The sequence below is a fragment of the Aquarana catesbeiana genome, linkage group LG09 (genome assembly GCF_042186555.1).
Source record: "Aquarana catesbeiana isolate 2022-GZ linkage group LG09, ASM4218655v1, whole genome shotgun sequence".
Classification (NCBI taxonomy): Eukaryota; Metazoa; Chordata; class Amphibia; order Anura; family Ranidae; genus Aquarana; species Aquarana catesbeiana.
Genome location: NC_133332.1, coordinates 108,932,198 through 109,076,376, shown reverse-complemented (window position 1 = coordinate 109,076,376; position 144,179 = coordinate 108,932,198). Strand labels below are relative to the sequence as shown.

Below are 144,179 nucleotides of genomic sequence, written 5' to 3'. Positions count from 1 at the left end.
GTAGCCTTTTTATACTGATGATAGACTTTGTTATCTTTTGTAGTAAAGTGGCACTTCGTCGATCAAGTGGACTTGATGAAACAGGAAATGTTGTCTGGTATTTGGCTCTTTGCCTCCTCTTGGCATGGGTAATAATTGGTGCTGCTTTGTTCAAGGGTATAAAGTCTTCTGGAAAGGTAATACCCTTCTTACTAAGGTTATTCTGTGCATTATATGTAGTACTTTATATTGTTAATGAAAGCATGATACATAAATTACTCACAATGAGAGAAAAGATAGAGATCAGCTGAAGAACTGATTCAGTGATCAAATAATGTCCTCTCTTTGATTGTTACATACACATACTTTTATCCTATGAGAAGTTATTTGTATGCAACCAGCTAAAACCTCTGGTAAAGGTGCTTATCACTGCTTTGTCAGTGCAGGTTAAACCAAAAGTTTACAAATTTGTATAAAAAAAAGAAACTAATGGACTTTACTGGCAATGAAGGGGCTCACATAAATATTCATTTAAAAGTAAATGCTTTATGGACCTTACTTGCATCTGGTGCACAGTCATGTTGGAACAGAAACGGACCATCCCCAAACTGTTCCCACAAAGTTTGGAGCATGATATTGTCCAAAATATCTTGGTATGCTGAAGCCTTAACAGTTCCTTTCCCTGGAACTAAGGGGCCATGCCAAACCCCTAAATAACATCCCCACACCATAACCCCCCTCCACCAAATGATTTGGACCAATACACAAAGCAAGGTCCATAAAGACATGGGAGAGCGTGTTTGAGGTGGAGGAACTTGACTGGCATGCACAGAGTCCTGACCTCAACCAGATAGAACACCTTTGGGAAGAATTAGAGCGCAGACTGCAAGTCCGGTCCGGACATGATGCCTGACCTCACAAATGCGCTTCTGGAATAATGATCAAACATTCCCATAGACATACTCCTAAACCTTGTGGACAGCCTTCCCAGAAGAGTTAAAGCTGGTATGGGCCAACTCAATATTGAACCCTATGGACTAAGACTGGGATGGCAGTAAAGTTTATGTAAAGGCAGGCGTCCCAATACTTTTGACAATATAGTGTATATTGATTTGTTTATTAGTTAAATTGGTATATAATGTGGCCATGAGTACTCAAGCAATGGTCACCAGGACAAGCCATGAGGTGGCATTTCCCTGAAGGGAAACAACCAACAATGTAAACCTGACAGAGGTTTTAACACTTCTGCCCTATAACCAAAATTAAAATGTTTTGGGTTAACACATTTTAAAAGACATGAGGATATCAATGATAATGATAAGCCTCTTCAAAGCTGAACTGTGATCATGCCGAGCTTCCACTTCATGAAAGTCATATTCAAAGTCAATTAGCTCCTGTACATAATTAGTTATATCTGACATAAAACTATATGGTATACCACTCTCTTATATAGTATACCATTAACAAGCTGAACATTAAATTGGCTACACCAGTACTGCTACAGAACAATCAACCTGTAGCAGTACTAAAATGCATGCCTTTAGCAACATAAAGCAATAGCAAATATTATCCCATAAAGTCAAGAATATGAACTCAAGTCTCAAGATGTAACCTAATGAAAAGTACTTCTGTATCTTCTGTATCTGCCAATAAAGCTCTAAACCAATAAAATCATTGGCCTGTAAATGATATACGCAGCCATGCATTAAAACGCATTGCACCGTAAACCATTAAGAGAGACTGCGTCATAAACTGTACAGATGAACCCAGCATGAAATTATATTACCTCATAAAGAATCCATTTCTACCAAATATTAACATATACTACTGAGGTAGCTTAATACTTTGCACTCAAAAATCAGATTATATTTGGGTTGGTTTAAGTTGGCTACTAGATGGCTGTCTGCAGTGTGAAATATTTTGAACCTTACTTTTACTATTAAATATATATATATATATATATATATATATATATATATCAATATAGGGATTATTAGTTCAGTGGTGTTGAGTCATGACAGTCTAAACTGTGGTTAAAGTGGAGTTCCACCCATTTAAAAGTCAGCAGCTCCAAAAAGTGTAGCTGCTTACTTTTACAGACTCTCCCACGGTCCAGCGATGCGGCCGCCCCTGGCGTGCGTGGCGTGCCCACTAGCCCGTGATTTAAAGGGGACGTACAGGTACGCCCATTTGTGCAGCCGTGTCATTGTGCCGTCGTCGTGCGCTGGTCAGCAAGCGGTTAATTGTATGGATGTTTTATTTGTAGTGTCGTTTTAATTTTGTTATTTGGTGTTAATGGCTGTTACTGGTAATTTTGTTGTGTTTTTGCATCTTGTTCAGTTTATTGTTGTGATCTTGTGTTCTCTTTGTTAAGTGTGTCTGTGTCGTAACAATTTCCCTTTGGAATTACTAAAGCATTTAGTATTCTGTATTGAACTCCAGTCTGCTTTGAAATCTTTGCCTGGGAAATACCTTGCTGGTGCAGTATTACTACCTTGTGTATTGTTGCTGTGCTCAGTCTTGCAATGGTGTATGACCTGTGACATGAAACTGTCTTCCAGAACCTCACCTTAGCAGCAGATTTTGGCTGTTCCTGTTAGGCTTCCTACACAGCTGTTTCTGTTTCAGTTATTGACTGTGTTTTAACCTATATTTGAAATCGATGATCATTAGCACCTACTTGGTATACTTGATTAATACACCTGACTGTGATCCTACAAAATCTCTGACTTTGTGCAAGTGTAAGAATTGATGCTGGTTTAAAGGCAAAGGTTAGTTACACCAAATATTGATTTGATTTAGATTTTTCTTCTGTTAGCTCGCTTTGCATTTTGTAAATGGATAAACATAAACAATTAAAATGTATATTTTTGAGTGCATTCTTACTTTACAGCATTTCTTCACACCTGCCTAAAACGTATGCATAGTAGTGTTTGTGTTTTTAAATTCAAGTGGAAGTCAAAACCCAACTATGCCTAAATCTACTCCAACCTTTCCTGAGCCTATTCTATCTACCCTGTAAAAGGAAAGATGCCTATACTTACCTATCCTTAAGTCACTTGATCGGGACCCAGCACCACACCACTGCTAAAGATCCAGATATAACTTTATTCCAATAAAAGTCAGGGGACAACCCAAAAAGTAACCAAAGCCAAAAAGCCCCTTTCATCTAGGGATAAAAAAACAGGGGGCTAGAAAACACTTTAGGACATCTCCATGTGAATTCAATATCAATAAGGAAGGGAAATTTTATTGATATACAAATGATATGGAGATCTTTCTATCCCTAATGAAGGGGTCATTTTGGCACCTGAGCACAGACTATAGACCAATTTCTATGACCTTAACAAGTAGTAATAACGTTTTAAAATAAGCATTCTAGCTGCTTGTACTGTGAAGCAATTCATCCTCAAGGCAAACGACAAAATACTCTACAGTTGGGTTTCAGTTGGTTACTAACAACTTGGAAACACCTGCCGTGTGTTTATTACATTAGATGACTGTCAGGCTGCAAAGATTCTGCCATCTATAAAAGGTAAAAAGGAAAGAACGTATGACTTCTTTGCCTCTGTTGTGAATTTTGAATATAAATCTCTCCACAAAGCCCTCAGCTACAGAGGCAAATACAGGCTTATTTTAAAGTGCTTTTATCCTTTACTGCCGATACTTTAATATGTATAGCCTGAGGATATGCTCACTTAAAGTAAGTTAACTTTTGGTTATAAAGATGTGGTGTGAACCTGCATTGTTTTAATACATATGCTAACCTACCAGTTGAATCTGTAATACCTGTTTTAGAAGTTATCTGATAAAATGAAGAATAGTATGCTGATCTTGTGATGTTTGTTTTGATAGGTGGTGTATTTTACGGCCATATTTCCCTATATTGTACTATTCATTCTTCTGATACGAGGAGTTACGCTGGAAGGAGCCTCTGACGGAATTAGTTTTTATATTGGAACGCAGTCAGACATTTCAAAACTGGCTAATGCGGACGTAAGTTTCCAAACTGTAAACAAAGATAATGGGGTTGATTTTCTAAAACTTGAGGGTGCAAAATCTGGTGCAGCTGTGCAAGGTAGCCGATCAGCTTGTAACTTCAGTTTGCTCAATTAAGCACTGAGAAAGAAACTTGGAAGCTGATTGCTTTCTATGCAGAGCTGCACCAGATTTTGCACTCTCCAGTAAATCAACCCAAAAATATTAATCATAGAAGTGTTATATGAATATGTTATTGCATTATTGTAAATTACTAAAACAGTGGTCTCAAACTGAAAAAAAAAAAGTAGAAGAATGTTTTATAATGTCATTAGATGACAACCGTTTTTTTTGTTTTCAATTTTTTCTCCTAAGAGAATAAATTTAATTTCCCCTTCAAGCCAAAAGGAGCCTTCATTATGATGGGTGAAAGTCAGAAAATATAGACTTGGGATCTGATTACATCAAATCCAGTCTTATTATTTGCAGTCAATTTATTTAAATAATAATCGAATTATTGTTCTTTCTAATGAAAGTCTTAAAGAGAAATCATTAAGAAACAAATCCATGAATTTACGTAGAAAAGAACATGGCTCTAATGCCCTCTACACACGATCGGACATTTCGACAACAAAATCCATGGATTTTTTCTGACGGATGTTGGCTCAAACTTGTCTTGCATACACACGGTCGCACAAAGTTGTCGGAAAATCTGATCGTTCTGAATGCGGTGACGTAAAACACGTACGTCGGGACTGTAAACAGGGCAGTAGCCAATAGCTTTCTTCTCTTAATTTATTCTGAGCATGCGTGGCACTTTGTGCGTCGGATTTGTGTACACACGATCAGAATTTCCGACAACAGATTTTGTTGTCGGAAAATTTTGTAGCAAGCTCTCAAACTTTGTGTGTCGGAAATTTGATGGAAAATGTGTGATGGAGCCTACACACGGTCAGAATTTCCGACAACAAGGTCCTATCACACATTTTCCATCGGAAAATCCGACTGTGTGTACAGGGCATTACTGTTATCCATAGAAGGCAGAGAAGTATTTTATTCTTGACTGGGTCTTAGAGGAATGGAATCCAAAGAAGGGCTGCTGTAGGCATCATTTCCAAGGTGAAAGGCTTTCAACTTGAACAGTAAAAGAAGGAAGCCCCTTTAGGTCAATGATTTTGTTGGGTTACTTAGTAAGGTTACACTGCAGGTATGTAAATAATCACAATGATTTTAATATTTTGTTTCTTGTTGAAGGTTTGGAAAGACGCTGCTACGCAGATTTTCTTCTCACTGTCAGTGGCATGGGGTGGACTGACAGCTCTTTCGTCCTACAACAAATTTCACAACAATAGTTATGGCGATGCCATAATGGTGTGTGTAACCAACTGCCTCACCAGTGTGTTTGCTGGATTTGCCATCTTCTCTATACTTGGTCATATGGCTTTTAAAGCACAGAAACCAGTAAAAGACGTAGTGGACTCAGGTAACTAATCCAAATGTAGCTTACTAACTGCATGTTTTAGCATGGCTGTGTATAATGGCATAAGCTTGAGATAATTCTAGCAATGCACTTTTGCAGTGAGGCTTTTTGGCACTAAGAGCCATCTGGTATTTATAAGCACTCATTAAATTAAACACATAACATTTATGTGTCTTTTTATTTTTCTTACTATGTATTATATGCAGATTGCCTATCATAGGGAACCCCTTCCATGGACGGAATGACAATCAGCTCTTGTTGCAATTGTGATCCCTAAGGCCCCTTTCACACTTTTGAAACTTTTCCTGCAACTTTGGACATCAGAGTTGCATGACAAGTTGTACCCCATGAATCCCAATGATAACCATTCATATCTGTGCGACTTAAAGTCGCACCGACTTCAAAGTAGTCCCTGTACTACTTTGGTCCGACATTGATGCAAAATGAGGTCCATAGACCTCAAGTTTACACAGGCATTCCCTGAAATCACGGCCACACCAGAACATCCCTGCACAGGCGGAAGCCGGAACATCCCACATCCATGCACAGGCACAAGCCGGAACATCCCACATCCATGCACAGACAGAAGCCAGAACATCCCACATCCATGCACAGGCGGAAGCCGGAACATCCCACATCCATGCATAGGCAGAAGCCGGAACATCCCACATCCATGCACAGATGGAAGCCAGAACATCCCACATCCATGCACAGGCGGAAGCCAGAACATCCCACATCCATGCACAGGTGGAAGCCGGAACATCCCACATCCTTGCACAGGCGGAACCCAGAACATCCCACATCCATGCACAGGCGGAAGCCGGAACATCCCACATCCATGCACAGGCAGAAGCCAGAACATCCCACATCCATGCACAGGCGGAAGCTGGAACAACACACATCCATGCACAGGCGGAAGCCGGAACATCCCACATCCCTGCACAGGCGGAAGCCAGAACATCCCACATCCATGCACAGGCGGAAGCCGGAACATCCCACATCCATGCATAGGCAGAAGCCGGAACATTGCACATCCATGCACAGATGGAAGCCAGAACATCCCACATCCATGCACAGGCGGAAGCCAGAACATCCCACATCCATGCACAGGTGGAAGCCGGAACATCCCACATCCTTGCACAGGCGGAAGCCAGAACATCCTTCATCCATGCACAGGCGGAAGCCGGAACATCCCACATCCATGCACAGGCAGAAGCCAGAACATCCCACATCCATGCACAGGCGGAAGCTGGAACAACCCACATCCATGCACAGGCGGAAGCCGGAACATCCCACATCCCTGCACAGGCGGAAGCCAGAACATCCCACATCCATGCACAGGCGGAAGCCGGAACATGCCACATCCATGCACAGGCGGAAGCCAGAACATCCCACATCCATGCACAGGTGGAAGCCAGAACATCCCACATCCCTGCACAGGCGGAAATTACACTTGCAAGCAGGGTTTTGACTTACACACAAATTCCACCTACGAACAAACCTACAGTCATCCTACAGGTATCATCCTGGTACCGTTGTTTAGAGCCAGCGATCGGCTATCCAGATATAACAACCGATGCGGCTAAAAGCCGCTCGGCTGTTATACCGGAGCAGCGGGGGGGGGACACCGCTCTTACCGGGCCTCCATCGGGAGGCCTGGTGACCAATCCGGTGCCTCTGGCGGCTGGGGGCGGGCTGGAACGAAGCTGTGGGCGGCTTCGTTCCAGCCTTATCATTGTAAACGCGGAAGCGATGTCATGACGTCACTTCCCGTTTACTCGGCTGCCAATGGCGCCCGTTTTAAAAAGATACACAGTATTCAGAATCACCGTTTTCGGCGATCTGAATACTGTGAAGTGCAAAGGAAGGAACGGGGGTCTTTTAGACCCCCGATCCCTCCATAAAGAGTACCTGTCATCACTTATTACTGTCACAAGGGATGTTTACATTGTGACAGCAATAAAGGTGATCAAAAAATGTTTTTTTAAAAAAGACATTTTATAAAAATAAAAATAAATAAAATAAATAAGAAAAATTTTTTTTTTTTTAAAGCGCCCCCATCCCCGCGAGCTCGCGCAGCAAAGAAAATGCATACGGAAGTCGCGCCCGCATATGTAAACGGTGTTCAAATCACACATGTGAGGTATCACCACGATTGTCATAGCGAGCGCAATAATTCTAGACCTCCTCTGTAACTCTAACCTGCTAACCGTAAAAAAAATTTAAAGCGTCGCCTTAGGTACCGTAGTTTGTCGCCATTCCACGAGTGCGTGCAATTATAAAGCGTGACATGTTTGGTATCTATTTACTCAGTGTAACATCATCTTTCACATTATACAAAAAAATTGGGGTAACTTTACTGTTTGGCTTTTTAAAAAATAAATGAAATTGTCCCTTTTCCCAAAAATTTGCGTTTAAAACACTGCTGCACAAATACCGTGTGATATAAAATATTGCAACAATTGCCATTGTATTCTCTAGATTCTTTGCTAAAAAAATATATATAATGTTTGGGGGTTCTAAGTAATTTTCTAGCAAAAAATACGGATTTTAACTTGTAAACACCCAATTTCAAAAATAGGCTTAGTCATGAAAGGGTTAAAGTCTATGGTCCTCAAGTTGAAATATGAACTTTAGTAGTGCATGAACTACTTTGAAGTCACTGCAACTTTAAGTCACACATATCTGAATGGTTATCGTTGGAAAACATGGGGAACGACTTGTCATGCGACTTTGATGTCCAAGGTTGCGTGACAAAGCCTCTTTCCCCTCTGTCTTCACCTGGTGATCTGGCCAGTAACACACCTCCTGTATTAGAGTGCCACCACTCTGGCTGAAGGAGCAAAGAGGAACACCTTTGGACAGCAGCGTTGTCAGTCTGGGGGAAGGGGAGTGTTAGATAGACTAGCAGATTTAGACACACTAACAAATTGAAGCCAAAATCTAGCTCACAAAGCAGTTACGCAAACAGTTACAGCAAGATTTTTTTTTTTCTTTTGGGATAAAGGTTTTACATGACAAAAACAACGCTGATCATTGTAAGCACCCCTGTCAGTGGTAAATGGTTGGTCTCAACAGTCTAAATGGCTACATCTGAAATAGAGCTTGTTCTGTTGAAAACATCAGACTTACTGTCTGGATCACCAGGAAACAATAAAAGAAAGAAAGTCCAAAAAAGAAAAAACTAATGCAGCCACTGCATCTAAGCAATAGTAACCTGCAATATATTGTTTGCTTTTGGGTTTAATATGGCTTTAACAATAAAGTAATGTGTCTAAAATAGTTCAGAAATAATAATTGCATGAATTGGTAGCCTTAGGGTTCTATTTATAAATGTTTTCGCACATTTTTCTAATTGGATTTAATTGGGAAAACATACAAATCTTAGGTGAAAGTAGTGTGAATCTTGCGCAAAAATATAAAAAAACCGACCCCTAAAATACAACGCACACAACACAATGCAGAAACATGCTGGTTATGGGTTCACTTTCTCCTGGCCAACTGTCCATACTGTAAGTAACAGATAAAACTTATACTAAGTATTTATACTTGTATACTGAGTCAGGGACATTATGCTGAAAGAACCTCAGGGGCAGGGAGTGATGTGAATGGTTGTTTGTATGAATCAATGCTATATGCTATATTCTATAAAGCACCTTTTATTATGAGGTCTGTATATTCCTATATTTTGGTGAATACAGCAATAAATGCAATGCAGTGAAGTATTTTGATTACCGTACAATATTTACATTGATTGCATTATAAATAATTCAATAATTCCCAATAATTATTGACATAGACAAGGTAAAATCAATGAGAATTATTAAACGTGTGCTTCATACTGGCTGTAGCTAATATTATAAGTACTTAAAGGGGTTGTAAACCTTTGTGTTTTTATACCTTAATGCATCCTATGCAGTGACCGGCCCCCCAGCCCCCACATTTTAGCCCTGGAACTTGACCCACGGGGACGTGCTGTCTCTCTGCCCGGGGTTCTCAGCTTTTGATTGGATAGATTGATAACAGCGCAGCCATTGGCTCCAGCTGCTGTCAATCAAATCAAGTGACACAGACACCGGGGGGCGGGGCCGAGTCATATATTCGGCGGCTATAGCCACGGAATGCTGGACTCGGGAGCGTGCCCTCAAGGTAACCCCCTCGGGGAAGCGCTTCTCCTAAGGGGTTATCTGATGCAGGGAGGAGCTGAGAGAGCGGCCAAGGGACCCCAGAAGACGAGGTTCGGGGCCACTCTGTGCAAAACGAGCTGCACAGTGGAGGTAAGTATGATATGTTTGTTATTAAAAAAAAAAAAAAAAACCCTTACAATCACTTTAACTTGAATAATTTGCATGTGCTAATCAGGGATGGGCTGCATACTCTGCACATACTCAAATACCTTTCATATTTAAGTTAACATAATCCTTTGTGTTCTTCTACTCCAGGATTCGCATTGGCATTCATTGCATACCCCGAAGCTCTGTCACAACTGCCCGTGGCTCCACTCTGGTCAGTTCTGTTCTTCTTCATGCTGCTCACCTTAGGACTTGATTCTCAGTTTGCATCTGTGGGTAGGTACAGCTGATATGCCTTTGACTCAGCAAAGAAATGCCAGTCATAACAAATACACATCTTTGTGCTAAAATAGTGGAACTACTTAAATTGAAATATTCCTTTAATGTAAATTGTAGCAAGGAAGAAACAATTATAACTTACTGGACATGAATACATGGACTCAGGGCTGTCATTTATAGCCTAGTTTACAGTAATGAAAAGGAGGGGGCACTAATATAATAATAGGGTTGGATAGCAAGATGCCCTGTTGGCACCACCCGGCTTAACAAAAGCCAATTGTTCAACTGACTTTTGCAACAATACGTTTTTATTGAGTATTTAGAAAAGATAACAAGGTAAAACAAAACAGGCATCTTACCAACTATGTTTAGGTAATAAAGCATAGTAGCAATCATACAAGAGATTAAGTTGGATACAAAGGAAGAAATTAAAAGGACTCCATACTTAGTAGGAGGAAAAAAAACAAGGAATCAAAGCATAAGTAGTTTTGAATATATAGCATAAGAACACCACATTGCCAAACTGCTTTAGCAATAAGTTTGTATTAGGCATATACATACAATTATACAACAGGTACAGATAACCAAGTATGTCATCTAACATGAAGCATAATACAACAAAGATATTCGCTCCAAGGTTGAATCATAGCAAAAACACCTGCATGCATATGGGTGCAATGAGCTACACTAAAAATGTAGAAGACCTGATGTTCAGAAATACATACAGGGATTCAAACCCTTGATAGTGTAATGAAAAGGTAAGCTGAGCCAGATCCTGGTGAAAAGAGAGAGGAGGAGGAAAAACCAACATTTCCGGGATATAAAACCCCCTTTCTCAAGAAACTTCCGATCTGTACGCTTTGTGTAATTGTATGTTATTGCCTAATACAAACTTATTGCTAAAGCAGTTTGGATATGGGGTGTGTTTACTCTATATATCCAATACTATTATACTAACAGATTGATACACTGTGGAGAAGTTTAAGCATCCTAAATAATAATATATTGTTGTTTGCTAAATAGTGTAGTTAATAGCTGTGTGCAGACCTTTATTGCTAATTACATCAAAGCATTTGTAGACAGTAATAACATTTAGCAACACAAAGTAGCAGAAATAATTTTGTGTCATGAGGGTAACCATTGGATCCAAGGGTTCCATGCTTGTTATCCTTTTGAAAGGGACCCAGTTTGGATGGCAAGAGCCTTTTTGTATTCATAGATACATTTTAGAATACAGTGGAACCTCGGATTGCGAGTAACGCGGTTAACGCGCGTTTCGCAATACGAGCAATTATTTTCTAAAAATCCTGACTCGGTTTGCGAGTGTTGTCTCGCATAACGAGCATGATTCAAGCCTCTGCGGTGTTCAGTATCACATTTTGCCAGAGGTGCGGGGGCGCCAGTGACACTCAGAGCCATATGGAGCCGTTCGGAAATACTCGGAAACACTCAGAAATGCTCCGTTCCCGAGTGTTTCTGAGCCTTTCTGAGGGTTTCCGAGTGCAGCTGAGCAGTCTCCGAGTATTTCCCTGTCTCTCCAGCGCCCCCCCACCTCTGGCCACATGCGGTATTGCATGCCATAGAGGTCCATGTGGAACAAATTATCTTCATTTCCATTGACTTCTATGGGGAAACTCACTTTGATATGCGAGTGCTTTGGATTACAAGCATTCTCCTGGAACAGATTATGCTCGTAATCCAAGGTTCCACTGTAGCTGTAATTTCAGAAATGATTTAGCAGCCAAGAGTATAAGGACTACGATGGTACAAAATTCCTTGGGGAAGCGCACTATATCTAAATACAGTAAAGCTAAAGCCAGGTCAGGCTTAGTGAGCACACTAGTAACTTGGGGTATAAGCTGAAAGGTTTTATGCAAGAAACTGGTCAGGCCTTTGCAGGCACAGATGTGGATGACGATGACAGTATGTCCGCAACCTCTCCAGCAAAGAGGTGAGTTATATGGGGAGAATCGAGCAAGGTGGTGGGGGATGAAGTACCAACAGGACATGATCTTTTGGGATAGTTCCCAATGAGTTACACAATGGGTGACACTGTGTGAGTACTGTATTGCTAATATCCACTGAAGGTCAGACTCCCATTGGATCATGAGAGGAGTTTTGTGAAAGGTCTCTTTGGATTGAAGGAGTGAGTAAAATAGTGATATGCCTTTGGTAGTAGGAGTGTGGCACATAAAGAACTTACAAGCTTGGGGGTGGACATATGTAGAAGGTTTAGGGTGAGCTTTTAAGAATGTCAAGGCATGCATATGTCTGAAGTATTCAGAAAGTGGTATATGATAGAAGCTTGCGAGCTCTGATAGTGATTTGGGCTTAAGGTCGTTGAATAAGTCTTCTATCCAATGTATGCCTGCCTCCTGCCACCTTCTTATTGAGAGGTAGGGAATGAGAACTTCCAACGTTGAAATAGGGGTGAGAACTTCTATGTTATGTCTATTTTTTACTGAGGGTCTAGTAAATGCTAGGAATGCTACTTTGAAGTGGTTGTATACACTCTTTAAAAATGTTTTACTTACAAGTAAGCTTATAATAAGGCTTACCTGTAGGTAAAATGAATATCTCCTAAACCTGAACGGTTTAGAAGATATTCACTTTGCATGCAGCCACTGGCGTCAGTGGCGCATGTGCTGTGAAGGCCCGGCTGAAGGTCCAGCAGGCTCTGCCAGACCTTGCCGGAATGAATACTCCCGCACGCATGCGCGGGAGTGAAGTAATTGCAGCTCCGGCCACTCACAGCACCGGAGCCGCGAACCCGGAAGAAATGCTGAGGGAAAATTGTCAGCTCCCTCGGCGTGGTCCGGGATGCGATACAGGGACCTCGTTCTAAGATGAATATTTCATAATGAGCTAGTATGCGGTGCATACTAGCTTATTATGCCTTTGCCTTACAGGGTTTTTTTTTTGGGGTGTTATTTTTTCCATGTGCGGGTATACAACCTCTTTAACCGTGTTGGGGAAGGAGGTTATGTTAACCAGTTTCCATAAACTGGCTAGTAGTAGCAAATTAAAGGTTCAAGGTATGGCTAAAGCTGGCTACACATTATACAATTTTTTTGTACAATTTTCCTTTAGATTTACTAAAAGTGTATAATATGAGGTCAAACCTAAATACTTTCAAATTGGATGTAACTAGGCAGGCCCTTGCACTGCATATCCAAGCATAGGTTGTCTGCGACCAAGTAGTCTGAAATATTCACAAAGCCTATTCCACCAGCCTTTTTGTGTTTAATGAGATGGGTGTATGAACAGCAAGCTCTTTTCTGCAAAATATTTTTTTCGAGGATGGAGGTAAGGGAACACAGGTGAGAGGAGTGCACTGGGATGGATAGGGTTCTAAAGACATATTACATTTGCAATAGTAGCATTATTTTGAATGTAGCAAGTCTGACCAGCCAAGAGAGTTAGCATTGGGAGTATTGCTGTGTTTCTTTAGCCAATTTACGGCTTATAACTGACCTCGACTAAATAGGCTGACTGTGACATTAAAGTTATCCTCAAGTAAGGGATTCCTTTATCTGCCCAGGAGTAGGAAAAAATTTGTCGCTTACGAGTGGGGTCAAGAAGACCTAGGCCTAAAATTAACGATTTGGAGAAGTTCATTTTGTAGCATGAAATAGAGCTGAAGGACGTTAGAACTTGATGGACATTAGGTAATGATAAAGTTGAGCTACATAACATCAAAATGACCACATCTGCAAATAAATTAATAACATGAGGTTGAATATGAAAGCAGAAGCCTGTTATACCAGGGTGAGAGTGAATGGCTTTGGTCTTGCCTTGTACCATTGGAAATTGTAAACAGTTTAGAGACAAAGCTGGAGGAGTAGACCCTCACAGAGGGGGAAGAATACAAAGCCGTATTAGTAGACAGTATAGTGCCCGAAAAAGCTAATTTCATCAATGCACAGTTCAAATACAGCAAGTGAACTTGATTAAATGCCTTCTCTGCATCTATAGATATAAACAGAGAAGGCATCTGAGCTTCCTCAGCATGGTGAGTAATGGGTTGCCATGGGTTGCAGTAAAGAAATTCACTTGATTCCATCATCAACTCAGAGAATGTTGACAGGGGAATCCCTCCTGCTGAGACATTGTATTCTCCCGATAGAGAGGCGGGGGAAGCTATCCCCGCCAGAAAAATACAGTGATTATTGCTAGCTGCTATACCAGCAGCTAGCGATAATCGCATGTAAGATCTGGCAGGCTGGTTGTACCCAAGTTGAACGATTGATGAACTTGTTAAACTCAGCCTGCCCATACATAGTTCGAATCTCGGCCGGATCAGCAGGAACCGTCTATGGCCAGCTTAAGTCTAAAAATCCCAGTGCCTCTTTGAGTAGGATGTTCTGGAGGATACAATAGCCTGTAAGGGGGATTCATTTATCTACATTGTTTAACTGATCATGTCAAATCGCATGCCTAATCGGCGGCCATTGCCAGCAATGGCACTGTCTGAATCGGTGCGACGCTGCATTTGCGGCTCTGCACCGCTTCCCAAAATTAGTTTCTGTACTACTTTTGGTGACTTCGGGTGCGATTTCAATAGACATCTGTGCAGGAACCCACACAAATGTCTCTGAAATCGCCCCCGAAGTCGGGACTGACATGCAGTAATTAAAATCTGCAAGTTCAAGTGAACGAGCAGGATTTCATTCCCACTGTCAGTGTGAACCTAGGCTGAATGAAAGAAATCGATGCATTTATGGCAAAAATGAAACATAAAAACAAAATCAATTTTCGTTAACCACTTGCCGCCCGCCCTATTACAAAATGACAGCGGCAAAGTGGTTTGACATTCCTGACCGGTCGTCATATGACGTGATCAGGATATCGAGCCGCTGCGCGCCCCCGAGGGCGCGCATCGCGGTGATCGTTGTTGTGGGGTGTCAGTCTGACACCCTGCAACAACGATCTAGGTAAAGAGTCTCTGACGGAGACTCTTTACCACGTGATCAGCCGTGTCCAATCACGGCTGATCACGATGTAAGTAGGAAGAGCCGGTGATCGGCTTTTCCTCACTCGCATCTGACAGACACGAGTAGAGGAGAGCCGATTGGCTGCTCTCCTGACAGGGGGGGGTCTGTGCTGATTGGTTATCAGCACAGCCCCCCCCCCCCCCGATCCTACCCAGGACCACCAGGGAAGCCGCCCAGGACCAACAGGATGGCCACCACATGGACCACCAGGTATGCCCCCTAGACCACCAGGGAAATACCAATCTGTGCCCAGGCAGCTGCCAATCAGTGCCCACTATAATGCCTACCACTGCCGGTGCCACCAGGGATGCCTATCAGTGCCGCATATCAGTGCTGCGTATCAGTGCCCATCAGTGCCACGTATCAGTGCCCATCAGTTCTGCCTATCAGTGCCCAGCAGTGCCGCCTATCAGTGCCGCCTATCAGTACCACCCTATCAGTGCCCATCAGTGCCCAGCAGTGCCGCCTTTCAGTGCCCAGTGTCGCCTATCAGTGCCCATCAGTGCCAACCAGTGCCACCCAGTGCTACCCATGAGTGCCCATCAGTGCTGCATATCAGTGCCCATCGTCAGTGCCTGCTCATTGGTGCCACCTCATCGTTGCCGCTGCGTCAGTGCCTGTCAGTGCCGCCTTATCAGTGCCCATCAGTGAAAGAGAAAACGTACTCATTTAAAAAAATTTTTAACAGAAACAAAAGCAAAACTTTTATTTCTTTCAACATTTTCGGTCCTTTTTTATTTGTTTAGCAAAAAATAAAAACCGCAGAGGTGATCAAATACCACCAAAAGAAACCTCTATTTGTAGGGAACAAAATGATAACAAATCAGTTTGGGTACAGTGTAGCATGACCGCGCAATTGTCATTCAAACTGCGACAGCGCTGAAAGCTGAAAATTGGTCTTGGCAGGAGGGTGTCTAAGTGCCTGGTATTGAAGTGGTTAAAAGACACAAGTGTCTCAGAAGAAATGTTGTTGCAACAGCAAGCATTTAGTAAAGGAACCAAGGTAAAGTTTAGCCCCTTGGTGCTGGAACATTTCACATTTCTCTATCCCTCAGGTGTTAATAGTCCTAGCTGAATAATCGGATTTGTATAGTGTTCCTCCTTAGTGAGTCAAACAGTATGTTTTATGCTGTGAGAAATAATCAGGTTTGATAGGTAACAATATTACCCAACATGTACGTCATGTTAAAACATGCAGTCATTTAGCTTTAACAGATGAGAAAGGTAAGCATCAAGCAATGTAATTGAAGGACTGTCTAATGTTTGCACTATATTGTTTTAACCCAGGAGATATAATGCTGAAATCACAATAGGTCAAGCCAGAACCTGACCAGTCAGAATCACAATGTTCTTCCCCTACACGTTACAATCTGACTGTAAGACAAATTTAAATTTAATTAAATAATTGACCAAAACCAAATTCTATGAGGCCCTACCTAAACTATCCAATCGATCTTTATACAATCAGGCAGGCCCTTTTACCACATAGTTGTTGGGCGATCTAAGGGAAATTGTGTAGATTGTAATTTGTGTGGTTTGCTATAGCATAGGCTTAGAAAATTTGAGCATAAATATTACTGGATGTTTTGGCAAAAGATTTTTTTTTTGCCTTTAGGGTTCCAATAGGGCAATTAAAAGCAAACAACTAACTGATTGCTGTGGACAACATCTCCACTGTAGGAAATGGGAAGAGATGTGCCTTAGCCACTTATACTATATGGCTAGAAGTATGTGAACATCCCTTCAAATGGTTGAATTCAGGTGCATACAACCATATCCATAAAGACATGATTTTACAAGTTTGGTGTAAAGAAACTTGAGTGGTGTGCACACAGCCCTTGCCTCAACCCTACTAAACACCTATTGGATGAATTGGAACCATGATTGCAAGCCAGGTTTTCTTGCCCAACATCAGTACCTGACACTACAAATGATCCTTTGGTTGAATGGGCACAAAATGCCATAGACACCCTCCAAAAACCTGTGGAAAGTCTTCCCAGAAGTGTGGTGACCCCACAAAGATGAAGGGTGACTCAATAATAATGCCCACAGTTTTGGGATAAGATGTCCAACGTGCTCACAGAGGTGTTCACAGACCTTTGGCCCTATAGTGTATACTTTCTGAGAGAGGTTAGAATGAAACCAAGCTAGCTGCAGTTCCTCCAGTTTTTCTTTTCTCTAGTCTATTGCTTTGCTGTTACAATAATAAATGTAGTTCTTCAAAGGAAGTTCCCCACTGCAAACAATGCTTTTCAATATGCATTAATATCATTATGTAACTTTTTTGAGTCTGGTTGTAAAAACCAGTATTACCCTGGCCATAAATACAAAGTCATACCAAATGACTAAACCAGTGTCCCAAATGCAATTAGGGCCTGTTCCCACTTGTGACAGCCCTTACTGCCATTCTGAAATGAGGTCTGAGGTGGATTGCTTTTCAGATGATGGTTGATAGGTGGCTGGGAGCAAATATGTCACTTCCTCTCTGCCTATTTTAACCCTGAAAAGCTTGCATCACTATGCCACAATCATGTTCATTACACTCAGTTGTAAGGTGGTTGAGGCATGACCCAGTTCACTTGAATGGGAATGGGATTTCCTCAATTTGAAGGGATTTCCTCTCACATCCTGTTTTGGCTGTGGGAAATGGTTGGCAAAAAAATTACAGGGATTATAACCCTTCCTTACTCTATCCAAAGTAAAAAAAAAGTTCTGCCGTTAGTTCCACTGTTCATTTTACATAAATATCTTTAGTTGCCAACTGCAGATGAACCAACAATTAGAGCTGCCACATCCATCCAACTTTTTACCATAGTGCTTGAAATGTAAATGAAACAAACCCAATTTTCAATTGCTTGCTTTGTATCAGTGTAGACTGGAAAAGAAAAGTGATCTTACATTGCTTCAATAGCATGGATTCACTAAAGGTGTTAAGCATATTCACTTTGAAAAATAAATATTAGCTTAGTAAATGGGGTCTCCATAAACAATTTCTTAATTGTTCCTTTGCACATAATTGGTTATTCAAAGAGAACGCAGAGGGGCGATTTTCTAAAACTGGAGAGTGCAAAATCTGGTGCTGCTGTGCATGGTAGCCAATCAGCTTCTAACTTCAGCTTGTTTAATTAAGCTTTGACAAAATAACCTGGAAGCTGATTGATTTCTATCCAGAGCTGTACGAGATTTTTCACTCTCCAGTTTTAGTAAATCAACCCCATCATCGCCTTATTCACTAAGGTCCGTTCCCACCTGATCGATTTTGTGCGTAAAGCTTTTAGCTCTAAAATGCTCAAAAAGCCAAATCCCATTAATTTTATTGGCCCCTGTTCACATATGAGCGTTCTGTCGCCTACAGCAAAATGTCTGTCGCTCAAAAAAGTACATGAGCTTCTTTTTGGCAGATTACAAGCATTTTTAGCCCAATAGACTTCAATAAAAATGCTTGACTTGAGCATTTTATGAGTGTTTTATTGCTCGTTTTCTACTCAAATAGCAGCTTTCCATCCCTAATTTCCTCTCCCTTTCCTCCCCTAGCTTTCTATCAGCTAAACAAAAACACCTGAAGCTGTAAAACTCTTGTAATACGCTTCTAAAATGCTATAAAAAGGTTTGTAAAAACCTGCAAAAATATAAAAAAAATGCCAGGAAAAAGCCAGTAAATCGCTATGCTCAGGTGTGAATGGAACCCAAGTGAACCTTCACTTTGCAGACTGAACATACTCTTAGTCCCTATGTGTGCTAGTGTTCTGAACTCTAGCTTTACTTGTGAATAACATATATTATGTTCATATGTAACATACAGCACTGCACAAAAAATAAGAAAAATCAATTCATGAGAAAAATGTCCATTCGTAAAGAAATTGAATTGCTAATTTAAGATAAATATCCTAAAGTATATGTTTCCTATGGCAGAAACAATTACAACCACCATTCACGACGCATTTCCAGCAGTGATGAAGAAGATGAGAGGTGTTATCACTATAGGAGCCTGTATTGTGTTTTTCTTATTTGGACTTGTCTGCGTAACTCAGGTAAGAAATATTTTATGTTTAAGTGTAATTGTTGCTATAATGTTTATTGTGGGATGACAACTGTCTTTCAGTTGTGTTCTTACTTTGTCATCATATTAGATGTGTCCTAGGTACAAGACTTTATGCCAACACACATTGCACAGTCATAATCTACCTTTGTCACATATAGGAAGCCAGTTAAGAGCAATTATGTGCAGCTGACATTGGAGCAAATCCCTGTTGATATGACAATGGCATGGAAAAAAACATGGCAATTGTTTACAATACTTTTTAAACAAACACAATTTCATCTAATTTGGATTTAGATCTCCTTTAAAGCTGAATTCTTGATATACTTATTTGCATCGATACATGGGTCCAGCCTGGACCAATGCCAGTATACATATCTCATACCTGTGAGATTCTTCCAGAACATGGAAATCACTGTAGTAATCACTGCTACTCCAATGTTCCTTGCTGTCTTCTGGGACCCCTGCCAAGCAGCTGCCCTGCTAAATAGTAACCAAAAGGAGGATGCCCACTCAGCCAAGCTACCATAGAGAATGCCTTGCATTTTTTATTGAATGCGAAGCGTTCTCTGTTTGGAGGAGGTGGAGAGGCAGGGCGGTAATGTAACAATCTCCACCTTGTCCTATCAGAGAAGACATTATAGTCACTGAGAAAACTGCAAGGCATTCTCTGAATGGCACCTGTGTCAAGCAAGTGACCCTTTTTGGTTATCATGCAGCAGGACAGCTGCCGGACATAGGACCCAGAAGACATTGAGGATCATTGTAGTAGTGGCGTCAATGGGCCAAGTATGGAATATGTACACTTAGATTGGTCCAAGCTGGACCAGTTATCAGCTCAAAAGATTTCTGGATGGAGGAACATGATTTTTGTTTGCACTGGCTGAACAGCTGTAAAGAAAAAAACACTTTCAATGGGATATTTAAAAGACCAAAAGGTAGAAGATATGAGAAATTTATTGTTAGAGATTACAAATACTTTAGGCAGTCTCCCAGAAGCCAGAGTGTTGACTATGGCACTATTCTGCTGAAAGACCCCTGCCGATGACCACAGAAACTACACGTATACCCCAATAGCTTGTCCTGAATATTTAAAGTGGTAGTAAAAGCCATTTATTTATGTTTTACCTACAGGTAAGCCAATAATAATGCTTATCTGTAGGTATTGTGAATATCACAGGGCACATTTAGGAGATATTAACTTGTGTAGCCAATGGTGACGTCACCAGCGCATGCACTCTGAAGGAGCGGCATACCTGTGCTGTTGCTTCAGAGCTCTGTGATGTAAACGGGGATAACATAATCGCGGCCCAGCCGTTTAAAGGACCAGAGCCTGTAAACCTAGAAGGAAGATCGGGTGAAGATGGAAGCCCTGTTACCTGTGACAGTGTACCGCTGGAGGGCTTCACTTTAAGATAAGTTTCACATAATGTGCTGGTATGCAATGCATACCAGCACATTATAACATTGCCTTACAAAGGGAAAAGTTTTTTTTTTTTTTGCAAGTTTACTACCACTTTAAAGCTCCAACTCCTGGAAAATGTAAAATTACCCCTTGCAGTGGGGCTGTACCTGCACTGCAAGGGTCAATAGCTTGTTTTGTCTATGAGAGAGTAGAAACAATGTTACTTACCTGATCCTCTGCTCCCCTAGCAGATGGTGCTCCCCCATGCTCCAACGGTGGACTGTTCCTCAGCATCATCACATTCAATGTAGGGCTATAGACCCTAATTTGGTCTTGATGATGGCAGGATCCTAGACTGCTGGAGTGTAGTGGAGAAGAAGTTGCAGGGACCGGTCTAGCTCCTAGGAGGAGTGGAGGATTGGATAAGTAAATCTTATATTTTGTTCCCCTAGGCCAGGGATCTCCAAACGTTCAAATAAAGGGCCAGTTTATTGCCCTTCAGAATTTGAGTGCCTCATTGTTAGTGTCAGTGGGAAGAATAGTGCCTCAAGGGCCGGATAAAGGCCACAAAGACCCCTTCCCTAGACCATAAAGAGCATTTAACACTTGAAGTGCAGGCACAGCCCCACTGAAAGCGATCATTTTTTAGTTGTAGGGAATGGGGCTTTAACTGTTAGTTCAAATTTTAAAAAATAGTATCGTGGACAATACTCACCTGTTCTGTTGCACTAATATGGCTACAATCACCTTAGCTAAAAGGTTACAAACCCCAAGCTGAATCTGCAAGGATGAAGATGCCTTTACTTACATGTAATAGAATTAATACATAGGCAGATAAAGTTTTATTTACACAGCGAGAAAAAGTGGGGTGTTGTCTTATATTGGATCTTATTGCCATACGATTGCCAAAACAAAGACATGTTATGAACTCACATAGTTAATAGAGCAACAAAAGAAACCGGTCTATCAAATTCAACCTTTCGCAATTCTAGTAGTTAGAGGATGAGAGAACAAAATGTTACATCTGATATAGGTGTCCATTTAGGAAGCAGTGAACAGTGGTGATCCAGAGGATCACCACTGATCACAGTCCATAAACGGTTTATGAAACAGAGATAATTGGGGGAGAATATGTTTGAACACAGTAACAGGCAGTTTATGAAACTGTGATCTCAGCGCTTCACCGGCGATCTGTGTCAGAATTCACCCTCCACGATTCACCAGCTCAGAGGTGGAAAATCGGGGAGAGAAGAGAGAATCCTGGGGGATCTGAGGAGGAAAGAGGAAGATTATTAACTTCCTTATACCTCGATCAGACCCCCCCCAAGACAGTAACATGCCCCCTGTCATATTTATGTGTATATATATATATCTCTCTCATCTATCTATCTATCTATCTATCTATCTATCTATCTATCTATCTATCTATCTATCTATCTATCTATCTATCTATCTATCTATCTATCTATCTATCTATCTATCTATCTATCTATATCTATATCTATAATGTAGGGGGGGCTATTTATTTTATTAACATTAACCACTTGCCAACCAGCCGCCGTCATTATACTGTGGCAGGTCGGCTTGATCCCACAAACTGTCATAGCTGTACGTTGGCTTCTTTAGGCAGGATAGCAGGCGTGTGTGCCCGCTGCATTATGGGGGTGCTGATGCTGGTGGCCAGCGGTCGCGTGTGATCGCGGGCACGGGAGGCAGAACAGGGACGTGTGTGTGTAAACACACAAATCCCTGTCCTGTGAGGAGAGGAGAGGCAGATTGTGAGTTCCTAATAGCTAGGAACCACGATCTGTCATCTCCTATAGTCAGTCCCTCCCCCCTACAGTTAGAACACACAGTCAGGGAACACAGTTAACAGCTTGATCGCCCTCCAGTGTGAAACCCTTCCCCGCCAGTGACATTTACACAGCATTTTTATAGCACTGATCACTGTATAATTGTCAATGGTTTCAAAAATGTGTCAAAAGTGTCCGATGTGTCCGCCATAATGTCGCAGTCCTGATAAAAATTGCAGATCGCCGCCATTACTAGTAAAAAAAAAAAAAAAATAATAATAAAAATGCCATAAATCTATCCCCTATTTTGTAGAGGCTATAACTTTTGCGCAAACCAATCAATATACGCTTATTGCGATTTTTATTACTAAAAATATGTAGAAGAATATATATCAGCCTAAAGTGAGGAAAAAATTTGCTTTTTTTAAATAAAATTGGGGATATTTATTATAGCAAAAAGTACAAAATATTGTGTTTTTTTCAAAATGGTCGCTCTTTTTTTGTTTATAGCGCAAAAAATTAAAAACCGCAGAGATGATCAAATACCACCAAAAGAAAGCTCTATTTGTGGGAAAAAAAGGACGTGAATTTTGTTTGGGTACAGCGCCGCACAATTGTTAGTTAAAGCGACGCAGTGCCGAATCGCAAAAAATAGCATTGTCATTCAGCAGCCAAATCACCCGGGGCTGAAGTGGTTAACAACGCCATCTGTCCTTATACTGAGCAGTGATAATGTATCACTGCTTAATAAACTGACATCTCTGTGTTTCAGTGAATTTCTGGTGCTGTAATCTCGTAAAGTCTCATGAGATTCCAGTATCAGGGGGTGTTCTCCACTGTTTGAAGGGTTTGTAGATCGCTTCACTCCTCCAAAGGAGAAGCGATCTATAAAGCTTCATAAACTGGCACACAGAGGAGAACGATCTCTGATCTTGGTGTCCGTTTATGAAGCAGTGAAATCTATTCACTGCTTCGTTCTCCGGCATTCACAGTGAAGATCTTTCTCCTCTGTGTGCCAGTTTATGAAGCTTTGTAGATCGCTTCACCTTCGTAGGAGTGAAGAGATCTACAAATGCTTCAAACAGTGGAAAACACCCCCTGATACTGGAATCTCGTGAGACTTTACGAGATTACAACACCAGAAATACAGAGATGTCAGTTTATTAAGCGGTGATAAATTATCACCGCTCAATACACGGACGATTAATGTTAATAAAATAATGAGTCCCCCTACATTATATACATATGTATACACACACACACATTATATATACATGTATATACACACACATTATATATATATATACATATACACATTATATGTATATATGTATACACATAAATATGACAGGGGGACATGCTAACAGTGTTGGGGGGTCTGAACGAGGCATAAGGAAGTTAAAAATCTTCCTCCTTCCCCCTCAGATCCCCCCAGATTTCCTCTTCACTCCCAGATTCACCACCTCTGAGCTGGTGAACCTGGGAGTGTGAATTTTGACTCAGATCACCAGTGAAGCGGTGAGATCACCGCTTCATAAACTGGCCGTTACTGTGTCATTCATGAGAATTCTCCGTGTGTAGAGATAATCGGCGGGAGAACAAGTTCAAACATGTTCTCCCCCGATTATCACTGTTTCATAAACTGTTTATGGACTGTGATCAGCGGTGATCCTCGGGATCACCGCTGATCACTGCTTCATAAACGGACACCCTTCTGAGAATGCCAGAGAATGAAGCAGTGAAATGTTTTCACTACTTCATAAATGGTCACCATGACATGAAAACAAAATTTTAGCAATATGTGGTTGTACAGTGCCCCCTTGTGGGCAAAGTTTAGAAAAGTATAGAAGAAACTGCTTTTTTTTTTTTTTTTTTTAATCACTTAGACTGAGTCTTAACGTGTAACATTTCAGGAGAACTATGTGTTGTCCAACAGCAGCCATTGTATCCCATTAGCAGAAAAATATATTATCTAAAACGAAACCCTGTTGCAGGGGATGCCTGTAATTAGACTTTACATTAAAAAAAATGTATTTCCAGCTGCCTTTTACCTTAAACAACGTTAAGAATTCCCCCCATTCCCATAATTGCCAGTAATGCTGTGTACACACATCCGGACTTTCGACGGACTTAATCACGTCGGACTTTTCGACTGACTTTTTGACGGACTTCCATCGAATCGGACTTGTCTACACACAATCACACCAAAGTCCGATGGATTAGACCGTAATGACATATGACCAGACTAGAATAAGGAAGTTCATAGCCAGTAGCCAATAGCTGCCCTAGCATTGGTTTTTGTCCGTCGGACTAGCATACAGACGAACTGATTTTTCGTCCGGACTTGAGTCCATCGGAAAGATTTGAAACATGTTCTAAATCTAAAGTCCGTCACATTTTCGACAGAAAAGGTCCGCTGCAGGTACGATGAAGCCCACACACGGTCGAATTGTCAGACGGATTTGTTCTGTCGGACAAGTTTGGTCGGGAAGTCCGGCTGTGTGTAAGCGGCATAAGTGACACTGGATTTCTTTGGCAGCTTTAAAAAAATAGTTGTCTGCATATTTTTTTTTGTTTTTTTTTGTTTTACATTTTACATTTTTTTATTGGGTCCTTCCAAAGAAGCATACAATACACAAATATAAGATCAGATGTCAAGAACCAACACATCGCCAGTCATATGATGGAAAAGAAAAACAAATTTACAATAAAAACTCAAAGTATCAACAACTAATATAACCAAAGGGTTACAGAAAGCACCCAATAAAATTCAGAGACATAGTACACAGCAAAAGCATTTGTAGATCAATTCCATAGAAGGACAGGGATTTTTGTACAAACGTAAAACAACAAATACGCTTATAACTAAAAAGGGGGAAGAAGAAAAAGAAAATATGGAGAAAGGAAGGGGATATAGGGTTTAAAAGAGAGGGTACAGGAGAAGAGGAAGAGTAAGTACAAGGGTAAATGTGGTCATCCCTCCTCTCCCGCATACAAGAGTACTGAAAAAAACCCCACCAGGATACCATTTGGTGTGAAACACAGATGCCATTGAGCAATGTAAGAGCGGTAGTCTTTGGAGAATTTGAAAGCATTCCAATAAAACCGTGTTTTCAGATACTGCTCCACTTTCCTTTTAAAGCCGCCATAAGTGCCTCAGTTTGTTGGATTGAATTGATCACAGAGAACCATTGCCCAATCGAGGGGGGATAGGTGTGTTACCACTTTTGAGGTATAGCCTGGCCACTTGATTAAACAAACTAAGAGAAATTTCTTGTAGCGACTTAGGTATCGGAGTTAAATGTAAGTGCCTCAGGTTGGGTTCTCAATTTGTACATCACTAAGTTTCGAACACTACTTTCTGGACATTTTTCCATTGTGCGCTCATGCCCACATGAAGGCTACGTACCACCCTGGTTTCTCAGTAAATGGGAATCAGATTTCGTTCTGACCTTAACAGACAAAGGGATCATATCCTATTTTTTGCACACAAGTTGGCCATTTCAAGCAGATTCCAGGAGGATGGGTATAAACTTTTGAAAAGGTGGTATAGGGTGCCCTCACTTTTGACCAAAATGTTTCCTATCACTCCCTCTGTGTGCTGGAGGGGTCTGAGGGCCGCGGGTTATTGCTCCACGTTCCTTGGCTACAGATTTGAATGTAAAGATTTCAATAATTTAAAATAATTCAATAATTAAAAATTGAATAGTTTAAAAAGAAAATTAATTGTGTAGCTATTATGTACAGTATACCGATTTTTCAGTAAAAGTGTATATAAACATTAGGCAGCATGGCCTCACAAAGGTTCATATCTGTAACTCTTACTTTGTATTTTCATTTTGCAGGCAGGAATCTATTGGGTAGATCTAATTGATTATTTCTGCGCTGGATGGGGAATACTTATTGCTGCTATTCTTGAACTTGTTGGTATTTGCTGGATTTATGGTAAGGCATGTTCTAATATCACCAAGCAATTATTAGGAACAATTTATTAATAGTGATTCAGGCCTTCCTTTTCAATTCTTCATGGCATATTTAAATATGTATCTATGTTGACATGATTGCACCATGCGATTTCTGCAGATTTGAAAGCTACAAATTTATGTTGCGAATCTCCTGTGCAGGCATACCCCACTTTTAAGTACACAATGAGGTTTATTTACTAAAGATAGAAAGTGCAAAATCAGGCTCACTTCTGCACAGAAACCAATGAGCTTCTTACCCCAGCTTGTTCAATTAAGCTTTGGTAATAAAACCTGGAAGCTCATTGGTTTCTATGCAGAAGTGAGCCTGATTTTGCACTTTCTAGCTTTAGTAAATAAACCCTATTATGTACTTAAAAGTGGGTTATGCCTGTACTACCATGGTTGCTCTGACTTATTCTTCAAAAAGTTGGGGTTTTTTTTTCGTTCATGGTCTTTGTGACCCTCCTATTGCATATCATTTCTGCTATGCCATTTATAATGTGGGAAAGTAGGGTACAATTCTATCACAGTGTTTATAAGTAATTGTCTTCTTGTGCCTTGTGAAGGGATTAATCGCTTCATTGAAGACATTGAAATGATGATTGGGAAAAAGAGCTGGCTATTTTGGCTGTGGTGGAGAAGTTGCTGGTTTTTTATTACTCCCCTTCTGCTAATGGTAAGTCGGATCATCTATCTCATCTGCAGTGTTTCCATGTTTACGTCTACTCCGACTTAACCACTTCAGCCCTGGAAGAATTTACCGCCTTCCTGTCCAGAGCACTTTTTAGAAATTGGCACTGCGTCGCTTTAACTCACAAATGCGCGGTCATGCAATGCTGTACCGAAACTAAATTTGCATCCTTTTTTCCCACAAATAGAGCTTTCTTCTGGTGGTATTTGATCACCTCTGCGGTTTTTATTTTTTGCACTATAAACAAAAAAGGAGCGACAATTTTGAAGAAAAAAACAATATTTTTAACTTTTTGCTATAATAAATACACCCAAAAAATGTTTTTAAAAAACAAATTTCTTCATCAGTTTAGGCCGATATATATTCTTCTACATATTTTAGGTAAAAAAAAATGCAATAAGCGTGTATTGATTGGTTTGCGCAAAAATTATTATAGCGTCTGCAAATTATGGGAAAGATTTATGGCATTTTTATATATATATATATATATATATATATATATATATATATATATATATATATTTTTTTTTTTTTTTACCAGTAATGGTGGTGATCTGCAATTTTTAGCAGTACTGCGACATTGTGGCAGACAGATCGGACACTTTTGACACATTTTTGGGACCATTGCCATTTATACAGTGATCAGAGCTATAAAAATGCACTGATTACTGTGTAAATGTCACTGGTAGGGAAGGGGTTAACTCTAGGGGGCGATCAAGGGGTTAAATATGTGTTCCCTGGATGTGTTCTAACTGTATGGGGACAGGACTGACTGGGGGAGGAGAAATAATGTTGTTCCTACTTAGTAGGAACAAACAATATGTATCCTTTCCCCTGACAAAACAGGGATTTGTGTGTTTACATACACACATCCATGTGCTGTTTCTCGTGCCTGTGATCACGGGGGGATCGGCGGGGATTGTGCCCGGCAGTCACGCACATCAGGTCCCCCCGCCGTGTGGCAGGCGCATGCCTCCGGCGGCTCTTTAAGGGGAAATCGTACCCTATACGTTGTTTTGCCCAGTCGTGCCATTCTGCCGACGTATATCGATGTGAGTCGGTCGGCAAGCGGTTAAATCCTCTTCAGCAGTGGACAGTTCTGCACACTGAGCCCTATTGGACTTGTATGTCTATGAGCCGTTGTGCTTTCCGGGCAGCCCCATACAAGTCTATGAGGGCTCAGTGTTCAGGTACAGCCAGCACAAAAATGGATTTTTTTGGCAGCAGAAAATAAAAATTTGCAAGGATGCAGCACTGGCTCAGGGCTAATAAGATGGCAGGATGGAGGGGGCTGTTAATTCAGGTTAAGTACAGTGTGTGTTTGTGAGGAGGGGGAAGGGCTTGGCGATAGGGAATCAAAATACCATTTCATCTAATATTAACTGATGTCCCTAAGACACGAAGCGTGTTTGCTGGGTGGATCACCATGTAAAACTAAAGGAAAAAAATGAAGTACAGATTGTAAAAGATAAAAACAAAAATAGCCAACATGTGTAAGGTTTAGTAAGCTGCAATTTATTAAAATTTGGGGTTATTTTGGGTTTAGATACACTTTGGTACAGTTGGTTTTTGACCTTTTCATATTGGCCATATATGTAATTATACATGATGGTCTTAATACTCCTGAACAGTGTCTCTTCTACAAGGAAATTAACTCTAACTCTATTTGTCTGCAGAAATAAAATCCTGTATTATTTTATTCCCTTATACACTTACAAGAAAATTTCTCCTGCGCAATGTTGGATGTGTGAGGTATATTGAGACTTAAGTCTCGGTTCACACAGGGGCAACGCGACTCTGCCCGCGACTTTGCGAGGCGACCTGGACACGACCTGAGGGCGACACCACAGCGCGACTTGGGACAACTTGGGGTGACTTACAAGGCGACTTCAAGTCGCCTCCGGGACAGGCGACTTTCTAGTGGCCAATCAAACAACAATCAGCTCTGTGGGAGGGAGGGGGGAGGGAGGGGTTTGCTTGAGAAAACCATCTTCCCTTCCTGTATTGTTGCTTCAGTTAAGACACGATCCGACTTTGGAGGCAACTTCCATTGAAATCAATGGGTACAAGTCGCCTAGAAGTCGGATTGAAGTAGTACAGGAACCTTTTCTGAAGTCAGAGCGACTTCAGTAGCGTACATTAAGACGGCTCTCATTAACTTGAAGGCAATTTCTGATGTCAAGTGACTTGGGGCGACTTGAAGTCCGACAAGTCGGATCCCAAGTCACGGTAGTGTGAACCGAGCCTAACTGTGTTACATTTATGATAATTGCATTAACATACTCAAATGACACTTAGGATACTAAGAAATCGTATGTTTCTTCGCAGGCTATTTTATTATGGTCCTTGGTTACTTTCGATACTCCAAAGCATGGTGATGTTGAATATCCTGTCTGGGGTGTTGTCTTGGGATGGTGTATGATCATTTTCTGCATCATTTGGATACCCATATTAGCAATTGTGAAGATATGTAAAGGTCATGGATCTCTTTGGCAGGCAAGTCATTTTTCGTTAGTGCTATAGTTCTCAAGTTAATGTTTTCAGAATACCATTCCATCTTTAGTTGAGCTTTCAGAATCAAGGAATCCTGTCCTACTTCCCTTTCCCTTTTAATCCATTTCACTCTTTCTCCTTCTTATCCTTCATTTCCTTCTCCTTCTCCTCCTTCTTCACCTTCTCCTTATCCTCTCTTCCACTCATAATATTCTGCTTCTATTGCTCCTTAGCGTTTTCGGAAGATCTGCTCCCCAACTGAAGAATGGGGTCCAGCTCTGGAGAAGCATCGTACTGGAAGATATCAAGGCACAACTAGCATCCAGAAAGGTGCCAAGGATTTGGAAATTCCTACAATTGAAGGCGGATACGATAACAAAGCTTTTTCTTAAACTTGAAAAGGAACACCAAACCCGGAAAGTGCTGCATGTAGCTTTTGCTACTAAGTGATTTTATTTTCAGCAAAGACGATTTAATTATTTCTACAGGACTTGGAATGTTCATCTTCATCTGATTTTAGTAATTTTTACAAATTTTTATTTATAAACTTTTAGGAAAAAAATGGTATAGCAACAATACCCTCTTGTCTATACATATTTAAAGACTTCAACCTTAAATGTGTCCATTGGAACATTACATATAATCATATGATGACAGATTTGGCCAAGTAGATGCATATTCATTAAGGCTGTATTCACATCTGAGCAGAGCAATTTTCAGGCTTCCTCAAGCGTATTTTTTTTCACTCATATGCATGCTTTAGAAGCACATATCAAGTGTTTTACATGTGTATTCAAGCTTCGGCCATTTTTGTTTTAGTCAATGAAAAGCACTAGATGGGGAGACCAGTTATAATAGACTAAAAAACACCAGAAAAAAAATGCACAAAAGCACTTGCTTTGTGCATTTTCAGGTGTTCCAAATCTAATCTATGGGAAAAACTCAAAAGTAGCTCATGTGGCTTTTGAAAGATCAGCCGTTGAGCTATAGGTGTCTGAGCACTCATATGTGAACAGTCACCATTAAAATACATTGTATTTTGGATGTTGAGCATTTAGGAGCTTCAAGATATAAAACATTCAGGTGTGAACTGAGTCTAATACCCCGTACACACGATCGGATTTTCCGACAACAAATTTTGGATGTGATAAAACAAAATAGATACAGCGCTGGCTATGTGAATGGGCAAACACTGTGCAATAACACTAGGATCATACACAGAAGATACCTATTAAATAAATGCTAGGCATATGTGGGTATCATAAATTCATGAAATAGGAATTGAAATTAAAATAAAACACATATGTGTCAATTAACAAAAACAGTCCCAATAAACAGAGATAATAGCAATCCTTCAGCTTATGCTATACAGTCTATCACCTGATAAGCTGTGATTCAATGAAAGCGAAAGAGATGACTCTGGATCAAAGTTCATGAGATGAGTGCTTCTAGGTGCAGGATTTCATAATCACCCATAAAAAATAAAGAAAACACTATGGTGAAGTACTGAGGAGACAGGATATCAATTGCGCATAACAGTGCTACTCACAAGATCAAGGTATTGAACAGGCATTCAGAGAGACTTCCGTGTTCGCCGCTGTAAGCGTGCGTTATACGGGAACAGGAAGCAGCGTCACTGGTTTAGTATGTGAGCCGGATATTACGTTGACACATTTCGCTCCTCCTCCAGGGCGTCATCAAAGGGGTGAAACGCGTCGACAACTTAGTTGTCAGAATTTTCGATCGTGTGTACACAAGTCCAACACACAAAAGTTCACGCATGCTCGGAATCAAGCAGAAGGAACCGCACTGGCTATTGAACATCCTTTTTCTCAGCTCGTCGCACATCTTGTACGTCATCACGTTCCCACGTTCGTAATTGTTGGCTAACATTTGTGTGACCGTGTGTATGCAAGACAAGTTGGAGCCAACATCCTTCGAACAAAAATCCACGGATTTGTTGTCGGAAAGTCGGTTTGTGTGTGCGGGGCATAAAGTAGAGCAATGATGAGGTGCTGAGCACAGTAACCCAAAGTAGGTGATTGTAGTTTATTGTACTAATATTAGTATAGAGATGTCATTGTGCAGATCATCATTTTAATTACAAATCTGAACACACCTAGAAAAGTTCTGTTAACTGCCCACTGTATTGAACAGCACTGATTTTGTTTTTAAAGTCAGAGAATATTTAAAGTGGTTTTAAAGTTACATTTTTTTTACCTTAATGCATTCCCTGCATTAAGGCCCTTTCGCACAGACTTTCCGATCAGGTCGGACTGTCAGTTTTTCAGGCAGACCTGATCGGAGCCTTCTTTTACTTCTATGAATCAGCAGATGTCATCGGTGACATGTCCGCTGACACCCGCTGCTATCTGATCGTGTCCATGAAATCCAGACGGATGGTGACCCTGTTTTCCATCCGTCATCTGATTTCCCCATAGAAGAGAGTGGGACTCTGACAGGTCCGTGTCTGCACAGTGAGCGGAAATGGACCTGCCATCTCCCTGCTCAGTGGGGATTGACAGAGCGATCCTCCACTGAGAAAACCGAAGTCCGCTGGGTGGACCGCCATGTGTGCAAGGGGCCTAAGGATTAATAAAAATGTAATCCCCTTCTAAGCCCCCCCCACTCCAAACGCTTACCAGAGTCCTCTCACGATCCAGCGCTGTCCCATCTACAGTGCTGCTGCTCCCTCTTCCTAGTCTCACAGAAGACACTGAGAGCATTGGGGGCATAGGCTCAACCACAGCCTGTTAAGAGGAGTGAGGGGGTGTAGCCACGCCACACTGCATGTCTACGGACACACAGAGTGGGATTTACTAAAACTTAAGCACTCAGAACCTGGTGCAGCTGTGCATGGTAGCCGATTAGCTTCTAATGTCAGCTTGTTCAGCTGAATTTTGACAATAAAACCTGGAAGCTCATTGGTTTCTATGCAGAGCTTCACCAGATTTTGCACACTGCAGTTTTAGTAACCCCCATACAGTCTGGTTTGGAAGCATGCCCACACGAGTGCCCCCTCCGCACACGGCTTGCTGAGGGGGAAGAGAGAGACTTGCACGAGAGAGGAGAAGACAGAGCCAATGGGGGGGATAAAAAAAAGAGGAGGTAAGCCACTGCTCCGTGCAAAATCCTTGCACAGAGCAGGGAAGTGTAACATCTTTTTTTATTTAATTAAAAAAAATGAAGGCTTAGCGTCACTTTAACTAGGGATGCATCAATAGCAGTTTTTTAAGATCAAGTATACACAAAGTATATGATAATGGAATTCACACCTGAACCATGCTCAAAATTGTACTGGACTCTTTTTAAAAATGTGCTGCGACCAGCCCACACATATGTTTTCCATTGAAAAGGCTGTAGGTTCACACGTTGTGCGAATCAAATGCTATACAACAAGCATCCAATTCGCATATATGTGAACCAGGTTTAAAGGCGGCGGTTACATCGGTATCGGTGCAACGCTAACCTTAACTGTGTCAAATAGGCAAACTGAAGTCAATATGTCAGATGCACTTGCCACTGATTCATACGGCAAATATTATTTGATCTATAAAGAGAGGAAAGGATAGGCAAGCTTTAACACTACTAGAAGGTGTCAGAGCTTTGCAGAGTTCTTTCTGTAGAGGTGCCTTCTTTTTATACCTTCAACTGTTTCTTTGGTGGGGGGGGGGTCGTTTTTTTTGTTTTTTATAATGACAGCATCTTTTCTTTGTTCCACTAAAGCTAAATAATGAAACATCATGCAACGGTATCTATTTATATATATATATATGCAGTACATATGTACATATATTGTAAGGGCCTAAAGTCTGTTAATGTTTCTTCACCTGTACACTTGTGAAATATTGTACATATACATATAGAATCAGATGGCAATATAGAATTGCATAATGATTTCAATGAAACGTTATTTTTTTGTAATAGTTTTGGAAAGTGTTGGATGTAGGGACATTATTGCTGTTCTTAATGGAAGATCGCACAAACACTGCTGCTGCTGCTGTAAAAAAAAGAAAAGCTACAGATACTGCCACTCCCTTTTATCCAGTGGACTCTTGGGTAGTGTAATCAAAAAAAATTACAAAGATACAATTGGAGTTTGAAGGTACAAATAATCATTTAGAAATCAATATTATGAAAGTAGATACATTTTATTGTACAAACTTTTAAGATAAACAATATTATGTATAAAAAAAGAGCATACTGAGCTCAATGGTCACAATACAAAAGAATGGTTGCCGCTACATATTTCACCACTATCATGGCTTCTTATGGAGCTTTTGTAGGACCTTAATATATTTATAACTAAAAACAAAACAAAATACATTTTAAATTGTGTTTTGTTTTTAGTGATAAATATAATAAGGTCCTACAAAATCTCCAGAAGAAGCCACAATAGCGGTGAAACATGTAGAGGCAACCATTCTTTTGTATTGTGACCATTGAGCTCAGCATGCTTTTTTTATACATAATATTGTTTATCTTAAAAGTTTGTACAATAACATTTATCTATTTTCGTAATGTTGATTTCTAATTGATTATTTGCACCTTCAAACTCCAATTGCATCTTTATATTTTTTTTGAATATATTTAAAGGAGGTGGTGTATATTGTGAATTCTCCAACCTCAAATATCATATCTTGGGTATTGTAGTTTTATATTGGCTTGGGCAAAACCAAGCAGTATGGTGCCATTTTTAGATAATGCAATGGAACAGAATGCATATTATGTTTACATTTCTATTTTTGCAGTATAAGTACCTTCAGTTAGTGCTGGGACAAGGACACTCAGTGCCCAGGGCAAAGAAGCCAAACTGCGCCCCCCCCCTCATTAAGTGCAAGTTTAGGGGATGCTACCCACAGCAGTCATCCACTTGTCCAAATGCCTTGTATTACAATGAGCTCACTGGTGCCCCCATCAATATAGTAAACTGCTGCGCCTAGGGCAGCCGTCCCTTCTGCCCACCCCTTGTCCTAGCCCTCCTTTTAGTGAACACATTGTTTTCCATTTTGAAACATTCAGAATTATTTGTCAAACTGCAATTTAAAAATGAAGTCAACTAAAAAGGGATTGGAGGAGCAGGAGAGGTTCAAATTCCATCAACCTCTTAACTGTCAGTGAGTTTAAAAAAACATAAGTATAAGCATATAATGGGGTGTATCATCTCCCTTGTAATTACTGTACTTATCTCTCTACACCAATCTACTTTTTTAAGGACTTCTCATCAAAATTGCTTTTTTTTTTAATAATATCCTTATTTTCTAACATTTGCACAAGTGATTGTTTTTCTATTCAAATTGTTATGCTCATATAAATATCACATTGCCATCATGTTCTTTTACTTGGCTGTATCTATAGTATTTATGGAAACTATATTTCAGATACACTGAGAGATACACTGGTTTAAGGTTCTGTAACTCATAGCAACCAGTCAGATTTAAAGCCAACTCCACACTAAGCTATTTTTTTATTGTGTTGTATGAAATGAGTAATAAAGACATTCTGGCAGTTTTTTATTGCTCTTTTTACTCCATTGAGGAGGTCTGCCTTCATTGTGTGTTCCTATGACACTGGTGGAAAATGGGGGTTATCAGGACAGAAAGGCCCAGGTGAGAAAAAACAACCTGTCTAGGTTTAAACCTTCCCTTATTCTGCTAGTTAAAACATGATCACTTCCAGAGATGAGTTTACTTGAGAGTTTTCATGAAAGTGATCATTTTTTTGTTTTTTAAATAGTGGGGTTTAAATAGCTCCAGAACATTATGGAAACTACTTTTAAATATCCTTGATCTGTTCTTGTGCCAAAAAATGGCCCTCAATATCTTGGGTACTTTTTTCACAAAACAAAAAAATGATATATATATATATATATATATATATATATATATATATATATATATATATATATATATATATATATATATATATATATGTAAATGGTAAAATACATTTAAAGCAACATTACACAAATAATTAAACATAAAAGGAAAAATACAAATTACTGTATTTATCGGCGTATAACACGCACTTTTTTCCCCTTAAAATCAGGGGAAAATCACGGGTGCGTGTTATACGCCGATCCCCCACGATCCTGAGCTGCCAGATCTTCAAAATCGCCGACCGCGATTTGAAAATGGCGCCACCGCCGCCGAAATACACAGAGCCGGTCCTCGGCTCTTCTCGGCCACTTTCGGCTTCACTCGAGCGCCGCCCGAACCTAGCCGAGTGTACTTGGCTAGGTTCGGATAGCTCTGCTTACAGTCACGCCCATCCCGGGCGGGACTACGAGTGGAGCCGAAAGTGAACGAGAGCCGCCGAGAAGAGCCGAGGACCGGCTGCACTGGGGAAGGCTGCACTGGGGAAGGCTGCACTGACAAGGCTGCACTAACAAGGCTGCACTGACAAGGCTGCACTGACATGGCTGCACTGGGGCAAGGCTGCACTGAGAATGCTGCAATGATGGGCATTTAAATGTAAGTTTTTTTTCCCTTCAACTTCCCTCCTAAAAGTTTTTTTTCCTTAAAATTCCCTCCTAAACTTGGGGTGCGTGTTATATGCCGATAAATACGGTACATTAAGTAAAATAAACTAACACTAGCTTAGAAAATACAAATAAAAGAAAAAAACAAAGCAGAACTCCTTTTTTTTCCAAGCTAATTTCATCTTAGTAGTTTAAATGAGAAAAAATGCAGTATTTCCTTTTGATGAAATTTTGCAGATGGCAAAATTTGTTGAAACAGTAACATTTTGTTAAAAATCACTCTACTAGTCCCTATTTGCTTCCCATACTGCTGATCCCCTGAAAAATAGAAAATTGATGGAATGATTTAACTACTTGCTGACTGCCCTGTAGCAGTTCTACTGCTATAGAGCGGCAGCTATGCGCCGGATCATGTATATATACATGATCCCGTATTTCAGCCTTTAGGGGGGGAGCATGCACGCCCCTGATCTGCGGGTGCTGGGCACTCAGTGTCCACCAGCACCCACTGATCATCGGGCAAAGACTCAGAATGAAGCAGAGTTCCGTTCTGACAGAGGGGGAAGGAATGGATTCTGTGTTCCTGCAAAGCAGGGACTCAAATCCAGCTCTGCCCCTAGTAAAAGCAGCATACATAGTATTCAAAAACACTGGCTAGGCACACAGTTAACCCTTTGATCGCCCTAGATGTTTAACTTCTTCTCAGCCAGTGCCATTAGTACAGTGACAGTGCATATTTCTAGCACTCATTACTGTATTAGTGTGACTGGTTCCTGCAAAGTGTCAAAAGTGTCAGTATCTGTTTATCCGCCACAATAAGCCGTGATCGTTGGCATTACTAGTATAAAAAATGTTTAAAAAAAAAATTCCAGTATATATCCCATAGTTTGTAGACGCTATAACTATATTTAGTTATAAATATAACTATTACACTATCATTGGCATAAACTAAACAATATACGCTAATTGGTAATTTTTTTTCACCAAAAACATGTAGCAGAATACATTCTGGTCTAAATTTAGAAAGAAATTAGATTTTTTTTTTTTTTTTTAATTTTGTTCAATCTGATTTTATTAAAGCACTTACAAAGATACAAACACATAGGTAGTACAGAGTTTGAAAACGATACAGGATTTCCAAGGAAGCATTGAAATCAGACATAATCACATTATAGTAAAAAATAAACACTTAACTGTAGGGAGAAAGAATAAAGAGAAAGGTGCAGAACACACATCAGTGGCATGAAATGTAGACAGCTGATTCCCTGTTCTGCTAGATGACATGTCTTCCAGTGATCGCAGTCATCTCTGTCATGTCCCTGGTAGTCCATCCCCCCTACAGTTAGAACACACTCAGGGAACACACTTAACCCCTTGATCGCCCCCTAGTGTTAACCCCTTCGCTGCCAGTGTCATTTTTACATTGATCAGTACATTTTTATAGCACTGATCAATGTAATAATGTCACTGCTTCCCAAAAAGTGTAATTTGGGGTCAGATTTGTCTGCCACAATGTTGCAATCCCGCTAAAAATCGCAGATTGCCGCCATTACCAGTAAAAACAATAAAAATAAATAAAAGTAAATCTATCCGATAGTTTATAAACGCGATCATTTTTGCGCAAACCAATCAATATACGCCTATTGCAATTTTTTAAACCAAAAATATGTAGACTACATATGGGTCTAAATTGATGAATACATTTGTTTTTTTTATATATATTTTTTTGGATATGTATTATAGCAGAAAGTAAACAAAAATGTTTTTTCCAAAATTGTCGATCTTTTTTTTTATAGCGCAAAAAATAAAAACCGCAGAAGTGAACAAATACCACCAAAAGAGAGCTCTATTTGTGGGGGAAAAAAAAGGATGTCAATTTTGTTTGGGTACAACGTCACTTGTCAGTTAAAGCGACGCAGTGCTGTATCGCAAAAAATGGCCTGGTTATTAAGGGGACAAATCTTCCGGTCCTTAAGTGATTAAAGTCTTGGTTTTATTGCACTTCCTTACATTCTGATGATCACTGAATGAATGTGATGTCCTGGCCCCTCAGACTCTAAGCATTTAATTCATTAAGGGGGCAAATCCTTCCAGAGCTGAAGTGGTTAGACCCTTTTTTCTTGGGACTTGGTAGCTATAGAGAGTTTGTGGGTCAGAATAAAGCACTTTTTCCAATCCGACAGAGAAATAGTATGATGAAGCTCCTCTTCCCAGGCCTGTGTATAGGATGGGAAACTGAAAGAAGATGCATCCAGAAGTAGAAACTACATGGGTTGGAGGGTGTTCCTGAAGAAGCAAAGATCAAAAATCCATCGGCTTAGCAAGAATATCTGGTATTGAAGGAAAGGAATGGACATATGACAGGGCTTGTTGCCTCTGTAGCCACTGTGAGGAGATGCATTTTTCAATCTTTCTATTGGATATGTTTTATAGCAGAAAGTAAAAAATATTGTTTTTTTTTTTTCAAACTTGTCGGTCTTTTTTTTGTTTATAGCACAAAAAGATAAAAATGTAGAGATGATCAAATACCACCAAAAGAAAGCTCTATTTGTGGGAAAAAAAATTACATCAATTTTATTTGGGTACAGCATTGCATGACTGTGTTATTGTCAGTTAAAACAACGCAATGCCATATCACAAAAAGTGGCCTGGTCATGAAGGGGGTTAAACCTTCCAGAGGACAAGTGGTTAAAGCAGAAGTCCGGGATCAGCAAAAAAATCCCCTATTAGTACACCCCCAATACACAAAACACTAAACAATTATTACATTTGTGAAATTCCTCACCATTGAAGAGAAAAGTCAAATTGAATTTTCAGGAAGTGCTCTCTGTAGTTCAAAAAATGCTGCATGTATTCTGCCAAGGAGGAGCTGTTAGAAAGGTGATTACATCATATCTTCTTCCCTCTCTTCACTATCAACAAACTACATTTCCCTTCATACTTTGCAAATTGCAATGAATGTGGGAGGGTACATAGACCTGTACATAGAAATGTGAACAAGCCCACTTCAACATAAATCACGCCCCTGATTCTGCAGCCAGCCAGCCATACTACTCAGTATCACTAAGCGCTGCGCAAACTTTTGGCACTATATAAATCCTGTATAATAACAATAATCACACAGCAGGGTAAGTAGGTTAAAGCTCTCTAAATGTAAAACATGTTTGTGCTCTCCTCCTCCAGCCACAACAGGAGATCAACATATTGCCCTTACTTGCTTTATATAATCATTACTGAACTGTAGACACATCCCATAATTATATATTATATACACTGTACTCTGCTGTAATTCAGTATTAGAAATATTCCTCCTCCTGCTGCAGCTTTGAGATCTTTCTAACAGCAATCAGTGCTGGTATAGTGTATGTGAGAACATCCCTAGCCGCAACACAGAAAGAAAGAGACGGGCCATGATGGTTTACATTAGCATGTGACACAAGTAAATGTCGGCTTGAGAAAAAAAAAAAGTGCAACGCTAACTTATTAATCAATACCACAATAATGGGAGAACCCTCTAATGTATGGAAATCTCAATAAACTTCAATATCACCACAATACCACAATACCGTACAGTCTCTGTGATATGTAACGTCACATATAATACACATCACACTGAAACAAAGACATAAAGAATGACTGAAAACTTTGCAGGGTTGGTGGAAACCCCTCCTACAGATATTTGGCAGTGGACGGTGTCAGTAAAGCAGTGGATGGTGTCCACTGCTTATCAGTGCAGCCTCATCAGAACCCATATGTGTAACCTCATCAGCGCTGCCTTATCAGTGCCGCCTCAGTGCAGTTTATCGGTGCCCATAAGTGCGGTCTCATCTGTGTCCACCAATGCAGCTTATCAGTGCCCATTAGTGCAGCCTCATTAGTGCCCATCAGTGTAGCTTATCAGTGTCCATCAGTGCGGTGTCACCAATGAAGCTTATCAGTGCCCAATTAGTGCGGTCTCTTCAGTGCAGCTTATCAGTGCCCATTAGTGCGGTCTCTTCAGTGCAGCTTATCAGTGCCCATTAGTGTGGCCTCACCAGTGCAGTTTACCAGTGCCCATTAGTGCAGTCTCACCAGTGCAGCTTACCAGTGCCCATCAGTACGGTCTCACCAGTGCAGCTTATCAGTGCCATTAGTGCAGTCTCACTAGTGCATTTTATTAGTGCCCATTAGTGCGGTCTCACCAGTGCAGCTTATCAGTGCCCATTAGTGCAGTCTCACTAGTGCAGTTTATTAGTGCCCATTAGTGCGGTCTCACCAGAGCAGCTTATCAGTGCGGTCTCACCAGTGCAGCTTATCAGTGCGGTCTCACCAGTGCAGCTCATCAGTGCTGTCTCACCAGTGCAGCTTATCAGTGCCCATCAGTGCAGTCTCACCAGTGCCAACCAGTGCAGCTTATCAGTGCCCATCAGTGCGGGCACACCAGTGCCCACCAGTGCAGCTTATCAGTGCGGTCTCACCAGTGTAGCTTATTAGTCGCCTTGAGTGCAATCTCACCAGTGCAGCTTATCAGTGGCCATTAGTGTGGTCTCACCAGTGCCCACCAGTGCAGCTTATCAGTGTCCATCAGTACGGTCTCGCCAGTGCAGCCTATCAGTGCCCATCAGTGCTGTCTCACTAGTGCAGCTTATTAGTGCACATCAGTGCAGTCTCACCTGTGCTTACCAGTGCAGCTTGTCAGTGCGGTCTCACCAGTGCAGGTATCAGTGCCCATCAGTGCGGTCTCACCAGTTCAGCTTATCAGTGCCCATCAGTGCGGTCTCACCAGTGCAGCTTAGCAGTGTCTATCAGTGCGGTCTCACCAGTGCCCACCAGTGCAGCTTATCGGTGCAGTCTCACCACTGCAGCTGATTAGTGCGGTCTCACCAGTGCCCATCAGTGCAGCACAGGGATAGTTACCAGAGATCATCCACATGACAGAGTGGAGATCTCAGGCTGACAGGTGTTGTATGTGAAACACTGCTCACCTCCTGAACTGGAATTGTGATAGACAGCGCACTGTTCCAATGCTGGTATGGGAGGCCCATACAAGACCTGTCAGCCCGAGATCTCCGCTCTGTCATGTGGATGATCTCTGGTAACTATCCCTGCTCTGCACTGGAGAGAGATGGTGGGCGGGCGGCAGGGGAGACTTAAATTAAATTGACCAAAATAGGGCAGCCCTGATTGGACATCTTATCCTCTCAGGTGGCCAACTTTTCTTAAAATCTTTTAAGTGATGTCTTTTTCTCTACCATAGATTCAGCAGTTCTAAATATCCTGTGTATTCACTGAGTTATGATTAAAGGGGCAGAGAGAAGAGTGAATGTGTGTGAGGGTGGGATTGTATGTCTGTGTGTCACTGTTAAACCACTTGCCTACTGGACACTTTTACCCCCTTCCTGGCGAGGCCACTTTTAGCTTTCAGTGCTGTCACACTTTGAATGACAATTGTGCGATCATGCAACACTGTACCCATATGAAATCTTTATAATTTTTTTTCACATGAATAGAGATTTCATTTGGTGCTATTTAATCACAGATGGGTTTTTTATTTTTTGCTAAACAAACAAAAAAAAAGACCGAAATTTAAAAAACAAAACAAAAAAACCCCAATTTTTCAGTTTGTTATAAAATTTTGAGTGGGGGCGGTGCTGGCAGGGAGGAGGAGGGAGGAGGACACCACCTCTATGGGCGGCACAGACTGGGGGCTTTGAGAGGACCACCACCCACTACAGCGAGCAGGGCGGAAATAGAAATCCCTGCTCAGCTTGAGAGTACTATTGGTGGGCAGTGACAAGACCGCTGGCTGGAGGTATAGAAGGAATAGCAGCCAACCGTCTTAAACAGGAAATCACTGGGCAATAACAGTTTTTAAGCAAGATCAGCAGGCTATTGCAGAGGAACTACAGAGCTCAGAAGAAGATGGATGGCATAGCCGATGAAGGTAAGAGATGAGCAACAAGGACAGGGGAAAAAAGTTTTTTCCCGGAGCTCTGCTTTAACCCTCCTGGCGGTAATCCCGAGTGTGGCTCGGGGGTTATTTCAGTACCACACTCAAAATCGCATTGCTGAATCCTGGTCCAGGTAACTTACCTTGTCACCAGGATCCTGCGATGTCACCTCGCTGTGTCCCTCGCTGGTTCCTCCTACGTAATGACACTGACGGGGCTGGCGACACAAACCTGTTGCCCAAGATGTGGAGAACTGTTAGCTACATATGTACATAAGTTTTGGACTTGTATCTGAAATATAGCTTCCATAAATAATATAGATACAGCCAAGTACAAATATTTTGGACTAGTCCTCACCTCTCCACCTTCTGGACCAAATTCTTTAATCTACTTGAGGTTCTTTAACCTTCCTGGCGGTATGATTATGTCAGATTTTTGATGGTCAAAGCGGTACAATGTTTTGCATGGAAATTTGGCATTTATATTGCAGGCCTGTAGTTCTTAGGAATAACTCACTTAAATCTGTCCAAACCAGAGTCTAGTAGACATCCCAGGTATGATACAGTTTGAAACACAAAATCATAAATTATAATATAATAAATAATCATAAAATGTATTCAATAATGTAATCAAACCAAAAACACTGAAATTTGCTCAGTTGCAGAATTGTCGCTGTCATTACTTTTCAGTGTTTGATGACGCATTTCCCCACAAATCGCTATCGCTCAATTCTGCAAGTGATTCTAATTTATTGTTGCTGTTTTCTAGCTGGTCTAAAACCACTTTTGATGTAAAAAGACACTTTTTGGTTTCTATGGACATTCTCCAGTTTCCAGGCAGAAAGAACAGTATATATACTGTAATATAATGCATGCAGAGCACAGGACAAACCACTAGGGACAAAAAGGGATGTGAAATAATTTGATACAGTAATGTAATCTGTAAGATTGTGAAATGTGTTTTTAAAATTTGAATTTGGCGCCGTGTTCCGTCCCCATGTGTCGCAGTGCTCGCAGGGAACGGAGCTTGACTCTGTGATAGATCCGGCGGAGGACACGGCTCGCACACACAGGGGGGAGACATGGTAAGTAACTTTGCCTGGATGCTGCGATGCTATCCCGAGTGTGGCTCGGGGTTACCGCTTTTGGTGCTGAAAATTCACCCCAAGCCTCACTCGGGAATACTGCTAGGGAGGTTAATCACACACGAGGACGGTGTATCTTTTTGGTGTTCTCAGTGATTTCAATCAACATCCCTACAATCATATTATGTAATATTTACTTTTCTTCCATGCCAGGAAAACTTTTTGCAACACTGGAAAGTCCTACTCCACCTACAACACAATGGGGATGGATTTACTAAAGGCAAATAGACTTAAATTAAATTACCAAAATAGGGCAGCCCTGATTGGACATCTTATCCTCTCAGGTGGCCAACTTTTCTTAAAATCATTTATGTGATGTCTCTTTCTCCACCATAGATTCAGCAGTTCTAAATATCCTGTGTATTCACTGAGATGTGATTAAAGGGGCAGAGAGAAGAGTGAATGTGTGTGAGGGTGAGATTGTATGTCTGTATGTCACTGTTAAACCACTTGCCTACTGGACACTTTTACCCCCTTCCTGCCCAGGCCACTTTTCAGCTTTCAGGGCTGTCGCACTTTGAATGACAATTGCGCAGTAATGCAACACTGTACCTTGTACTTTTATACATTTTTTTACATAAATGGAGCTTTCTTTTGGTGGTATTTATTGCTAAACAAACAAAAAAGACCAAAAATTAAAAAAAAATAAAAACATTTTTCATAGTTTGTTAGAAAATTTTGCAAACAGGTAATTTTTCTCCTTCAATGATGTGCGCTGATGAGGCTGCACCGATGAGGTGGCACTGATGGGCACTGATAGGTGGCACTGAAGGGCTCTGATTGGCGGTAGTGAAGGGCACTGAGAGGTGGCACTGATGGGCACTGATAGGTGGAACTAATGGGAACTGATAGGCAGCATTGATGGGCACCGATAGGCACTGGTAGGTGGCACTGATAGGTGACACTGATGATGACGAAGCACTGATGGGCACTGATTGGCACCACTGCGGGCACTGTTCAGACTGCACTGGTAATCAGGACACTGATAATTAGTGCCCTAATTATTAGTGCCAATGTCCCTTTAAAAGAAGACTGTTAACGGCTTTCTTCTTCTCTCATCGCGCTGTTAGTGCGAGGAAAGAAAAGCCGATAACTGGCTTGTGTTTACATCCTGTAATCAGCTGTCATTGGCTGTGATTGGCCCTTTACCCGATCTTTAATCAGCCAAGTCCGAAGGACTCAGCAATCACAGAGCATGTCACAGGGTGCGTGCAGACAGCGCGTTCACGGAAGGACATCCATGGACGCCCTCCCGGAAAAGTAAGACCGTGCTGTGGCTGTCTTTCGGCTATAGTATGGGCATAAGGTGGTTAACCACCTCCCGTCCGCGCTATAGCCGAAAGACGGCTACAGCGCGGACCTAATTTGCCGGGAGGGTGTCCATAGACTGGCTGGCTCTGCCAAATTTCAAGCAATGTATGGCCACACCAGCACGGCTTCATTTGGCAAAAGCCAATTGTTCAATGAGACTGTCAGAAAATTCTCAGCTGAACAGTGTCGGCACTGTTTTGATGTTCTGACAGCCAGTGGTGCTGGCTGTCACAATACAATAGCTTGGTAGTGAGACGTTTCTATCTTCACTATTGGTATGGAAGGAACAATCTGTTATGCCGCGTACACATGATCGGACATTGATCGGACATTCCTACAAAAAAATCCATGTTTTTTTTCCAACAGATGTTGGCTCAAACTTGTCTTACATACACACGGTCACACAAAGTTGGTCGGAAATTCCGAACGCCAAGAACGCGGTGACGTACAACACGTACGAAGAGCCGAGAAAAATTAAGTTCAATAGCCAGTGCGGCTCTTCTGCTTGATTCTGAGCATGCGTGGCACTTTGTGCGTGGGAATTGTGTACACACGATCAGAATTTACGCAAACGGATTTTGTTGTCAGAAAATTTGAGAACCAGATCTCAAATTTTGGGCGACGGAAATTCCGATGGAAACTGTCCGATGGAGCCTACACACGGTCGGAGTTTCCGACAACAAGCTCCGATCGCACATTTTACGTCAGAAAGTCCGACCGTGTGTACGCGGCATAAGATTTCTTCATTTCAGTCCATAGGCTTACTGAAAGGAATCTATATGTGTATGGCCAACTTTAGTATTAGTTTCCTGGACCAGGGAGCATGCATGTTTGCATCATTCATAGAAGTTTGGGTTTTTCACAGGGCTTCCAGCAGCAGATCTGGGGCATAGACAAGATTACTATGGTATGGCTATATCTATGTGGTACCACATGGTGCTAAAAAACCAACAGCGGCACTTTACTTTGTTTGATGTGGTGACAGGTTTACTGTAAAATATGTAAAGCTACTCAAGGTATTGATCCAATTTCTTATTGTGTAAGTACATTGCACACAATGTTGCATTCATTAAGACAGCATCCACATATTTGAAGTGATTGTAAGGGGTCACTTTTTTTTTTTTTAAATAACAAACATATTATACTTACCTGTATAAGTGTGCAATGGTTTTGCACAGAGCAGCTCTGATCCTCCTAATCTCAAGTCCATTGCCGACACTCCTGCCCCCCCCGCCAAGTGCTCCCATAGCATGTCACTTGTTATGGGGACACTCCTGTGTGCTTGGTCCTCTGTGTGCCCATTGACTCACAAATCTCGGCTCAGCATAGAATGTATTAAAGTACAACTAAAGGCAGCCTATATATTTTTAGTGACAAACAAATGGCCCCTGCCCCCACCTATAACTGACCTTCACAGCAAGGAACACATGGAAGGGCAAACACATGAAAGACAGAACATTCCATAGCTCAGCTCACCAACCAGTCTGCCAACCGACCAAATTAACCTGTCCAACAGTCTGCATTAAAAACAGGGGTTTAGTTAGCACACATTTGCAAACGCATGCGTAAGCTGCAAGGCCTCTTCACGGCACCCTGTGTATTGCTTGCAGTCTTAACGCTACTGAACTCATCTATCCATTTAATGCATGTGCCTCCATTGTGGAGACGCTCATAAATTCAGTAGCGTTAGGACTGCAAGCAATACACAGGGTGCCGTGAAGAGGCCTTGCAGCTTACGCATGCATTTGCAAAAGTGTGCTAACTATTAGACATGTGCATTCGTTTTCGTCCGAATTTCGGGTATTTTCGTTATCATTTTAACAAATGATAACGAAAGTGCAGAATCCAAAAAACGAAAGATCCGACATAAACAAATGCTTTATTTTCGTTTTCGTTGCTACAACAGTTCGATATAGATAGGAGATTCGACATGATGATGACAATAACAATCTGTGTCCATCAAACCTGTGGTCGAATGCGCCTAACCTTAACTCTATAAGTCCAAGAATATTCTACATAGAGAGAAAAGATTCGACATAGAGAGAAAAGATTCGACGTAGGGGAGAAAAGATTCGACGTAGGGGAGAAAAGATAAATAAAAATAATGATAATGATGAATGTTATTGGCTGATTGTAACCAAAGAGGAGGAGCAGTAAAATAGCTAGAACTAAGTACACACGTACTTTGGCTTATGGTGTCTGTTGAAAGTTCTAAGAAGATTCGACGGAGCAGGTAAACTATACGGTGTTGTACAGTTTAGCTGCTCCATCAAATCTTCTTTGAACATTCGACAGACACCATAAGCCTTCAATGACAGATTCAACCTTAATTTGGATTTTCGGACAATTGCAATTTTTAATGAAAAATTAAATAAATAAAAACGAATTTGGGGAGTAACTAAATAAATTTATTTTTCGGACGAAAACGAAATTCCAAAACGAAATATTTCAGTGTGCACATGTCTACTAACTATGCCCCTGTTTTTAACGCAGACTGTTGGACAGGTTAAAGAGGAAGTAAACTCTCCCACTCTGATGCTTCTTTTCATTTAGTCCATTATAATAAGTAATTATCAAACTATAACCACTGTAATCCAGCCCAAATCGCATATTATTTACTGTTTAAAGAAACTTTAAAAAACTTGTTTCCAGGGGTAAGGCAGCGCCATCTTAATTATTGTTTTCTGAGTCCACAGTAGAGTGTATTTCCGCCCTTACATTGAGCACTTCCTATACTGTTAACCAAGCCTTCTTCTCAATCCAACGTTTCTATGCTCATAGCTGACTTGTTTTATTTCATAGTATTTACTTGTGCCAATTATCTAGCGTTTGCCTATGTCAGTCTTATCAGCTTCAGCTGATAAGACTGCAGTAATGCTGTCCGATGCCCAGGACATGGTCACATGGGGTGTAGAAGGAAGCTCTGAGTGATTATGCATTCTCGTGGGATTTCAGTGTTGTGCCGTAGGAAGTCCTTATAATAGACAGACAAGCACACAGAGTGTGCCGTAAATCAGGGGAGATATGGGCATGCTCAGTTACATCATTCTAAAGAACAAAAAGGATTACAACAATACTAAGCAAGTAAGGAGATATCTACAAGCAGTGTTCATTAGGGCTTTTTATGCTGATTTACACAGGACAAAGTTGTGGGGGAGAGTTTACAACCACTTTAATTTGGCCAGCTGGCAGATTGGTTGGTGAGTTGAGCTAGGGAATGTTCTGTTTTTGTCTTTTATATGTTTTTAGGGAACCATTAACAAAGCTTATGAAAATGACACATATTATTAAATATAATAAACAAAATTATGGTTACCTCATTTTACGCCTGCAATTGATTGCTCTAATCCCCCTACCTGAGTCTGTGTCACTGGATTCAGTTAGCACTGCTGGGAAGAAATAGCATGTCATTGCCCACCAATATGCTAGCATCTGTGTCTTGCACAGGGAACTACAGTTCCCATGATTCAGTGGACAGAGGCAAAGGCAGACTGAATGTGAAAAGTGTGGGCGGAGCCTTGACGTGTCTTCTAAGTTGATTGACAGGCTAGGGCTTTCTAAGGAAAGGAAGCAACACATCCCAATGACATCATACTGCCACACTGTCGTTTCCTCAATAACAGCATAACACAAAATGGAACAACGGAAACATTTGGAAAATGAGGAAGATGTGTTGTCTCCACAATAAAGGAAGCTAACAGGCTGGAGGGGGAGGTAAATTTCTCTTTATACTTGCATTTACATGACAAACAAAAACAGACTTACCTTAGTTCTACTTTAAGGTAAAAAATAAAACTTCTGCCTTTGGAACCACTTTAAGTGAATTAAAGGAAATCTATGGTCACAGAATAAACATTCATTTTATAACATCAGCATTGTATAACAATACCAATAAGTCATTCTTGACAATCCAATATACGTTTCTTGAAAAATTTCCTTTCATGTTGTGAGTGCTGCCTCTGTTAGCCTTAATGAAACACAATATATTGTCATGGGTTAAAGTAAATGGCAGTATATGCATAAGCCAGCAAATAGAGAGTTTGTTCAATTACAGCTCACTAGACAATGTAATAACTATATTATAGTAGCTTAGAAAAAAAGAGCTCTGTACTACTAGATTATAGCAAACCTAGCAACCAACAAAATCAGTAATAAGCAGTGTTCTGACTCAACTACAAAGCCATAAACTTTATCTCCAGCTTCATATAGGGCTTACATGACCTGGTGTTCTATTTATCCCTTGCATCAATTCAGACAGCTTAACTCAATGAATAACTCACTGTTGAAGAGACAGACGATGAATCCTTTTGAATGTTCCATTTAATGATGGATATTCATAGGTAGAAAAATGTTGGTGTTGTAAGCCACATGGAAAGATGTTACAGCGATGATGGTATACTGAGCAATGAACCAGAGAGAGGAAGGGGAGGGGGATATATAGAACTATGGTGGGAGAGAGAGAGTGTTCAGTTAGACAGAAGGGAACAGAGCTTAACACAACAAGCAGCATCATTGGTAAACAGTACCAGCAATGGTGATCAATATTTCTATATGCCTCTGTAACCAGCAGGCTATAATTGCTTTATAGTGCACACTATATGAATGGTAACAATGAAATATAAGGCTTGCTAAAGAGGTTCCTCTTACTATGGACAGTGGGCAAAGTTCTTGTCAAGCAGCTATCTGGGTGAGCAGTCCTTAGTGCTAGTCCTTCAGCCAGCTAGTGTTGGGGTCCAGTCTTTATGGTGGTACACATATGTATAGTCCCAATAAAGTCTGTATGCAGTCAATAAGAGCTCTGTCAAAGCATAGGAGGAGCAAGCAGTGACAAAGCACAGAAGGAGTCAGGCAATGGTGACAAAACATAAGGGGTGGAGAGCAGTGATAACGCAGAGAATGAAGCAGGCAATGGCAAAGCTCAGACCCTGACAAAGCTTAAGAGCGGAAGACAGTAAAGAAGTACAGGAAGAGGCAAGCAATAACAAAACACAGGAACTAACAGCACAGGAAGAGACCATTGGTGGCATATTACAGGAAGGGGCAGGCAATGACAAAGCTTAGGAGGAGGCAGGCAGAGACAAAGCATAGGATACAGGATGCAGAAAGAAGTGACAAAGCACAAGAAGAGACAGACAGTGACAAAGCACATAAAGGGGGCAAGTAGTGACAAAGCATAGGAAAAAGCAGGCACTGACAAAGCGTACAATGGGGAGGCAGTAACAGTGCACAGGAAAGTGAAGGCAAATGCACAGGGGCAGTATTAGAAGTACTAGGAGTAATTTATATAGTCACCTGGTGCAGCCATAATGCCTTTTGTGAAACAGCCTTCAAAAACGCCTCCACACTAAAACATTCCTCACTTTATCACATATCACTGACTTGTTGCTCCCTAGTCCCTATAACATAAAGGTAATGGTTTATAGCTAAAATGCTTAAAGCTTTTGCATATAAGCTAGTGTAACTCTACCCCTGTAGGAGCAGCTGGAAAATTGCCCAGGTTCTTTTTCCTAGTAGTTGCCCAGCAGCCAGGTACATGGTCAAACTCACTCTTTGGCTCAAAAACCAGTCCAGGGGTGTTCTTTTTGGTATTTTTATTTTTGAGGTAGGGTTGGGGAATTCATTGGGATACTCCAAAAAGAACTATGTACAAGATGACGACAGTAAACTTCCTTCTGTAGAACTGAATCAAAGTCTGCGGCTCTTTAACCATGTGATCGGCATGTGTCCAATCACAGCCGGTCACATGTAAACACGGAGATGCTGGTAATCGGCGCTCCTCACCTCACACTAACAGAGTGTGAGGAGAGGAAAGCCGATCAGCGACATCTGCTCACAGAGGACATCTGGGTATGTAATCAGGGCACTGATCATCAGTGCCCTGATTACAATAAAGCCCCCACAGTGCCAGCAATAAGTGCCCACCAGTGCCAGAAATGAGTGCCCACCAGTGCCAGCAATCAGTGCCCACCAGTGCCAGCAATCAGTGCCGTTTAGTGATGCCAGTCAGTGCTGGCTATCAGTGCTGTCCATCAATGCCCATCACTGTTGCCCATCAATGCCCATCACTGCTGCCCATCAATGCCCATCAGTGCTGCCCATCAGTGCCGCCAATCCGTGATGGAAATCAGTGCCCACCAGTGCTGCCTATCTGTGCCCATCAGTGCCACCTTTCAGTCAGTGCCCACCAGTGCCACCCATCAGTGCCCACCAGTGCCGCCTATCAGTGCTCAACAGTGCCACATATCAGTGCCACCTATCAGTACCCATAAGTGCGGCATATTCATGCCCCCCTTTTTTTTTAGGAAAAAATAAAAAAACCCAGAAGTGATTAAATACCACCAAAAGAAAGCTCTATTGGTGTGAAGAAAATTATAAAAATTTCACATGGTTACAATGTAGCATGACCGTGAAATTGTCATTCAAAGTTTGACAGCTCTGAAAGCTGAAAATGGCCTGGGCAGGAAGGGGGTGAAAGTGCCCTGTATTGAGGTGGTTAAATATTTTAAACCAGTGTTTATGAATACAGAGTTAACCACAAGGAATTATCTAAACTAATGAAAAAACTTTTAATTTTTTTAGATAAACTGTAAAATGAATGCAGTCTTGCACCTCATAATATATTACATCAGCTCATTATATAATATATTAGGAACAGAATATGCACAACAACATATTTCAAGATTACCTTTGGTAATATCCTATTTTGCAATGTGATACCTTAATTTAAATTGGCTCATGCCAGCTTCTTTCAGAAGAGAAAGACAATGTTATCTTATTCTGTAGTCACTGTTTAGAGAAAGGATAAAAGTGGATTATAAAACAAAATTAACTATTGCAACATTTTTATCTTCAGTACTGGATATATTGGTTCTAAAATTAACAGATATTTAGGTATCTATGCTTTGCTTTCTTGTCCTTCATAGGAACAATTTCAATGTGCTTATGTATTGATTGTTATGTATTGATTGTTCACTTAGTTAACCATACAATATTAGATAAGTGAAAATATGTTCATCATATGAAAGGGGGAAAAAAATCTCTTGCTTATGATTGGATGTATGAAGGGAAGTCTTACCTTATTCACTAACTGAACATTTTTTTATCCAGAGACTTACCTAGGGATCATGAGACCCAATATCAAAATCTTAATGGGGGCCCCCTGGCTAACTTGGTGCACAACAAAGGACTTGGATAAAAGTTATAGCTGTAGTAACAATACTAAAAAATAAAATAATCATAATCATGTTTTCGAATATGACATAATTAACCACCTTAGCTCTGAAAGGTTTTACCCCCTTCATAACCAGGGCATTTTTTGCTATTCAGCACTGCGCTACTTTAACTGGCCATTACACGGTCAAACAATACTGTAAGAAAATGTATTTTTATCATTTTTTTTTCACACAAATAGAGTTTTCCTTTGGTGGTGTTTGATCACCACTGGGTTTTTTATTTTTTACTTATAAATGAAAAAAAAAAGACAATTTTAAAAAAGAAATTAATATTTTCTACTTTCTGTTATAAAACATGTCCAAAAAAATCAAATTTTGGCATAAATTTAGGTCAAAGTGTATTCTGCTACATGTCTTTGGTAAAAAAAAAAAAATCCCAATAAATGTATATTAATTGGTTTGGGAAAGTTATAGCATCTACAAACTATGGTGCATTTATACAGTAGTTGAAAATGTATCAATTCTGATGTACTGATGGACATGACTGACTGGTCCCCTTTTTTGAAAGTAGACAGTCTGAGGCATTTACTAAGTTTTTTAAGTATTTTTTTGTCATAATTGTTTGGAAAATTAGGAAATTGAATAAAATTTGTTTTTGTTTTCACTTTTTTTTTATATTGTCACCAGTGCACTACACCATCATCATATTACTGATGTGGCAGTGATCTGGGACACTGGCTTGTGACAGTATGTAAAAAAGTAAATAAATACATTTTTATCAATATTTTTTAATACTTTTTAAATTTTTTAACTTTTTTTCATTATTACTATTTTTTTTACATACTTTCATCACAGTAGCTCATCACCATAGTAACAGTAAAATAGTAAGTAACATAGTAAAAGGGGGTGATCAGGGCTTTTTTTTCACACTTTGTGTGCTGTTACAATGAAGATAATTGTAACAGCAAAGTTTTCATGAACAGATTTGTAATGCTCATGCGCATTGGGCCCATGAAAAGCTGTATGCGACATCTATTTTGTTCATGTCTCAGCTGATCTCAGCTATGTTGTCATATGAAGGGACAGTGACCTTTTCCTCTCGCCCCCTCCCTCCTCCTTTCAGTTCGTACAATCCACTACCCTTAGCAGCATGGCAAACCTCAATCTCTTAATCAAGGTTTCCAACCTCCCGCAGCATTTTTTACTGACAAAACAAGGAAAATTTACTGGCGGGGCACATTTTTTTACTGGCAACCTAAGAAATTACAGAACTTCTATTGAAAATGAAAACAGTTAATATTTGAACAGTATAAACATGATATGGAAACACTGACAATGCCTATAACAAAGTAATTTGCTTGATTTACACTTTAAAAGTCAACAGAGCATGAAATTATCAGCCCCTGATATTTACTGGCAGTGGTAAAAAAAACACTGATTTTTACAAACTGTCAGTAAATTTACCGGTGGTTGGCAACCCTGCTCTTAATACACATCTCAGGGCTCATAAAATGAGCTTGCCTGCTTGAGTGACAAGAGAGTTAATAAATACCTCAGTTGGAAGCCATACAATACACATATCTGTCTCTCAGTAAAATCCATCATCCCAGTATATTCCATAGCACCCTCTAGTGTGCTAGAAGAGTAAGACATACTTTTTTTTAGAACAGGTTCATTTACAGGTTTGGTAGGCAGCCAAGCCTGGGTGTGTTTTTGTGATCTGGGTTGGGAGTGACCTATAGAGCTGGGTGACTCACAGGTGGTGTCACTAGGACTTCCCACTTCTTTCCAGAATCTTCTAGTGATTTCTGGAAAGAGAGGTGGGAGGGAAGGTAGAGCCACTTGTGGTATTCTGAGGGGCCTTGACCAATCCCAAATTTGGATTGCCAGGGGGCAGGCCTCCTTAAATACCCAGGGTCAGCCCAGCTGGGGAGGACATGTTTGAGTGGAAGATGGAGATGGAGGGTTAGGCTGTCGGGGCCTTTGAGGGAGTTCCCCAGTCTTCGGGAGGGTGATCTTGGGCCTGGGCTCGGGTGCGGATGGGACCTGCTTACAACCCACGGAGGTGTCCTGACCAGCAGGCACAGGAAGAGCAAGAGAAGACAGTGGGAGAACACTGTCGGCAAGTCTCCAGGAGTTCCACAGTTGCAGCCAGGTGGGCTGGTGAGTGTTCACACAGTCAGGAGGACTGGGAGGCACGCCTGAGAAGACTGAGATGCAGCAGTCTGGGATGGGTGCAGAGCCAGCCTGGAGGATTGTGGTGGCATGCGCAGTGGAGAGAGGCAGCTGCAGCCAGGAGGGATGGCAGTGCCTGAAGAGGTGATGCTGGAAGCAGTAGCCACAGGGACAGCTAGTACTGGAACTTTTTATTTTGCTACACCATAGGGGCCCGTGGTCCCTGCCTGTAAAGGGCATCTGCTTTAGGCCTGGCTGAGCCAGTGCCAGGCCTACAATGCTAGCTAGTTCAGGAAATACTGCAAGTGATGTGCTGGAGGAGTGAGGAGTGATGATCTGCAAGAAAGGAAGTGCAGGAGGAGAAGAGGAGATGGTATATATACCAAGGTGTAAAAAGTTTGGTCCCATACTGACTGTTGATTACTTGGGTGTCTTATAAGTTCCCCATCCCTATCCAAGTTGAATTCCTGCAATAAAACATAAAAAAACAAGTGCAAGGATTGCTTTCATCCTCTGAGCGAGTGAAAAGTGTGTGCTTGGCTGGGCAGGATGACAGATGAACAACTACACTCAGCAGCCCCTACGGGGGTACCGCTACGATTCCATAACTTCTAAAACCAAGACAACACAGCTGGCATATAGACATATTTGCCTCCCTCAGTTAATTTGTAGCATTTTGAGTCCAAACATCATTAACCTAGGAGTACCGGGAGTAGAACCGGCTCAATTTCTCTCCTGGGCAAACTGGGCATCAGAGACCTAACACATTTGTAACCATTATGAAGCTAATTTCATGCTGAACAATAATTTTCATGTTAACCTACTGTAAACGGTAAGTATTCAGAGATATGAATACCTATAGAAAACTGTGTCTGGGACCTGGTCATAAATGTGGTGACATCCCAGCAACCCTCCTCAGACCCTTAATTGGTCAGATGGCCTCTGTCAACTCCCCTTTGATACCAGAGAAAAGGGGAAGGCCAACATATTGTGTTAGCACTCATGTACCTTCAAGAACAAGAAGACATGTCAAGTTATGACCACCAATTTACCATCTTGCTCATTAACTGAAATCTGCTGAAAACAGGACATGACTCTTAGTTAAAAGTTGATGGTGGCAGTTAAAGGGTTAATTGCCTAATTAACTTAACCCAGTGACAATCGCTCTCAGGCTGCTTGCACCTAAATTGTAGTCCCACAAGCTGGAAATCTTTGTGCAGGGTGCATCTGAGAGTTGCATTGTTACGTAAGTGATAGCGCAGTGTGAGATTGGCCAGTCCTTTGTCCCGAGTGGTGAGAAGGGCAAGAGTCATGGTACAGGGTGCTGTGATTGGCCCAGGTACCAAGTGATAGCTGTTGGCCAATCATAGCATAGGAAAAACTGCTGTTATAAATGAATTCATTCATAACAGCTTTGTTGACATTGACACCCTTAGGTCTGGTATGGATTTTGAAGGGAACCTCCACGTCAAAATGTTTTTAAAAAATGGCGTGGGGTCCCCCCCAAAATCCATACAGACCCCTATCCGAGCAGGCAGCGCCCCACTGCAATGGAGAATGTTCAGATTTCCCGAACTTGGGCTTTACTGAAAGCTTCACACTTTATGTTTTTGTAGAGGCCTTTCCTCCTGGCAGCAGCGTTTTGGCAGAAAAAAAAGCTTGACGCTCTTGGGTGTTAATTAATTTCATTAGCCAGAATAATATTTTCCTCTGTGCTGAATGTGCCTAGCATTAAAGCGTGTTTAGACGTGTCAAGTGTTTTTGTAGTGTATTTTTTTTCTGCCTCTAAATGCCCCTTCCTCTAAACTCCTATATCTGCATGGACACATTGGCTAATAGGCAAGGGAGTTTAGAGGCAGAAAAAAATGCAGACGCCTCTAAGAGCAGCATCCAAAATGCCCAGGAGGCCTTAAAAGGATCATACAAATCTTTAAAGGCAAAGAGTGATACATCATTTTCATTGCATATATACATGTCTATCATTGCTATAAAGATCCTGCTTCTGCTGGCTACCATATCACTTACCTCTGCAGAGTAAAATAACAGCCAGTGGGTAAACCCAGAGCATGCAGCAGGGAACATAGGCAACTAACACACTCAAAATTGTCAGATTGTAAACATTTTTTTTGGTTAAGCTTTGCAAGAAAACAAAAATAGAAGTATTTGACAGTAGGATTGATATTATTACTTCTATTCGGGAGGCAGGCGGGCTATGATCTTCATCTGTCCTGTACAACCTTGTAAAACACATAAATAAAAATCAATTTCCCAGAAGCGCAAAGCAGGGGGCAGCTGAATTTACACACTGTACAGCTCAGTGAGGAGAGCTGATTGGAGAGAAGGGACAGACCCCCCTCCACATAGCACACAGGAACCATGCAGAGCTGAGAAAATCAATCACAGGCTGTGTGCTGGGGCTCCACCCCCCTGTTACCTTTTTTTATCTCTTGGAGACATGAAAACCTGGCAAAAAAATTACTCATGTCGATAGCAGAGGAACTAGACAACAGAGAAAAATCACACCCAGTGTTTTGGAATGAGGCAAGTAAACGCTATAGAAGGATGTACTTTGTTCGTATTTCATATCAGAGGTTTATAACCACTGTAATAGGGAAAAAAATACAGGGACTACCATTTCAAGCCTCCTTTGAAACTATTAGTTGCCTGGTTATCTCTGGCTATAGTATTGCCAAGTCACAAGTCAGAAGACGTCCGCATTCTTTATCTCTACATATGTTCTATGTCATAGGCTCACACAGCCAAGGAGCTAGCATTTTAAGAAGAGATGGCAGCCTAGATATTATTCTCATGATCATCTTCCTTCAAAATTGATTCAAATGTTATAAGATAGCCAAAGCCTTTGTGTGAGATCTGTCCTGTTTTTCATTGACTGAATTCCAGAAAGTGACAAAACATAGGAGGTGCCAGTTACTAATCACACACCTATCAGGAGAAAGAAAACATTACCTGGGAGTCACGGTAAAATAAAAGATTTCACAGTGTACCTGAGCAGTGTGGTCCTGGACACCTGAAGGGGAACTTTTGCGTCTACAAAACAGGAGAGATCTCTTTGAAAGAAGTGAATCTAACACAAGATAATGGGCATGAAAGAAGTTCTAACGTTCAACAAAAATTCTTCCAGCGTAAAAAAGGTGAGCAGTTACAAAAACAATTAGGTAACCAAAATGTTTGCAGATACCATGGATTTGGTCAATGGTTAACTTGTAGAAAGGAATTCAAGTATGTTTAAGTAATGAGGATCTAACTAAAAGGAAATCATGCTCTGAAATACTTTTTTTTTTATACATAGCAAAAGTAGCTGAACCAAATCCATCAATCTATCTGAAAGCCACCTAGTTTTTATAACTGTTTGTGAAAGCTGATATCAGATCATTGTGCTGGGTCAGTTCACGTTTTGTTTTATTAACTAATTAAAAGGTTGTTAGAATAACTGCAATTATGCTAAACACTGCTATTTTTTTAAGATATGTGCATAATAGCAATACAGTATATTCAAATATTAATCAGTTTAAAGGGGTTGTACACCCTCAAGGTTTTTCACCTTAATGCATTCTATGCATTAAGATGAAAAACCTTCTGTAGTGCAGCAGCCCCCCAGAGCCACCCTTTTACTTCCCTGAACCCGATCGTTCCAGCGATGGGACGAGCACAGCAGCTTGGGTCCTCATTGGATAGATTGATAGCAGCAGGAGACATTGGCTCCCGCTGCTGACAATCAAATCCAGTGACACGGGAGCCAGGGGGCGGGGCAGAGTGCTGCTATCTGCTGCACGAGTGCCCCCATGGAATGCGGCTCTCAGTGGGGGCACCCAAGAAGAGGAGGATTGGGGCCACTCTGCGCAAAACCCTTGCACAGAGGTGGTAAGTATGACATGTTTAAAAAAAAAGAACCTTTATAACCCCTTTAACTGCAAGAGGTAGTTGGAATGCATTGGATGCTTTCTTGTGAATTTCACTTTTTATTTTGTATACCCCACCTAATTCTGTTAGTTACTCCTAGTGTATGTTGGGGGTCCGCACCTTATGTAATGGAATGTCTTATATCAGCACTGTTCATTGACATGCTGCAGTATTGTGTAGAGTCTTGTTAGCTCACAAATATTTTATAGTGGCATCATTTATAGTAAACCCACACAGTTAGATCTGTGTCAGCAACATATTACTATAAAAGTAGGTGGCCAAAGATTTGTATGCATGCCATTATTTCCCCTGCATCTCCTGCTGAGCAACCTGAGAGCCCCAAACACAAATTAGGTCAGTAAGAAAATGTAAATTTTTAGCTCCAGGTATTGCACCACCCATATTTTTCTAGCTGAGAAGGGAGTGGGGGGGTGGGGGGTAGGGAGGACTTTAAATGAGGCAGTGACTGGGTAGAGTCATATGCCTCCATCCCTGGTGCAAATAAAAAAGAGGGGAAATTTGGGACTTCAAATGAAGCAAAAAAAAAAATTGATATATAATATCATGCTTATTGGTACATATACACATGTTGAGTTATAACAAAATACAGTGAATAAATAATATTTCTCATTAGTAACATATCGTACATATACAGTATCTCACAAAAGTGAGTACACCCCTCACATTTTCGTAAATATTTTATAATATCTTTTCATGTGACAACACTGAAGAAATGACACTTTGCTACAATGTAAAGTAGTGAGTGTACAGCTTGTATAACAGTGTAAATTGGCTGTAAATTGGCTGTCCCCTCAATTGCTGCTGGCTGTGAGGGGTGTACTCACGTTTGTGAGATACTGTACATACATACATATTGCTGCACCACGGGTTGTGGGTGGTGTTAGTTGATAACCTGGACCTCTCTAAGTAATATAAAAAAGTCAATAATGAATCATGATTGTAAAAGCAAGTATGGTCAGATGGTAGTGATAGCGTAGCATCGAAAAAGGCTCTATGCATTTCCTGGGTTCTTTCCACTCATCAGGATCCGATGCAGGGTACATATACTTGTATCTGCAAAAAAGTGCATATATATGTAATCTGGTATTTGATGCAAAGAAAGAGAGGGGAAGGAAAAGTCCCATGCATTAGCAGGTTCCCCCCCCCCCCATGCATTAGCAGGAGAACCCCCCCCCCCCCCCGGTTACTCACAAGTCAGCTATAGGTTTCAAATGGGGTGCTGAGAGCCGAAGACATAATGGAGTATTCACCTCCGGGAACTGTGGCAGTGGCAAGACAAAAATGAAATGGAGAGGGAGAGGAAGGCACCAGGTGGGCGTTGCAGCTCCTGGAAATGTATGAAAACTCCAATGTCTCCAGAATCCAGTCCCATGTGTAAAGGACAGCCATTGAGGGTCACCTAAGTGGTGTTAGAAATTTATATCAAAAACATGTATTGGATATATCTCCCAACCCCCACAAACCCCCACAACTTGTCAAGTGGCCACCGCTCTGCCAAAGGGAGGGGAGAGAAAGGAACCTGCTAATGCATGGGACTGTGCATGAACTAGGTAAACCATGTTTTCTGTGATACACGTCCCCTAGCTACCTCCAGCAAGCCATATATACATTATATAGCAGAGGTGTCATGACAAAGCTTCAGCTTGGAAATAAAAGACACTATTTGCGTTCACAAAACCCAGGTTTGGACCCCCTGGGGTACTAGGGAGGAAATTTACAGAAAAAGGGCAATTTTCATGATAATAATTAATTGATACAGATAGGATGTATGGTCCGCAATGCTCTCTCTGCAATTGAAGAAGAAGAGAAAAGGGAAGGCAAGTAGAATGAGGGATAACAAAAGGTAAGCTAGGGAGAAGAATCTATACAGGGACTAGAGAAAGGAGGGAAGAAAGGGCTCTTGAATTCCCGATATGTTTCTCCTAATTTTTGTTTAAAGTAAAGCTATTAGCTGGGCATCTTGGATCCATGGAGACCACGTACTGAGAAATTTCTTGTGGGTATCTATGAGTAAATGTTTAAATTCAGTCAAATATACAAATTGCTTCTTCCATGCTTTAGCAATGTTCACATAATTTAGTGCATGCTTTTACTGTGATATGTCGTCATAACACAAAGGCCTCCAAACTTTCTGAAGAAAGGGTTACTGATTTTTCAGATTGGGGGGGGGTCGGACTGGGGGCAGTGAAAGTAGAAAATGTCCTGGTGTTAGTGGGAGCAATAGTACCTTATCTCTGGTGTCAGTGGGAAGAACAGTGTTCCACCTTTGGCGTCAGTGGGAGGAATACCCCCCTATCATTGGTGCCAGTGGGAGAAATTATGCCCCATCGTGTCAGTGGGAGGAATAGGGGTTGATTTACTAAAGGCAAAGACTGTGCACTTTGCAAGTGCAGTTGTTCCAGAGCTTAGTAAATGAGCAGAAGTTATGCTGGCTTCCATCATCCAATCATGTGCAAGCATAAATGCTGTTTATTTTTTCATTTTCTTTGCATGTGATTGGGTATTCTTTGCAAAGTGAAGCTTTACCTTATTTACTAAGCTTTGGAGCAACTGCACTTGCAGAGTGCAACTGCACTTTGCAAAGTGCACAGACTATTTGCCTTTAGTAAATCAACCCCTATTCCTCTCACTGACACAAACAATGAGGCATAATTCCTCCCACTGGCAACAACAGTGCACCATAGTGTTTGGTATTGGTGAGAGGAATAGTGTCTTGTATCAGTGAAGAAAATAGTGTTCCAAGGGCCACATAAAGGTAAGCAAAGGGATGCAGTTTGGAGACCACTGGCTTAACAAATCTAAATTGATAAAATGTTCCTTTTAGCCACAGGTTGTTTTAATCATTTGCATGCAGTTAAGGATCTCTTATATCAGTCACTTGCCTTAACAACATTTTTTTGGATATAATAATGCCAGGAACTATACTGGTGGCACTATTGTTCCTGGACCAGAAGGTTGTATTTCCGGTGTCGTGTCCACCACCAGGTGTCTCCTTAGCTGATCCCAGCAATTAGTCTTCATCTGATACTGGCTGCTGGGAGGGTATTTAATCCCTCCTCTACTGTTTCTTCTTGATTCAATGTTTTGCCTGCTAGTTATATACATGCTTGCAGACTACTCCTTAGCATAAATCCTGCCTGAGCCTGATCTTGATCCTGATACAGCCCTGTACCTGTATCCTGTGCCCTGCTGCCTTATATCTGCTCCCCTTGTTCCCGATCCCAGTCCTGGTTCCTCGTTCTTGATTGTTCCTTGCACCTCCAGTTTACCCTGGTGATCCATGCTTCCCTTTTGTCTGTATATATTGTATTATTGTTAGTTTGCTAGTTAGTTTTTCTGTCACTTGGTTAGTTAGGCTGCTAGTTAGGTATTTTTCTTACTTGGTTTATTAATCACTTATATTCTCATGTTTGCTATGTACTCTTTTTGCAGGTGTTTGGATAGCTTTTTTTTAATGAATATAAACTCCCCAAAACTCCGCCTCCCACTTGAAAAAGTGCAATACCTTCCAAGAATTTAAACAACACAAAACATACAAACAGCAATAAAATCAATCTGGGCGGTTGCCGGGTGGTTAATAGAGGATACCATTTAGTCACCTAAAAAATTTGCAACTATTGTGGAGACCCAATTGTATGTCCAGTGGAATCAGTGGTGTTGTGCTCGCTGTAGTTGCCTACAGAATAACACAACACTGTCCTGAATAATGTTTTACACTGGAGCAACAATGGGATCACAAGGATCAAAGTTTAAATATGCAAAAAAACTTCAATTGATTAGGTTCTCTTTCAACTGATAAAGATACCACTCTAAGTACAGATATGTAGCTCCTACCCCATTTTTCCGGGAGCTTGATGGTGACTACCAGAGGTAGGGAGGGCTGACATAATTCCTTAGGGTGTAGGATATTAGGCAATGTGGGTGACGAATAAGAAAGAAAGTTGGGCGCCAGTCATTTTTATGATTAAACAAGAGAGAAGTTTATTTCTCTAACAGGAAAAATGGGGGATAGAGCACAGGACACCCTTAATAACGATCAGCAACAGGCAGATTGGCAGACTCCTTAGACAAAAATAGGTGAGATTAGGCAGACAGCAGTACAGGGAAAAGAGCCTATAAGCTGAACCAGCACATCTGTACTTTGCAGGCTAAGCTGTCTCCTATGGTAACTGAACTTAACTCGTGGAAGGTGCAGAAACTCTGTGGATGATTCATTCTTGACTCTTTCCCAGGGTCTCCATGGAGTCACCTCTGGTACTTCATCTCAGGTCTCAATCCTTTCCTTTCAGCATTGTTTCCGGATATTGAGCAGAGTTATCTCAGCAGAATCTTGAACACCCGGATAGGCCTAGCAGCCAGGAGAGCACCTGGATATGCCTCAGGCTTCAGACCTAGCAGCCAGGAGCTCCTCCACACACACACACCAAACCAGGCCGCAGCCCTGGGCGGAAAGACTGAGATCACCTGACTTCTTCACAATAAATAGCTTCTCCCAGCATTCATAGCAGCAAATCTGATTGGCTGGGAAATGTATGTTTATCCATAACTTGAATGTACTGTAGCTCCGGGCTTTTTTTCAGCGGGAACGCGGGAATACGCAGTTCCAGCACCTCTTGGACTGACTGTATGTAATGGCAAGGGGTGCTGGGGTGTGCTGCAGGGTATTAATGCTCACTGCTGGGGATCTATTTTTGCAAGGGGGGTCTATTGTTGCTGGTGGGGGACCTATTGTTGCTGGGGGGGTCTTCTGTTGCTGGGGGGTCTGTTGTTGCTGAAAGAGATCTACTGTTGGGGGAGGGGTCTATTGTAGCAGCCAGACAGACTATTAATGCTGGCTGTGCAGAGATCTGTTGATGCTGCCAGGAGTCTATTGTTACTGGCGGGGAAATTTGTTGTGGTTGGTCCATTGTTGTTAGGGGGGTCTATTGTTGCTGGCTGCAGGGGGTCTATTTTACTGCTTTTCTTGATATCATTACCAAATTCCATACAAATTACTTAGCACCTCAAAATGATACTAGGTTCTATATTGTCTAAAAGGGACGGTACTGGGAGGGGGGTAGAGGCGCAGAAAAGGGGTGAGTCGGAAAGGGGGAGTTCCTGCACCTATTGTCTGAGAAAAAAGCCCTGTATAGCTCATACTAATGTCAAAGGCAACAGTGACACCTACTGACAAAAGGGAGAAGCCACAACTAAATAGAATTAGAACAGAAATAATTTGACCACTAAACACTACAAATTAGCCAGGCTGGCTACCACCCTGCATAACTAAATTTACCTGTAGCCCTATTCTAGGATGTGGGTGCTACAGATATATGTAATAAACATGTGTTCATGCTGGTGATGATTACTGATGCTGAGTGGAGCTGTGAATAATAGGGTGATTATGTTGGATACTTGTGTTTATTTAGAACCATATATCAGTCCAGTTTTCATTCATATTTGAAAGCAAACAGCAGGTGGACTCTCAATTAGAGCGCAATTCAAACAGTTGTGTCCTAGAAATGCAGATAGCAGCAGTAGTTATATGCAAAATAGTGTATTGTGCTGTAATTACAGCACAGTTACTCAGTCTTATCCATACTTGCTGCTTCAGTGCAAAAAGTCCTTTCCAAATGATAATTTTTAAGGTGAAATGTAAAAGATGTTAAGGGAGATATCGCACAGCTTTAGAATGATCATTATTAGTAGATTGGCAATAGGCAGTTCACGCCTTTAGGTGGTGAGAAGCATATATCGATATAGATTAGAAGGGAGCAAAGCAGGTATATGCAGAGCTGCAGATGATCCTTCTACCTCTATGCGGTGTAACTGCTTTATAAATATTTAGTAATAACAATTTACAAATAGATAATTGCAAGCTTTGTATGCTTTGCGTACCTTTTTTTTTTTTCCCACCCCATTCTTTCCACAGTGGCCATTTTTTACTTTGTATCCTTTCACATGTGAGTGCTCAGCTCTGTTCAGCAGGGACTCTGCTGAATCAGAGCAGACAGGGATGGATGTAACTTTGTGGCCTCTATACCAGTTCACTTTTTGCCTGAATTCTGAAAGTGGACTGTGGTGGATCTGTGATGGCTCTAAGGGCAATGAACATGTATCCGATTACATCAGGCTATCTCTGAACCGTCATGTTTAGGTCTTGAAAAAACTGGAAAGGAAGTAGTCCTTTTTCTGTTTTTTTTCTGTACCTGGACAGACTCTGAGGTTGAAAGAATGTTGACATCCTTCTGCCTATAGACCTGCATGGAGCTTCCAATCAGGTCTGTCTGAAAAACTGACAGGAGGAGTTAACTGGAAATCCCATGTGAAAGGGTCCTTAGTGAGTGGGGGGAAGTTTTGCTGACTTCAATCATTTATTTTTCTTCCTTTTCCCTTGCACACAGTTGGGTATTCTTTGCAAAGTGAATCCACCCTTAAAGCATTTGTTAACCTGTGAGTTCTGTGTCATGGCCCTCCTCCCCCTCCTGCCGCTGAAATAACTGTTAATGTGCTGTATAATCCTGTTGGGTTCCTATGCCTGTGTCCCTCTGTCTCTGTGTTTTAGTTAAAAAAAATGCTGTAAATACCAGATTCTAATGTGCCGCTCGGCGATCATGTGACCAGCCGGCTCTCTCTTCTTTCCTCCTCCCGAGTGATGTCAGCGGGGGGATTTTTGGCCCCTCCCGCTCTAGCTGTCAGACGGGGAGAAGAGAAAGCCGAGTGGCGCATTGAAATACGGTATTTACAGCATTTTTTAAGATAAAACAATTACTTTAAGCCTAGTACACACAGGCCGAATGTTGAGCGACATTCGGCCCGTGTGTACTGGAGTTAATCTGACAAAAGGCTTCTGTAAAAGGGGCATGATCAAAAAGGTCTACCAATCAGCTCCTGATCAGTGCTCTCAGTCACTGGCTGAGAGCAGTGTGCAGAGTGTTCTGGTGGGGCGGGTGGACTGCCCCCCTGTCAGAACGCAATAAAACATCAGGGGAGATCACTGTACTAACATTGGATATTTAGTACAGTGACTCCTCCTGAGCTGTCAGTTTTTTTTCATTCAGTCCTGCAGGGTTAAAAAAAAAAAAACTACTGGTGTGAATGAACCATAAGCTTTGCCTTATTCACTAAGCTCATTAAAAATTCACTTTGCAATCCCCATTTGTTCGCACCCCCACCCCACCACTGCCACATTTCGCACTTTTTGGAGGGGAGGGGGGAGCGGGTACCTGGTTTTGACAGGTACTCGCTCCCACTTCTGGGTAAGATCGCCACGGCGATATTTGAGTTTTTCCGGCTCCTCCTCCTTCCCCCCGCTGCCTTCTAGGACACACACAGGTCCCAAAAGAGGGCGGGACTATTCAGAAAGCACAGCATGACTCGTGCATGTGCAGTAAACTAGCAGTGAAGCCTGAAAGCTTTGCTTCCTGTTTTCCTTAGTGAAGATGCTGGCGCCTGCACCGGGAGCACAATGACGAATCAGCTTAGGGTGCTGACATTGCTGGATCACTGGACAGGTAAGTGTCCTTATATTAAAAGTCAGCATCTACAGTGTTTGTAGCTGATGACTTTTATTTTTTTTTTTGCCCAGACTGGAGCTCCTCTTCAACATGCTCTACTCTTATGGTGAATCAACCCCAATATCTCTCAGTAACAGTCTCCCTGCTTACATCTGCTATTAACCACTAGACATCCATGCTATGGCCGAATGACGGCCACAGCGCGGACCTGCATTCCCGGGAGGCCGTCATATGACGGCCTCCCCTGTGCACTCTCCCTGCGCACGCCCTGCAGGGCGCGCGCCGGGCGCGCTGTGATCACCGAGTCTATGAGACTCGGCTGATCACTGATCCGTGTAAGGGGCCGGTCCCGGCCCCTTACCATGTGATCAGCTGTCAGCCAATGACAGCTGATCACATGATGTAAACAAAACATCGGTAATCGTTTTTTTTTTTACTCGCGCTGACAGCGTGAGTAGAAAAAAAAGCCGATCACCGGCTCACATGTCAGGGACATCGATCCCAAAGTGGAAGAGGCACATCTGCCTCATCAGTGCCCACTAAAAGTGCCACCTAACAGTGCCCACAGTGCCACCTATCAATGCCCACAAGTGCCACCTATCAATGCCCACAAGTACCACCTATCAATGCCCACCTGTAGTGCCAATCAGTGCCACCTGCCAGTGCTGCCCATCACTGCCACCGATCAGTGCCCATCACTGCCACCCATCAGTGCCCATCACTGCCGCCTATCAGTGCCCATCACTGCCGCCTCATTAGCGTACATCAATGAAGGAGAAAAATTACCCATTTTAAATTTTTTATAACAAAATATTAAAAAATTAAATTTTTTTTTTTTTTAAATTCAGTTTTTTAAATTTTTTTAACAAAAAGTAAAAACCGCAGAGGTGATCAAATACCACCAAAAGAAAGCTCTATTTGTGGGAAAAAATGATAACAATTTCATTTGGGTACAGTGTTGTATGACCACGCAATTGTCATTCAAAGTGCGTCAGCGCTGAAAGCTGAATATTGGTCTGGATAGGAGGGGGGTTTAAGTGCCCTGTAAGCAAGTGGTTAAACCAACATCAACATTTATCCTCTCACTTCATGTCAACCTGATGGATTTTCCTTGAAGCAATGCAAATGACTGGAATGTCTTTCAAAGCACACAATCGATTAAGAAGAGTTATTCTTTCTGTTCTGTGTATAGTTTTGCATTAATATTTAACTCTTGAGAGCTACCTAATGTTCACATTTAAACATTCTTGAATAGCCCTACTGTATAAACTTTAATAACACACCCCTGGCAATTCATTGTTATTTGTTTTGAGTTTTGAGTCTTGTGTTACTTTGTGTATTGTTATATCTTAGAACTGTTTAACCTCTTGTCTTACACTTTATTTTTTAGGTACCTAGAGAAGACAAGTAGGTTTGACATTAGTGGATGATTTACTAAAGAACAAATTGTAACTGTAGCCTGTGTTTGCTTTGGGCTCCATCACACCAGGCTGCATTGCTTGTGCATTGGGATGTGTTGTGTGGGGCAGTGAGGGGCGATGCATCTCATTACTATTTTTTTCTTTTTTAACTTTATTTAAGTGTCACAAAATGGCACTTCATTCAAGCCTATGCACTGCAGAGTGTAGCGACATGCTGTATGTTTATTCACAGCCCCTAAACACAGCATTATAGTGTGAACAGCTCGCATTGAAAACAGTTGTTTTCTATGTGCTCTTGTGCTGAGTCTGCACTGACATGTGTAGATTAGACATGTACAATTTGTTTAGTTCCAAATTAGTTTGTTGACGAAATTCAGCATATTCGTTTATTTGGAAGCATCTGAATGAACAAAAGACTCTTTTGATGAATGCATACCAAACGAATTGTCAGTAAGAACGAAAACCCAAAGAAACAAAAATTTGAAAGAACTGATTCAACCTACGAGTTTACCGAATCAATTACATTCGGATAATTTAGTTTTTTGTATTTTCTATTATAATTAAAATATGAACTATTATTATAGTTTTTTTTATTATTATTATTTATTATTATAAATTATTGAATTATAGGTAAAAATAACTGGAGTCAGTAATTCTTCTATTCAGGTCTCTGTGCCATAGCAGCTAATTTGGGACAGATTTGATTTACATTTTTATTGAATTTTCCTTTCAAATTTGGCTAAAGTAACTGTTAGTGAGCATAACGAATACAAATGCATCAGAAGTTACAAATTATCCAAAGTAACGAATGCCCCATCTAAACGAATGGAAAAGAACGAATACGAATGCATCTGAAGTTACGAATGCCGATCATAACAATTGATCCGATAAATGAAAAGAAACAAAAAAACGTATGAAACGAAAACTGAACTAAACACAATTTTTGGTAGTGCACATGTTTAGTGTAGATCAACTTAGCTCCATGGATATAATGTGACCGAACCCTTAGAATACCAAGAGTACCTTAGAATGCTAAATGTACATAATATAACTGGATACTAACATTTATAGGTAAAGTTAATTGAAGGGAATATTTAGTTGCCTCTTGGGGCTTTTATTGGTTGAACTAGATGGACGTGTGTATTTTTTAACTAGACTATGTAACTATGTAAGTATGGAATATACTGTAACAAATAAAGACAATACATTCAAAACTAGATAGATAGTTATTTGGCTTACATTGAATAATCCAATGTACGTCCAAGTGTTTATATAGAAATCAAATATACAGTTAACCAGTTTAAAGAACGCATCAAATTTTGTTCTACAAGACAGTTTTAGGAATGTGAACACTTTGTTAATGCAGGACCACAAAATAATCTCTTAGGTCAGATTTACTACAAGTCAGGTACAATAGATCATACAGCTGTCAATCTAATGCCCTTTACATAGATGAAACATTTCTTACTTTCATATTCCATCTTCAAAATCTGCCCCATTTCATGGAACCACTAGCGTGTACGTTTTTACCACTTTCAGTCGTTTCACACTTTATTTATACTTCAGAACAACTAAGGAGTCCTTTATGTCATTCAAATCAATTACCAGATCCATTAAAGAGGAAATTCAGTCCCCTCTTTAGTGGTTCTGCTTCCCTCTCTGGCACCGCAAATTATGGAACATGCACAGATGTGCCAAAGGGCTCTTCCTGGCGTGACCAAAACTGAACTGCATATTCAAGGGGAGGCAGAACCAGTGTTTTGTAAAGAGGTAGAATCATTGATTCATCTCTTGAATATACTGTATGCCCTTTTCAATGCATCAGAGTTGTGCTAGCTTTGTCAGCTTGGCATTGCATGCTATTGTTAAAGTATTACTAAACCCAGGACCCTGCATTCCCAATCTCTGGTTTTCCACAGTGCACAAAACATGGAAATGCAATTATTTTAGTAAATATAAACTGCTAAATACTTTTGCTCATCAGGAGTGTATAAACTGTAGCAGTCCTGTGACTTCTATCAGTGTCCGGACGAGCACTAGTTAAGGCTTGTAGGAGGAGTTTTCATTCTCCTCTGACTGTCCTGACCCCAGACCCTCTGTCTAGACAGTGCTGATTGACCCTGTGCTGATTAGGGATGGGCCAAATGGACCCCTGTTTGGTTCGCACCAGAACTTTCCAACACTGCGAAAGTTTGGACCCGAATAACGAACCCCATTAAAGTCAAAGGGACCCAAAGGTCAAAAAGCAAAAGTGAAGGTAGTTGGGCATACAATGGTTATAGCGGTCCAGGTCCTGCCCTGGGGGACATTTATCAATAAAAAAGTTTGTGAAAAATGTAATTTTTAAATGAGCAGTGATTTTTTGATTTTTAAAGTGAAAGCCTAAAAATGAAAAATTTCTTCCAATATAGTGCCTGGGGGGTCCCCTTAGTCTACCTGTAAAGTGGCAGATCTGTACCACGTCTAGAATCTGCTGCAGCAATAATTGCATTTATAAAGCCCAAAAAAATGAAATTTTGCCTGCAAGCTGTCTTTATTTTTCTCAGCAACAGCTGGGGAGCCAGTGTGTATGATGAGTCCACATCGTAGTGAGATTTTTTGGATACATTCTGGTGTCATCAAGGTTCTTTTGATGAAAGCAAGAATTGTCCTTGCTGTAAAAAATTGCAATGATATGCACCTGTCAAACAGGTGCAGAAAAATTGGTCTTTGGGTGTTAATTGTGCCCATGAAACCTATACCAAAAACATTCTTCCAGATGAAATGATTGAACACCCTCAAATCTAGGCAGCCTCGAAGTCCTGCAGAGATTCCACATCCCAAAAAGACTTAATCAGTGACATCAGGATCAGGGGCTTCATAGCTGGTAATCCAGGACTGATTCATTTTTATAAAAGTCAAATCGTCCACGGAGTCTGTGGACAGAGGCGTTCTATTATCAATAACGAAACCTCCTGCAGCACTGAATGCCCATTCTGAAAGCATGCTGGATGCAGGGCAGCCCAACAACTCAATAGCATATTGGGCAAGTTCTGGCCAGTGGTCTATTCTTATAACCCAGTAAGTCAGTGGATCGTCAGCTGGAAAGCTCTCCATCTCTGTTTTGGCCCCGAGGTAATTGTCCACAATGTGATGCAGATGCTGCCGATGGGATGTGAAAGCTGACAGCCTTGGGCGGCGAGGACTAAAAAAATTCCAAAATGCCTCACTTAGGCAGACGCCTTCTCCAACACTCCTCTCTTGACCAACAGAAGACTCAAAATGATGTTTTCCATGACACTGTAACCTACTGGAGTTAGGAAAAACCTTCAATAAAATCCTCTTTAACGTGTCCTCAAGAGATTTTACCTTCTGCACTCTCTATTGGGATGGGATGAGTTCTGAGACCTTCCTTTTATGACAGTGGTCAAGGAGGGTTGCCAACCAGTAATCATCCTTCTCCTTTATGCCTCATATTCTTGGGTCATTTTGCAGGCTTTGAAGCATGAGGTTGCCCTTGTGCCTCAAATTTGCAGAGGCTTGAGAAGCAGACTCTTCGGGGTCACTCACAGCACCTGAAACTTCCTCCTCCCAGCCACGTACTACTCCCAAGGGTCCTAGGGTTGGAAAGCCATCGCTTACAGATTGACGCATGTCTTCCTCTTCTTCAAAGCCTATGAAAGTGCTACAATCCTCCTCCTCATCCTCATCCTCCCCCCCTCTCTCCTCCTGTTTGTGTTTTGTGACATAGGAATGATGGTGTCTGGATAAAGTAGACCTTAAGAGGAAAGGAAGTCCTCCTCTTCTCCTGCTGCTCTGCCTCCAGTTCCCTGTCTATAATGCCACACAGATTCTGCTCCAGCAGGAACACAGCAGGGATTTTGTCAGTGATGCATGCACTGTCACAGCTCATCATCCTTGTGGCCTCCTCAAATGGTGACAATACAGTGCATGCATCCTTAATGATCAGCTATTTGGCGTGGGGAAAAAAGCAGAGGCGGCCTGAGCCTGTTGTCATGTTGTATTCGCACAGGTACTTGTTGACGGCCCTCTGTTGCATGTATAGCCGCTGCAGCTTTGACAAAGTCGAGTTCCAGCTGGTGGGCATGTCACAAATCAGTTTATGGGCAGGTGCATTTCCCGCTGAATTTCAGGCAACTGAGCACTGGCTGTGTATGACCGCCTAAAATGGCAACAGACTCTTCTGGCCAGCTTTAGCACATCTTGCAACTCTGGGTACGTATTTAGGAAATGCTGCACCACCAAATTGAGGACATGTGCCAGTCAACTTTCCCTGTCTAAGGGAGGACAGGAGGTTTGAGCCATTAACACACACCACCATTCCTGGCTCCAGCTGGCATGGTTTGAACCACCTCTGGGCCTGTCCCTGCAGAGCTGCAATAATCTCTGCTCCAGTGTGGTTCCTGTCCACTAAACACACCAGCTGAAGCACTGCATGGCACCTTTTAGCCTGACTCTGGGAATAGCCCTTTGAAGGCTTAAGGGATACCTGATGTTCCTAGAACAATTCTGCAGAGGAGGGCATGGAGGTGGTGGAGGAGGAGGAGGGGGTAGAGCTCACAGATCTGGCATCATCACCACCAGCTGTATGGAGACGTAGGGGTACAACAAGCTGCAGCACCGAGGCCTGTTCTGCATCCTTTTGAGTTGCAAGCAGCGTCACCCAGTGTGCTGTGAATGAAATATATCGTCCCTGCCGGTGCTTGCTGGATCACGTGTCAACAGTAAGGTGAATTTTACGGCTGACTGTGATGGTAGAGAGATGTAATGGACTTGTGAATGTGAAAAGTAGTAGCGACTGGGAACCTGCCAATGTGGTACAGCATATTGTGCAAATTCACGGAAGGGGGCAGAATCCACCAGGCTGAAAGGCAGAAGTTGGAGAGCCAACAGCTTTGACAAATTTGCATTTAGACGCTGGGCATGTTGGTGGCAGGGACTGTATTTTTTTTTCCGCTGCAGCAGCTGGGGCAGAGAAATTTGCCGGCTACAGTCTACAGCTGGTGGTGTGCTGCTGGTGAATGTGCTGCTAGGACCTGGGACACCCTGTGCTATACCATCATCCCTGTCAGTGGAGGCTGCTGAGAGGTAATGACTCGGTATAGAAGGGGCAGACTAAAGTGGGTAAGGAGTAGGAGGAGGAGGAGTGACAGATTTGTGCCCCTTTTGTGTGGCTTTTAGGTGCTTTTGCCAATGGGCTGAGGGGTTGGACATTAAATGCCTTGTTAAGCATGTGGTACCCAAAGGGTTGGTGTTTTTGCCACGTTTGATGTGCCTGAGACACAGTTTGCAGATAGCAACAGTGCAATCTGTTGCAGATGTGCTGAAAAAGGCCCAGACAGCTGAGCTTTGGGGAGTGGTCCGGGAGATAACAGCTGCAGAATGTGATGGAATAGGGTGGCTGCTCTCTACTCTTTCCTGATGTCGGCCTCCTTGGGGTTGTGCCGTCTCACCTTTAGTTTCCTCCTGTGCTCTATCTGGCACTCAAGTCACATCAGTGAACTCATCGTCATCGTCATCTCCATCTCCTCCATCTTAATCATCGTCATTACCACTGGAGACAACTTGGCAATACGCTGCGGCTGGGGGAACATGAATGCCAATTTGTCTACCAGTCTTCTCCCCTCTTTCTAGGCTCATGTTCCTGTCATCCTCAACCTCAGAACCAACATCTGAATTCAGTATTGGCTGGGCATAATCAAGAAGCAAGTGGCTGACGCTGTGGGCAAATAACTCAGCTGACTCCTCCATGGCTGATGTTGGGGCTATGGCAGGAATAGATGTGGACAAGGAGGCAGGTTTATCCACTCTGGCAACTGCAGGGGACTGCACACTTGTCTCTGCTTGCGTGACAGAGGATGAGGAGAATGAGGATGGTTTAGTAAGCCAGTCCACCACCTCTTCTGCATGCTGTGGCTGGATAGCATGGGCAAACTCACTAAACAGAGGAAATGATGCCCTGCCTGAGGACTGACCACCATGTCCACCTTTGCCTGTGGACACATTTGTTGCTGGCCCCCTTACAGTGCCAAGGGAACATCTACCTCTCCTTGTTGTCCTCCCAGACATTATTGGGAGGGCGGGGGCAATGCTTATAAGCAAGAAGTGGAAATCTGTACGTAGATGCACTTTAATTAATGTCAAGTGGTGTTTGGTGCACTTTAATTTGAGTACTCACACTACACAGACACACTCCACAGATACGCTATAATATACTGCAATATAATGCGCCAAACACACAGTGACGCACAGAACTATATGGCATTAAACTGGCAGTAACGCACACAAAACTATATGGCATTAAATTGGCACTAACACATACAGAACTATATGGCGTTAAACTGGCAGTAACGCACACAAAGCTATATGGCGTTAAACTGGCAGTAACGCACACAGAAGTAAATGGTGTTAAATTTGCAGTAACGCACAAAACTATATGGCGTTAAACTGGCAGTAACACACACAGAAGTAAATGTTGTTAAACTGGCAGTAACACACACAGAACTATATGGCGTTAAACTGGCAGTAACGCACAAAAAAACGATATGACGTTAAACTGGCAGTAATGCACACAGAAGCAAATCGTGTTAAACTGGCAGTAATGCACACAGAGCTATATGGTGTTAAACTGGCAGTAATGCACAAAACTATATGGCGTTAAACTGGCAGTAACGCACACAAAACTATATGGCGTTAAACTGGCAGTAACCCACACAGAAGTAAATGGCGTTAAACTGGCAGTAACTCACACAAAACTATATGACATTAAACTGTCAGTAACACACAAAAAACGCTATGGGATTAACTGGCAGTAACGCACACAGAACTATACGGCGTTAAACTGGCAGTAATGCACACAAAACTACATGGCGTTAAACTGGCAGTAATGCACACAAAAATAAATGGCGTTAAACTGGCAGTAACGCACACAGAACTATATGGCATTAAACTGGAAATAACGCACAAAAAACTATATGGCGTTAAACTAGCAGTAACGCACACAAAACTATATGGCTTTAAACTGGCAGTAACGCACACACAGAACTATATGGCGTTAAACTGGCAGTAACGCAACACAAAGCTATATGGCGTTAAACTGGCAGTAACGCACACAGAAGTAAATGGTGTTAAATTTGCAGTAACGCACAAAACTATATGGCGTTAAACTGGCAGTAACACACACAGAAGTAAATGTTGTTAAACTGGCAGTAACACACACAGAACTATATGGCATTAAACTGGCAGTAACGCACAAAAAAACGATATGACGTTAAACTGGTAGTAATGTACACAGAAGTAAATCGTGTTAAACTGGCAGTAATGCACACAGAGCTATATGGTGTTAAACTGGCAGTAATGCACAAAACTATATGGCATTAAACTGGCAGTAACGCACACAAAACTATATGGCGTTAAACTGGCAGTAACCCACACAGAAGTAAATGGCGTTAAACTGGCAGTAACTCACACAAAACTATATGACATTAAACTGTCAGTAACACACAAAAAACAATATGGCGTTATACTGGCAGTAACACATAAAGAACTATATGGCGTTAAACTGGCAGTAACGCACACAGAACTATATGGCGTTAAACTGGCAGCAACACACAAAAAACGCTATGGGATTAACTGGCAGTAACGCACACAGAACTATATGGCGTTAAACTGGCAGTAATGCACACAAAACTACATGGCGTTAAACTGGCAGTAATGCACACAAAAATAAATGGCGTTAAACTGGCAGTAACGCACACAGAACTATATGGCATTAAACTGGAAATAACGCACAAAAAACTATATGGCGTTAAACTGGCAGTAACGCACACAAAACTATATGGCTTTAAACTGGCAGTAACGCACACACAGAAGTAAATGGCATTAAACTGGCAGTAACGCACACAAAACTATATGGCATTAAACTGGCAGTAACGCACACAGAAGCAAATGGCGTTAAACTTGCAGTAACGCACAAAACTATATGACGTTAAACTGGCAGTAACGCACACAGAAGTAAATGGCGTTAAACTGGCAGTAACATACACAGAACTATATGGCAGTAAACTGGCAGTAACGCACAAAAAAAACGATATGGCTTTGAACTGGCAGTAATGCACACAAACACTGAAACTATCTAAGCTGTCCCTACTCTACACTAATGTATGTATGATTGACACAGTCTCACTACACTACAGTGAAACTATCTGAACTGTCCCTACTCTAGCTGCACACTATGCAAAGCTGAATGATGGTCCCCCTCACTACACTCACACTATCCCTAGACTGACACTAAACTAATATTCTACACTGACAACTGAAGCAAAATAGCACAGTATAGCACACTAACTAACTAATAGCACTGAACAAAGCCCTGTTCTATCTCTCTCCACACCGAAATCACACTGAAAATGGCTGCCATTGAAAGAATCCTTTTATACTGTGGAGCGGGAATGAGCCATGATTGGATAAAGTCATGATGACAGTGTCCAATCATGACTCTGACAGTGCTCTGTGCCCTGATTGGCTGATGCTTTTACTGCTTCAGCTAATCAGGGCTTGCAATGTACTGTTCAGCGCCGCAATGCATTGTGGTTGGTTCGGGGGGGGGGGGAAACAAACGGACGAATGACCCGTTTGTTCCGATGTTCACTGAACGACCAAACAATGAAAGTTCGGCATGAACTTATGCTCGGGCCAAACTGTTCGCCCATCCCAAACTCTCTAGCAATACACACCAAATTGAACTGGATGGATTGGGGACTGTGAAAGAAGGGGAGGATCAGAGAAGACAGGATCAAACCACCTTTTTTACACAATGTTCAGGATTAACCCCTTAGGATCCTCAGTGGGTATAACAAGCATTCTTTACTGCATATACAAACTGATTTTACTGTTGTAGGTTTAGTAACACTTTAAGCCTCATCTACAAGCACCCCCAGATCCTTTTCCCTCACTGATTTTCCGTGGGAAACCCCTCTTAATGAGTATTGTATTTTTCGCAGCCAGATGTATAACTTTAGTTTTCTCAGTATTAAACCTTATCTACCACGTTGAACGCCATACAGTATGCATACAGATACAGTACAGATACAATATTTCACCAGAAGCATGTTTAAGGCTTAATGAAAAGAGTTTCTCTTGCTCACCTGCCCTACATGGACAGCGTCTATGTGACAGTGAGAGAGGGTCTCAGCACTTACCTTATTCACCTCTAGTGCAAAGTCCCAGAGGGCAATTGTGTGATTGCACTGAGCGTGTGTTTTTCCTCTCCGGAATTAGTTACTGTATGTTCTATAAATCTAACTACTATTAATAATATAACTATTTATCCTTTTCCAGTGTTTAGATTTTTAATTGAACAATGCTATGTGTGAAGAGATAATCATAGAATCATGCAAACCTGCTGTATTATAAGGAGCTCTTCTATATGACTTTGACTTTCTTTCTTTTTTTTCTCTAGGACACCCATGTGGATTCTAATGATGAAAACAAGGAAAGGGGAAATTGGTCCAGAAAATCAGACTATTTACTGTCTATGATTGGATATGCTGTGGGTTTGGGGAATGTGTGGAGGTTTCCCTATCTTGCATACAAGAATGGAGGAGGTAAGAACACAAATTGTTGGCCTGATATAAAAGGAAAAAACTGTCAGTAGTCACATAAACTCTCTACTTTAATTTGCATCCAGACCACATAAAACTTTATTTTATGTGCATGCACATATTAGATCTGTTCCTGTCCAATAACAACCTCAAAATGACTACTTAAGCGTGCTTCCAGAAAACACATCTTTGGGACTACTCTCTAGCAAGATGTTTATCAGAATGCAACCCCTGCTGCCATTTGTTTGATCTTTTTGACTTCCTTATAACTTTTCTATGCACTTTTTGAAATTAGAACTGAAGAAAAACTAATGAGAAAATCAGTTTTCCAAACTGGAGACATGCAACCAAAATCAAACACAAGTTGCAAACTGTTAAAGTGATCTAAAAAATCTAAGATGGATCATTTTCCATTTTCTGAGCAACAGTCATATATACAGAAAGAAAAAAGCTGTTTTAGGCTTGCTACAATTTCAGAAGTGATAAAAGACTGCCGGACTTGTAATATTGAATTTTTTTGTATGTCCAGCCTTATAAATGTTTTTAGTAGCAGGTATTGTGATAACTGTAACCTATAACCTGATCGTGAATGGACCACCCTGTAAGGCTGGGTTCATGCTGGTACGACACGACAGTCTTACCACTTTGGATCAGACTTTGTTCTGAGACTTGAAGTCCGACATGCGTCCGACTTCAATGAACAGGGCTCCAACTTTAATCCCTGACAATACCAGGCACTGTGTCTGGTATTAATTTTTAGGGGGAACTCCACGCCAAATTTAAAAACAAAAACCAGCATGGGTTCCCCCTCCAAGAGCATACCAGGCCCTTCGGTCTGGCATGGATTTTAGGGGAACCCCCCAAAATCCTTACCAGACCCTTATCAGAGCATGCAGCCCAGCAGGTCAGGAAAGGGGGTGGAGACGAGCGAGCACCCCCCCTGAACCGTACCAGGCTGCATGCCCTCAACATTGGGGGGTGGGTGCTTTGGGGCAGGGGGGGCCTTGTCCCCATGTTCATGAGGACAAGGGCCTCTTCCTGACAACCGTGGCCATTGGTTGTCAGGGTGTGCGGGGGGCTTATCGGAATCTGGAAGCCCCCTTTAACGAGGGGGCCCCCAGATTCCAGCCATCCTATGTGAATAAGTATGGGGTACATTGTACCCCTACCCATTCACCTGAAAAAAAAGTCTCAAAAATAAAACACAGCATAAAGTAATAATAATAATTTTTTAAGGCAGCTCCGGCGTCTCTTCCAACTTCTTCTTTCCTCTCCGGCTCTTCTCCACTGATGTCTTCTAGCCCTCTCTGGTTCTTTTCCCCTCTCCGGGTCTTCTCCACTCTTTCACCGGTTCTTCCTTCTTTGTCTGCTGTCTTCTGCCTCTGCTGGGTCTTTTCCGCTATCTTCTCTCTCTTTTGCTGGGTCTTCTTCGCTGTCTTCTCCCTCTGTGCTTCTTCCAATGTTGGCTTGACGCTCTCTACCGCTCTAATGCCGGGTGCGCCACTACTTATATAGGCAAGGGGCGGGGTCACCGGAGGCATGTCCCTTACGACGTCACCGCCCATCATGCCCTGGGCGGTGACATCATAAGGGGTGGGGTCTCCGGATGATGTCATACGGTGACCCTTCCCCATGCCTATATAATTAGTGGCACACCACGCACCCAGCATTAGAGCGGGAGAGAGCGTCGAGTCAACATCTGAAGAAGAACAGAGGGAGAAGAAAGCGGAGAAGACCCAGCAAAAGAGCAAAAAGATATTGGAGAAGACCCAGCGGAGGCAGAATACAGCAGACAGAGGGAGAAGAACCGGAGAGGGTTATAAGAGCCGTTAGAGGCAGAAGAAGTCAGCCGAGGAGGCAGAGGAGCCGGAGAGGGGAGAGGAGATCCAAAGAGACGACGGAGCTGCCTTAATAAATTACTTTAGAAATATGTGTAATGTGTTTTATTTTTGAGACTTTTTTTCAAGTGAATGGGTAGGGGTACAATGTACCCCATACTCATTCACATAGGGTGGGGGGCCAGGCTCTGGGGGCCCCCTTGTTAAAGGGAGCTTCCTGATTTTGATAAGCCCCCCGCCTACAGACACCGACAACCAAAGGCCAGGGTTGTCGGGAAGAGGCCCTTGTCCTCATCAACATGGGGACAAGGGGCTTTGGGGCCCCCCTGCTCTAAAGCACCCCCCATGTTGAGGGCATGTGGCCTGGAATGGTTCAGGAGGGGGGTGCGCTCGCTCATCCCTACTCCCTTTCCTGACCTGCCAGGCTGTTTGCTCGGATAAGGGTCTGGTATGGATTTTGGGGGGCCCCGTGCCATTTTTTCAGTGTAGGGGATCCCCTTAAAATCCATACCAGACCGAAGGGTCTGGTATGCTCTTGGAGGAGGAGCTCATGCTGTTTTTTTTATTTGGTGTGGTGTTCCCCTTCAAGATCATCAGAGCATGCCAAAGTCGGATCAGTCATGACAGCGATCCGACTTTGATCCGACTTTAGTGATATTCAATTCAGTAGGATCAAAGTCAGACCAAAGTAGTGCAGGAAGCATTTTCAAAGTTGGACCGACTTGTGTCGGACCAGTTAAGACGGCTTCCATAGGGAAACATTGATTTTTACACATCATGTGATATGAGCTCCTAAAGTCGGAGCATTTGTTGTACCAGTGTGAACACGGCCTTACCCCCCATGATGTTTCATTGCATTAATTGGGGAATTTAGGTAGGTCCTGATTACATGTTCAAAGTCTGATCAGTAAGCAGCTAATTGTGTATTTATTCAATGATCGGTTAAGCAGTGACAAGACAAGACACGTTTATTTAATCTTTAACAATAGTGTATTACACAGAATATATATGTAGCATTATGTTCATATTAAACTCTGGGACACTTTGTGCAGACTAATCAATCCAAGAACAATTGATGCAACTGCCTGTAAAAGCTATAAAATCGTCATTAATCCTGTTTTAATATCCTGCCTAGGATCCACTTCTAGCAAAGCTCAGGTTTCACACAGGCCTCACATTCTTCTCTAGGACAGGGGATTTCATAAATCAATACTGGCAATAAGCATGGAATTTGTAATGACTAAATTCTGTTCTCTGTGATTTTCCATATATCCAGCACACACTTAGTACCTTGATGTACGAGGAAGTGAGATGGGTAAATATTCTACACTTACCGTAAAGAAGAGATCTCTGACCTTTATTAGCACAACATAAACCACAATCAAATACTGATAAGTGATGGAGTAATAAACTAACATTAAACATAAAGCATGTCTTTTGCATGGCCAAGAGTCTGTTCATGGCATGTAATCCTATGTGACATTGTAGTAAGGAACATTAAAACTGGACTCATGAACCATAGGTATAATGAAGTAAAAAAGTGTAATAGCCCAGAGCAACCAATCTAAATTCACACTTTAGGACTAACATACTAAGCGAGAAGAGCAGGCTCACTTAGAATAAAATCTAAATAAGATGTGTTCACTCAGAATTTCCAATCGACTGTAAATATGCAGTATATTTAGATGATTGAAGTGAATATATTTTCACCTTATTCACTCCACAAAGTGAAAATTCTTTACTCGTTTATAAATAAAATACAGCTTTTTATGTGTATGTTTAAAAAAAATAGTTTTCCTCTTTTTGTGTGCTGAAAAATGTTTCTAACATTCGTTTTACATGTGTTTTTTGCTTTATAGAGGAAAATGGAAAATACAATAAATTGACATAAGTGTAGTAATTTTTGCAATTTTTTTTTATTAAAACAATACCTGACAGTCCTTGTTCAGGACATCATTATATCCCTGGCTCTCAAATGTGCCCCTGTGTTGTCTTCCTGTGACATGGGCTTCTAATGGAGACTTCAAGTGGCCATTTCAACGCACACCACATAGGCATGTGTCCACTGTTGTCACCATTAGGAAATTTGGACTGAGAAATACCATGCAGTCATCACTAGAGCGCATGTGTGTAGATAAGAAAAGGATGCAGGAGATCAGCAGCAATGAGATGCAAAAAAGGATGAAGAATGTAAAAAAAAAAAAATTTATATTTTAAAAATGTGTCAGTTATTTATGATACACAGAGGTTGATTTACTAAAGCTGGAGCACACAGAATGTAGTGCAGATGTGCATGGTAGCCAATCAGCTTCCAACTTCAGCTTGTTCAATTAAGCTTTGGCAATAAAACCTGGAATATGATTGGTTCTATGCAGAGTTACACCAGATTTTGCACACTTCAGTTTTAGTAAATTATTCCCACCGTGCTTTACCAAACAAAATTTCAGTTGGGGTTTGCATCTACTTAAACTCCAGTAATGCCCTGTACACACGATCGCACATTCCGACAACAAAATCCATTGGATTTTTTCCGGCGGATGTTGGCTCAAACTTGTCTTGCATACACACGGTCACACAAAGTTGGTTGGAAATTCCAAACATCAAGAATGCGGTGACATACATGTTACGACGAGCCAAGAAAAATTAAGTTCAATAGCCAGTGCTGCTCTTCTGCTTGATTCCGAGCATGCGTGGCACTTTGTGTGTCGGAATTGTCTACAGCTCTCAAACTTTGTGTGTTGGAAATTCCGATGGAAAAAGTCCGATGGAGCCCACATACGGTCGGAATTTCCGACAACAAGCTCCGATCGCACATTTTCCATCGGAAAGTCCGATCGTGTGTACAGGGCATAACGATCACTGAAGACAAAGGGGGATTGCCTGAGGAAATGTAAGTAAAAAATAATCCTTGACATACATATATGTAATGGAAAGGGGACAGACTCAACTGGTAATGGGTGTGATAAACCATGCACAATGCAGGGACACTCAGTAACACTCTGAGCAAGTTTGTCTTGCACTTTAGGCCCCTTTCACACTTGCGCGACTTGTCCTGCGGCCTAGTCTCCAAAGGGAGGAGATCATGCTCTGCTTCAGTATGTCACAGTACATTGGTTCCCTCAATGAAATCTAGCTCCCCAGTGCCGGCAGCACTCATGCAGCCCCAGACCATGACACTCCCACCACGATGCTTGACTGTAGGCAAGACACACTTGGCTTTGTACTCCTCACCTGGTTGCCGCCACAAACGCTTGACCCCATCTGAACCAAATAAGTTTATCTTGGTCTCATCAGACCACAGGACATGATCCCAGTAATCCATGTCCTTAGTCTGCTTGTCTTCAGCAAACTGTTTGCAGGCTTTTTTGTGCATCATCTTTAGAAGAGGCTTCCTTCTGGGATGACAGCCATGCAGACCAATTTGATGCATTGTGCAGCGTATTGCACTCAACTTCTTTGGTGTACCATGGCGAGGCCTGTTCTGAGTGAAACCCGTCCTGTTAAACCTCTGCATGGCCACTGTGTTGCAGCTCAGTTTCAGGGTCTTGGCAATCTTCTTATGGCCTAGGCATTCTTTATGTAGAGCAACAATTCTTTTTTTCAGATCCTCAGAGAGTTTTTTGCCATGAGGTGCCATGTTGAACTTCCAGTAACCAGTATGATAGAGTGAGAGCGATAACACCAAATTTAACACACCTGCTCCCCATTCACACCTGAGACCTTGTAACAGTAACGAGTCACATGACACTGGGGAGGGAAAATGGCTAATTGGGCCCAATTTGGACATTTTCACTTAGGGGTGTACTCTCTTTTGTTGCCAGCGGTTTAGACATTAATGGCTGTGTGTTGCGTTATTTTTAGAGGACAGCAAATTTACACTGTTATAGAAGCTGTACACTCACTACTTTACATTGTAGCAAAGTGTAATTTCTTCAGTGTTGTCACATGAAAAGATATAATATTTACAAAAATGTGAGGGGTGTACTCACTTTTGTGAGATACTGTATATCTGTAGCGTTTACTTATCTCTCTCCAAAGCTCTAAGTGTTGTTTTTCTCTGGTGCTTCATTCTTCTGATATCAGCATGAGAAGTTTTCCAACACATGAGATAACATGAGCTAAAAATTTGTGCCGGAGAGGGAGCTTAGAGGGAGATAAGCAGGGGGCTTGTCTATTCATAATACAGCTCTGAATGTTCATACGTTCCTCTGCTTATGTGGAGTGGGGGTTCCTTTTCTCCAATCAGCTCTTACATAGTGTAAGTCCAGTCTCCCCTCCCACCCTTATGTGCTGCTGAAAGATGAAGAAATATTTGTAACACGATCTTCACTTTTCAAAGAGTGTAGAAAGGGGAAGACAGCACACAAAAAAACTTATGTAGGAGGATTTGTTTTGTCTCTGTGTGTCATCTGAGGCTATTCACTTCACTGGGTATATGTGAGCATTTACAGCCACTTTAAACAAAACATCTGCTTGTCCAAGCCACTTTTAAAACCCATGTCCATTCTTCACTAACAGTTTGCCCCATGGGTTCCCAAAAACAAACAGGCAGCTCTTGTACTCTTCAGTGTTCAGTCAGGACTCAGCCTTTTCACCTTGCAGCAGGCTCCCTCAGTTGCAGAGAGAGAGACCTGAACATAGGTCAGCTTACATGAAGAGGCCTGTAGACATCTGAGACTAATCATTGAGTCCTGGCTCTCAGGTAAGATGTGGACCTATGACTGGAGACACTAACCCATCCAAAGCTCCACAAAGACTCAGTGTTCCAGGACCCAGACCAGAACTGAAAAAGATCAGGGTTTCTTATAAGCAAACCCTGAGCGCCCCCACCACATAGAGGTGAGATATGTATACACCATCCACAATCCTGCCAGTCAGTGCCTAACAGTATATACAGTGCAGGTCAGCATATAGAAGGGTAGATGGGTGGTCCAAGGAGCTGAAAAATTGTTTCTTTTTTTGGCAACATGGCAACATGACATTGGCAGCATAGCACCTCTATAGTAGAATGGGATTGCTTCTGAAATATTATACAGCATAGCATCCCTTTGGCAGTGTGACACTTCCCTGTCTATTGGCAACATGACACTGTGTGGTGAATTTCCTCCGACAAAATTACATTTCCTGGCAAAACATTTCTCCTTTAGCAATACTATTGTATTTTCTAGTATTTTCTTAACAGACATGACTGAGTTTGTTTTAGATTTTGAAAGATAGCATTGCTCTAGCTGTGCAGCACATCTGACACTTGCAAACACAACACCATTATTTCCCTGGCAATATTGCACTTCTCTGCCCTTATCTCACGATATAGGCATTGGTCAGTGTGTGCCATGTCTGCTTTCCCATCACTTCCACACTTAAAAAGATACCCCCGCTGAGCACAGCAAAAGAAGGGGATCGTATGCTGGCCACACACAAATCAATCAAGTATATTTTGAGTTAAGGTATATTTAAAACTAAAAAGAACAATATAATATATTGCAACTTGCCAATTCTTAGATGTGGTGGCTGCATTCATTTTTTTCAGGCAAGACAACACAAAACAATTGTATTATGTGAGTATCCTGCAAGTGCAATTTTTTGACATGTAATAATGCCTTATATAATTGAAATCTGCAGGAGCCTTCCTAATACCTTACACAATTATGCTTGCGTTTGCTGGACTTCCTCTGTTCTTCTTGGAATGTTCGATGGGACAATTTTCCAGTCGGGGACCTATATCAGTGTGGCGTGTTGTACCACTTCTACAAGGTACACAAACATTTGTATTGAGTTTTCGTTTTTTGTAGTAAGTGATAACTGAATTATGTTCGGTAAATCATTCCATTTAGAATTTGTTTTAAAAACATTAAACTAATGGCTAGGTTTTTATGCCAGTATATACTATGCGTCATTTGTGACATATTTATAGAGGGAAAAAGCAACCTGCAAAGTTTAGAAATTTGTTTCAGCCAATCATAATACTTAATTCACTTATCTGATTTTATTAGTATATAATTTAGCCAGTTGCTATGGTTACTGCAGTTTGCCTGTCAATATTGCTTATCAGTGTATCTAAAGCCATAACTTTTTTATATAGTAGGAAAAATTAGAACCCTTGTCAGGTTTCTGTTGCTGTTTGTCTATCCTCTTTGAAGAATTATCCTCTATATTTGCGCCAGTGCCATTTGTCACCAGGACTGTAAAGTGAAGGAAAATTTTAAATTTTGAGCTGTCATCAGAGCAGAAGGTGAGGGGAAATATTTCAATGGGAACATTAAGCTAGTTATACACTGCTCAAATATTGTCTGATTCCTGTTGGATAGGCTGGAATTCAAACAGTGCATGGCCCTACCACCACTGCTCTGTTAAATGACTACTACTTCTACTACTACCACCATTACTACTATTACTGAATCAGATTGCATTCAGTGAGGTTAAGTGACTATGTGTATTTTTTTTTTTGACACAGCCTATATTTTTTTTGGTCCTAGGGCCCTATCCTGTAAAACCCACACAAATAAATATTTTAATGGTCAAAATAGAAATACAACGCACATTGTAATAGGTTTTTTACAATGCTGTTGGAATTTTCCCTGATGCTGTTTTTGACATTCTAAAGACAAAAGAAGCTATTGACAGCTGGTGTTTGCTGTGTAAGCTGTCTGTTTCTTGCTTGGGTCTTGTTTTTAAGAAAGGCATGAGGAAGTTGGCAAGGATATTGTGTCCCTGCCCTTAGGTTCTTAATACAATAATTACCACAGTAATCTAGTATACGACACCTTTTCAAAGCCCAGAAAATGCAAAGTTTTTAACCCCTTCATGACCAGAAGTCAAAGATGCCTAGATGTGCAGACCAAATTAAGCAGTGTCGGTGTTTCCATCATTTTTAGGGATGTATTTATTTGATACATAGAGATGGGCTGAACACCCCCCCTGTTCGGTTCACACCAGAACACTCAAACTCCTGAGAAAAGGTTCTGACCTAAATGGGGAACCCTATTAAAATATATGGGACCCATTTTGAAGGCTTTTATGCAAGTTATTTGTCATAAAAAGAGTATGGGGGGGGGGGGGTCGCTGGGTACTGCCCTTGGGGACATCTATCAATGCAAAAAAAGCCATAACTTTATACACTAGGAAAAAATTGAATCTTTGTCAGGTTTCTGTTGCTGTTTGTGTATCCTCTTTGAAGAATTATCCTCTGTATTTGCCCCAGTGACCTTTGTCACCAGGAGGAAAGTGGAGGAAAATTCTGATTCCTGTTACATTGGCTGAAATTCAAACAGTGCAAGGCCCTGCCACCACTGCTTTGTTAAATGACTTCTACTACTAGAGATGTGCCGAACACCCCCATGTTTGGTTTGCACCAGAACTCCCGAGAAAAAGTTCTGACCTGAATGGCGAACCCTTTAAAAGTCTTTGAGACCAGAACTCAAAAGTCAAAAGTCACCATTTTGAAGGCTTATATGCAAGTTATTGGCCATAAAAAGAGTATACAGGTCCAGGTACTGCCCTGGGGGACATGCAGCAATGCAAAAACTCCTTTAAATTTAGTGCCTGGGGGGTCTCCTTAGTCCCCCAGGGATCTCCCCTGCCCCCCACCGCAAAGCAACGTGTCTCCATGTTGATAGGGACAAGGGCCTCTTACCGACAACCCTGGGCGGTGGTTGTGGGGGTCTGCAGGCAGGGGGATTATCCCAGCCCCCCCCATGTGAATGAGTATGGGGTATATAGTACCCTTACCCATTCACCAAAAAAGTATAAAAATAAATAAAAAACAGGAGGAAGTTTTTGACAATTCCTTTATTAAAAATTAAAAAACAGTGTCCCTCAATGTAGATCTATCGTCAATCACAACACCACCACCGCCGGACCGAAAAAAAAAATTGTTCCGTCATCAACTAAGGCAAATCATTGAATGCCTGGCTTGCCGTTTGGCAGTTCTTATATAGGTAAGGGTGGGGCCACCTGGTGGCACTGCCCCTTGTGATGTCATCGACCCAGCATGCACCAGTCGGTGACATGCTGGGGTGCATTCAGCGCACAGTTCATTGCAGGATGTTCGGCGGGGCACCACTCGCCGAACACCCTGCAAATTAGGTTGTTCACCGAATGTGAAAACAGGCGATCTTTGGGCCAAAATGTTGCTTGGCCCGAAGCGTTCACCCAACTCTATTAATACATTGTTTCAGGCTGGGTTCACACCTATGTGAATTGGATGCGGTTTTCCCAACCAATTCACATAGCAGAAGAATGTGACAGGCTCTCTATGGAGCCAGTTCACATATCTCTGGGATGGCTGCGGGGCGCACTGCACAGAAATGCTGTGTGTCTTTGGCTCAGTATCAGGGCCAAATTCAGACAAAGATTCGGCCCTGATTCATCCCTGAAATGGAGAACAGGAACACACAGCATTCCTGTGCGATCCGTGGCCTGTTTAGGTGTGAACCGAGCCTTAATCAATAACCTGCTCGTGTTCTTTGTGTAAAGCTGAAAGACAAAAAATTTTAAGAAAATTATTTTTATTGTAATGTACACATAACAGTACTACTGAATCAATTTACAATATGCACTACTGTGCAAAGGTTTTAGATAAGTGTGAAAAAAGTCTGTGTATTAAAACTGTTTCAGAAATAGAAGTGTTAACAGTTTATTTTAATCAATAAAATGTAAAGTAAATGAACAGAAGAGAGATACAAAATAAATTAATATTTAGTGTGACCACCCATTGCCTTCAAAACAGCATCAATTCTTCTAGGTACACTTGAACACAGTTTGAAGGAACTTGGCAGTTAGGTTGCTCCAAACATCTTGGAGAACTAACCACAGATCTTCTCTGGATGTAGGCTGCCTCATATCCTTCTGTCTCTTCATGTAATCCCAGACAGACTCGATGATGTTGAGATCAGGGCACTGTGAGGACCAGACCATCACTTCCAGGACTCCTTGTTCTTCTTTATACTGAAGATAATTCTTGTAACTGTAATTTTAAATTCTGAGTAGGGTTATTAGTAAGCTTTTTGTAAGTACTTTCATCGCCCAGAATGCATGTCATTTCTGTGTCATAATCTACTTTGTTTAATATGACAATACCCCCCCCCCTTTGTCTGCTGGGCGAATCACAATGTTATTCCTTTGATTGTTCTAATCCCTTCTCAGATTGATTTGTCGAGAAAATCTTTTTGTATTGGGATTTCTCTTATATCTGCTTCTACCATCTTTTTAAACACATCTATAAACTGGTGTGCAGATGTTTTGGGGTTAAATGTAGATTTATTACGTTAACCATTATGTGTGTACTTTTCAGGTGGTAACACTTTAGTGGTAGCTTCCTTAGTGGCAAAATGTTTTTTTTATATTCAGTTTCTTCCCAAATTTCTGCAGGTCCAAAATGTTTCAAATCTATCTATTCAAATCCCTATTCTTAGTGGGTGCAACTTTCAAACCTTGGTCTGTGGTACTCTTGCGTAGTGGTATTGGTTGTTTTGATTATTTTGATTTTTTTTTCTCTACTTCTTCCTCTGCCCCTTCCCCTCCATGGTCTAGAGTGGGCTGGTGGGCCTCTATAAGGATTAGGTGATTGATGTTGGGCATGCTGTAGAGGTTCAAATCTGTTATGTGTAGGAACAGGGTAATGTGGTGAATTTTCTCTTCCCATAGAGGGTTGGTATTGCCGTTGAGGAGTATGCGTATTTGTTGGTTGAGGCCTTGAGAAGCTGTCTTGTATAATTTAAACATGTCTGAATTCTACTGGGTAACCCTCTGTGTCTCCATTCATTTTCTCTTCTCTTTGTATATTTTATTAGTGGTATAATCTTTTTTGTCTCTAGTGTACTTTTTTCATTTCTTATTTTTAGTATCGTTCTCTATTTTTCGTACTGCCTCTAGTAATTTTGATTGTTTCTCTTTGAATTCTACCGAATTCATGAAGGGGAACATAAGTCCCTTTAATTCAGCAATTTTTTTGTTCAATATTTTGCAATTTACATTTCCTCCTATGTATAATAATCCCCAGCAGTTTTTGTTCACATTTGTTGAAAAACGTCAACCATTCATCTGTAAGATATTGGTCAGTCATTCCATCATTTGGACCTAAGTCCCATCTGAGGCTCCTAGGTATGATCTTGTCACTAGCATATTGGTCTAATGTGACAATATCCCACCATTAGACATGTGCGATTTGGTTCGTAACGAATAGATTTTTGCACGCATTTGTTAGTATTCGTGCATTCGGATCAATTCGAACATCCGAATAGCTGAAAGAACCAAAATGCGAAAATTACGAAATTACGAATAAGCAAAATAACGAACACAAGAAAATACAACTTCCGAATGGACAAACTTACGAAAATTCAAACTCCGAAACAGTAAAAGAAAGAAAATGACATCTATAACAAATGATTTACATTTCGTATTTCAATCCTCGGTCTGTTCATAATTTCGTATGTTTGTATTTTAATTCGTGTGTTCGTAATTTCATTTCTTCGTCTGTTCCTAATTTCATTTGTTCGTATACTCGAATTGTTCTTTTGAATGGACAGTGTAAGTGTATCTTAACCTCCCTGGCGGTATGATTATTTCAGATTTTTGGTGCTGAAAGCAATACAATTATTTTGCATGGAAATTTGGCATTTCATATTGTAGGCCTGTAATTCTTAGGAATAACTCAAATCTGTCCAAACCAGAGTCTAGAAGACATCCCGGGTATGATAAAGTTTGAAAAACGAAATCATAAATTATAATATAATAAATAACTATAAAATAATTATACCAAATAATAATATAATAATAATAAAAATTATTCAATAATGTAATCAAATCAAAAACACTGAAATTTGCTCAGTTGCAGAATTGTTGCTGTCATTACTTTCAGTGTCTGATGACGGATTTCCCTACAAATCACTATCGCTCAATTCTGCAAGTGATTCTAATTTATTATCGCTGTTTTCTAGCTGGTCTAAAACCACTTTTGATGTAAAGGGACGGTTTTGGTTGCTATGGACAATCTCCAGTTTCCAGGCAGAAAGAACAGTTTTTATAATATAAAACTGCATGCAGGGCACTGGGCAGACCACTAGGGACAAAAGGGATGTGAAATAATTTCATACAGTAATGTCATCTGTAAGATTACATTACACTGTATGTATTGTGTGTGTTTCACTTTTTGAAATTGGCGCCATTCTCCGTCCCGTGCATTGCAACGCTCACAGGGAACAGAGCCCGGGTCCGTGATGAATCGAGTGGAGGACGAGCCGCTCACACTGCGGGGAGACATCGCAGGATCCAGGGGACAAGGTAAGTAAGCTCTTCCTGGATGCTGCGATGCGATCCCGAGTCTGGCTCGGGGTTACCGCTTTTGGTTCTGAAATTCCACCCTGAGCCAGACTCGGGAATACCGCCAGGGAGGTTAATATGTATGTTTGTAATTTTGTATGTTCGTAATTTCGTGTTCTCGAATCGTTCTTTCAAATGGGCAGTGTATTAGTGAGTGATGTATCTTACTTAATATCTTTAGCCAATCAGCTTATCCCCTTTGTGTCTGAGTCACACTGCATTCCTGAATCTTTTTAGATTCAGTTGAGGAGACTGAGTCAGGTCTCGTGACTGAGGGAGTGGACTGAAATAAGTACAGGACTTATTAGAAAAGTAAGCATAGGATTATTATTCTTTATTTCCTATGAAAGTACGAATCAAGGAAAAAGGCAATCTCACAAAAGTAACAATTACTAAATTACGAGTAGTGTACCGAATAAATGAAAAGCATTATCTAACAAAATTACGAAGCATTATCTAACAAAATTAGACGGAATTACGAATCATTTCGTATCAAAGAAAATATAACTGTTACGAAAACACGAACGAGTCCGAATATGAAACCTCGCGTCTTACGAAATTACGAATCATTAGACTAACGGAATTACGAATTATTTTGTATCAACGAAAATATATCTGTTACGAAAATACGAACAAGTCCAAATATGAAAACTCGCGTCTTATGAAATTACGAATCGTTACGAATCAACGGAAACGTAACGAAACAAAACACATTTTTTTGTTGTGCACATGTCTACCGACCATGTGCGTATTTGTTTCTCCATTGAGGATTTAAGCTGTTTGAACCATTGATCTAAGTCATTTGGTTGTCCATTATCAGCTTTTTTGAAAAGGTCTCCCACATCAAAGGTTCTGCTTCCCATGTATTCAATTAAATCCATGGCTGCTGAAGTAACAACTAAGATAGTGAAATATGACAAGAAAAAATTAAACCTTAGCGCCTATGGATAGCAGAAAATATTCAACAATACACCAGCTGCAGTAAAAAAAAAAATTGCTAAAAAGCAATGGACAATATAAAAACAATTCGCCGCGCTTAGTGTTAATTAAGTTCATATACACGCATATACATCTGATACAATCCCAATAGGTGATGATATAAAGTGCTTGTGCTTAAATGACGTATCTATGTGCAGATGTGCTCAGACTGGGTGCCCCACATGGATGTGCACTCACCCCTAGATGTTGACCACCTATCTCTAGTATGGTCTCTCAAGCGTGTGGGCATACCCCTGTAGAAGTCTGTTGACTGACGTCTCATGCAGAGAAAAACCTCAGATGGATGGAAATGACAAAAGAAGATCCTCATTGCGCAATGCCATTACAAACGAGTTTATTTGGTAAAAGACAATAAAATATTTCCACTCACATTTCAAAGTGCCTATATGTAGCTATATGCTTTAAGGGCACTAAAAGAAGCAAACATTGGATTCTTAGATTTACCTCTTTGACACCTTGACATTGAGTGAAACTAAATGGAGACTCAAAATACACAGTTTGAACATTTAACTATTTTACCTGGCAAAATATTTGTAATTCTCTATGGACAGTCTTGTGACTTGCGCACATTTTCAGATGTACAGCCAAACAGGTAACATCCCTAGGTCATCTCTCCATCTCCAGCCTCCTTATTGGACAGTAAATTAGCATCATTGCCTCTGTGTAGTGTGTGGGGAGATGAATTAGAAAGCAGTAACGATGAAGTCACAGAGTGATCTTACTGACTGGCAGAGGCTTGTGTATCAAAAGAATGATCAAAATTACAAATCCTTTGGCAGGATTAATCAGGAAACATATGTAAACCTTATATTTAGTTGTTTCCCCAGTGTTCTACTTTGAACAAATTTATTGATTTGAGAAATATTTATCATTTTTTGATTTAGTGTGTTACATGTATGTAAACTGTGTAATATTGGTCTGTTTTCTATTAAGACTTATATTTCCTTTATTCTAGGTGTTGGTGTCACTATGGTCCTCATCACAACTTTAGTTTGCATTTACTACAATGTTATCATTGCCTATAGCTTGTATTATTTATTTGCCTCCTTTCAAAGTGTGTTGCCTTGGTCTGATTGCTTCAGCTGGGCAGATGAAATGTGCAGTAAGACCACGCGAGGTATGGATTTTAAATACTGCTTATACACAAAAAAATATTGTATTTACAATCGTGAAATTGTGCTTGTTTTTAAGGTGTGGGCTGTGCAATTTAAACTGTTGAATTTCTTATTTTTTTCATTATAGAAATATCTACTAAGTCATAGAAAATATTGCATTTACAACTTAGGTTTTTATATAAAAACTGGATGAAAAAGAAAAAGTGAAAAAAGAAAAAACTAAAGCAGAGTCCCATCACATAAGAAAATCCATAAGTGTCTATTTTAAAGTCCATCCATGGAAAATAAAGGATAAAGCACCGATGTAATTTTCACACACAGTATATGTAGTGCATTCAGTTCCGCACACCCAAAGTGATATAATAATCTGCTTACCAGATGGCGATGACTGCCACAGCAGTCTCACCCAGCGCAGGGATTTAACGGTTTCCCCAAAACCTAGGTGATAATCGGAACTTCCAAGAAATGATTCCTAGTGTCGCCAGCTAGTAGATCATGTTGCTCGAAAATGCAAAAGAAAAGGCTCTCATAGTGTAATATGTCAAAAGTAGGTAATATTTAATAAAAAATAGGTATTGCACTTACAATGAGGTTGTTCATTACCCAGCGAATCATTCAATATGGGTGAGTAGGAATCGCAATGTCCCCATGAGCCTCTCTCTACTTCCTGTATCAAAGAACGCCCGTCCACCGTCTCGGAAGGAAAAAACGTAATGATGTCACCGTCATAGGCTCCACCCTGTGCGTTTCGTCATCAATAGGACATCATCTGGGGATTGGCCAATACGAGAAGTAGAGCGAGGCTTGTGGAGACATTGCGATTCCTACTCACCCATATTGAATGATTTGCTGGTTAATGAACTACCTCATTGTAAGTGCAATACCTATTTTTTATTAAATATTACCTACTTTTGACATATTACACTATGGGAGCCTTTTCTTTTGCATTTTCGAGCAACACGATCTACTAGCTGGCGACACTAGGAATCATTTCTTGGAAGTTCCTATTACCACCTAGGTTTTGGGGAAACCGTTAAATCCCTGCGCTGGGTGAGACTGCTGTGGCAGTCATCACCATCTGGTAAGCAGATTACTATATCACTTTGGGTGTGCAGAACCGGATGCACTACATATACTGTGTAGGAAAATTACATTGTTGCTTTATCCTTTTTTCCATGGATGGACTTTAAAACAGACACTTATGGATTTTCTTATGTGATGGGACTCTGCTTTAGTTTTTTCTTTTTTCACTTTTTCTTTTTCACCCAGATCCTTTCAATTGTTAATTGAACATTTTTAGCGCTGCATCCACTGTTTATATATCTTGTTTGAAGTTTGCGTACTGGACTTTTTTTGATGCTGGCTGCTTTGTTTGTCACTGTTACTTATCTGTTTTTTGTGACATTTTTTGATTTTTATTCTCACTGGTTCTAGTGCAGCATTAGCCTTAGGATTTTTTTTCTTTTTTATATAAAAACATTTTAGGGGCTAAGATGGGTGTTTTGTTTTTTGTTTTTTTAGTTCGGCTCGCATTAAGTAGTTTTAACTGCATCTAATTGAGAAGTACAGTAATGTGATCACTGCTAAATTGGCTTTGCTATTGGGGAAATGGACTGCATTCTATTCTGCTGAGTTCAAACTGTTTTGTTTTCTTTACAAGTCAGTATGAATGTAAAAAAAAGAAATGCAGAAGATCCTGACAGTCACTCTGTCTCAAAAATAAAAAATTAAAATAAAACTGCAACTGCAAAGAAAAACTTAGATATTTGCAGCCTGTGCCACCAATTGGATGCAGTGAAGAGAAATTGGCAACTGAAGAATCTTAAGATGTTACATCAGGTGTATCGATTCTCCCCCCGCGCTACATACTGTGGTTTCTCCCACCTATATCACTACAGGACCCAGTAGTGACATATAAGCAAGTAGATCAAACCACAGAGAGCACTGGGGGACCAGGGATCTGACACTCCTGGAAGTTCTGGTTTCAGGGGATTCTTCCACCAGTTGTTTCACTTTTCTACAGTTTGTTTATCTAACATTACAAAGGATAACCAGGGTCACTATTTTCAGAGTTGTTATGTTGAAAATTAGCCCTATCATTGGTAACACTGGCCTCAAAAAAAAACATTCAGAAGAACAAATGGAATCCATCTAATCTATCTCACCTTTCAATTTTACATTTTATTATAATTTAAGGCCAACTAAAAGTTCACAAATGGGCACAAAAATGCAAAGTTTTTCTACCTTCTTCAGTAGGAATGACAATGAATACATTTCCCCCATTACATGTCATGTCCAGCAGATATTTTAACCTAACAACAATTCAGGAAAAAAGGCATAAGTCTAAATTAGATGTAGCAAAAAAAAAGGGCATGGCTTTTCATCACCACAAATCTGAAACATTTATTACATTACACTGGACGTCTCATGTGTGTTAATTAGTAAATCCTTAATACAATCGTTAAGGGCTGCCAAGCAGGAGAAGTTCAATAGCAATGACATCATTGGAATGTCCTATGGCTCTTACTTCATATCTGGATTTTCCAGTAAGCCCTGTGTACTGAAAGTGCCCACTGCTTTCACACATGAGTGCCATACTAATTTGCCACTTTACATTCCCCAGTTATTGTAGATTGATAAAACTAGGTGGTGTGCAGTTTCACCATTAAAAGCACATTTCATTCATTGTTTTATTTATATTTTTCTGGTTATTTTCTAGATTGGAAGTTGCACACATCTTAAAATATTTTATATTTGGGCTTTAGCAGTATCTTGTTATTTTTAAATACTACATTTTATTACTATTACGTTTAAAAATATTCTTGTATAATACACTGGTTTGCCGAGTAACGAATGCTGTACAATATAAAATGTCTTTGATTATATACAGATGGTAAAAATTTTGTTTTCATCTAGGATCATGCAATGTTTCACAAGCTAATATTACAGTGACCAGAAATCTAACTTGGGTGAAAGAAAATAGTATGACCTGCTTGGCCAACAGTACAGTCTTGGAGGAAGTGGATCTGCCTAGCAAACAGTACTGGGAGTGAGTGTTTGCTTGGAATTGTTCTTTAACTATGTAGGGGGGGGGGGGTGTATTCAGGGATTTACAGGCCTTAGCCCTCTGACAATGGGATAGCCAAGGCTTAAGGACTGGGTACCATCAAAACCCGGCTCTGCAATTGTGTGGCCATAGATAGTTGTTGAGATCTTTAAAAATCTATAAAGATATCTCCTATTCTGTCAAAATTGCCCTGTTCTTTATTTTTTTATTATGCTTTTATGATTATGATTTTATTTGCTTTCCACTGTACTTGGCAAAACAGTTGGGTCCTGCGTTACATTTCAGCAGTGTTGCTTATGTTTTCTAATAATCCCCAAAGACAGTAGACTGTGCAGACTGTATTTAGTAGAGACACAAACAGATGGAACTCCAGTGCTCTCTCGATTGCTCTTAACACGGCGAGAACCGGGATCTCTGTGTGTAAACACAGAGATCCCGGTTCTCTGAGGGGTGAAGTGACAGATCGTCTGTTCATACGAAGTATGAACAGCGATCTGTCATCTCCCTTAGTCAGTCCCATCCCCCCTTCAGTTAGAACACACACTAGGAAACACAATTAACCCCTTGATCGCCCCTTAGTGTTAACCCCTTCACTGCCGGTGACATTTTTACAGTAATCAAAGCATTTTTATAGCACTGATCGCTGTATTAATGCCAACGGTCCCAAAAATGTGTCAAAATTGTCCGATGTGTCTGCCATAATGTCCCAGTCATGTTAAAAATTGCAGATCTCCGCCATTACTAGTAAAACAAACAAAATAATCAAAATGCTATAATTCTATCCCCTATTTTGTAGATGCTATAACTTTTGCGCAAACCAATCAATATATGCTTATTGCGATTTTTATTACCAAAAATATGTAGAAAAATACATATCGGCCTAAACTAAGAAAAAAATTGCTTTTTAAAGAAAAAAATTGGGGTATTTATTATAGCAAAACATACAAAATATTGTGTTTTCAAAAGTGTCGCTCCTTTTTTGGTTATATAGTGCAAAAAATAAAAACCGCAGAGATGATCAAATACCACCAAAAGAAAGCTCTATTTGTGGGAAAAAAAGGACGTCAATTTTGTTTGGGTGCAACGTCGCATGACAGCGCAATTGTCAGTTAAAACAACACAGTGCCGAGTTGCAAAAAGTGCTCTGGTCAGGAAGGGGGTAAAATCTTCCGGGGCTGAAGCGGTTAAAGAGTAACTCCACTTTTGTTGAGAAAAAAAGATTCCTCTCTGGGCGATCAATGTACATTGCAAGGATTTTAACAAACTTTGTTTCAAATTCTTACCTTTTGTTATTCTGAAGGAATAGTTGTTTGTTTGTCTATGTCCATGTGCGAAGTGAATCTGTATGGGAGTGGTTTTATAATTATCAATAAACTACTGCACCTACAGGGCTCTAATAAGGAAAGTGGCAGGGTCTACATCCCTTTAGCCACGATTCCCTTTGAGAGTATGTCACCAAATATGACATTTTTGTTGCAGGGGATGACAAAAATCTGAATTGCATCTTAGTGCAGGCTTCTGGGAAAATCTGTAAGCCAATCACACAATCAGGAAATTAAATTTTCAGGGGACATTCTGTACACAGTCTTTGTACAGAACACCTCCAGGTAGACATACTGCTTTGCATTTTACAGAAAATTGCAGTGCTGCAGATTAAATAGGAAAGGTCATTTTAATACCATTTACTGAAATTACAATATGACTTAAATTACAATTGTATACGCTATAATATTATTCTTTTTTATTTGATATTTTTTTCCCTACAAAAGTCGACTTACCCTTTAAAGCTTTATTTTATAGAATATTTCCTTATATTTCAGGAAGGTGGCACTCCGCCGCTCTAGTGGGCTTGATGAAACTGGTGAAGTAGTTTGGTACTTGGCACTTTGTTTACTTTTAGCCTGGATTATTGTTGGAGCTGCACTCTTCAAAGGAATTAAATCATCTGGGAAGGTACATAAACAAATAATACCTTTATACACAAAAGTGACACATAATTGTGAAGTGGCAGGAAAATGATAAATGGTTTCCAATTTTTTTTTAAATAAATATCTGAAAAGTGTGGCGTGCATTTGTATTCAGCCCCCTTTACTCTACCCCTAACTAAAATCTAGTGGAACCAATTGCCTTCAGAAGTCACCTAATTAGTAAATAGAGTCCACCTGTGTGTAATTTAATCTCAGTATAAATACAGCTTCTCTGTGAAGTCCTCAGAGGTTTGTTAGAGAACCTTAGTGAACAAACAGCATCATGAAGGCCAAGGAACACTCCAGACAGATCAGGGATAAAGTTCTGAAGAAGTTTAAAGCAGGGTAAGGTTAAAAAAAAATTATCCCAAGCTTTCAACATCTCACAGAGCACTGTTCAATCCATCATCCGAAATGAAAAGCGCATGACAAAACTGCAAACCTACGAAGACATGGCTGTCCACCTAAACTGACAGGCCGGGCAAGGAGAGCATTAATCAGAGAAGCAGCCAAGAGGCCCATGGTAACTGCAGAGATCCACAGCTCAGGTGGGAGAATCTGTCCACAGGACAACTATTAGTCGTGCACTCCACACCTTTATGGAAGAGTGGCAAGAAGAAAGCATAGTTGAAAGAAAGCCATAAGAAGTCCCGTTTGCAGTTTCCGAGAAGCCATTTTGCCTAAAAGCAAAACGTTATGTGTGGCAGAAAACTAACACTGGACATCATCCCTGAACACACCATCCCCACCTTGAAACATGGTGATGATGCCATCATGTTGTGGGGATGCTTTTCTTCAGCAGGGACAGGGAAGCTGGTCAGAGTTGACGGCAAGATGGATGGAGCCAAATACAGGGCAATCTTAGAAGAAAACCTGTTACAGTCTGCAAAAGACTTGAGACTGGGGGGGGGGGGTCCACCTTCCAGCAGGACAACAACCCTAAACATACAGCCAGAGCTACATTGGAATGGTTTAGATCAAGGCATATTCATGTGTTAGATTGCCCCAGTCAAAGCCCAGACCTAAATCCAGCTGAGAATCTGTGGCAAGACTTGAAAATTGCTGTTCACAGATGCTCTCCATCCAATCTGAAAAAGCTTGAGCTATTTTGCAGAGAAGAATGGGCAAAAATGTCATTCTCTAGAAGTGCAAAGCTGTTAGAGACATCCCAAAAGACTTGCAGCTGTAATTGCAGTGAAAGGTGGTTCTACAAAGTATCCACTCGGGGGGGCCGAAAACAAATGCACGCCACACTTTTCACATATGTATTTGTAAAAAAAATTGAAAACCATTTATCATTTTCCTTCCACTTCAAAATTATGTGCCACTTTGTTATGATCACATAAAATCCCAATAAAATACATTTACGTTTTTGGTTGTAACATGGGAAAATTTGGAAAATTTCAAGGGGTATGAATACTTTTTCAAGGCACTGTATCTATCTCTCTATCTAGTATATATCTAGTTTCAGGTTATTGTATTGTTTGGAAATAAAAGGCAATCTGTGCCTTAAAGTTGCAAATATGTCCTGATGCCAAATAAGCAATTACCAATGTCTATTTTATTTCAGGTGGTTTACTTTACTGCAGTGTTCCCTTATGTTGTCCTTATCATATTGTTGGTGCGAGGGGCAACTCTTGAAGGAGCAATTCAAGGGATTGACTATTATATTGGAACACAATCAAACATCACAAAGCTAATGGAGGCAGAGGTGGGACCGTTGTGCCTTTATGTCTTCTATAGATTGCTTACATTTATGTATCCATATTTAGATTATTTATTGATTTATAAGGATTGCCATAAAAGAGCAGAACATTACTCTTTTATGTACTATCGGTACTTCAGCTTCACAGGATTATGTGCAAAAATGTAAAATGTAAACTCAAAATCCGCATACACAGGTAGTATGCATAGAATTGATGTACAGTAACCTGTAACAACCAATAACTCTTCAGTTTCCATTAGACAATCGTAATCGGGACAGTCAACTGTGGCTTGTGATTCATCAATATGAGCTACTGCAATTTATAAATCTCTCTTTATCTTGGTATATAAGTATACTTCCTCTTGGGTAATAGACTCCCTTACAAGATTGTCCATGTTGTGACTCATAAACATCAATAGTAAATTTCTGTTGAGTTACTATTTTCCTGACTGGAGCTTGAGCAGCTAATGCTAGACAGAATGGATCCATGGATTCATGCTAAGGGTACCAAATTATGTCCCAACCATTGCAAGTAAAATAGAAATCTGCCAGTCCAGGTATTACCTTCCAATATACCGTATAGTTGTCCTGATTTGGTTACCATGTGTTTCCTACAGTGTTGTGTTCCTGTTCTGAACTGATTGGATTGGAACCTATGTAGTTTTCTACTGCTGTAGCCCATCTTCTTCAGTGTTCGACATGCTGTGCTCTTCTGCATACCACCCTTTTTATTTTAAAAAAGTCTGCTATTTTCCTCTCTCTTAATTTTTTGTGAGACAGAACTGCCACTTGCTTGAAATGTTTTGTTTTTCACACCGTTATTTGTACACTATATATCATACCAACACCACACCATCACACCATCATTCCATGGTCAAAGTTCCTACATTTTTGTTAAACAATAATTTATTAGTAAAACCTTCTGGATAGAAGGTTTAATGCATTTTATTTACTTTTCTATTTTGTCAATTTGTAGGTATGGAAGGATGCTGCCACCCAAATCTTCTTCTCTCTCTCCACGGCCTGGGGTGGACTTATTGCTTTGTCTTCATATAACAAATTCCACAACAACTGCTATTGGGATGCCATCATTGTTTGCGTGACAAACTGTGGCACTAGTGTATTTGCAGGATTTGCCATATTTTCTATTTTGGGACATATGGCTCACATTTCTGAAAAATCTGTATCTGAAGTAGTAGATTCAGGTATGTACAAGTGTAGATATTGTATGTATAAAATGTGGTAAATGTAATTACCACAAAGCATTTCCCTATTCCTGAATAGCAGCAGTTACTTTTTGTTAATCAACTGACCTTTGTTAATATCTATAGATTATCTTTTTGCTTTTTTGGAATAGATAGAAAAAAATGTTTTCCTGACAGACTCTATGGCAGTCTATGTATGGGTTAACCCCACCTCCTCTCCAATGCTATTGGACCCCATTCCCATAAATATGAGCTCACCACTAGTGACTGTGTTCCTTTTTAGTCCTCTTCCATGGACCTACATCGCGTGTACTCACGTTTTTCCTGTACGACGCCAGTCGGGCTGACTCCTGAGTCCAGCATACCAATCATGCGGTGCAAACCCAGGGACCAACCCTGGGTGGGTGAGTGGCTTTTCAGGCACAGGATACCCCTGTGGTGGAGGGGAGGCTGGCTATGTATGCCCACGATGGACGTCTGGTGAATACAAACCGGTTGGCAGGTCTGCTGTTTTTATTTCTTCATTGCAGCCGTTTATGTTATGTTGTCCTCTGTCATGTCACCGTTCTATCTTTCTCCCTGGGTTAGCCTTTTGGCCTTGCTGTATTTCCGGGTTGCGCCGGGTTGCAGCCCAAGGCTGCGTGATTCCTTCTTTTGGATTGACGTTTCGTCCAAGGTACTATGGACAGGTCACCGCCTCAGTGCGGCCAGCACTCACGCACAAGGTATGTGCACATGAGGGGGAGGAGCTCAGATTGTTCATGGTTGAACAAGAATGCGTTAACACCAGACTTCGCATTTCTTCTTTTTCCTTTTTTCCTCCAACCCTTCCAGATCAGACCACCAAATCGTGGCCCGAGATGACAGAGACCTTGCCAGGCTGTAACATCACCACTCATCATCCAGGTCCAGACATGACTCTCCGTCCAGGACCCACCAGCAGTGTAGATATTCCCATTCCTCCTCCAGACACCACACCCACCGCCATGACAGCCGCTCTGATCACTGGGGATGTGGGAAAATCATTGTATGATCCATGTTATGCCCAGGCGGTTGGGGAAAAATAGTCTGAAAACCGATGGAGTCTCTTGTTAATGTTGTGGTGCAGCAATACCTAAAGGAGTGGGGTACAACCCGCACGTGGAGCCAGTCCACCACTCTTTCTAGCTCCCTGACTGACGAGGCCCAGGAGGATCCAGGCCCATCTGAGCCTTATGATGCTTCTCTCAGGTCTTCAGACAGCGAGTTGCAAGGAGACGAATTTGTCAGGGGCGTGAGCCGGCTTAGTCGTTTTGAGATTGGGCCCGCCCAGGCAGGTCGGGTGGGGGCGCATCTGCTTCTCTTCCAGCATGTCTGGGTGGCCTCAATCTCGGACTACTGGACCATCAAGACGGTTTCCACAGGCCACACATGGTCCTTCACCAGTACTCCTCCCCCCAGATTTATTTCCACCCTGCTACCACGGTCAGAAGAAAAGAAGCAGTTGTTACTGTCCTATGTGGATTCTCTGATAGCACAGGGAGCCACAGTGCCTGTCCCAAAAGGCGAGTTCCAGGGGGTATACTCCCCTCTCTACCTAGTGCAGAAGAAAAACATTTCATGGCGCCCCGTGATAGACCTAACTTATCTAAACAAGTTTATAAAATATGAGAGATTCAAAAAGGAGACTCTGTCTACCATCCAACAACCCGTGCAGCCAGGTGATTGGCTAATCTCAATCGACTTAAAAGAGGCCTATTTCCACGTACCTCCGGTTCAGAGTCAGGCAAGAACATCTACAGTTCACTTGCCTCCCTTTCAGGTTTACAACCTCACCCCGAGTCCTTTTGAAAGTTCTTCTGGCCGTGGTGGCCCTCATCAGAACAAAAGGGATACGCTTGTACCACTATCTCGATGACCTCCTGTTACTATCCCAAGACAAGGAGCAGCTGTTGGTCCACAGGGAGCAGGTTATCAACACACTGCTCGAATTCGGTTGGCTCCTAAACCTGGAGAAAAGCCATCTGGAAACAGTCCAGCGCCTGATATACTTAGGGGTCCAGTTCGACATGGTGGAAAGCACCATCTCTCTCTAAGTGGAGAAGATCCCAGTCATTCTAAAGAGAATTTCACAGGCTCTGAGCTCCTCATGCCTAAAGGCCTCACAGTGCCTAAGAATTATCAGCACGATGGTCTCTACGACCCCCATGGTCAAATGTTCTCTGTGGTCTCTTACACCCTTTTCAGTGTTTCTTCAGCAATGGAACTCAGGGCACGAGAATCAATTCCATTCACATAACTTCAGTGATGAGGAACAGCCTCTTCTGGTGGCTTCAGCGCAGAAATATTCTCACCTGCCACTCCATTGCCCCCATCTCATGGGTCGTCTCATGGGTCATGGTCACGACCGATGCCAGCGGTGCCGTATGGGGAGCCCTTTGCAGTTCAGAACTTGCACAAGGCAGATGGGATGCCCGCCTTCACAACCTGGGCTAAAATGTCCTGGAACTACGGGCAGCCTGGTGTGCCCTTCAATCCATCACTTATCTCCTGAAAGGGGAATCAGTTATATTGAGAATGGACAACACCACAGCAGTCTCCTATGTGAAGAGGCAAGGGGGCACTCGGAGCTCCACCTTGTTCCAAGAAGTCGAGCCCATCATGCCCTGGGCTCAGAAAAACCTGGCCAATATCTCAGAGGTTTTCGTCCCCGGAGTCCAGAACGTCAAAGCAGACTTCCTGTCTCGCACACAATTAGACAACGACGAGTGGTCCCTTCATGTGGAGACGTTCCAGTGGATCCTGTCTTTGGGAGTCAATCCCAAAGTAGATCTATTTGCATCCCCCTGCAACTTCAAGATCAAGAAGTATTACACTCAGGGCCGTTGCAGCCAGGCCTTTGGTATAGATGCCCTGACAGATCAGTGGAGCTTCAACAGGGCATATGCTTTTTCATCCTCAGATTTTTATAGAGACTCCAAGCGGAAGCGGTCAAGGTGGTGGTGATAGCGCCTTAATGGCCGAACAGGCCATGTTTCCCCTCCTGACCCAGCTCAGCTTCCGGGACCCGATTCCTCTTCCTCTCAGGTCGGAACTTCTTTCTCAGGGGGCAGTCCTGCACCCTTGCCCGGGGTTACTGAGACTGATGGTCTGGTTCTTGAGAGGGAGAGGCTGAAAACTCTCGGATGTGCGTCAAGAGTGATTTCCACCCTCATGAGCTTGAGAAAGGCGAGCATGAATAATATGGGTCTATGGGAGAATATGGGACAAGTTTGTTGAATTCTCATCCACTACGGGCAGATCGTTCAGAGATCCAGGAATCCAGGATATCCTCGGCGTCTTCCAATCCAGCCTAGATCTGTCTCTATCCATCAGCTCTCTCAGGGTCCAAGTCTCAGCCTTGTTGGCCTTCTCCGGAACATCATGGGCCGTTCACCCTCTAATCCAGCAGTTCTTCTGTGGGGCGACAAGACACAGGCCCCAAAGAAGGCCAAGATTCCCCAAATGGTATCTTCCCCTGGTTCTCGACTCACTGACTGGACTCAGTACTGCGGGATCCACTTCGCTTTCTATCAAAGACCTATCTGCAAAAGTCGCCTTCCTAGTTGCCATCACTTTGGCCAAAAGGGTTTCTGAGATCGGGTCCTTGGGTCATGAAGAACCATTCTTGACTTCCTTCCCAGACCGGGTGGTCCTCATCCCTATGCTCGACTCAAACCCGAAAGTTACTTTAGTGCTCAATGAGAACCAAGAAATTGTCCTACCTATGTTCAGGGCCCCTGGGTCCACTGAAGCTCACCCTCTGGACGTAGGGGAAATACTGAAGGAATACCTGCAAGTTACTTCCTCCTTTAGATGTTCTGACTGTCTATTTATCCTGCACTTCGGGAGTAACAAAGGGAAGCAAGCTTCGATCAGAACGATTGCGGCCTGGATCGTCCAATCCATTCAGCAGGCTTATAGGGCTAAGGGCTTGGCTCCTCCAGTGGCAGTGACAGCACATGCCACCAGGGGTATGGTGGCTTCATGGGCAAAGCGGCCTCGTGGGCCTCCATTAATACCTCTGTGTCACACTATTGCATAGAACCTGCTTCTCTATCTTCTGTGAACTTTGGTTTAAGAATTCTGTCGGTTGATGGGGGAAACTAAATATATTTTTGTTCAGCATACCCACCCATGTGGTCTGGCTAGTTATTTCCCAGAAGTTTATTACCAAATACTTACCGTAATTTTCCTTTCCTGATGGACTCCATGGCAGACAGAGTTCCCACCCATCGGTCAACAGTTGGCTAGTTATGGAACAAAGTCTCTTGTGGTGAGCTCAAATTTATGGGAATGGGGTCCTATAGCACTGGAGAGGAGGCGGGGTTAATCCACACGTAGACTGCCATGGAGTCCATCAGGAAAGGAAAATTACGGTAAGTATTTGATAATAAATTTTCCATTTTCTAAATCAATAGATATTTCAGAAATCTATAGTAAATTCACTCAGCTTTGGTAATCTAGTAAAGTTAAAGCCCAGTTGTTTGGGCTGAAGAATGTACACATGACTTGCATCAGGGCATATTCCAATTATACATGTATATTGGTAATTATTTTTTATTCTACAATTATTATTTTTTTAACAAAAATAGAAAAAAAAAGGTAAACGTGTTTGCATTTGTCAATCACATTTTAAGGTCATGTATGATTTTTTTTTTTTACTGGGTTCTCTGTGTTCATTGGAAAGGTGCTTTAGATATGCCAGATGTTTTACTCTGTAAGGGATCAATCGTAAACCACAAACCGTAAAGACATTAGAAACAAATTCTAAATCTATGATCAGATTGCATATGTAGTGTAAAAAAACAATGCTGTACAGTGACCCACCAATAGCAACTAATCATGTTTCATCTTTCAGCAATCTAACTTTGATCTTTTAAGGTGTATTTAAACTGAAAACAAGAATGCAGTATCTTGCAGCCGACCAGTCCCTAAAGGTCCTTTCCACCTAAAGCCAGCCATTGATGGTGCTTTATTCCCCCATCAACACTGACTCCCGTAGAGGTATTGTGTTCTCTTGGCGAGGGGGTGGAGGGTGGCAGGGGAAGCTGTCCCAGCCAGGTGAACATACAGTGATTGTTGCTAGCGGCTATAGCTATCGATCAATCAACTTGGGTACAATCAGCCAAAAACAGAAAGAGAACTCATGCTCTGCCAACTCAAAAACAAACAAGTAAAAAAGAAAAAAGCTGCTGCAGACACCCCAATAGTGATTCCACACCTTAGAGAACAAATAACAAATGAATTGATGCTGCGCTGCGTACTATAAAGAATATTAAAATAATAACAGTGAACACCCTACAAAGGTGGTAACCCCTGAGGGAACCAGCAATCCGTGATCACAAATGTGCTTGGATGAGTATAACAGCGACAAATAATTCATATGCAACAGTGATCAGTGCATGAATAAATATAAAATATAAAATATAAATATACGCAAAAAAGTAAAAACCCTCCAAAGGTGTAACCCCACCACAAATGCAGCATAAAATTGGGTAATCCAATAGTGCATGTGTATATATATATATATATATATATATATATATATATATATATATATATATATATATCCCCTCCAGGGGTATAATTACCAAAAAATAAAAATTGTGAAAACCTCTTAAAATACAGTACCATAAAACATCACAAAGTGAAATAGTACAAATTCTTCTCATCAAACAATAAATACAACTACATATTTAATAGTGTCCATTCATAAAAGTCCCAAATGTGTAGATGATGTTACTTCATATCCAACCAACACCTGTGCTCCATACAACACACAAAGTGACTGCGATCCTCCACCGGCCAACATGCATGCTTACCTCCAGCAAAAGATCCCAAAGGGTCAGTAGACATTTTATTAATCAAACTCCAATGCTGGACACTCAGCTTGGCCACGGGTGAGCTAAATCCACTCAATCTCCCGATAATCCCAAGTGTTTAGTTCAAAGACAAAAAAAAACAGGTGCTTCCATAGTGCAGTATGTTTATTAAAAGGTTAAAAGCATAATAAAAGCCACTCATATAGGTGTATGTAACATCAGACTCAATGAACTATCACAGGAGGACCAATATAAGGTTTTTAAATAAGGTTCCTCCTGTAACATAGACCAATCCAATTTTTTTTAGTTTTTTTTACATACTGTGACCAGAGCAGTACAGTGTCCCCATAGGGACACTGTATTGCTCTGGGAAGGTGATCGGGATTTTTTTTCACTATGATTGCTTATTACAGTGATGATCTGATCACTATAATAACCAATCATTTTTGTGAATGGCATCCATTCATGTGCCATTGTGTACTATTGTAATAGCTGTGGTCGGCCACAGCTATCACATGGTAAAGGTCTGCTGTGACTGGTCTCTGTACAATGTGAGCACTGTGACCAATCACAGAGATCACAATAGTACACAATGAATGGATATGAATGAAATCCATTGTGTGGTCACAGCAATCTCATGGTACAAAGACCAATCCGGTACAATGATCCGGCTTCTGCTGTGTCTGCTGGACACGTCGGTTGACAGACTGCGCAGCTGTGCACCCCCCTAGGGGTGCACACATGCGCACGAGTGGAAGGACATCATGCGATGTCCTTCTGGGATAATGGTGCTCCAGGCCGGCCCTATTATTTTAATTGGCTGGGCGGGGGTGGTTAAATATAAAAGTTGGGGTCAGGGACATTGACTCACTTACCAATTTTTGAGTGAGGACGCCCGACTTGTAGATGAATGTCCTTCACCCCAGGCTGAACCAAGGTCCCTTTATCTATCATAACGTGTCATCCCAGACTGAAATCCCTAAAACAGCACCTGTCATTTGACATGAATGACATGAAAATGCATACCAACATGCATAAAAACACCACAATATCATGAAAATGCATTTTAAATGCACATCAATGTACATGCATTTTTTATGCTTTGGGGTGTGTTTGTATATGCAGTTTGGTGTGGAAGAGGACCCTTAGTTGGTTTCTCACAGCTTACAAACATGTACTGTATGTCTACTTTAGAGGGTTTGCAGACTGCCAAGATCTGTTCTTATAGAAAAACGCTGCCTGTGTTGTGAAATTGGATTTTTTTTTTTCTACAATGCCTATAGATACACAGATGAATGAAGGTTTGTTTTTGCACTCTCCAGTTATGTCAATGACCGGGCCGTGATGGTGTCACTCCTAAGCATGTACATGGGAGTCGTGATCATGGCACATTGATCTCTGCATTTAGGGCACACTTAGTGTGCTCTGAATGGAGAGCTACTATGTGATGTCATAAACTGCAGCCAATGTGAATATCTTCTAAACAGCGCAAGCTTGGAAGATAGTCATGGTAACTATAGGTGAGACTTATTAAAGGCTTTTTTATAAATACAAGTTTATAATAAGAGTTTATAATTATTACTGCTTTAAAGTGGAACTATAAACAAGAAACTTCATATAGGATGCAGTCCATGACATTGACTAACATTGACACAGCAGTTTTAGTTTTTTTGACCCCCCTGCAACATACAGTAGCTTTATTACTTGTTGATTTTGCTAGTAGATCAGTAATTTTTCCAATTCCTGGGAGACAACACTGTTTGTTCTGCAGTAAAAACGCAAAGCAATGTTGTCACCCTGTGGTTTTAAAGGGTAAGTTCACTTTTTAAAAGAAAAATAATAAATGCACATTTTTAGTAGCCTGTAAAGCATTGCACCAGCGTTCAGCAGATCTCCTGCAGACCTGTCAGTGTATTTGTGTTCCTGTATGGGCAAGCAGATACACTGACAGGAAGAATCAATGAACTACCACGGTACTCCACATCGCTGTGGTACTTCATTGAGAACTACAAGCCAACATTCACAAAAGGTGTCAGTACTTGTAGTTCCTTCATTCGCTGAACTCTGTGAATGAATGACACGGCCATATGGGCGGAGCCCTGCATGGTCGTTCTGATTTCAAAAACTGACAGCTAGTCCGGGAAACTTCTCCCCATACTGCTGTCACAGCAGGGGGGATCGGGCAGGAACATGTTACATGTTTTACCCTAAAAACGGGTGGAACATGTAACATGTTCTCAAAGGTGAACTTATCCTTTAAATTTACTTTTAAGTGTATGAATATTCAAAACTATTTTTTTTTTCCGTTTTGAATAAAGCAGGAAAAAAGTTAATTTCCCAGACAGGCCTTTATTGCTGTCAGTATCCTTGCTGAGGAGATTACCGTATTTATTGGCGTATAACACACACTTTTTCCCCCTTAAAATCAGGGGGAAATAGTGGGTGTGTGTTATACGCCGATCCCCAGCGATCCCCCGCTGATTGTGAGGGGAGGAGTGAGCGCCGCCGATATACATACATAGCCGAGTATTTGGCTAGTCTCGGCTCCGCTCACAGTCACGCCCAGTCCCGCCCTATGATGGACATAACACAGGGACTGGGCGTGACTGTGAGCGGAGCCAAAACTAGCTGAATACACTCGGCTATGTATGTATATTGGCGGCGCTCGGCTCGTCTTGGCTTCACTCACAGTCCCGCCCAGTCCTGCCATTGGACGTGTGTTATGTCCATCATAGGGCGGGACTGCGAGAGGAGCCAAAAAGAGCTGAGAAGAGCCAAGATACACAGGACCGGCTCTGTGTATATCGGCGGCGCCATATTTAAACTGCAGTGTCACTGAACAAGGCTGCAATTACACTGACAAGGCTGCAAAGGACACTGACAAGGCTGCAAATGACACTGACAAGGCTGCAGATGGACACTGATAAGGCTGCATTAAAATGTAAGTTTTATTCCTTAAAAAGTTTTTTTCCTTAAAATTCCCTCCTAAACTTGGGGTGCTTGTTATACGCCGATAAATACGGTAATTCTCTGTTTGTCCTGGCTGCCATTTTCAGAGACAAAAATGACAGGAAATGCAATGCTTTTGGTATTAGTGCAAGGGGTTAGACCTTATCTTCCAATGGGGACACCTGTTCCAGTGACAGCTATATAAAGGGGGAATTTGCAAGTGCAGTTGCTCCAGAGCTTAGTAAATGAGGTAAGGCTTAAAAGAATACCCAATTGCATGTAAGGAAGAAAAAAAAATCTTGCTTGCACATGATTGGATGATGGAAGTCAGCAGAGCTTCCTCTCATTTACAAAGCTGTGGAGCAACTGCACAGTCTGTTTGCCTTTAGTAAACCGACCCCAATATGTCTCTTCTGCATTAAAAATCCTGTATGCATTTTTTTTATTACTGTTCCACTTTAAAGGAAGTTTTGAGAGACTGTATTTACATTGGCTTGAATAGCAAACTACAGGTCAATGCACCCAAAATGTAACCTACAGATAGTTTGCTAACACACTGCAATACCTTGGTTTGAAGAGAATCTATTGAATCTTTCAATAATGTTATTCCCTGCCCCAAGCCTTTTGTTTGCTCTGAAATATTCTGCAAATTATATGACAATTTAGTGTGAACCAGCACTGTGCCATTTTTATTTCATACATAGATACACTGGGGTGGATGTACTAAAGACAAATAGACTATGCACTTTGCAAGGAAAGGGAAAGGAAAATTAGTGCAACTGTACTTACAAAGTGCACAGTCTATTTGTCTTTAGTAAATCCACTCATAGTGTCTAGTCACATTTTATTTAACCTCTGCACTATTATAACATGCACTGAGTTTACTTCTCTTTGTATTATAATTTAGGTTTTGGTTTGGCATTTATTGCTTATCCTGAAGCTTTAAGCCAGCTGCCGATTTCTCCACTTTGGTCTTTCCTGTTCTTCTTCATGCTACTTACATTGGGCCTGGACTCACAGTTTGCAATGATTGGTAAGAATGGGTTTGAAATTATTAAAACAGTAAAAAATAGAAATATCTTTCTTTGGTGTACATTAGTTGCCAGAACTGTTATTCTTTTGATTTGGAACTCAAGGCGGAACAATAAGTCCTGCAGCTTCTCCAACTATCATTATGTTGAAATGTGTCCCTAATATTAAAGTGCCCCCTAAGGGTTAACATAAAATAATGCCTCAAAGCTGACAAACAGCTAAATACATAAATAAAATACATATACGAGAGCTATTTTACCTGTAAAAAGATTTGTAGTTCTGTCATTTGAGTTCTGAGGTTTACACAGCTCAAAACACAGTCCCTACCTGGCATGTGATAGCATATAATCTTTTTCTGTTGCAGTTTCACTTTCACTTACAGTTCTCCTTCCCACCACACCATGTGACTGGGTAGTTAAAGGAGAAGCAATGCATTGATGAGCTCATCTCTCTGTCACACTGCATACTCCTATCAGTATATTCCTTGCACTGCAGCATGACTATTTGATTCTTTGTGCTGCTTCTCCCTCCCCTTCTCTGAGCTCTGCTGTAAAGAGAATGCGAGAGGCTGACACCAAGTCAAATTCAGGTACTTACACTGCTTTTATTTCAAAAACTACATTCATTACATAGTTACATAGTTAATCTGGGTGAAAAAAGATACAAGTCTGCGCAGTTCAACCAACACAAAAAACACACACACAAATAGAAAGCCTCCATATACACTATCCTATACCCACAGTTGATCAAGAAGAAGGCAAAAAACTCCCCAACAAAACATCATCCAATTTGCTCCAGTGGGAAAAAAAAAATCCTTCCTGATCTCCCAACAGATACATAGATACATAGTTAGTCTGGCTGAGAAAAGACATAAGTCCATCTATAAAACAGTTGATCCAGGGAGAGGAAATAAACCCCAATAAAACATGATCCAATTTGCTCCAGTGGAGGAAAAAATACCTTCCTGTTCCCCCAACAGGTACATAGTTAGTCTTGCTGAAAAAATACATAAGTCCATCCAGTTCAACCAATAAAAGGGGAAGTACCATATACAAAATCCTATACCCACAGTTGATCCAGAGGAAGGCAAAAGGAAAAAAAAACAGCAAAGCATGATCCATTTTGCTCCAGCAGAGGAAAAAAATCATTCTTGATCCCCCAAGAGCCAATCGGATATTCTCTGGAGCATCTTTACCTATAATTATTAGTATCCAGTTATATTATGTACATTTGGGAAAGAATCCAGGCCTTTTTTAAAGCAATCTACTGAGCTGGACAGTACCAGCTCCTGAGGGAGTCTATTCTGCATTTTCACAGCGCTTACTGTGAAGAAATCTTTCCGTATTTGGAGATTACATTTCTTTTCCTCCAAACGTAAGAGTGCCCCCTTGTCCTGTGTGAATAACTCAACATCATCATCATATGGAGCACTTATGTATGTTGATCATATCCCTCCTAATCTCATCTTCTCAAAAGAAAATAAATTCAGTTCAGCCAATCTTTCCTCATAGCTGAGCTCCTCCATGTCGCTTATCGATTCGGTTGCTCTTCTCCAGTTCCCCGATATCCTTCTTGTGATTTGGTGCCCAAAACTGAACTGCATGTTCCAGATGAGGTCTTACTAATGATTTGTACAGGGGCAAAATGATATCTGTCTCTCTGGAGTCCATACCTCTCCTAATACAAGAAAGGACTTTGCTTGCTTTGGAAATTGCAGCTTGGCATTGCATGCTATTATTAAGCTTATGATCTACCAGAACACCCAGATCCTGTTCCCACCTCTGACTCCCCGGGTTATACTCCCCCTAGTATGTTTAATGCCTGCATATTCTTAGCCCTCAAGTGCATAACTTTAGATTTATCAACATTAAACCTCATTTGCCACATAGTTGCCCAATTAAACAGTGCATTGAGTTTGGCTTGTAAGTTGTAGACATCATGTAAGGATGTAATTCCACTGCATAGCTTGGTGTCATCTGCAAAGACTGAAATCGTAATTTTAATCCCAGAACCTATATCATTTATAAAGATATAAAAAAGTAAGGGTCCCAAGACTGAACCTTGGGGTACACCACTAATAACCCCAGACCATTCAGAGTAAGAATTATTACCCACTACTCTCTGAATAAAGTATTTTAGCCAGTTTTCTATCCATTTACAAAAACTAATTTTTCCAAGCCTGTAGAATTTACCTTACACATTAGCCCTGTGAGGGAACTGTGTCAAACACTTTTGCAAAGTCCAGGTATACCACGTCCACAGCAACTCCTTTGTCTAATGTTTTACTTACCTTCTCATAAAAAGAAATCAGATTTGTTTGGCAACTTCTGTCTTTCATGAATCCATGTTGTCTGTTTCTTAAAATATTTTTTTCCAGGAACAACTCATCTATGTGGTCTTTTATTAAACTCTCCAGTATCTTCCCAACTATAGGAGTTAAACTAACAGGTGTATAGTTATTTGGTAAAGACTTTGATCCCTTTTTAAATATAGGCACCACATTGGCCCTATGCCAATCCAGTGGTGCTATTTCAGTCATTATTGAGTTCCTAAAACTTACAAAAAATGGCTTTGAAGTGACAAAGCTCAATTCTTTAGGGATCCGTGGGTGTATGTTATCTGGTCCTGTAAATTTCACCTTAATTCTGTCTAAATATTTCTGGACCATATCAATTGTGAGCCATTGTGGATCATTTGGGGTTGTTTCAATAACATCCCCATTATGGACATTATCTCCCCCATGCTTCTTTGTATACAGAGCTGAATAAGGTATTTAATACATTTGTCTTCTCTCTGTCCCCAGCCACCCTTTCTAGATATTTTTGTAAAGGGCCTACATGCTTAGACCTGACCTTTTGACTATTAATACATATGAAGAATTTTTGGTGCTTTTGAACTCTGCCATTCGTTTAGAATTTTTGATTTCCTTTTTACATATTCTGTTAAATCCCTTGTAACATTTAAATGATGATAGTGACCCTTAATTTTTATATTTTTAAAAAGCTCTTCTTATTAGTTATAACTTTTTCTACTTTGGCCGTGAGCCACATAGGTTTTATTTTTAGCTTTTTAAACTTATTGCCCATGGGAATATATTGTGCAGTGTAGTCACATACAGTTTTTTTGCAGAATTCTCATTTCTGTTCTGTGTTCATCCATGCCAATATTCCCTCCCAAGTCTTGGAGAGCAGCCCTCATCTTTGGAAAATTTTCTCTCTTAAAGTTAGGTGTTTTTATCTTTCCAGCATGTGTCTGTTGTTTACAGCTAACATTAAATGAAATCATGTTATGGTCACTGCTACCCAGATGTTCTTTAATGTGAACATTAGAAATAAATTCTGCATGGTTTGAGATTACCAGGTCCAACAGAGAGAGCTTCATTCCTCATTCAGTCGGGGCCTCTATGAACTTTACCATAAAATTTTTATGTAATAAGTTTATACATTTTTTCCCTTTAAATGTTCCTGCAGTGCCATTACCCCAGTCAATCTCCAGGTAGTTAAAATTCCCCATTATTATCACTGTCCAACCCCTTGCAGCCCTTTCTATCTGTGCAAGGAGCTGAGTCTCTTTATTAACACTGGGTGGTCTATAACAAACTCCAATGATTAATAAATAAAAAATAGTGCAGAGCAAGAAATTTTCATATATTAAAAAACATAAAAATCTTATAAAATATAGAAGAGAAAGTACAAATCAATTTCCATAAACAGTTCATAAAAAACATCCCGGATGGTAGAAAGTGGTGTCTCTAGATTATACCGGCAGGTGTCACGTAATGTGCAAAACCTCCACCATACACACAGATGGCCATCTTTAGCATATAAGTTGTACCCCAATGAAAAGTCAGCCCAGTGCTCTAGAAACCCAAATCCTTCCCAGGTCACCAGAACCAGTGTTCCTATTGAAAGATTTCTCCTCTATTACTTTTCTAGGGACAACCCAAAATTTGGGATTTGCTTTCACTTTCAATGATAATGGTTAACAGAGAGAAGATGAATCTCCATGATGGGGGCACAAACAGCAATATAAAATGACAAGTATTCTAATGCCCCGTACACATGGTCGGATTTTCCGATGGAAAATGTCCGATCGGAGCGTGTTGTCGGAAATTCCGACCGTGTATGGGCTCCATCGGATATTTTCCATCGGATTTTCCGACACACAAAGTTGGAGAGCAGGAGATAAAATTTTCGGACAACAAAATCCGATCGCGTCAATTCCGACCGTGTGTGGCCTGTTCCGACGCACAAAGTGCCACGCAGGCTCAGAAGAAATTCCGAGACGGGACAGCTCGTTCTGGTAAACTTAGCGTTCGCAATGGATACAGCACTTTCGTCACGCTGCAATGTTAAAAATGGTTTAATACAGCGCACTCTCTTCTTCTTTATAATGTGACAAGAATTAAGTCTCAAAAGTTTTATTTGTGTTTTTTTTAGTGGGATTCCCTGAATATATTGTTATTAGTTGTCACATCTGACAGTTTTATATATATATATTTTTTTTTTTTGGATTTTCAGCCTTTTTTTTTCTTTAATGTTTGGATTTTTTCCAAGGCTGATCTTTGTTCAATGTTATTTTTATTTTTACTCCAGAATATTTTTGTGTGTGTTTTGTGTCAAGTTACCCCAACACCATTGATATCTTTTATTATTTAATCTCCAGGAGATTGTTTGGTGTTGGTGTCCCTTGTTCATTTCACATTGTATATTTGAAATGTACCTGAATCCTCACAAACAAACTGTCATTTTTGAAGTAAAACACATAGGAGAGTATAATTCAAAACAAAAATCCTTTATTAAGGGATCAGAACCAAACAAAGAGGAATGCAACACTGGATCAACAGGAGAAATTAGCGAAGCCTTGGACCCCCACGGCAGACATCAATTCTTGAACATCAAAATTGGTGGCCTGAGGAGTCCATATGTAAGGGAGGGCAGTCTGGTCCAGAAGTCCCAGAGATCCGGATAGCAGCAGATGACATCTGTGTCCCCAGGCTGTGGTACCACAAGAGGCTGCATCTTTTGGCCGACCAGACTGAACCCAGGGCAATCACTGTCTGGTCTTCCTTCCACGCTTCCTTCCGGGCTGTGGCTGTGCAGTTGGAGATGTGGCAGGAGGAGGAGTAGGACCTGGAGGAGGACTGGGAGGACCTGGAGGAGGACTGGGGGGACCTGGAGGAGAGGGAGGAGGAGGAGGAGGACCTGCAGGAGGAGGAGGAGGACCATCCCAAAGGTGTGTCTGAGGTGTCATTTGGCCCCTCATACCTTTCTCAAGAGCCTCCAATATGAGGGCCTCACACATGACTTGTTGGCCCTCCTCCATCCTCTGCATTTTATATGCAATGAAGGCAGCAATGTTCTCCTCCATGGTGTGGGGTGCTCCCAGGACCTCTGTAGCCCTCCAAAAGAATCCTATAACAGCCTCCTCTAGGGCACTCCTCCTACTGCCACTTTCTCTTTTCAGGGGGGGTGGAGGGACCTGCATATCAGCCAGCCGACTCGGCCCGGCCACCTCCTGGCTGAGACTTCCCTGTGTATGAAAAAGGGACATGGTTTTAGTTTTTGCATCATCAATCACAATCCTAAATTAGTACTCCCAACTAACATCTAGTTAACATCATTGATTGGACAAGCAGAAATCTTTAGCGGAATGCTATACCTGGCTCAATCTGGGCTCCTCCACATGTGGCCTGAAAGGCCCAGGTTGGGCGTCAGAAGCCTCAGCCGGGGGGGAAGGAAGCTTGGAAGGAAGACTGGAGAGTGCTGGCCTGGGTTCAGTCTGGCCTGCCAGAAAGTGCAGCCTGTCGTAGTACAACATCCTGGGGACATAGATGTCATCTGCAGCTCCGGATCTCTGTGAATCCAGGACTTTCTTGCGCTCCCTCAGATATGTGCTCCTCAGGCAACCAATTAATATCTTTAAATAGGTAATGTCTGTCGTGGGGATCACCTGCTTCACAATTTCACACAATTGCTCCAGTGCTGCCTTCCTCTTTGCTTGGTTCTTGAAATGGGGGTGTTTAATCTCCCACAGACAGGGCAGCTCCCTTAGCATCTCTAGGAATACTGACATGAAGTCATTATCTTTGAGTAGCATATCCATGTTCACTGCAAGACACAACACAAGACAAAGCCTAATGTCAGACAAAACTCTCCTAATCTTGTTACAATATAGGCCTCAATCTAGAAGCAGTATAGGCACAAGTTTGTCTCTTACCTTCGTTCTTACGATCGGCGCGTCCAATGCTCCTTCCTCCGCTCACAGATCGTACGTAATACGCACGCGTGTTACGATTTATACACACTGCGCATGCGTGTAACTCCGCCCGCCCCTGACGTTCTTTCTAGTCTATTCCCCGCCCCTTTTCGTTCGGCGCAGTGGGTGAAGAGCATGATGGCGGAGTTCGAGCAGGTGTGTGCTAATTATAGCAACGAGGAGGAGGAAAGCCCGGATCCAGGCACGTCCCGATCCAGAAGGAGACGTTTTAAGGCCACAAATATGTCCTTTGGGGAGATGTTGGAGATGGTCGACATCATGAGGAAGTCCGACTATGACGGGAAGTATGGGCCTTACCCCCACCCCAACATCAGAAAGGCCAAAATCATTGCTAAAGTGGTCAAAAGCCTTCACAGGAATTTCGGGGTACGAAGATCTAAAGATCAGCTCAGGAAGCGGTGGTCGGACCTGAAGTTGAGAGAGCCAGAGCAGTACCGAAAGATCCGAGAGTGCTGCAAAAAAGTAAGTAGTTGTGCTGTGTTCCTATTCTTTCTGTCTTTATTACGTTCGTGCTGCTCCATATGCTTTTATTAATTGTAATGTTTAAAAGGGCAACTTTAATGTTCATGGGCCCATTATTCGTTCGTATCAAACATTTTTCTTTCGGCCTCTAGAACACCATTGTTTAGGCCATATGCATTTTCCCACATTTTTTTTGGGCCTACTTGGATGCCAAATATTTGTTTGTGTAGATGGGTTTGTTACTAGAATGAAATGCCAACTAGATTGTGTGTAAGGAGAGGAGCTGTTTTCACATCTGGACGCTGGAGCACTAGTGTGGGACACAAGAACACCCTTTTTATTAGGGGGGGCACACAGGTGCTCCAGTGTATACTATAGGGGGGGCTACATCTGTGAAGCTTGTACCAAACAGTTAAAGTATTGCAGCTTGACAAAGGGCAATAAAAAAAATACATCTTGGAACTCGGCTAAAATAGACAATTGTACCCCACTTCCAAGCAATGTTTCCTATTTCTAGTTCTGCCATCAAATATCTGTGTGCTAATTATACCATTTTTGTTTTACATAGGGGAGAAAAGACTCGGAGGACACCCCTCATCCGAGGAGACCAGAGACCCCCCACCTCTGGAAGAAGGTGAAATACCGCAAACCCAAGAAGAGCAGGAGGAAGAAGAAGATGTGGTGGAGATTGGCACCACAACAGGTGAGTGTCTGCGACCACAGGCTCAGATAAAAGAGATGGATGGTGGCAGATTTTTGAGACCTTTTTTTTTTTATTTATCTCTTTTTAGGTGATCGTGAGGTTGTGGATGCCGAACGCTTTACTTCTGAAAGTGCCCAGATCCTGATCGGGGAGATCATGGGGTGTAATGCCGAACTGCAAAACATCCAGCAAAAAATCCATGATGTTATTAAAAAAAATAATAACATCATTGATGTTTTGGGGCGAATTTAAACCCCACAAAATCACTTTTTGTATTGTGGTTCAATCTTTTAAATTTTTTGCAAATGTTTTGAAAAGCCAAATTTGGAGGATGCACACAGTGTGTCAACATGTGCTATCTGCCATCACGGGAGATCAATGGACGCGTTTTGGGGGTGCTTACTCCCCCAAAACACGTCCCTTGATCCCCCTGATGGCAGATAGCACATGTTGACATTGGGAAATTTGTGTGCATCTTCCAAATTTGGCTTTTCCAGGGGTGATTTCCCCCCATCTGAATGCTATATCAAACCCAGTTCCTAAATACTGATGTCTGATATAGCCTTCAGGTTTTACCTAATGTGAACTTTGTAAGTTCAAGTTTTTTGGCTTTCTTGTTGGTTTTACACAGGCCTGTTTTATCTGAAATGGACATTGCGAATTTTGCTAATGCTACTGCAAAAATTGTTATACAACAAACATGTTGGTTTGTTTTAAAAACCTTTGGTTAATGCACATGTGATTGTGCAGGTATAAAAAAGTGGCTTACTCAAGAATGTGTGGATTATTGTCTCAACACTACAACAGTTTTGGGGTGATGTAATAGCTGTTTGATGCAAAAGTGGGGGTTATTTCCTAAGGGCAAATCCTCTTTGCACTACAAGTGCAGTTTCAGTGCAGTTGCAAGTGCACTTGTAGTGAAATGTGTTTTTGCATTTAGGAAATAATAGCCAACAGTGCTTTGTATAAGGTTACCGAATCACAACATTTTCTCAACTCAAAACATTTCTGTCAGGGTCAGCTAAAACAAACACAAGCAGTAAATGTCCACAAAGATTTTCTTTTTTTTTTTAATTTGAAAAAGGCTTCACATATTGTCTGGCATATTGATAGCCCCCCTACCCGCAAAGAACTCCAGGTAGCGTAACCGGACATCATGGGCACTCAGGGAGGGCAAGCCAGGACGGCCACTTTCAAGCGCCGTCAGTGTGGTTTGATGTAGGATTCCGGCCTCAGGCCCAACTGAGCCAGCATAGCTGGCCGAATGTTTCCATAAAAAATTATGGAGTACACAGCACACAACTATTATATGGTTCAGTTTATACTCCGCCATATGGATAGGTGTCAGAAATAGGCGGAACCGGCTGGCCAGGATTCCAAATGTGTTCTCCACCACTCTTCGGGCTCTGGCCAGCCGGTAATTAAAAACCCTCTGTTCCGGGGTGAGGGTCCTCATCGGGAATGGCCGCATCAGGTGGTCCCCCAGCGCAAATGCTTCATCAGCAACGAACACAAATGGGAGTCCTTCCACATTGTCCTCTGGAGCTGGCAAGTCCAAGCTGCCATTCTGGAGACGCCTGTAGAACTCCGTCTGGGCGATGACTCCACCATCGGACATCCGGCCATTCTTCCTCACGTCCACATACAAGAAGTCGTAATTAGCCGACACCACCGCCAACATCACTATACTATTAAACCCCTTGTAATTATAATAGTACGACCCCGAGTTGGGTGGTGGGATGATGTGGACGTGTTTCCCATCAATTGCCCCTCCGCAGTTAGGAAAGTCCCACCGCTGGGCAAAGTGGGAGGCCACAGTCTGCCATTCCTGTGGCGTGGAAGGAAACTGTTGAGGAAAAAACAATAAACATTACTATTTTTACTCTGAAACATGGCAAGCAGATTAAACACAAACATTATGGGGCAACCTCCAGATAGCATTTAGTAAGTAGAATTTAACAAGGCCAAAGTATAAGGTACACCTATCATATTCCCCCTCCCCCCCCTCTCATGGGCCATTTCTAACATTATGGGGTGTGTGGAAATCTTGGACAGGTAACCCTCTTCACTTCATTGAGAGCTGAATGCCTAAATAATGGGTATTACTTTGAACAGCCCCTCCTTAGTTACACTATTGGCAGACCACTGGACAGGTAAGAAGTGTCAGAATACAAAGATATAAATACACATTGTACACATTTGAGGACATTTGGACATTCTGCTATTACCTATCAAGATAATAATAGGATACAAAAACTTTAAACAGTACCATTGGAAAGTATACAAGCAGGCCCTTGCACTACATGCTTTGGGGAATTCATCCATACATCTGAGCACTAAAGAGGTGGGTATAGTGTGTATGGGTTTGGCAAAGTCAGCAGATAGATGATTGAGGATAGATAGAGAATTGGGATCAGCTGACTTAGCAGTTGGGGGAGGGAGGGATACTAAAAATTATTTAGGGACACCACAAAAAAAAGCCTCTGGCACTCTGCCTGAATTTGAATCAAAAATAACATTTACAAACATTTTAGGGGGTGTTTGGGGTAAAGCACTACTATGGAGCTGATAAAATACATTGTTAAGTGACTACATGAGGTGAATATAGGGCAGGAGACACCATGCTGGGGAGGTTATTGAAGGGCAAATATGTATGAAGGACATAAAATAATAATTACATAAAAATCCAGCATACATGAGAACAAAGGGGACATTCACAGCATATTACAATCATGGTAATTAGGGAATGAGGAAAGAAATACAATATGTTATCAAACATTAAAGACAATAAAATGTGATATTAAAGGATAAAAATCTTACCTTCATATACTCCTTCTGCAGGACCTGGATGATGGCAGAACAGGTCTCTGGGATAATGATCCCCAGAGCCTGGGGGGAGATGCCTGTCGAGAACTTCAAGTCCTGCAGACTTCTCCCTGTGGCCAAATACCGCAAGGTAGCGTCCAACCTCTGCTCCGGAGTGATGGCTTGCCTCATGCAGGTATCCTGCCTGCTGATATAGGGGGTCAGCGAAGCCAACAAACGGTGAAACACGGGGTCCGTCATCCTGAGAAAGTTCCTGAAATCATCAGGATTATTCTCACGGATCTCACGGAGCAAAGGCATATGAGAGAACTGGTCACGCTGAAGCAACCAATTCTTGGTCCATGAACTCCTCCCCACCCTGCTCATGGACTGGACTTGTGTCAAGGTCAGGACCCCAACACCAAGCCCCCGCACAGCACGAACCCTACGAGGAGTACGCATACGAAACATGGCTAGAAAACGGTCGGCTGCTCAGAACGAAGTAACAGAACGCACTGAAGAACAGCAAGGCCTGTGAAGAGCGACCTGAAAAACAGCAACGAGGCAAGATCACACAGAAAACTCCGATACGAACTGACTGCACGCACTGAAGAGCAGATACAAACCCACAAGCACAAACTGAACGGCAGAAAACGATCTGAAAGCCACGAGTCTGAAAAAGTGCGAATCGTCTCTCACCAAACTTTTACTAACACGAGATTAGCAAAAGGAGCCCAAAGGGTGCCGCGCTTGGTTCTGAACCGGCCTTTTCTAGTCTCGTCGTACGTGGTGTACGTGACTGCGTGGTTGGCGATCGGAAATTCCGACAACTTTGTGCGACCGTGTGTAGGCAAAACAAGTTTGAGCCAACATCCGTCGGAAAAAATCCTAGGATTTTGTTGTCGGAATGTCCGAACAAAGTCCGACCGTGTGTACGCCCTATTATTCCTCTCCACTTATTGAAAACAAACAAAAAAATCTTCGTCTTTAGTTACTGTATACTTTAAGGTGCCTCCGCCTTTCATGTATTCTGTCATCAGTTCCAACATGGACCAAGACAGCTAGGTTATGCTCTGCCCCTCTCAGTAATTTATCAACCCAGTCCACCACATGCCAATTCCTGATGGAGTAATGAATACAGAGCTGCATTATAATGCTTCTTTTATATCTGTTCAGGTCAGTTATTAACTCTTAATACTTGAACTAACCTGAATATACAATACATTAAAGAGAATAAATTACATACAGGTGGACTCTATTTACTGTCAAAATACAGTGAAAACCCTGGCCTTCTTCCACTATCTCAGCTCTATGGAGCTAATAAATCTTAAGATAATATAGACCAGGGATATGCAATTAGCGGACCTCCAGCTGTTGCAAAACTACAAGTCCCATCATGCCTCTACCTCTAATTGCATATCCCTGATATAGACCATTCAGTAATCACATTGATTCAATGAACCGCAGTAATTGAAAGTGTCAGCTGCAGCTTAAAATGCAATAAATTGCCAAAAAACTGTTCATACAATATAGTAAAATGTCCACAGGTGCTTCAATAAGTACCCCTGATTACTAAAGCAGCGCTACCGTCATTACTTATTATGACCAGCTTTCATATGATAACACATGAGAAAGATGAATGACAAATGGTGATAAAAGTCCAGAGAGACACAGATGGTGATCCTAATGTGGTATTCAAGATGTGCACCTCACACCAGAATCCTTAAGCTGTGCATCACACTCCCCACACTCCCCAGTTCTCACTCACCAGAAAGCAGAACACATCAAGCCTTGATATGTTACCAACGGATGTCATCCACCTCATAGAGGGTGTCAGAGCTTGACTGAATATCCCATAGTGCTTAGATAGAAAAAAGGCTCAAAATAACATAATTCTGTTTTTTTATCCTTTATTCATCTCAAATGACAGGCTCCATAAAATCTGACAGTAAGATGGTTCTTATGTCATCAACATTTAAAAGGTGTTATTCACAGCGCAGGAAAGGTACGAGACTCTCAAACGTTAGGAAGACAGCGTCCGCCGCTTACTTCTGGTTGTCTCTTCCTGGCCGTGGAGTGCAAACGTCCCTTCCGGTTACCGTAAGGTCACGCTCTGACGCGTTTCATCATCATGACTTCCTCTGAGGGCGTCTCTAGTTACTAATTAGGTGACTTCTGAAGGCAATTGGTTCCACTGGATTTTAGTTAGTGGTATCAGAGTAAAGAGGGCTTAATACAAATGCACTCCACACTTTTCAGATATTTGTTTGTAACAAAAATTTGAAAACCATTTATAATTTTCCTTTCACTTCACAATTATGTGCCACTTTGTGTTGGTCTATCGCATAAAAGCCCAATAAAATACATTTACATTTTTGGTTGTAACATGATAAATTGTGGAAAATTTCAAGGGGTATAAATACTTTTTCAAGTCACTGTAGTTGGGCTGATTTGCTAAAGGAGTTGAGAGTCTTCACACAATTAATTGCGTGAAAATTCACTTCAATTATTCATTTAGGCTCCTTTCATACTGAGACGCTTTGCAGGCGCTAAAGTGCTAAAAAAAGTGCCTGCAAAGCGCCCCTAAAGAGCTGCTCAATGCACTCCAGTGTGAAAGCCCCGAGGGCTTTCACACTGGAGCGGTGTGCTTGCAAGGCGGTCATAAAAGTCCTGCAAGCCGCATCTTTGGAGCGCATTAGGAGCGGTGTATTTAATGCTCCTAAAGCTCCCCTTCCTATTGAAAACAATAGGGCAGCGCCCGCAAAGCGCTGCTGCATCGGCTCTTTTCGGGCGGTTTTAACCCTTTTTCGGCCACTAGCGGGGGTCTAAAACCGCCCCGCTAGCGCCGCTAAAACGACAGTAAAGCGGCACTATATATAGTGCCGCTGTACCGCTGGCACCCGCACGCCTCAGTGTGAAAGTAGCCTTAGGTGCAGAAGAAGGAAGTATGTTTTGTTTTCACATTAGTGAAAATTTATGTGAATATTCACACAAGCTTTAGTAAACCAGTAGAGTTGTGCAATAGTGGATATATCATGCTTATCTGACCACCTATACCTAGTGGTCCATTTTCTGTGGTAAGAGGCCCAGTGTGTTGGTGTGCGGTGGAGGATTTCATAGTTCACCTCAGCTTGTCATATTTACACTGTGGGTGATGCCATTTCTTGGAACATGGACTCTTTACACTCAATGACAGTTGATTTTTATTTACATAGTTCATGTTTGTATTTCTAGCGCTGCATATCTTTATACCTTTTTTTTATTGTTACTTACATTTTATGCTAGCTGCTGAATAGACATAGCGCAGTGATTAATTTTATTTATAAACCAGCCTCAATGTCTCAACTGGGAGCAAAGGAGATTTTCCTATGAGATGTAGCAGCAGCTGGATGTATTGCGTGATAGAATCTGGGAAGAGCAGCGGTACCTGTGTTCCACGCTGGTCCCGGCATCGTGGCTGCTCTTCCTGGATCCTGTCATGCAGCTCCTCACAGCTGATTGGCTGGAATACATGCTGCTGCTGCTGCTGCCACATATCATAGGAAAAACTCCCGCATGACGCCACATGCTTACTAATGAGCATGTTTACTATTAAATTCCTGTGAGTCTTTTTAATTATCCTTTGGGCTATTAAAGTCTTGGTTTCATTGCACTTCCTTATGTTCTGATAATCACTGAATAGACATGTACACACTGAAATATTTTGTTTCTGAATTTCGTTTTCGTCCGAAAAATAAATTTATTTAGTTACTCCCGAAATTCGTTTTTATTTATTTTGTTTTTCTTTAAAAATTGCATTCGTCCGAAAATCCAAATTAAGGTCGAATCTGTCATTGAATTATTGCTTATGGTGTCTGTTGAATGTTCAAAGAAGATTCGACGCCGTATAGTTTACCTGCTCCATTGAATCTTCTTAGAACTTTCAACAGACACCATAAGCCAAAGTACGTGTGTTCTTAGTTCTAGCTATTTTACTGCACCTCCTCTTTGGTTACAATCAGCCAATAACATTCATCATCATCATTATTTTTATCTATCTTTTCTCCCCTACTCCCCTCCCCTAATCATTAAATTCCCAACATGTTCACCAATTACCTTTGTCCTTCTCCTCATCTTTTCTCCCCTACGTCGAATCTTTTCTCTCTATGTAGAATAATCTTGGACTAATAAAGTTAAGGTTAGGCACATTCGACCACAGGTTTGATGGACACAGATTGTTATTGTCATCATCATGTCGAATCTCCTATCTATATCGAACTGTTGTAGCAACAAAAACGAAAATAAAGCATTTGTTTATGTCGGATCTTTCGTTTTTCGGATTCTGCACTTTCGTTATCGTTTGTTAAAACAATAACGAAAATACCTGAAATACGGACGAAAATGCATGTGGACAAAAACGAATGCACATATCTATCACTGAATGAATGTGATGTCCTGGCCCCTAAGACTCTAAGCATGTAAAATGTTTATATTCACTTACAGAAACCATAACAACATCCATACAAGATGCATTTCCTATTGCCATGAAGAAAAGACGAGCTATTATCACAACATGCTGCTGTTGCGTTCTGTTTCTTCTTGGACTGGTCTGTGTAACTCAGGTATAGCTATTGTAGTATCACTGATCTCCCTTGTACCATCCAGTTTTCTCCATTTCATTTGTTGCAAAGGAAGTCACAATTCAGCTGGACCACAGAAGATTCACGATAACAATATATGGTTCAACAAAGATCCAAACAAAAATTAAATCCTGCCTGCAAATATCTTTACCTAAAAATGCTCTTCTTCTGGGATCGGAACTTTGACCATTTTGATTGGCTAGACCGAGATGACGTCACTCCTGCGCATACGTGGGAGTTCATTCATCTTGGCAGATGGTGAAATTGTACACTGAGCTGCATGTGCACAGCTCAGTGTACAGTAAAGGCAGGCAGATAAGAAGCTTTAGGCCTGGTTCACACTAGTTCACACTAGTGCGGTGCGAGGACCCTGCAAATCCAGTGTGGGTTCCCGCATTGCACCAGTGGCTCACACTGAGATCTGTGAACCACTGCAGGTGTCAATGTAAAGTTCACGACACCCCCAGATCAGTTGGCAGATCATAGCGAACTGTGAAATGGTGCAGGAATCAGATTGTATAGGTGTGAACACCCATGCGATCCGATCCCAGTGCAGACCAAAAAAGGGTCCTGTACCACTATGGTACGAATGCGATGCGATTTCAGCCATACAGTTTGTATGGCTGAAATTGCATCGCACAGACATCGCATGTGATCTGAACAGCAATGCGGTGCACATCACATGGGATGTCTGGCATTGCACTAGTGTGAACCGGGCCTCAATGCTGCCTCTGCCTGTTCACAATCTTCTATTTTCCTTTTAAATTTAAATGGTTGTAAAGCCTTAAGGTTTTTCACCTTCGTGCCCTCTATGCATTAAGGTGAAAAACCTTCTGTGTTGCAGCTCCCCCTCGGACCACCTCCTTATTCTTACCTAAACCCAAACCGATCCAGTGATATGCACAAGCGCAGTGACTCCAGCTGCTGTCGATCTCCTCATTGGACAGATTGATAGCAGCAGGAGCCATTGGCTCCAGCTGCTGTCAATCAAAAGCTGTGACACGGGAACAGGGGGTGGGGCTGAGCCCAGCTGTCTGTGTCAATGGAAGCAGCAGCGGAACTTGGGAGTGAGCACGCATGGGTGCCCCCATGGAAAGCGGCTTTCCATGGGGGCACCCGATGTAGAGGAGGGGCCTGGAGCGCCAGCGGGGGATGCCAGAAGAAGAGGATCGGGGCTGCTCTGTGCAAAACGCTTGCACAAAGCAGGTAAGTATAGGCATGTTTGTTATTTAAAAAAAAATAATTGAACGTTTACAACCACTTTAAGTTCCAGTTTGAGAAACCTGTTTACGGTAAAACAATGCCAAGTAAAATTAAATAATAATTTCGATTACATACATTTTAAGGCACCTGTGCGACACCAGGATATAAATGATTGTGTTATCTTTGGGCCAGTATCTTGTTTTAGTGTGTTAATGTTGGCACTGAGCCCGGGCTCACACTGTAGCGATGTCAGACATTGCATGTGAATCGCACCCACACTGCGGTGTCAATGCGATGTCTGTGCAGTGCGAGTTCAAACATACAGTTGTATGGCTGAACTCGCATTGGATTCACATAAAAAAAGGTGCAGGGACATTTTTTTCCCTGCACTGGAATCGGAACGCATGGGTGTTCTCACCCATGCAATTCGATTATTGTCCAAATCCACAGTTCGCACTGTGATCTGTGAACCGATCTGGGGTGCCATTAACATTTTATTGACACCTGCAGTGGTTCACAGAGGGCAGTGTGAACTGCCTGCAGGAGAGATGCGATGCGGGAACTGGCGCTGAAATCGCGCTGGTTCCCGCATCGCTACAGTGTGAAATAGAGATGCATTTGGGCAAGAAAGGAAAATGAAGGCACAGTCATGGGGAGTACTCTGATCTCTGTCGGAGGTAATGAATATCTGAAAATGCTACACTCACACTTCATGCTACACAGATCTATAATAATATATTTCATATCATGACTTAAAGTGGATCTACACTTCATCTGAGCACCATGAACCAAAAGTGCTATTTAAATCATTTTTAACATTCTAAATAAATTCACCCATCCACCCATGTCTCCATGCTTTACTTTGCTGAGAAATCATTTTAAAAAACACCCCCCCTAGCATTTCTGGCCGCAGCCATCCTAAATAAAGACAGATGATTCATGTAGCATTTACTTCCTGGAATCAATCTGCCCTTAGCTCGGGCATGCAGGCAGGAGGGTGCCCCTCCTCTTCTCCTGGGATGGATGACATCAATTAAAATAAAAAAATATTCTGCGCTTACTCCAATAGTGCAACAAACAAAAGATTATTCTTTAAAAGTGAAAAACAAAAATGAAAACAAAAAATTGAAACAAAAAAATTGTTATAAATCAAAAATGATGTGTTTTTATAGGTGCTGCTTCTTATATAAACCTGAATACCCGACTAATCCAACTATATATAAATAGATAAGAGCACAACCTTCGTGTCATTCATAATTATATAAAATCTAAAAATATATCTGTGTTAAATCTTTGAATTTAATCAAAAAAATATTATTAAACAAATTCAGTCTACAAAAAGTCCAGATATCCGCATTCAATCTGTGACAAGTGATACATGAATCAAAAAAAGTTCTTCAGCAGGAGCTCTACCTAAATCAATACACCCTACTTACCAGAAAGGTTGGATCTCAGGTTATAGAGATCAAATTCTCTTAGCACATATGTGTCAGCCGACAGAGATGTTCCACTCCTCTAATGAGTTCTGGGCACTCCTTCCTGATGAGGTTAGGATACCAAATTAAGTTGATAATATTCCTTTCGAATGTTGGATCTACCACAAACACTCTCATATATGGAGGGCAACAGAAGAGAAAGACTTCATGGTGCAGTACGTAAAAATAGCATTTATTTAAAAAGGTTCCACTGCACTTACATAAATGAGACGTTTAAACAGCGATAAGTATGATCCACACAGCCGCGGCTTAGCCTGCAGGCTGGTACGTAGTGACATCACACAAACTGGCTCCATCCAATGTGTTTGAAATTGTGAATAAATTACTGCACCACCAGTGTAGACATGAGCTGCTAACACAACAATAAGACTAATTGTATATAAACGTGGATAGAAAATGTGTAGTGCTAAAAACATATAGGCCCTAGAAATAAACCTAGGGATATGTGCATGTGCACCTCAGTAATAGTGTAAAGATAAAAACCAAAACATAAAAAATATTACTATAGCAACCATTGTATATGGTGATATAAGAAGTTAACATATATAAGCATCAATGTTCAAATATATGACGAATAACAACAAAGAATGTGGTGACGTGAAGTCCAAACACATGGGTATTCAAGAGACCATTCACAACGACAATCTTTAGTGGATTGAATGTTGATATATCCCCAAAAGGTTACAGTTGGTAATGTTCAGTGCTTCTGTCACCGGGGGGGTAGGTGCTCTTACCATGAGATGTGGACCCACACACCAGCGGCGGTGAGTCGTACAGGCAAGGATTGCAGATGTCGATCTCCTTGGGTGGTTGAGATGAAAACTCCCTCCAATTGTTGTAAGGCGGTCAGCAAGTACTGGATCCGGGGATGCAACCGAGATCTCCCAATGATATGTGATATCCACAGATCACTCACCAATCAACAGTGGGAGCAATGATCAGAAAAGAAAAAAGAGAGAAGGCCTCCACATAGCAAAGATCAAAAATGTAGAGTTTATTGCAAAGAAGTACAAACATCATGACCGATGTGTACAATAAATCACTTAAAATATAAAAATTTGCGCAGTGTGTAGAGCTTAAGCAAGCATTAACCATTTCCCCGTAAGAAGTATCGACTGGGAACCGAGGCTCAAGTTTCCCCATAAGAGTCATCGACTGGGAACAGAGGCTCATGAGCCTCCATTCCCAGTTGATGCCTCTTATTGGGAAACGCGTTGGATGGAGCCGGTTTGTGTGACATTACTATGTACCAGCCTGCAGGCCTGTGGATCATATTTCTCACTGTTTAAACGTCTCATTCATTTAAGTGCAGCGAAACCTTTTTAAATAAATGCTGTTTTTATGTACTGCACAATAAAGTCTTTCTCTTCTGTTGCCCTTTCTCTTCTGTTGTTCGTGGTGGATCCAACATTCGTAAGGAATATTATCAACATAATTTGGTATCCTAATCTCGTCAGGAAGTAGTGCTCAGGACTTAATAGAGGAGTGGAACATCTCTGTCGGCTGACACATATGTGCTAAGAGAATTTGATCTCTATAACCTGAGAGCCAACCTTTCTGGTAAGTAGGGTGTATTGATTTGGGGAGAGCACCTGCTGAAGAACTTTTTTGATTCACGTATCACTTGTCACAGATTGAACATGAATATTTGGACTTTTTGTGGACCAAATTTGTTTATTAATACTTTTTTGATTGAATTCAAAGATTTAACACAAATATACTTTTTGATTTTTTATGACACAATGGTTGTGCTCTTATACATTTATATATGGATGACATCATTTGCCTAGGCCTGGAAACCAGGAAGTAACCGAGGAAATGTGAAAAAAAGTTTAAAAGAAGTCATTATGATGTACTTTTCTATCTACTAATGCTAACCGCATAAGAATCATAAATAGTTCATGTTGATTGAGAGAGTGAAATTTTGCTTTAACCATTTCAATACTGGACACTTTCACCCCCTTCCGGCCAAGGTAAATTTTCAGCTTTCAGCGCTGTCGCACTTTGAATTGTGCGGTCATGCAACACTGTACCCATATGACATTTTTATAATTTTTTTTTGAGACATATACAACTTTCTTTTGAGATATTTAATCACCACTGGCTCTTTTATTTTTTGCTAAAAAAATGAGAAAATACTGAAAATTTTAAGGAAACAAAATGTTTTTCTTACTTTCTGTTGCAAAATGTTGCAAATAAATAATGTTTCTTCTTCACCAATGTGCGCAGATGAGGAAGCACTGATGGGCACTAGTGAGGCTACAATGATGTGCACTGATGAGGCAGCACTGATGAGGTGGCACTAATGGGCACTGATGAGGTAGCACTGATAAGCTGCACTGATGGGCACTGATGAGGTGGTAATGATGAGGCGGCACTGATGGGCACTGATAAGCCTCACTGATGGGCACTGATATGCTGCACTGATGAGCGCTAATTGGCTACACTGATAACCAGGGCACTGATCATCAGTGTCCATATTATCAGTGTAAATCTGCTCTGTCAGCCTTTTCGGTTATTGGCTCTCCTTTCAGTGACAGCGCATGAGGAAAGAAATGCATGCAGGAGGCATGCTTGGAAGCATGCGGGGGGCATGTTCTGGGGAGACATCCATGGACACTCTCCCAGAACTAGAGAGCCACGTTGTAGTTGTCTTTCAGCTATGGTGCGTTATTGAGGTGGTTAATTAAAGTTTATAGTTACAATTTTCTTTAAAAAGTTTTTAGTTCCCAGGACAGTTGCCCAACCCCACGTTAACATGCAGTCATATCTGCAAACTACACCTAATTCTTTATAGTTGGTATTTTTGAACATGTTATATTAATTCTTGCTTTTTTCTGCAGTCAGGAATTTTCTGGGTAAATATGATTGACTACTTCTGTGGTGGATGGGCCCTTCTCTTTGCTGCAGTGCTGGAATTAGTGGGAATTTGCTGGATTTACGGTAATATATTAAAATTGTTCTCTACCCATATGTACCAGAGATTGCCAAGTCCCTCTGCAGATAGGTAAGGCTTAACTCCCGGGAAAAGAAAAAAGGGTTACATGCTTGTTTTTACCCAGGATATCAGGAAGAGGTACTTTTACTTACTTACTCCCTCGTTCTCAAAGTCTCCCCCATGCTATGTGACCACACAAAGCCTCTTCTCCAAGGTGCTACCAGCCAGTGTCTGCATGCTTAGGTCATCAAGTACAGCCAAAAGACCTGCATTGTATGTGAGGATGGCAAGGGACCGCCAACAAGCTGGAGCACCAGGAAGAAGAGTGGGGAGAGAGCATTTAACCCCTGTGGGGCACTCCAAATGTATTTTTTTTCTTTATCCCAGTTTTATTTAAAAGGTTATTCATATATTTAGCCTAATAGACAAAGTAACAGGTAATTTGCAAACCATGCACTGTACAGTGCTCTCCCCCTTTGCCAGGCCTAAGTGCTGCTACAAGGGGGCAGGAAGAAGTTTGTTCAGTTTTGAACAGGTCCAGTCTTTCAAAAAGTTGAAACTTGCACAGGAACCTTAGGGCTTTTCTCTATGTGGGCGAAGTACGTTTGATTTAAAGCTGATCTCCATGTTTTCTGTTAGTTTAAAGTGTTCATTTTGACCAAACTATTTGCTTCAGTAAGTGCTGCAGTGTCTCTGTATGGTCTCTGTATGTACTGCATGTAGCTTTAGCTACATACAGTACACAGTGCTGGGTTCCGGCTGTAAGACAAAAACTTCCCCTCTCACACCCGGAACAAAACAGAGTCAAGCTGAGTGAATGAATATAAAGCTTCCTCTGATTGGTCGAGTCGAAGAGCATGACATCATCAGCCTGCGCCTCCAACTCAGTCAATCAGTGGAAGCTTTGTATTCATTCACAGAATACAAAGCTACCTATGAATGGCTGAGCAGCGCTCAGGTTTGTTCCAGGTGAAGCACAGCCGGAAGCATTTAAAGCCAAAAATTCTTTGGGGGGTTGGATAGGCATTGGACCTGCCAAGTTTTTGTTGCTGTCGGTCTTTCCCACTGGGGAGATTCGTGCTCAGTATTTGTCCTTGTGACTATTATCTTTAGGACAAAAGTTATCCAAAATCCCAAATTTGACAGATGTCATTAAAAAAGGAGAGGGGGTTAATCTTCCAACAGGAACACTTATTCTGCTGTCAACTGTCTAATATTCTAGAGCAGGGGTGATGAATTAAAATTCACCAAGGTCTGGTCAGTAAAATTTTCTTCCAGCAGAGGTCCGAATATCATGTTGGTACCTGTGGCGCCTTTTCGCATGTGCCAAACCACATGTTGCTGCAGCACCATGCAGCTTGGTTCTGCGTGATTTTGGAAAAAAAAGGTCAAGGACTTCTTTCTCCGTGTTTCTTGCAGTTAGTGCAGCCCATTAAAATGGGCTGACCTACCCACAATGTGTGCAGCTAATGCACATGCACAGATTTGAACCCATTCTTACATCAGCGTCCTCAGTCCCCACTGCACATCACAGTCCCCTCCCCCTTCACATCAAGATCCCCTCTTGATGAGTGTCCTCAGGTTCCCCTTTACATCACCCCCTCCACCCCTTTCACAGTAATGTTCTCACACTTCCCTGACAACCCCCCGACAGTACTGTCCTCTGCCCCTATTTAAATTATTCCCCCACATTACTGTCCTCATTCCCCCACTTCCCCCCCACATAATACAGTCCTCAGCCACCCCACATTACTGTCCTCAGTCCCTCAATCCCCCCCCCCACAATACAGTCCTCAGCCACCCCACATTACTGTCCTTATTACCCCGCACATTACATTTCTCAGCCCCTCCCCGCATTACAGTCCTTAGCCCCCCACTTTAATGTCCTCAGCCCCCCCCCCCACACACACAAACACACATTACTGTCCTCAGTCCCCTACTTTAATGTCCTCAGCTCCCTCCACATTACAATCATCAGTCCACCCACATTACAGTCCTCAGTCCCCACTTTTTAACGTTCTCAGCTCCCTCCACTTTAATGTCCTCAGCTCCCCCCCCCACATCACAGTCCTCAGCTTCCCCCACATCACAGTCCTCAGCTTCCCCCACATCGCAGTCCTCAGCCCACCACTTTAATGTCCTTAGCCCCCCCACATCACAGTCTTCAGCCCCCCTTTAATGTTCTTAGCCCCCACCATCACAGTCCCAGCCCCCCCACATCACAGTCCCTAGCCCCCCCACTTTGATGTCCTTAGGCTACCACATCACGTTCCTCAGCCCCCCACATTACAGTCCTCAGCCCACCACATCACGTTCCTCAGCCCCCCACATTACAGTCCTCAGCCCACCACATCACGTTCCTCAGCCCCCCCACATTACAATCCTCAGTGCACCCACATTACAATCCTCAGTGCACCCACATTACAATCCTCAGTGCACCCACATTCAGTCCTCAGCTCCCCAACTTCAATGTCCTCAGTGCACCCACATTACAGTCCTCGGTACATCCACATTACAGTTCTCAGTGCACCCACATTATAGTCCTCAGCTCCCCCACTTAAATGTCCTCAGTGCACCCACATTACAGTCCTAAGTGCACCCACATTAGAGTAGCAGTGCACCCACATTACAATCCTTAGTGCACCCACATAACAATCCTCAGTGCACCCACATTACATTCCTCAGTGCACCCACATTTCAGTCCTCAGTGCACCCACATTACAGTCCTCAGCTCCCCCACTTAAATGTCCTCAGTGCACCCACATTACAGTCCTAAGTGCACCCACATTAGAGTAGCAGTGCACCCACATTACAATCCTTAGTGCACCCACATAACAGTCCTCAGTGCACCCACATTACATTCCTCAGTGCACCCACATTTCAGTCCTCAGTGCACCCACATTACAGTCCTCAGTGCACCCACATTACAGTCCTCAGTGCACCAACATTACAGTCCTCAGTGCACCCACATTATAGTGCTTAGTGCACCCATATTACAGTCCTCAGTGCACCTACATTACAGTCCTTAGTGCACCCACATTACAGTCCTCAGTGCACCCACATTACAGTGCTTAGTGCACCCATATTACAGTCCTTAGTGCACCTACATTACAGTCCTTAGTGCGCCCACATTACAGTCCTCGGTGCACCCACATTACAGTCCTCAGTGCACCCACATTACAGTCCTCAGTGCACCCACATTACAGTTCTCGGTACACCCACATTACAGTGCTTAGTGCACCCATATTACAGTCCTCAGTGCACCCACATTACAGTCCTTAGTGCACCCACATTACAGTCCTCAGTGCACCCACATTACAGTCCTTAGTGCACCCACATTACAGTCCTCAGCTCCCCCACTTTAATGTCCTAAGTAAGGGATATGTATGGATTATTTTTGGAGAAGAAAGATATTGTTTAGTAGTTTCACTTTAAGTACGCAATAAGCATTGCTGTCACTTTTATACTACTGCATATCCACTTTATTTTTCACAAATTATTGCCAATTTTGGGTCTAGTATTTGTGCAGCTTTTTCCAACTGGAATTTTATTTTGCTTATCAAAATGAAGGCATATCCAAACCCAGAAACAAAAATATATTATATTGCGTTGTAGCAATCCTTAGATGTGGTGACAGAATACGTTTTTTTTTTTTGGCTTTTGTTCTCTTTATTTTCACCTGGTGATCTGGCCAGTAACACACTTCCTGCTGTCTTAGGATGTCTACATTCATGCACTGCACTGTACTGTACCTGTGGAAGAACACCATAGCCACCCTTGGACAACAGCATTGTCAACCTGTGGAGAGGGTAGTGCTGAAGGAACTAGTAGATTTAGATTAGGGACTTTACATAAATGACTAACAATTTAAAGCCAAACTCCAGCTAATGGATTTTAAGCAGTTACAGTAACAGAATTTTGCTTTTCTTTAGGGATACAGGTACATTCTACATACTCCTGCCAGTGGTAAATGGTTTGTCTGTTAAAGGACTAGCAACTGGCCAAATCAATGGAATCAATGGAGAAAAAAAACTACGTAATAAGGGGGACTTAATGTCTGTTAAAGTGGTGTTCCGGACGAAATTATACTTTTTAAATAAAAATACCCCTATAATACACAAGCTTAATGTATTCTAGTAAAGTTAGTCTGTAAACTAAGGTCTGTTTTGTTAGTTTATAGCAGTAGTTTGTTATTTTATAAAGTTACAGCAGGCCGTGGCCATCTTAAGTGTGGGCATCTGAAGCCAGACTGTATTTCTTCCTGGATCTCATCCTTGCAGATCTCGCACATGCTCAGTGCAGCACAAGCAGTGTAATAGGTTTCAGGTCAGGTTTCCATAGCAACGGCAGTTTCAGAGGAAGTTGCCGCCCCTTCCCAGAAGACATTGCAAACAGGAAATGATGCGATGGGCCGTGGCCAGGGAGGAAGAAGTAAAAAATGAATACAGCAGATATACAGGAGGTGCTGAGAAAAAAATAAAAAAATATCCAATTTGTTTACAGTGCACAGTTTAGTCAGGGATGCTGAAGAGTTGTAAAAGTGGGTGGAACTCCACTTTAATGCTGTTAATACTATTAAGACTGTTAATGCTAGTGACAAACTGCAACATGCATGTAATGTCTTATTTTGCCCATAGTTACACTTTAACTAGTTAAGAACCTAGGGCATATCCAATATTCCCAAGGTCCTTAAAGATGGAAAAGGGTCACAACAAGGTCATGGCTCTCCCATTCCTCCTGGGAATCTGAGACCACAGAAAAACCTGTGAGCATGGCAGACATCAAGGAATATCTGTTTTCAAATGTCCTCTGCAGAGAGCGAACCCGGAATCACTTAGCTCTGAGCACTTCCAGGTTCAGAGCAGCTGCTCTCATTCACATCGCTGGATCAAGGTCAGGCAAGTATAAAGGGGGACAGGGGGGAGATGCACACCAAAGGTTTTATTACCTTCTTGCGTTAAATGCATAAAGGCAAAAAAACCTTCAGCCTTAAGAATCACTAGCTGTCTTTATGACAGTTTGAGATAACTCTAAATCATTATATTGCACCAAATTTAAAACATAAGATACTGTATTTCTGCTTTCTTAACCTTCCAATCCTTCCCATAGAATTGTAATTTCTTGTAATCTTTCTTTAGCTGGGTTCAGTGCTCCCTGTGTGCTGTCACTACCCTAATTAGGAACTATTATACTTTCTTAGGATAATTTCATTAGAATATCATCTAAAAAGGATGTATACAACTTCTTTATGAATTTACTTATGGTTTTCTAGCCCCAAAACCCACTATGATCTTAGAAGCAGAATTCCCTTTGAATCAGTTTGGTTGACTGGAGGGCACTTGGAGGTTTGGGGCCATAGCTTTTCCAGTGTTGGAAGTAAACTGATAGGTAGTCCTTTGAGACTATTGGATTCACCAGTGGCAATAAAATTCACGCATCTTTAATTCTAAAGCCTCGTCTGATTTTTGGATGGTCAGTACACAAATCCGTCACACAAAAGTCAAAAGTACAAACATGCATGCTCGGAATCAATGCTCACAAACACGAAATTAGCAGAAGGGGCCCAAAGGGTGGCACTCAAGAGCTGAAATTCCTCGTAGTACGTCACTACGTTCGTGATTGTGGCACCACATTTATGTACCGTTAGTATGTAAGACAAGATCCTTGCACACGCCCTTTTGACAAAAATCAGATGCCAACAATCGTACCGTGAGGCTTTAGCCAGTATTGCAACACACATAAACACACACTCTTACATTTTTGGAGAAACCTGTGATTCATAGGGTGCACTGGCAATCCAAATTCAGAGTACAGGCAGTCCATGGGTTACAAACAAGATTCTGTAGGTTTGTTCTTAAGTTGGAACAGGTACATTTTGTAGGTGTAACTCCAGCCCAAAAAATAATTTTTACGTTTTTTGGATAGCATAGCGAAGGGTTAACACCCCTGTAATGTTTGTTTTGCTGTCTGTGCCTCTGTTCAGAAGATTTTGTCTCACTTTCTGTCCCTGTGACAATTGGATTTGGAACATTTTTGGGTTGTCATGGAAACAAGGATTGGTAAAAAAAGCTTCAGTGGAGACACCTTTTTCCCATGAAAACTCTTACAGGAGTGAATTTCCCTTTGTAGGGGTAGATTTCCTCTCACTTCATGTTGTTTCCCTCCGTTTGTAAGTATGAGTCGCATGTAAGTCAAATGTTTGTAACTCGGGGACTGCCTGTAATATGTGCTTCTAGAGCCAGTGGTGTCGCATATGTTTCTTATGCCGCGTACACACGAGCGGACTTTACGGCAGACTTTGCCCGGCGGACTTTTCAACGTACTTTAGGACGGACTTTCTGAATGAACGGACTTGCCTACACACAATCCACCAAAGTCCGTCGAATTTGTACGTGATGACGTACGACCGGACTAAAACAAGGAAGTTCAAAGCCAGTAGCCAATAGCTGCCCTAGCGTGGCTTTTTGTCCGTCGAACTAGCATACAGACGAGTGGACTTTTCAACTGGACTCGATTTCGATGGATTGATTTAAAACATGTTTCAAATCTAAGTCCGTCCAACTTTTAAGAAAACAAAGTCCGCTGGAGCCCACACACGATCGAATTGTCCGACGAAATCCCATCCGCCGGGCAAAGTCTGCCATAAAGTCCGCTCGTGTGTACGCGGCATAACTCTTACAGAGTTCTGAATAAAGGATAGTTTGTGATAGATGACCAGTGTGATATCACCTCTGGCCTGCTTTTGATAAGTTGTAATTATCTTGTAAAGATCTTATAAAGATCTTCTGGAAATTAAGAACAATTGTGGTAAAATAAGATCAGTGTCAGTTTATTGACCTTAAAAATATATCATTTCAGGTGGCAATCGATTCATTGAGGACATTGAAATGATGATCGGGAAGAAGCATTGGTGTTTTTGGTTATGGTGGAGAACATGCTGGTTCTTTGTATCACCGTTATTATTAACGGTAAGTAAAATAAATCATTGGGGCGTGTGTAAAAAATCTTATTACAATTTATACAAAACATTTTCTTACAATTTTGCAGTGAATCCCACATCTTCCCACCATGTTCTTTCCTTTGTGCTGTGGCTGGTAACGAAAGCTGCAAGACCATTTCTAACATATAGAGGAGCTGCATGAACTGTTGCTTCTCTCCACAGAGAATGTGTAAATCTTGACATGCCCCGGATATACAAGTATTTAGGACGTGCATACTTTTTAAGCAACCCTGTCAGTTAGTAAACAGATTGGTAAAAAGACATACTTCTGAAAAAAAAACGAAATGCTTACCTTTTCCACAACATGTGCCACTGAACGCCACACTGATTGATAGCAATGGTCTCTAAAATGTCCACTGTGAAACCAAAACTTCTTGGAGTGTCAATCTCCTGGGTTCCTTGCAACCCTTATGCCGCGTACACACGGTCGGACTTTTCGTCTACAAAAGTCCGACAGCCTGTCCGACAGACTTCCGGCGGACTTTCGGCGGACTTGCAGCAGACTTTCTAACGAACGGACTTGCCTACACACGACCACACAAAAGTCCGACGGATTCGTACGTGATGACGTACACCGGACTAAAATAAGGAAGTTCATAGCCAGTAGCCAATAGCTGCCCTAGCATGGGTTTTTGTCCGTCGGACTAGCACACAGACGAGCGGATTTCGGGGTCCGTCGTAGTTACGACGTAAAGATTTGAAGCATGTTTCAAATCTAAAGTCCGTCGGATTTGAGGCTGAAAAAGTCTGCTGAAAGTCCGGAGAAGCCCACACACGATCGGATTACCAGCCAGCTTTAGTCCGTCGGCGTCCGTTGGACTTTTGTAGACGAAAAGTCCGACCGTGTGTACGCGGCATAACTCGTTCCTCCTGCTGGCCACTTCACATTACAGGAGACAGTAGTGACTTGGAGATCATCAGTAGGACCAAGAAGATTGACACACATTGTAGTGTCAATTTTTCAGTGGACTGGGGGGGAGAAGGTCTACCAATCAAAAAGAATTTGGCAACATGGCCAGAGGGAAAGGTAAGTATTTATTTTCTTTTTTTTACATGTAGGGTTGTTTACATATTTTTTACTTAAGGTGTTTGTTAACCCCCTCAAAAAAATAAAAAAATACACATCCTGGTCACTTAAAGCAGATCACACAGCACAGTGCTTGTGCTATGTAATCTGCCCCCTCTAAACTGTAAAAAAACCTCCCTGAATCTGCCACTTCCTGTATCCCCTCTCTGCGCTGACAACGAAAATCAGGGCTGCTCAGCCCTGATCACCGTGGTCAGAGTACGTCCCCTTGTCATACGTATCTGTCCCCTCTGCTCTCCTCTCTCCCCCCTCACCCCCTCCTTCCTGCCTGTCATTTCCCTCTCTGTGTCTGTGTCCGCCCGCATCCCCCCCCCCGCCGCTATTCTTAAAACAAAAAACATAAAATGGTCATTGCCAGCCCCTCTATTAGAGGCTGGCATAGCACGCTATGTAAGTGGATTTAAAAACAAGCGTTCTAAATACCGAATTTGAGCTGTCTTCAGGCTGGTCATGTGACTCACGGCCGGTTTACAGCTACTAGACGGGGATTCTGCGGAGGAGACGAGCGGCCACGTGATCTCCCCGGCTGACGTCAGAGGGAGATCACGGGTCCTCCCGCAGAAGACATCCATCGGAGCTGTAAAGAGGCCACGAGTAACGTGACCAGCCTGAAGACAGCTGAAATTCGATATTTAGAATGCTCATTTTTTAAAACCACTGACATAGTGTGCTATGCCAGCCTCTAATAGAGGGGCTGGCATAGTCTTATATATAAGGGTTAACAAACACTTTAATCACACATACACTATATTGTAGGGGATAATCCTCTAAATGTGCATTCGGAATCTTTTACATTCAATATTGATAGATTTCATTCAAAGACCATAAAAATATCAATCTTTTTAAAGTGAGAACCTGTATCACAAAAATTATACTGAATCAATAAACAAGCTTGTGAAAAATGAAAAAAAGTGAAAAAAAATTTAAAAATGTGGATTATATATATATATATATATATATATATATATATATATATATATATATATATATATATATATATATATACAGTATCTCACCAAAGTGAGAACACTCCCTCACATTTTTATAAATATTTTATTATATCTTTTCATGTGACAACACTGAAGAAATGACACTTTGCTACAATGTAAAGTAGTGAGTGTACAGCTTGTATAACAGTGTAAATTTGCTGTCCCCTCAAAATAACTCAACACACAGCTATTAATATCTAAACCGCTGGCAACAAAAGTGAGTACACCCCTAAATGAAAATGTCCAAATTGTGCCCAAAGTGTCAATATTTTGTGTGGCCACCATTAATTTCCAGCATTGCCTTAACCTTCTTGGGCATGGAGTTGACCAGAGCTTCACAGGTTGCCACTGTAGTCCTCTTCCACTCCTCCAAGACAACATCAAGAAGCTGGTGGATGTTAGAGACCTTGCGCTCCTCCACCTTCTGTTTGAGGATGCCCCACAGATGCTCAATAGGGTTTAGGTCTGGAGACATGCTTGACCAGTCCATCACCTTTACCCTCAGCTTCTTTAGCAAGGCTTTGGTCATCTTGGAGGTGTATTTGGGGTCGTTATCATATTGGAATATTGCCCTGCAGCCCAGTCTCTGAAGGGAGGTGATCATTCTCTGCTTCAGTATGTCACAGTACATGTTGGCATTCATGGTTATCTTGGTCTCATCAAACCACAGGACATGGTTCCATTAATCAATGTCCTTTCTTGTGCATCATCTTTAGAAGAGGCTTCCTTCTGGGACGACAGCCATGCAGACCAATTTGATGCAGTGTGCGGCGTATGGTCTGAGCACTGACAGGCTGGCCCCCCCACCCCTTCAACCTCTGCAGCAATGCTGGCAGCACTCACATCTATTTCCCAAAGACAACCTCTGGATATGACGCTGAGCATGTTCACTCAACTTCTTTGGTCGATCATGGCGAGGCCTGTTCTGAGTGGAACCTGTCCTGTTAAACCACTGTATGGTCTTGGACACCATGCTGTAGCTTAGTTTCCAGCTCTTGTCAATCTTATTATAGCCTAGGCCATCTGTATGTAGAGCAACAATTCTTTTTTTCAGATCTTCAGAGAGTTCTTTGCCATGAGGTGCCTTGTTGAACTTCCAGTGACCAGTAGGAGAGAGTGAGAGGGATAATACCAAATTTAACACACCTGCTCCCCATTCACACCTGAGACCTTGTAACACTAACAAGTCACATCAAACCGGGGAGGGGAAATGGCTAATTGGGCCTAATTTTAACATTTTCACTTAGGGGTGTACTCACTTTTGTTGCCAGCAGTTTAGACATTCATGGCTGTGTGCTGAGTTATTTTGAGGGGACAGCAAATTTACACTGTTATATAAGCTGTACATTCACTACTTTACATTGTAGCAAAGTGTAATTTCTTCAGTGTTGTCACATGGAAAGATATAATAAAATAATTACAAAAATGTGAAGAGTGTACTCAATTTTGTGAGATACAGTATATAAACAAAGGTAAAATGTAAAAGCAACTAAAAAAACCTCCTTTGTGTTTAACAATACAGTCAATGTTTACACCCTTGGTATACTTCATCCCATCCACCGTGCTCTTATGATTATAGAAAATAACACAGACCAGTGCTCCACCGCTAGTGATGCTAAGAATGCACTCACCAGAGCCCTAAGGCCACCAGGACCAGTCAAGCCTTTAGTAATATTTTTGGCCCATAAAGCCCTAAGCCAACTTCACTTCTTCCTTAAACACTCAACATGGCCTCCTTCAAAAACAAATTCTCCCATGAGTGGATGAGCATCAATCTCCAGAAAGGAAAATGACAGAGTGATCGTACAACACAGTTTTATTACAATGCCCTTTAAAACTTCATCCCACAGTTTATGCTTTACATGTAAAAGCGCCCAGACCGGCACCAGCTCAATCAGCATATCTGGATGCACAAAAAAAACAACGCTCTGTCAGACTATTCGATGTGCTCCGTCATTACTCTTACCCAGCCGTGGCATGCGTTCCACTACTGAACGGATGTGACGTCACTTTGCGGTCTATGGGTGTTCAGACAGCGGTCCGACCTCTATACATTTTGCCGTGATAGCAAAAAAAGTATTGGAATGCCTGCCTTTACACAAACATGAACTTTAATGGCATCCTAGTGTTCGTCTGTAGGGTTCAATATTGAGTTGGCCCACCCCTTTGTATCTAGGTAGTTAAAAAATGTAGTCCTGCAATTCAATGTACATCTCTCACATACAAAATCATTCAAGTATTTTTTCCTGTCTATTTTTGCAGGCCATACTCTTGTGGTCACTCATTACTTTTGAAGCTCCTTCATATGGCTCCATCACATATCCTGTTTGGGGAACAACTCTGGGCTGGTGTATGATATCTTTTTGCCTAATATGGATTCCTATTATAGCTTTAGTTAAAATTATTCAAGCAAAAGGAAACCTCTTACAAGTAAGTAATCGAGTATAACAATAAATTAATATATTACATAATAGCAGTGTACATTTGTTTGCTATCCTTGCTTCATTATGTCATTTTTTTACAAATATCAGTGAAGCACTGACCCCCAAAGGAGCTGCTGATATTTTGATTTGGGCTTACCGTTACCATCTTCACAGTGTTCGTCATAAGGATCCAATAGTAGTTGCTCAATTGATAACACTGGCTCCAACACTTTGTCCTTTTTCCAAGTTTTATTAAAGGAACAGAATATGCAATAGTAAGGTAGAGGGTGAAAGGGATTCAGGTACCTTGAATCTTGCGGTTAAAGGTAATTTCTATAACCAGCGAACAGCACTTCCACGGCTGGATTTAGCAACCACCGGATAGGTCTCTCTCACCAACCTAGAAGCCAATGTGATGCTTGGACACGGTCTCTGCCACAGACCTGACAATCTTGAATGAACTGATTGCTATGCTTGATACGATCTCTGCCACAGACCTGACAATTTTGAATGAAGTGATTGCTGTGCTTGATCCCAGATGCGTCTCCGACTGAGTTCCCAGGCTCTTCTCAAGATACCAGCCTTATGCTCGGTCCTCTCCTGAAGAGTCCTCCCCTGGTCACTACAATCCCTTGCTTCTTCCCGCAGGCCAGACAGCAAAGAGACCATCCTATGGACCAATAGGCCACTAAAACTCTGATCCTTCTTTTTAGTAGCTGTGTCTAGGGTCCGCCAACCCCAAGCCAGAATTTTAAGCAACAGCAATTTCCCAGGCCAGGAGGGCCATGAGGTCAGGAAGCCCAACCCCAGCAACACGGTGTCTGCTCCTTAAATACCCCTACCCAGAATGCCCGGTGGATGAACCAATCCCACCAAACTGTCTCTGAGCAAAGAGTATTCAATATGTTCAACCAGACTGTATTTACAACATCCACCAATGGTCACAGCACCACCCATGGTCGGATGGAAATTTTGCACAGTCCAGCCAAACTAGTACAGAAACCAGTAAATTTAGGTAATAATAAGCTGAGCCAAACTGTAGCTTCAACTAACTTAAATTTGAAAAGAATAGCGTCTGCTCTTCAGGAGCAGGGCGCTACATCAGGAAGGGCTTCAGGCAGGCAAATGAGTTGTCTAGTTTGTTCACCTATTAGCCGAATTGCAAACATACTGGAATTGGGTCAAATTCTTGTTCAATCTACCCCAAAACTCATCCCTAGTCAGCTCTAGTTGGATCATATGAACAGGTTTTCCATTTTTTGGCTAAATGTGTAAAACCAAGCTGCAGGCAAGCTGTTAAATACAGAGGTAGAGTATACCTTTGTGTCTGTTTACCTGCCAAAATATTTGTTCCGCCAGTCTAATGATTCACACACCTCTGGCAGACAGCACAAATTTTGCAAAATGTTACTCCTTGCAGTTAAATTGATTGTAAAGCTTTCATTTTTTTTATTATTAAAATAATAAACATGTCATAGTTACCTGCTTTGTGCAGTGGTTTTTCTCACAGTGTGGCCCCGATCCTCCTCTTCTCTGGTCCCGCGCCGGCGCTCCTGGCTCCTCCCTTCTGTCGGGTGTCCCCACTGCAAGCAGCTTGCTATGAGGGCACCCGAGCCAAGCTGCTGCTCTGTGTGTTCATTCACACACACACGGAGCCGTGTCTTGGCCCCGCCCCCTCCATATCCTGATTGGCTCACTGGCTGTGATTGAGAGCAGTGGGAGCAATTGGCTGATCATATAATCGTTAGTACACAGCTTTCGAGAGCTGATCGTGACAGTTCATGCGGAATTATCCAAAGGGACAAGCACGAAAATTTTACTTGTACGATAACAGAACGAATGATTTTTGTTTAATTAGTACAGTGTTCATCTGTAAAAAATCAAGTGAACAAGACTAAGTATGCTCAGAAATGAAATAATACATTACAATACAATATAATACAATGCATTACATCATCGCAGGAAGTTGCATTCTGTCTTACGAGAATTTTCATAACTCTAAACTATTCATTTTAGATATGGGACTAGCCTGCAAAAAAACAAAAATGGACGATCATTCTCATTCTGTGTATAAGGAATAAGCAACTGAAGATGTAGGAGTGTATCATTAAATTTACAGGTTTTATAATACAATAGTACAATAGTTATAAAACAATAGTACCTATGTCACATAACTGAGCTTCTAGTATTGCCAGACCAACAAATAAGCATACTCTAAAACTTTTACCATTGAGCCAAATATAAGTTTGTTCCCCTACTTTACACCTTTACAGTACATTTACATCTAAATTATAGCATCACTTTGAGCCATATTATATTAGTTGCTAGCAATTCTGGGTTCGTCCTGCTTATTTTTTGTATGCGATAGCAATCCAGTTTACAAAAATGCTGGTAAAAGGTAATTCATCAGCTAATAACTTGAATATAACTTATCTTCTATATTCTCATTGTTTCTGAAGGCTTGCAGAGCTGCAGACAATTGGGGACCAGCATTAACCCAACATCGTGGAGAGCGATATAAACATATGCCTGGCACTACCACAGAAAAGGACTTTGTAGAGATCCCAACAGTGAACGCAATGGTGGGATATGACAATGATGCCTATCTTTGATCTCATCAGTTGTATGGACTCTCAACAAGTGACTGACAATTAACGTTCTATGTTTTTATACAACTCCAAAGAATCAGCCAACTATTTAATTCTGTGTATAATAAATTACTTAACTACAATTATATTTAATTTCTGTAGTAAATATTTTAAAATAAACACATGTCGACAACTTGGCATATATCAAAGAAAAAAGCAGAAGCTGCATCATCAATTTCTTCTAAGGTAACTTGTCTTGAGAGAGAAAAAAAAGAAACAAATTTTAGATTTTTGTTAAGCAGCAAAAAAAAATCATTCAACCCAAAAGTGATGCTATACCTGGGGCCTGGTAGGTTGAGCCAGCCTTTGCTTTTTTATATATCCTGGATACCCCAACAGTGAAATGTTTCTGCTTTATTTCCAAGTCTTTTCCAGTCTACCTGAATTTTTGAGTGTTTTGTATGTTTCAGCATCTACTGTTTCATG

General features: G+C 41.5%; 2 protein-coding genes across 2 annotated transcripts in view; both read left to right on the top strand.

Moving 5' to 3' along the window:
• The window catches only part of LOC141107999 (sodium- and chloride-dependent neutral and basic amino acid transporter B(0+)-like), a 56,765-nt gene extending 24,286 nt beyond the window's left edge, over nucleotides 1-32,479 (top strand). The window contains exons 6-14 of the mRNA XM_073599143.1: nucleotides 44-176; nucleotides 3,835-3,975; nucleotides 5,212-5,440; nucleotides 9,880-10,005; nucleotides 18,915-19,033; nucleotides 26,085-26,184; nucleotides 26,771-26,880; nucleotides 29,224-29,391; nucleotides 29,622-32,479. Of these exons, the coding sequence (XP_073455244.1) occupies nucleotides 44-176; nucleotides 3,835-3,975; nucleotides 5,212-5,440; nucleotides 9,880-10,005; nucleotides 18,915-19,033; nucleotides 26,085-26,184; nucleotides 26,771-26,880; nucleotides 29,224-29,391; nucleotides 29,622-29,780 (1,285 nt within the window). The 3' untranslated portion in view covers nucleotides 29,781-32,479. The remainder of the gene's footprint in view (nucleotides 1-43; nucleotides 177-3,834; nucleotides 3,976-5,211; nucleotides 5,441-9,879; nucleotides 10,006-18,914; nucleotides 19,034-26,084; nucleotides 26,185-26,770; nucleotides 26,881-29,223; nucleotides 29,392-29,621) is intronic.
• Nucleotides 32,480-56,565: 24,086 nt separating this feature from the next.
• LOC141107997 (sodium- and chloride-dependent neutral and basic amino acid transporter B(0+)-like) lies at nucleotides 56,566-143,839 on the top strand. Its single transcript, XM_073599142.1, has 14 exons — nucleotides 56,566-56,753; nucleotides 75,921-76,065; nucleotides 83,523-83,654; nucleotides 91,174-91,335; nucleotides 94,250-94,382; nucleotides 96,221-96,353; nucleotides 97,938-98,078; nucleotides 99,049-99,277; nucleotides 108,977-109,102; nucleotides 123,833-123,951; nucleotides 129,512-129,611; nucleotides 136,465-136,574; nucleotides 140,945-141,112; nucleotides 143,565-143,839. The coding sequence occupies exons 1-14, from the start codon at nucleotides 56,700-56,702 to the stop codon at nucleotides 143,715-143,717; spliced, it is 1,905 nt and encodes a 634-aa protein (XP_073455243.1). The 5' UTR covers nucleotides 56,566-56,699; the 3' UTR covers nucleotides 143,718-143,839.
• The last annotated feature ends 340 nt before the right edge of the window (nucleotides 143,840-144,179 follow it).

Excerpts from the sequence above, each read along its gene's own strand:
- LOC141107997 (XM_073599142.1), top strand. The coding sequence starts at position 56,700 with ATGGGCATGAAAGAAGTTCTAACGTTCAACAAAAATTCTTCCAGCGTA. Across the intron at positions 83,655-91,173 it reads TGTTGTACCACTTCTACAAG|GTGTTGGTGTCACTATGGTC; the intron begins GTACACAAACAT and ends CCTTTATTCTAG. Across the intron at positions 96,354-97,937 it reads GAATTAAATCATCTGGGAAG|GTGGTTTACTTTACTGCAGT; the intron begins GTACATAAACAA and ends ATTTTATTTCAG.